We start from the raw sequence: 144,179 nt of genomic DNA, 5'->3' as shown, positions 1-144,179 counted from the left end.
AATTAGCATATAAATGCCGGCTTTGATATTTAAAAATGCTTGTTTTATACTCTGTCCCTTGTTCACAATGGCAAAGAGAAGGAAGCTGTCTGAGCATCCCAGAAATTCAATTATCAGTAAGCACAAGCAGAACAAAGCGTACAAGACTAATGTTATCAAGACGTTTGCTACAGTCAATAACCTTCCAGGACTCGGTGGAAAGGGAAAAGCTGATGAGAGAACCTTATTAAATTGGTTCGAAATATTGCAAAGAAACCATGTACAACATCTGAAGAACCTTAGGCTGAGATGGGAATATCTGGAGTGATAGTTACAACCTTTATCATATGCTTTAGGCCGCCTGCAGACGGGCGGGTGGGATCCGGCGGCGAGGATTCTCGCCGCGGAACCCGAACCGGGCGCCTGCAGGGACCAGCGCGTAGTCACCCACGCCCGCAGGCTCCGGCTGTTTGATGTGCCGGCTTGCCGCATAGCCGGCGCATGCGCAGACCGGAGCTGGCGGCGGGTGAGTGACATTTCTGTGCTGGGCTCTGCGAGCCCTGCACAGAAACAGAACATGCCGCGATTTGTTTGCCGCGCGAAATATTCGCGCGGCCAAACCACGGCCATCTGCATAGGATTGCGTTTGTTAACGCAATCCGATGCAGGCTTCCAGCGGTGGAAATTCCGCGAGAAATCCCGCCGCGGAATTTCCGCTTGTGTGCAGGCGGCCATAGACTGAGAAAAACAGGGCTCTATGGGTGAAAGTCAAGGAGGTCCCCGCTGCTTACAGAAAGACATAAAAAGAGTGACTGCATGTTGCCAAAAGTTCCATAAATAAACCACAATCCTTCTAGGAAAATGTCCTATGGACAGATGAAACCAAACTAGAACTCTTTCGCAGGGCATACCAGCACCTTACTCATTTTTAAACAATCTTTTACATACCCAATAACAGTAAAGCCCCATTTACACGCAACAATTATCACTCAAAATTCGTTCAAACGATGGCATATGAGTGACAATCGTTTTTTTTAAATGCTACCATCGTTCACTCTTCGGCTGAATGATGATTTTTAAGGTGAGCTTAAAATCCATTGTTCAGCAGGAGAGTAGATAACACAGATCACAGGCTGTGTTCTGCAAGGAAGTGCTGATTACATTGTATACAGCTGACAGCTCCTGTAAGAACAAAGGAGCTGATTGCAAAGTTCAGATCACCTGCTGTGTTCTGCAAACAGCTCCTGGAGGCTCATTCACATGCAAATGCAGCTAATAAAGTGCTAATGGGCATTAGTATCCATTAACACTTTATACAAAATGAATGCTAGAACTGTCTATCTTTCAATCGTTTGAAAGATTGTCTTTGCGTGTAAATGAGCCTTGAAACAGAATCCATTTACCAGATAGATTATTTTAGAACAAATGCACCAAATATAATTCTAAAGAAATATCATAAAATAATTTAAACAATAGAAAACAAAAAAAAACAGAACCCAAAGAAAATAAAAGGAAAAATTACAAATCCTCTCCTCTCTTCCCATCTTTAAAGCCTCATAAGCATCCCCTAATTTTCTTTCACCATTAATTAGCCACACCATTATTGCCAAGTATCTAAAAAAGTGCTTTTTTTAAACATATACCAGTTTTTCAAGCATGATGTAAGAATTAAACCATCTTCTCCATATTTCATGTATGGGAGGAGATGTACTAATCTACATCTTAACCCATTAATGACCGCCCACACGTCTGCGGCTGTTAATGGGCTTTATTCTGCAGTGCCATCTTTTGATAGCACTGCAATAGAAGCCTGTTGCAGGTCTCCCGTGCTGGGAGGAGTGCGTGCTTGGCTGTCGAATGACAGCCAGGCACTTGCTCAAACAATGGGAACCAAAAAAAAAAACACAGGTCTCTGGTGTTTAACACTTTACATGCCGCAGGGATAGCGGCGTCCTAATGGTTTGCTATGGCACCCAGAGTCCTGGATATAACCTCCAGATCTGCCAGCTACGATGGCCTATGAGGCTTAGCATCTAGCAGGAGCTTCATAGGCTGTCTTATGCACTATTGTACAGATGTATAGTAGTGTATAAGAAGAGTGATAAAGGATGCTAATAGTCAAGTTAAAAAAGTGCAAAAAGAATAAAAATGTCAAAATCCCACCTTTCCTCTTTATTATGTAAAAAAAATTACACATTTGCTATTGTTGCCTTCATAAATGACCCAGACAAAAAAAGTTAATACACTATTTAACCCACACAGGGCACGTCATGAAAAAAATACAAAGAACATGACAAACTAGTTAATTTTACTCTCACCTTACAAAAAGTAGAATAGAAGGTGATCAAAACGTTGCAAGGATCAACAATTGGTACCATTACAGCTCAGTCAGACAAGCATTTTGTTTGCACACCTATGTGCCCAAAAAATGTGCTCCACGCACGTTAAAAATGCGCGTGACCGAACATCGCGATCCTCTGCTACAGCTGTGACAAGGGATTCTTTCATCCCCGCAGGGAGTCCCATCATCACTGAACACTGACAGTGCTGTCAGTGATATCGGGACTCCCCGTGGGGATTGTTTATGCGCAGCACGGACCTTCCCGATGTACGAATGTCCTATCTTTTTCAAGTAAAAAGATTTTGCGCTTGTAAAAAACGGACAAGTGAACACTACTTAGGAAACCAATGGTTCTAATAGACAAGCTTTTAGCACATAGCTGCACGCAAAAAAAAGCTAAAAAATACAACTTGAGAGCTGAAATCTGCTTTAGGAAGACAGAACATTGCGAATTTTCAAGAGCTTTCGAAAATTATAGTGTAAAAGTGAAAGAAACTGACAGATACCTTCCAAAATCATTTGGAGGCGGTCATTGTTCCAAAGGTTGTGCGAGCGCGTATTAGGGAATCTTCTTCATGTTATATACTATGTTGATCCTTTTTAGAAATGACAGCATGTAGACAGGTCAATTTTTTTGTTGCATGTATTTGGACATGCCATTAAAATATATTAATGATACAAAGTTAGTACATAGCCGCACACTTCTGAAGATAATGTGGCCTATTCACTTAGAGCAGGATTTCACGCGCCAATTTAAGTAAACCCTTCGCCTGGCTATCAGCAACAAATGTATCAAGCGGTCAAGCCTACGAATACATTTGTCTCTTCTGATGTCACTTCCAGACAGATAAAATCCTACCAGAGCTCTGAACTGCACTAGGTTTTTGCTATAATCTATACTGGTTACTAGCATAGATTATGATAAATGTGGCGGCTCAAAGGCTAATCTATAGGCCCCAGCATATACACCAGTACATTATCGTTAAAAAATCTAAAATTCCCTTACTCCCCTATGAAATTTAAAAATAGAACCACGGGTTCTGTTTAACAAAAAAAAAATTGCAAGACCACAAATAATATACACATATGTGGTATCATCAGGAGTCATTATTCATGATACTAACAAACAATTAATAGCATTATTAAGTATAAATCGATACATCTTGTAAAATAAAAAGGTAAATAAAAACTGCAGCAGAGTTGCTTTTTTGGTAATGGTTAGGTATCAAAACATGGCAATTACGAAAAGTACAACTCGTCACACAAAAACTCAGAGCCTCATACACATGCAATAAACAAAAAAGAAGGCCTGACCACTGGGAAATAAAACGTTCTTCTAGTCCTGTTAAAAGGATTCAAAATGACTTTGGGAAATAATACAAACTGGGGGGACTGCACTGGTGACCTCCAGCAGGGTCAATAAATCAGGCTGCCATGACACAGCGAACAGACTGTTGTCTCCGGTGACAGATTTTTTTATATGAACCCATTTCTCTTTTGTAGACATGAGAAGTACAAATACGGAAAGCGCTATTATTTGTTTTTTCATCTTTTACTTGCCACTACATACTTGTTTCTATAAATGGGCTTAGTAAAGTGCCAAAATACAAACATGTCAAGATCAACATAGGTTATTATGTTTTAATATTTACATGTTGGAGTGGGAGGAGGCTGAGCTTTAGGAGTGCCTGTATGGCAGGGCACAGAAGCTTTATGGCCCTAGTACATGGTCATAAGGCTCTCGCAGACTACTGTACGGGCACATCTTCTAAAAGCATTACTTCATACAGAATTACGAATAAAACTCTATATGCCTTCACATAAATTGGAGCCATACGGAGGTACAGTTGAGGATAATTTGGCATAAATATACTGATCTGATAGTTTAAGCCCAAGGTTTTACAGAGTCCATGCCTAGAGGGGTTAGAGATGTTTTGGCTTCACAAGGGAGACCAACACAACATTAAGCAGGTAATTATCATGTTATGGCTGATTTGTGTACATGTAGCACACAATTGAAGATTAGCTCCAGTTTTGACTTATAAAATATAATGAAGGGCTGTGATGAGTATTTAAGCCCCATTGCAACATGGTGAAGATCGCTTTGTCCCCTTTCCTCCAACATAGTCCCCATTGTTTACTTTTGATGGACACATGGCAGGATTGCATACTCGTTTTACTACAAGACTGTATTATCCCCTTTTCCCCAAAGTTGTCAATAACCAGAGACTCATCGAGATACACGGATGTTGTAAACCATGACAAAGGGCTGGCAGCTTTCAAATGTTTTTCTTTAATAGTTGTGCAAACTGGTCACACATTAGGGCAGTCTTATATGTTACAAGGCCAGTATGACTAAAATGACATTGGTGGTATTTGCTGCTGTGGATGGTATCACACAAGGGTACATATTTTAGTGGATATATGATGCCCTTATATGATGGCAGCAACCAGATCTGAGCTCTCTCCACAGCTCCTCCTATGCAGGTATCTGTCTTAGATCCTATGGACCACAGGCCGGTCGCAGAATACTGTGCCAACCCTCTATGCAGACTTCTACAGCAAGCTTCCACAACATGTCACACTACTACCCCAACAACCATGGTGGGAACAGGATCCGAACTTATAGTATTTGCCAGTAACACTGGAGGTAAGTGATGTTCTTGCATTCCATCCTTCCTCTTCCTGATCTTCACAGTGCAACCACATTTTCTCACATTTCCAAAGGATCCTACCAAGTTCTAATACCATCATATCGTAGAGGATAGAAACAGGTTTTTTTGCAGCAGAACAATAAGCTTTTGGTGCACACATTATTAAAAATCAACAGTCTCTGCACAGAAGTGCTCTTCTGTACCTTACATGTCATGGATCTGTGAGATATATACCCCATCAAGACCTCTTAGGGCAGTTTAACTTACATGAAATAAACACATTAAATCTAGAGCTAATATATGACTAATATGGCAAGCCAAAACGGACAGCCCTTTTTGGACTCATTTTCCTGGGACCCTGACAGCAGTACCACCTCTACTGTCTTGATGGCAATCCTATAGACTTGCATGCATTGAATTTTTCTCTAATACAAAGTAGTTAACAGAAGCTCTAATGTTAGCAGAAAACTTGACAGATAGGGAATTTTTTTTTATTTTTGGCAAGTCTGAAATCATTTTATAGGTCATTTTATAACACTAGTGGGCATGAACCTCGTTCGCAGCTTGTAGACAGGAACGATTCTATTAACAATATTAAGCAGTGCTAATTATGGAGATTCCTTACAGAAGGCTACCAAGAAGGACGCACATTCTAGAAATATTATCTAGCTAAATATCTGGCAAACTATGAATGCTTGCCTCCATATTCTAACACGGGATAGCACAGTGCTATACACAAAATTATGGACTTACTGCTATCATTTTGTTACATAGCAGACTCCTCACAGCTATAAGTATTTGTACTTTTAACACTTTGATCTGCCTCTGTAGAGGAACGCTACTGTGGCATCTAATTGTTGTTATCACCAAGCAGTATGAAAATATACATAACGGACAGATTTCAAAGTGAGGTTATCCCAATAATATAAAAAGAGGCTTTATTACTGGCTTTTCTTTGTTTATGCACAAGAATGTAATAAAAATGTATAGGTGATTATGTACGAAGTAAACGTTCTTAAAGGATATTAAACCTCACTGGAAAATCACATTGGGTTATACAGTACAGAAATAGGTTGCAAATAAGCAAAATATACAATTAGGCCAACATCATTTAGAGAAGTACTGAATGTAGAAATAACTCAAAGAAGGACCTAGTCAGTGTACAACCTCCTGAAATCATCAGTTTAGTAGTAATATGCTGTTTTGTGCCACATTGTTGTCCATATTTCAGCTGGTGTGTTGGGGCACTGGGGTTTGGAAACAGAATAGCACCAAGGAAGGAGAACATATCCTGGAAAGTTTAGATTCCCAACACATTTGGACTTTATGTACAGCAAGTATATTTAAAAAAAGATCTTTTGGATTCCATGTCCCAGATATATCCAACTACAAGGTTATATAGTTATGTACTTCTGCCATTGGCCCCTATTGACAAAACATTATGTAAAAAATGATACCACTCATTCAGTAGTATTTAAAAGAATACACTAAGTTGAATTAAAGGACTGTATGCTTGCTATACTGTTGTGTCCTTCATGTATGTGGAATTTGCTACGGTTCTCTAGGCTATAACAAGTTATATCCTCATTGTGTGAGGATATGTTAACCTGCTAGGTCAAGGGGCCACAGATGAGCATAGCAAAGGGCAAGGATATAACTGAGGAGCACTTGAAATAATGGATGATACAGCAGCCTTTGTTCAGGGCTGATGACTTAATGATGTTGGTACTGTGCCTGGCACGATTAGTTTGGGGGCCACTATCTGCATTCCAACATTTTTGGGTGACTACTTATATTACCATTATCTCAGAAGTACTGTATTTAGGAGGTATCAGTAGGATAGCACTATTATAGCACCAGGATAGAGAGTTTGTGCTGAGAAGATGAGGAGGATAATGGAAAAGTAACAAACCCAAGATGCATGGACAGCAAACTCTGCAGAGATGAGTTGTTTGTGGCTGGAAGAAGTTGTCATGATGGCATGGGCTGAATGAGAAGATGAGGAGAGAGAATTTTTAGAATCAGGAGAGTGAGTCACTGGATTCAATTGTTGTGTATTTTTTCTGTGACTCTTTGATCAGAGCTGTATTCTCCTATGTGTTCTTTAAGGATGCATAGGTGGGGGAAGGATTTAGTGCATACGCCTTGCAGTTTATACCCCTCATCTTTTAACACCCCAGCGATACCCCTGCTATAATGGGTTTGCAAAGCTAGACATTAACTACAATTACAAGCAAAGACATTAATATGGCAATTCCTGCATCAAAGTGGTGTACAGTATGAAGGGTTTGGTTCCAGTTTTTACCTAGTACACCTGTTATATCACCCCATGAAAGCAAAATAAACACTGTGAAAAGGTCTAGATTATAGTTCCACTATGCATTTTCTGTATATTTGGTACTGTTGTATCTTGCATTCAGTAGCGGTTCAAAACCTTGTCGCTGTCTTCTGTGTACGAAAAGAATAAGCAACACCAAAAGGACAAGCAAGGCAATAAGTATGCCACCAACAGTTGAAGCAACTACCACAGCCACTGCACGGCTGTCTGGATCAGAGGCTAGAGGAAAAACATAAGAGAAATGGATTAGGAAGATGTCCATTATTAAACATGTATATCATTAAACCCTTTCCAACCACCATATGACTATGTATGTCCTAACTGCCTATGCCTATGCAGTTAGAACGTATATAGACATCAGTAATCTGTGCTGTGAATAGAACATGGTCCCTTTGTTGTCCCTAACTCCCATGTGAGTTTTGTCGTGTCTTCGTTTTCCTCTGTTATTCTCTGTCCGATTCCCATCTACGGACACCTATGAAATCTAGTAAGGTTCCAGGCGTGGAATAGCCCTTGTCAGGGCTGTAGCCCTGCTGTATGCAAGATCAGTCAGGGTCAGAGTAGAGGCAGATCCCTCTTCCCCTGCCCTGCGTCTTTTTTTTTTCGTTCCACCTGGACTATCTCTCTTGTACTTGGTATTCCTCACAATCTGTCTGTCATTTTGGTCTGAGGGACTGAGTTGATCTCTCTATTATGCAAATCAGTTGCAAAGATATCACAGCAGTGCATATCAGAACTGCAAAATGTGACCTGGACATAAGAGCATCAATGACCCTTTGTAATAGAAAGGTTAATTTATAGGCAAATTATTGCTTCTTCTTTGTGATTGAACACTTTTAGGATTTTATGCAACTTAACCCCTTAAGGACATGGCCTATTTTGGCGTTGAGGACGCAACGATTTTTGGCAAATTTTTATCTTCATTTTTCAAAAGCCATAACTTTTTTTATTTTTCCGTCGACAGGGCTTGTTTTTTTGTGTGGCGAACTGTAGTTTTTTTGGGTACATAGACTATATTAATTTTTTTTTGATAGCAGGAAGAAAACACACATCAATTCTGGGATAGATTTTTTTTTCTTTTACAACGTTCATCATGCAGCATAAATGACAGAATATTTTTTTCTGCAAGCTGGTATGATTACAACGATACCAAAATTCTTAGTTTTTTTTAGGTTTTTACGACTTTTCCACAATAAAAGTCTTTTTTTTTTAAATTATTTTTTTCTATATCGCTGCATTCAAAGTCCTATAACTTTTTTGCAAGACAAGCTGTAGTTTTTATTGGTTCCATTTGAGGTGCATACAACTTTTTTATCCCTTTTATTGCATTTTTTTGTGAGGCAAGATGAAAAAAATAAGCATTTTGCCTCACTTTTTTAGGGTTTTTCTGTACGCTATTTGCCGTGCAGGATAAGAAGTGTGTTCAATTTATTGTACACGTCGTTGTGAATACGACAATACCAAATATGTAGGATTTTAATTTTTAGAACATTTTTTATGCTAATATAGGAAAAAGCACAAAAAAGTTTTTTTTTTTTTAAACATTATTTTGATCTTTTTTTTACCCTATTTGTGTAATTGTGGGGGACTTGCACCATAGCACCTATGATCGCTATGATAAGACATTGCAGGACTTCTGTCCTGCAATGCCTTATCGCTTGCTATAGCGATCATAGGCACTGGTAATGCAGGACATCTGTATGTGGTATTTTTCTAGCTATATATAGCACTCATTGAGTGCTATGTAGACTGTAAAAGAGAAGGCAGAAGCAGTTAAGAACTGCTTCTACCTTCTCCCCAGGGTCCTCGGCTGTGACTAAAAAACTGTAATCCTATACTGTGCTTTTGCTAACCGCTGGGATTAAAGCCCAGAGCCAAGCGCCGTAAATTTACTGCACTTGGTCATTATAGGGTTGAACAGGTCTAGAGATGTGGAGACATTTTGTGCGCCACTCAACTACTGGAGTGAGAATACTAAATGTTGTGACTTTTTAAGTTGTTGCATGTTGAATGTCTCTAAATTCTGGCCAAGCAGAAAGTCATGCCCCCTTTCCTATACACTTGTGAAAAGAGGAGAGTTGTAGCAAATTTGTCTAAATTGATTTGTGCCAAAAAGGTGAAACTTTTGCCAGAATTCTAGCGCCGTATCAGTTATAAATGTGTCCCATTGTTTTTTTCGTTCAACTATGAGACTGAATACCAGTTTGTAAATGGTAAAAAGAGGTACCTGGTAAGTCAACAGCATATGCATATCCTAGCTGTTCAGTAGGCATAAAGAGTTGGTCATTTGTTATTGGAGGAAAGAAAGGCACCATGTTAAACAAGCGATTGTGTCCGATCGGTGCCAGTTCCTGAGGCCAAACCGTATCAGAGGGGTCAAATCGTTTCATCCATTCCTCAAATATTGCATCAGTGAAGGCATGAAGTACCTAAAAATTAGGGCATAACTTAAAGCATACTGTAATAGTGTCAACATTTAGCAGTGTCTTAAAGTTAAAAAAAGAAAATCCGACTGATCAGATTACAAAAACTATTTTAACACCTTCAAGAATAAGCCTGTTTAAGTCTTAAAGGGATTGTGCAGTTGTAAACTATTGATGCCATATCCTTAGGATAGAGCATCAATAGTAAATGGGTGGGGGTTCACTATCTGGGACAGCTGTTTGCTGAACTTATGCACTAGTCCACTGGGCTGATTTCTGAAGGAAGCAGACAGCTCCATTCCAACTGCAGTGGCCAGGCTTGGTATTACAGGCAAAGTTGCCATTCACTTTGATGGGAACTTTACCTGCAATACCAAGCCGGACAACTGGCATGGGTAAAGAGCTGTCTGCTTCCTGCAGAAATCAACTTAGTGTATTAGTTAGTAAACAGCTAATCCATTGTGCAGGAGCCCTTAAACAGAGAATAAATCTTTAAGGGCTCGGTCAGAGGAGCGTTTTTTTTGGTGCGCCTATATGCAAAATGCACGTGACCGAAGCTCTGTGCTTTTATTTACATGTGCTGAAAATAGTGTGTGCAGGCCTTCAACGGGTAAAGTTTCAGATGCCCGTTCACTGGAGCAGTTGTGCTTGTAGAATCGCAGCTCCTCCACGAAGGTTCCCCCATCACTGAACACTGTGACAGCACTGTCACAGTGTTCAGTGATGATGGGACTCCCTACGGCCATGAAAGAATCACCTGTCACAGCTGTGGCAGAGGACCGCGATGCTATCCCATTGCTTTCAATGGGGCCAACGCTGCTGCCGCCCCACTGAAAGCGATGGATAAAGGCAACCCCTGCAGCAATAATTTTTGGCAGGTAGCTTGAAATATAAGACCTACCACAAAAGTCATCCCTAGCTGTTAAAAAAATAAAAATAATAATAATTTAACTCACCTAAAAGCACTGTCCGGCTCTTCTCCCCATCCGTCTTCATCTGTATTCTGGTGGCCGGAGATTGAAAAATCCCTGCCTCTGATTGGCTGTCCACTGTGACCAATCGCAGGCAGTATTTTATTGAGGCTTCATGCACACTGGCGGATTTTTGCTGTGGAATCTGGAGCGGGCGTCCGCTTCTGGGTTCCACCGCAATAACTCTCCATAGCATGCTATTGAAAAATGATTCCTCAAGATGAGCGATCACCTTGCACTGCCGCCTGTGGTTGCAAAATCACAGCATGCTCCATTTTACTGTGGATTCTACATGGACTGCTTCTATTGAAGTCAATGGAAACCGTCCGACCCACGGCCTGTCCACAAGTGGCATTGTGGACGGGCCACAGAGCAGCTGTGCAGGAAAAGTCGAAGTTTTTTTTTTAAAAATCTGTACTGCGCATTGTTGACGGCGATACATGAGGACCATCTGCTGTCCAGACTTAAAATTTAAAAAGCAGGTACATGTGAACGACGCTGCATCCAGGACTGAATTCCATGTGTGGATTCTGACCTGCCCCTGTGCATGCAGCCTAAGGCCGCGGCCAGATGTGCGATTAAAAATCGTCTCTCTTAGAACTAATGCTTTCCAATGAAAGTGGTCACATGTCCATTGTTTAGAGGCGCTAAATAATCGCACCTGCAAAAGATAGGACATGCTAGTGCAAATGCACCCGGTCATTTGATTTTTCTAGACGAGATTTTTGCTCTAAAAAAAATGTTAAAATTTTTTTTTAAAAAGACGCCCGTCTGACCAAGCCCTTAAGTGGTAAAAGTAGACTGATACAATTCGCACATGTTTATTAAAAACACTGATATACATTTCTACTTGTTTATTTTGGAAGCACAATTGAACAATACCATAAGCTTCTGAGCAATTTAGGAAACTTACTGATTTTACATTTTTGGCATTTATCTTTTTTAATTTTCACTTATATTTAACTTATAACTTTTAACTTATATAGATGGTAGTGATGATTAATTTAAATAAATTGATGTAATAAGTAATATATGTTAAAAATTAATGTAGGAGTACATTCACATACAGTATATCTGTGGAAAATGTGCTTCAAATTCCGCATTACACCACTAGTGCGTATTTTGATGCAGATGTGGTGTGAATCTGCGCCAAAATCCACTACGTGTGAACATAGCCTTATAAATGCCATGTATTTCCAGATACAGTATTAAGAATAAACCCTACACTATACAATCACCGATGCCAGCTAAATAGTGTAGGTGACTGAAATAGGGGATTGTAATAGAAGGGGTTAATGTGTCTATTTTCAACTTCATTGTCAGAACCTTTGCCAATATCTTCACTATACTGTAAAGTATAGAATAGCGGCCATTTAAACTAAAGCCGTATTGATCTTCAGGTTTGGGAACTAGCGCAATCGCTACCTCACACGTTGAAGCAAGCAACATGCTTTACCTGAGACTTCTCTCGTGATTCCTATAATAATTTTACCAAACAATTAGGAAATCCAGCGTTTTTCCATATTGTTCATCCTACTTTCGAAAGGTTACATCTTTTAAATATGAACCCAACCCCTATTCAGTATACCCCACCCAGAAGAGTGTAATTGGTGAATTCTCTTCATATTGGTCAACATTTGCTTTCCAGAGCAAGAAAAGCTGCAAGTTTGTTCACCATCCATTTCCGTAGAAAAGTTGTGCAGTGGGTAAAATATGAATGTCCTGCCCATTTACGCTTGTGTTTCAGTGCAACATTGTATCAACAGAAAATTAAACTGCAGTAATAAATACCACAAAGATGGGGTCGTTGGCAGCAGAGTGTGAGAGGGCACTGGTCCCATTTAAGAAAGCATGCACCAAATTATGAAGGCTGTTCACTGAAGAGTCCAGTTCTCCATCCGGTTCCTCAAAACCCTCTAATGCATTCCTGTACGTTAAAACGATATGCATATTAAATATGTGAACCGTCAACCAGTATATATCCAATAGATTAATGTAACAGAAACATTGGCAAACACAAGTACTGTATAAGCAGATTGTGACACATACTGTAACTCCCCATACCCCAAAGTAAAGAAGGTTATGACTTCTGAACAAGAAAAACAACAGTTAACTCCCAGTCACATCCTTTACCATAGCAGGCATTGGCATTCTTAAAGGGGATGTCCAGCGTAAATAATCTTCTGAAATGTCATAACTACAAGTGAGTTGATCTTGGAACGTAACAAATTTCCAGGGAGAATGGACTCTATAAAGTGATCAAACCTTTTTGGCTCATAGTTTCAAATTAAATATAGCCAAAGCAAGTGAAGGATAAGGGTGAGGGATTGGCGCTGATGGTCTAACTGGGCAGTGAGGCATTTGGGGCAGAGGGTATAGACGTCTATAGATGATTTAGTTAGGCTGGGTTTGGGTCGATCTTTCCGGAGTGTCAGGTTTGCTTGGGGCCCTTTGGTGTAGTATAGCTTTGTGATGGTAGGAGATTAGACTGCTACTTTGTAGTTGGGCCTGGAATGTTAGTGCCCTCTTCAGGATTGTAAGGTTGTAGAGGGAATCTGCCCAATGGAGTTAAAGAAGATGCTTGCAGAATTTCAGGTGAAATATTTCTGTTGGGGTAGAATCCCACCTTGACCAGTTTGAGTATGTGTTCAGGCCTCACACTTCACTGCCATATAGACAGACCAGGGTGATGATGTTGTCAAAGATTTTAAGCCTGTTATGTAGTGAAGAGGCTATGGCACTCGCCTGAGTGCCGCAGACTCTTGAAACAGCTGACATTTCCTGAAGATGAAGCATCAATATTCGATTTTTCCGGAAAAGCCCTTTAACGTTGTACTATGAGTGTTGTGTTGGAAAAAAATGTAATGGAACAAAAGAAAAGACAAAATTGTCGCCTGTAAACTAAAGGCCCTTTTATATGCAAACATAATCTTTCAAACAACTGAAAGATTTAGCGATTTATTTGCATAAAGTGTTAATGGCAATTAACACTTTATTATCTTCATTTGCATATAAAAGGACCTCTTGTAGTTGTTTGCAGAGCCATTGAGCACATTCCTTTGCTCTCCTCTTGGCTAGTGTAAAAATGCTGTGAGGAGAACATCCTGCAGTCTTTTGAAAGATCAGCGAAATACATTCAAATGGAATGAATTTGCTCAGTCTTTTTAGTGGCTGAACAATGGATTTTAAGTGAACTAAAATCCATCGTTCAAACGGAAAGAGCATGTTGCCTGCATTTACATGTAACGATTATCACTCATTTTTGGCCGTTTGAATGAATTTAGAGCGATAATCGTTGCGTGTAAAAGGGCCTTAACAGCATCTAAGGAAGAATAAATCCAAAATGAGTAGTACAGCACTTGAGCAGAGAATACCTAATGAAAACCATGTTTTGCTAATTTTATACACGAAAATCCCCCAGCTATACCTAAAGCTAGATGAAGAGTTTGTGAAGTAGGGCGGATTGTCAAACTCTCGCAGAGAAAGACATTTCTGTACATCTTCCATACTTGGTAGTCGTCCACCAGTTCTGTTAATTGGATTCCTTCTAAGACGACCTTCAGAAGTTCCATTACACAAGGTAACTTGACGGTTGTAGTCATCCAGGCTAAAATGGTTGCAGTACAAAAAAGATCAGTATAGAAATATTATGTGCAAGATACAATATAATACTATATAAATGTACATATACTACACAATACACTGATTAGGAATGAGTAGCCTGATGAAGTCATGTAAAGAGTGATCAGCTGTACAAATGTTAACATACACAACTCATTAGGGGTGTAGCTAAGGGCTCATAGGCCCGGATGCAAAAATTCAGCTTGGATCCATTGGTGCAGCACCATACCATGACTAAATAATATCCCTATACCCTGACTGGATAATACCCCCACACCATGACCACATAATATTACCGTACTGTGACTGGATAATACCCCCACACCATGACCACATAATATTACCGTACTGTGACTGGATAATACCCCCCACACCATGACCACATAATATTACCGTACTGTGACTGGATAATACCCCCACACCATGACCACATAATATTACCGTACTGTGACTGGATAATACCCCCACACCATGACCACATAATATTACCGTACTGTGACTGGATAATACCCCCACACCATGACCACATAATATTACCATACTGTGACTGGATAATACCACCATACCATTGTTGAATAAAAAACAATTCTGAAATTATAAGCATATTGCATGAAACATTACTAATATACTGAGACTATGACCCCTCCCTGTGCCAATAATATACTATGAGCTCCATGTGACCCTCCAATACACAATAATCTCTTTATGTGCCCCATCATATATTCTATGACCCCCCCTCTATCACACACTCTCATATACCATGAACAACTACATCCCCTCCTATAGACTAAGTAGCCTCTGTGTCACCTAATTATATACTATGACCCCTATACTAACACACTTGTATCATATGACCCTACCTGTGGTCCCACTCCTATATACTATAACCCCTCAATGTCCCACTCCTATATACTATGGTTTTAACCTCCTGTACCCCCCTTCCTATATACTATGACACTCCTGTATAGCCTATGTTGTATTCCTATATACCACAATATGACCCCCATATGTCCCCTCCTATATACTATAGCCCCACAGTTCTATATATTATGACTCATAGTATATAGAAGTAGGGGTCACATCAGCTCATAGTTCATAGGATTGGATGTATAGGGGGTCAGAGTACATTATATAGGAAGGGATCATATGGTAGTATATAGGAGTGGGACACAGGGGGCTCACAATATACAGGAGGGGCGCACAGAGGGCCATAGTATGACTATGTAGTTTAGAGTGGTGTGTTTGGTGCTCACCTATAGACATTCCCACTCAGTCTCCTCCATCTCTTCCCGGTCCCAGTGATCAGTTCTGAGTCCTCCTCCTGGTGTGTCAGGCAGGAGGGCACTGCTGGTTGCACTTGGGTTGTGGTTATAAAGTTGCAGCCACATCATGATCATTAGCAGCTTCACTCCACTCCTGGCTGTCCCGCTGCTCAGACCAATGCTGCACAGGAGGCAGTGAAGGGGAAAGTTGGCCAGCGTCTGGTCGGTACATACAATCAGGAGCGGTGAGAGATCAGGAACTGGAGTGGGGGGAAAGTTATAACCATTCATGTAGTGCAGGGACCCCTTGGGTCACCCAGGCTCAGGGGCTGGGTCGCAATTGGGACCCCTATAGCTATGCCACTGCAGGTCTGTAGGGCCAACACCAAAATAAATTACCTGTTACACACAATTTCCCAGTTAGAAAATCTGGAACCAGCACTAATTAAAGTAGGATCGTCCAGTCTAGGTGCACCAAACAATTCATCTGTACACACGTCACACTCATTTCTGCCAGTAGCAAAGTTCCAGAATGGTAATGCAAATGAGTCATTACCAATTAACCTCTGTAAAAGAAAGTATGAGACAAATCCATATGAAAGTAGTAATGCTGGCCACAAAAGCATACAGAAGCACCTCAAAGATATTGCTGGTGGTGTTGGGTAAAATCACAGGTAAATGAAATGTCTAATAATGCCTGCTATAGAGATCAGTATCAGCCAATCAGCAGCCAGGGCACTCTGGTGATGTCACTAAATGTGTCCTCCATTTTGCATATGGGCAGCAGTTTCAATGGGTGCCTGCTAAAGATGAGCGAACGTGTTCGGCTCCGCCCCTTTTCGCCCGAACACCGAACTTTGCGAGCAATTCCGTGCTCGGGCAAAAAAAGTTCGGGGGTCGCCGTGGCAGCGCGGGGGGTGCGGCGGGGAGTGGGGGGGAGAGGGAGAGAGAGAGGGCTCCCCCCTGTTCCCCGCTGCTGCCGCCCGCGCCGCCGCACCTCTCCCCGCCCCCCGGCGCCCCCCGAATCTTTACGCGCGGACACTGAAGTCCTCGGTAAAGCCGGTGTCCGGGTGCGTAAGTGTTCGTTAAGAACACGTTCGCTCATCTCTAGTGCCTGCATCACATGACCTAGCTATACATAGCATAGCGTAGTATAATCAACAGCAGCCATTTTGCAATTGAGCACAAAAACACAAAACGTGGTCTGTGCATTGGGAGAGGGCATATGTCTTCTGCTGTGAACATGTATAGCAGCAATGCAGACAGACAAGCTACGCATTCGCATGGGGAATATTGCAGTTCTCTATTTGTGGCTCGGACATCTTTAAAAGTTGCCAGTCCAGCCACTATGAAGTATTTGCAGACCTTACACAGCTATCAGTGGGGCTTGGGGAATTCAATTCTGCTGTGCCAAACAGGGACAGCGCACAAAGATACAAGCCGTACTGTGTGGCCTTCTGTTCTAATATCGTGCCTCCCAGGGATTGCGGCTTATTTAGTTGGTTGTGATTTTTTTTGTTTATAGAAAAAACGAAACCAAGAGATACCCAAACAGGGAAACATCAAATACACACAGCGCGTGTCAGCGGCCTGAGATGTAGTGATTGCATTCGTGACTGAACTACGAATTATTTCCTGGCCATACATATCTAACAGTAGCTTTTGGCAAAGTACAAAGCTAGTTGAAAAGTTACAAAAAAAACTATACAAAAAAGTAAACTAAAAAAATGACTAAGTAAAAATAATAATAAGTGGAAACATGAAGGAGGCAAGGGCTAGGAGACACGTTGTTGTTGGTGGTGCTGTTGCTGCTCTCTTTCTCCTGCTTTTGCCGTGTTTCCTCCTCCTTATCCCAAAACAAAAATTTTCTAAAACACAATAAACAGACATAGCTCTACAGCCTTTCCTTGGAGGAGGCCCGTGCTTGGCTGTTCTGTCCAACTGGTAGAACTTGTCTTTCGCAAACCTTATGACATTTCTATCACATGCTATCTTCATTGGTAAAATTTGTGTTCTAGGAGACCCTATATGGGCCTTTTTTTGTTTTCAGTGACACCTGTGTTCTAAGGTTGTCCCCCACACCACTGTACCATAGTTTGATGAATTTGTGGGAGGAGCATAGTGTTCCCAAATGTGTGGCTGTACTCACATGCAATTTTTTTTTTTGGGGGGGGGGGGCTTCTGGAGAGCAAATCAGTGAACTCAATTTTTAGTGTCATTGACTTTACGGGGAATTGGAATCAGCTATCCCGATTTTTTTGTGAAATTGGCCCAATACCGACACAAAATGATTATTCCACTAATCGCGCAACACTAATTGCCAATGCCATAGACTTTCCCGATCAGAGCTGCTCAATGTCTATGGTGTAAAAACCAAGGAGCACAACCAAACAGCACTGGTGATGAACTTCCTCCAAAAAACAAGTCAATTTAAAGAGAAAGAAAGAGAACCCAAAACAAAAGTGGTTGAAAACAACGTATGGGGCCTAAATGAGGCCACATTAGGTCAGCATCCAACATTTTCACTGTTGCCTAACGCAATAGATATATAAAGGTCTGAATGTAGAGAATAAGTTAACACTTTATGTTTAGTGTGCACTAAGCGGAGGGCTACCTGCAAATCTCTCTCCAACAGCAACAGGTGGTATCGATGCCATGTGACGAAGGCAGGTCCTTTATGGGATAAGTCAATAGCTTTAAATGGACGTCCTGGCCCTGAAGCACAAAAAAATATATATTTTTTTTTAATTTTAAAAACAAATTTTGGACTGGAAAGTAGAATTTTACTGTATCCTTCCGATCTACAATATCCTTTGGTTCAATCTATCACAGCAGCAGAGGTTCTGTACAAGGATAAATGAGTATAAAGTTACATTTTCTATGGGACAATCAATTGATTAATTAGATGTCAGTTTAGTAATTTGATAGAATAGATTATGATTAGTCTAGTAAAACAGACTAATGATGCCGCAGGGTTCAGTTATAGGTCCACTGCATTTTAATGTCCTGTGCATAGCTGAACAGAATAAGATATTGATCTTTAGGTGAATTAGGTTTGGAAGGCATACAAAACTAGAACAATTATTCATAAGAAAGGATCATTTTCGAGTACATTCTACAAGATAAAACCCTGTTACATAAATATGGCAATATGTACATGTAAACATGCTAACAAGACGACTATTATACATGAGCCATACTCTAAGCAAGTGGGAGAACAGAATATACAAAACCTGCACTGATTTATGAGACTCCGGTACAATAGTAAAACAATAGTCATTTATCATATGAACTGTAGGAGACGTTGAACATTGTTTTTCCCCTTGTTAACGCACAAAGACAAAACACAAGCTCCTTCGAAGATTGAATTTTAGTTAGCAGCAATATACACTGTATGCCATTATTTACTGCACTTATTCCATACAATACAATCAATAAAGCCCATTTATATAGTACAATACATGTTATACAAAAGAAATGGGCAAAGTCAGCATAAAAAAGGAAGTCAACTATTAATTATAATTCCGCTAATAAGACAGCTTATATTAAATTCTATTACCACTGCTTCCCTGGTCTCAGGAAAAAAAGTTACTTGCTCATAGGAAATATGATTGAGTTCGTATTTAGACCTTAGGAGAGACATTGACCCCTAGATAGTCCTTTGAATTTGCCAAAATAAGCATATGTAGATAAAAGCCGTTGTCTCATGAAAACAAGCACCTTTCAAACACAAGCTGATTGCTGGTTGTTCAACTATTAACCTTTTCCAATCAATGTCCGACTTCTTCCTACATTCTGATTGAAGCCTATGCAGCTCTGATGTCAGAAGACATCCGGCAGGATATTCTTACTGTATATTGCCGCTCTGTTGTCGAGGGGCCTCTCCGCCATGTAACATACTGCAGTACTTGCTCTAGCCAGCAGATGGCACCATTGTATAATGGCAGAAAGAGAAAGCTTCATAGGAAACCCTGAATCCAAAATTGGATTGGAAAGGGTTAACATTGGGGAAGCTGCATCTGGGCAGACAATGTGACAACTACATAATGTAGCTGCAATTCAAATAAATGGCCGTCCATATAATGCACTGATAGGTCAGATCAACCAAAGGAAAGAATACCAGAGTGGGGAGCTCCCTATATACCACAATAGGGGTTGTCGTTATATGACAAAACCTTCAATATTGGGACCACTATCTATAAACCAAAGTTAATTTTTCTACGAAGAACAGCTCTAACTCTAGAGCCCCTGGTACTTCTTTCATATTACATGGACAAGCCACCAGTTACAATGGACATGGCTTCCTACAATACTGGATGGAAAATCATTAGGAGTTACTTCTACTGGCTATGACAGCTGATGAGCAGAGCCCTCTCATGTGACCTGGCACAGTTTATACACCTTGCTATTTAGTAAATACATAACTTTCAGTACAGATGGGTTCTTTGCATATTTTAATATTATGGTTAAAAAGGAAAAGTTTTTTTCAGCTACAGTTATACAATTACTGTGAAGGTCCTAAAAACATTCTGAGTGTCTCCATGAATGCTTTTGGATTGATACAAAGAATTAGGATTGTGCAAGAACAGAGATCGGGTGGGAACGTAGTGTGATATTTGTTTAGCGAAATATATAGAGTTTAATCTGTACAGCCTGGAGGAAGGAATCGGAAAAGGGGACATTATCGAAACCTTGAAATATGTTATAGTTGTAAATACGGTTCTGGGAACTGCTTTTAATAAGAAACTAAATATAAGAAGAAGGGGGCACAGTCTGAGATTAGTTGGGGGAAGATCAGAAGCAAAGTCAGGAAATATTTTTTTTACTTAAAGATTAGTAGATGCTTAGAGCAAACTGAAGCAGCAATATCTCTTGCAGGAGAAAGCTGCAGTAAAACTGTAAGAGGGTCACAATCATCACAAACTAAGGTAGCAGTCACATAAAAAACTTCTAACTTCTTTGGATCAACCTCATGGACATCACATCATGGAGTAGCAGGGAGTAGTGTATTCCTGTCAAGACAATGTTGGTCAACCTTTGTCAATGTGTCACGGGAAGAGACCACGCCTAAATGAGTAAAGGGGTGCACCTTACTAATGACAACTATCTCCGTTTGTGAACAACTGTACTGCTGATTATAGAAGTTAAGTTAAGCAACCCAACTAGAGATGAGCGAGCATATTTGCTAAGGGCAATTACTCGATCGAACATTGCGCTTAGCAAGTACCTGCCTGCTTGGAAGAAAAGATTCGGCTGCCGGCGGCGGGCAGGGAGCGGCTGGGGAGAGCAGGTAGGAACGGAGGGGAGATCTCTCTCTCCCTCTCTCCCCCCCACTCCCCACTGCTCACTGCCGCAACTCACCTGTCACCCGTGCCGGCAGCCGAACCTTTTCTTCCGAGCGGGGAGATACTCGCTAAGGACAATGCTCGCTCAAGTAATTGTCCTTAGCGAGTATGCTCGCTGATCTCTAAACCCAACTACTATATTTTTTGAGGCTATGAGCCTTGTAGAAAAAGAAAAAAGGGTAAAGATACTGATATCTGTGTATGTGGCAATCACACATGTAATTGTTGTGGCAGTTTCAGTCAAACACAAGAGTGCATTTAAAAAAAAAAAGGGAGAAGTATTAGTCTTTGCGTTATACTTTGATTTCCTTTTGGATCCACCCCTGCATTTGGCTCAAAACACTGCATGTGTGATTCCAGCCTTGTACACGGACGATTTAGAAGTTGCACCCAAGATTCTCAGGCACACCTCACATCAGACAGCACTCGGACATCCCATCCATGTGCTGTCCAATATGATGAACACCACACAATGACCTGCTATTCTCTTTCAAAAATCAGACAAGAATAGGACATGGTGTGGAAACAGCCCATGGGCATACACACATTAAAATGAATGGGTGCTATTTCGGTCCAACCTTTGGACTAATTTTTCAGTCCAGAAAACGGACAGAAAAAAAGCCTGTGTGCATGTACCCTTATGGTGCCTTCACACCAAGTGTATTTGCTCTAGACTTCCCACCTAAATGGTGTGAATCTTGCCACAGACCTTGGTGTAGATTTTCTGCAGGTTTGAAACTTTGAATTTCAAAAGTTGGATTCCCCTATCAAAATCCACAGCATCAATTGTCAGACCATATTTCAAATACACTGTGGATTCTGTGCAGAGAGTCCCGCTCCACGGGGACAAGACATCCACATGACTTGTACTGCAAATGCTGCACATTTGTCATAGCAAATCCCACTACAGAAATTCAGCAGTATTTCCACTTCATTTGAAGATGACCTGATAGTGCAGCTATGTTAAATGAACATTTATTTCAATTTCAAATAAGACTAAAGGAGATTAACAAACCTAGTAATGTGTCCCTGACGGAATAGTAATGGAGCCAGACAAAGAGGTCATAGATGCTGGTGTTGGCAACTTGTGGTTCAGTTCCATTTGGGCCAAGAAGTCCAAGCCAATGCTGGGTACAAATCACATAGTCAGGATGAATGGTGTTTTTGGCAAGGTCCAGAGCATTCAGGAACTGAGCTCTCTCCTGAGGAGTCAGAGAGTGAATATTTTTCCGTACAACTGGTGGCCTTCTTTGGTCACAGTTGGGGCCCGTCCAGCCAAATTTACATTCTGCACAATTGTAACCTGAAAAGTTTCCTAGTAATAGAAAGATAATTATTTCACAAAGAAATTCTGCATTGAATTCCAGTACAGCAGAGTGTTTGATCAGGGCTTATGGTAAATACTATGGTGACAGCTATTGAATAAGGAAATCCCGCACAGGTAAACATATGATATAATAAAGTTATTAAGGAATTATATATTTTTGAAGTTGGAAGGGACTTGATATTTGTATAGCGCCAATGTATTAGCAAGCTGGGTACTCATTTTACCGACCTCGGAAGGATGGAAGGCTGAGTTAACCTTGGGCCGGGTACCTGAACCAAGCGGGGATTAAACTTGCAACCTAAAGATGCTGCTGAAATACTAGGGAGCTATTCACCAATATTCCGTTAAACCTTTACAATATTTATGTAGGTATAAGCAAGTCTTACAGATCCATATCACCACGTCATTTTTCTAAGAGTCCAATCCATGCTAAATGCAATCTTGACTGTTTAACTACAACACAAGGACTTGCTGGCTGCAATAAGGAGGAGTCCAGGGAATATTTCATTAATGAGACATCTGTTGAGAACAGTTTGTGAAAACACATTGTGCCATCCGTCTAACATACATTTCTGCTGAGACTGGAAGTAAAAAAAAAAAAAAGTGGACTAATGGTAGATACTGTAGATTTTACTGCTTCTAGTGTCAAGTCATATAGTTAATTAACCTTTATTATTTCCATCTACATGGTTGAAAGTAAAATCACCAGCTGTCCTAGGATATATCCTATACTGGTTACTTCCAAACCTCCATATGGAATACGGGCATGCAGAAGTGAAACAGCCACCACAATACTGTATACCCCTATGCTTGTGTGGAACTACCTCAGAGTTTAGGAGGCAATTGGAGTCAGACAGTAACCCAAAAAGGCAGGTGCTAGTAACAAATTTCTAGAACCGTTGGTTACATGGACCTGGGATTTTTGAGCAGCCAAAGTCCCATTTCATATATTTTTTGCATGTGCATAATAAACCCATATTACATGTCAGTAAGGCTGTCTGAAAGAGATCTATTATATCAGTAACTTTCCTGTTGTGGGCTGCAGTGATCTATGATGCTCTGAGTTCAGGCCAGGGTGTCGGGCAGGACATTCATCCATATTACAGGGATAGACGGTAAGTGCGCTCACAATACACTCATGTGAAACTGAACAGTTGTCCAATCCAAGTCAATCAAATAGAAGCGCTGAACGATTAGTGGTTTTCTTAACTGTTAGATAATAAATACACAGTTCAACAACAATAATACGTGCATGATCCTTGCATTAAAATGAAATACCCACATTTAGCTATAATTATACTCATTTTTCATCATTCCGGTTTTACTAAAGGTTGAAATAAAAGGATTTCGTTGTGGAGCTGTAGGGTAAACTACAAAGCCTATGATGATAGCCACAAGAGTGTCTGTGAACACAAATGATACATTAGCAAAGCTTTCCAATCAATGATGCAAACCAATTGGATGATCACCAAAGACAAGTCTTCTTATCTACATCCACAATTACAGGAGTGACTTCAACCTGAAAGCTTTGCAATTTGTCACAGTATCTTCCATTTGCCTTTAGTTGCACTGGTGTGGAGTGGACATAGGAGCAAGCTAGAGCTGGAGTGGTTTACTGCTCTGTGGTAGGTCAATAAGGACCTTACTAGAATATATACTACACTATATGGGGTGGGCGATGGTATTTACTGGTACCCAGTGGTAGGTCAGTTATGACCATACTAGAATATATAGTACACTGTATGGGGTGAGCAATTTGCTTGTACCCTGTGGTAGGTCAGTTATGACCTTACTAGAATATATACTACACTGTATTGGGTGAGGAATGGCATTTACTTGTACCCTGTGGTAGGTCAGTTATTACCATACTAGAATATATACTATACAATATGGGGTGGGTGATGGCACTTACCTGTACACCGGCATGTAGCGTTGTAGAACTTCAGTGGCCAGCGCTCCCGGTCGTCCACATTCCGTAATGTGTAAGGTCCACTCCATGGCCGTTCGTCCACCACTACAGATGTGCAGCTGCCCCGACCCTGCAGGATGCCACACACATTGCCTGGGTCCGACCCTAGTTGGGGGCAGCAACGTTTACTGACTAGTGCCTCCACCGTGGTACAAGCCCTGGGGAACTGAGCCCGAGCAATATGTGTGCAGGACACAGCCAGCAATAGAGCCCATAGATACGTATTAGAATAATGCATGATGATTGAGGCAGTAGGGCATACAACGTCAGTGACACTTATACTAAGCAGATTGCAGGACTTGTCATCCACTGGGAGGATGTGGTGCGTTAACGCCTTGGTATTCCTGCCCTAAGAAATGAGCAAGCTATTTAGTGCCTGTGTTCTGGAGATTGCATAGCCTGCCCATGACACACAGCTCACTTAAGAACTTTCCTTGTGTGTCAGATCTAGTTCTCTAATCCCTGTCTAGAAGCCCGCACGTGATCCGGTGGGACTGGTAGGGCTTGCTCTTATACAGAGACAGGGAGGCCTTTCCCAGGCCTTTGTTCATTCACCAGAAAGCCTCAGCTGCTCCAGATTTTATATTGATCTCCATATGGGGGTGGGATGAATGGTAAGAGCAGCTCTCATGTGCATGACATATGACAGACCTATAGGCGAAGAATGTTCATATTGTGTGCCAAGTGTCATGTGCTCTCACTGATGATGAACATGCAGCTCTAGGTAACAATGCTGAAGATGGTTTCATATCCATTCAGTTCACAAAAATGTCTTTTCTGTTTTTCACCACTTCAATAATGAGGATAATAATCCAAATAAGTTACATTGCAGGGAAGTGTCTTGGAGTGAAAACTGTAGAAAACAGCCTGAAAAGAGGAAAAATGGTACTAAAATGAACATCAAAGAGAGCACGCAAAAGTGTGACTTAAGGGTTAAATGAGCTTGAGCCACTGATCTCGCACTAGCAAAAAACAAAGGGGATGATGATACAAATACAACTAGGATCAGTCTGTTCCAAAGTGGTTCTGGGCATAAAAGCTGGCACAAAAGTGGGCAGATAGCAACTTTTTACTGATTTAAATAAATAACTGGTGTTATCAAAGGGTTAAATCAGTTTGAACCACAGATCTCACACTGCCAACACAAAGAAGGTAATAACCTGCATCAAATACAATTGAGTCTAACCTGGCCCAAAGTGGTTCTGGGCATAAAGGTTGGCATTGGGCATTGTTACTGAACTGACAACTTGGTGCTTTTAAAGTGTTAAAAGAGTTTGGACCACTGATCTAAGACTGCCGACATACAGTGAACTGCATCAAATTTAGTTAAGGTCAGCCTGGCCCAGAGGGGTTCTGGGCATAAAAGTTGGCATCAAAGTGGGCAAAAGGCCACTTCTTACTGGTTTTATATATGTGGGGTTTTCAAGGGTTTGGGCCATAGATCTTTCAAGGGTTTGGGCCATAGATCTTACACTGCCAATACACAGTGATGCCCGCACCAAATACAGGTGAGTCTAGCGTGGCCCAAAGTGTTTCTGGGCATAAAAGTCTACATCAAAGTGGGCAGATGAACACTTTTTACTGATTTTGGAATTGCTGTCATATCAGCTGTAGCAGCTGCCATCACCGGGTTTCAAGACATATGTACCTTCACATCATTAATCTGTTTGCACCTTCACTGGTTTCTCTTGTACTTTCTCTTACAATAGGAATAAGGTCCTGAGGAGATGGGAAAGAGGATACAGGATTTATAGGCTGCTGCGTGGCAGTGCCATGATGTGTAAAGAACAGATTAATGATGTGAAGATACACACTGGGGCACAGATAGACCACTACTACTGGGGGGACAACTACTACCGGGGGCATGGGGTGCCTATTATTTAAGGAGGGACACACAGAGGGCCACTATTGCTTGAGCAATGATGCCCAGTGGAGACCACTATTACTGGAGGACACGCAGAGGAACAAGTATCACTACTTGTGGAGACTGGCAGACTATTCTGACTTTGTGGAAGCACACAGAGCACTGTTATTTTATAGGTGCACAGACAGGGACCACCTATACTTTGGGGGTTGGCACACAGGGACTACTGTTACTTTGTGGGTTACACTAAGAGACCACTATTTCTTTATGGAGGCTCATAGGGACCGATGTTACTTTGTGGGACACAGAGTGGACAATTCGTTTATGGGGGTGCACAGAGGCATCACTTTTACTTTGTGTGGGACCACTATTACTTGATAGGGACATTGAGATGGACAACTATCATTTTGTGGGGGCACTAAGTGAGACCACCATTATTTTGTGCAAAGATTATTTGTGGAGGGCACAAAGTACCATTACTACTTTTAGGCCACTCTCACACACGTTGTCAGTAATGTGATGGGTGATGAGGTGCGTTAAAAATCGTAAAAACGCACAAAAATAGAGCAGACAGAGGTAAAAAATTGTGGCATTAGAAACTACGCGATCGAGCGCTGGTCTGCGAAGCAACATTGAAATCAATGGGAGTGTTGTACCGTGGTAAGCGCAGCGCTTTTTCTTTATCGGAGCACAGATGAGGCATTATTTTGTAGAGGTGTGGTGGGATCAATGGGGAAATTATTACTGCGTGGGGGACTGAGATGAGCTGTAAAAACGCATATGGTTATGTGAAGCAGCCCGAAGGATGGATTCACACATTGTGGATTTATTGTGGAATATTGATTGCAGAATTTGTAGTGAAATTCCCCAACAAAGCTCTGTACAATGTAAGGGAGTTAGATTCAACCAAACCCTATTCCCTCACGGCATCGTGGATGCGAGGACTGCTTCAGATTTTCCGCAATAGAATACCCGCTGTAAATCTGCGATTACGAAATCTACACCTAAATGGTAGAGATTTGTGGTGCTTGTAATTGCAGATCAGCTCCCGAATGTAACCCTTGTGTCGCAGGTGTTGACTTCCACAGCATCATTCCGCAGAATAAATAGACAAGCTGCGGATTTCCGCACCATGTGAAGGAGATTTGTGAAATTCCCTCTAATGCCTCGTACTATAACTGCTGCAGAACCTCTGCAGTGTTTGCTGCTGTGTGATGCGGTCCGGTAGTGCGATGCGGTCCGGTAGTGCTCCCACTGTGATGTTTGGATTTCCAAAGTTGCACTTTATGGTTTCAAAAACTGAAAATTATTAATATGGGGAGATTCAAAACTTTGTTAATCTGTTTATTCTTTTTTCTTCTGTTCCTTTTTTCCACAGCATAAATGATAAAACCAGGTTTTGATGAAAAAAAATGTGTCTGGTGATACCGGGTGAAGTTCTATTTTAAAAGTTAAAAGCGTAAAACAATTCTAGCCGCTTAGCTGAGCAAGGTCTTGTGCTTTAGCCAGCCTCTGCAAAGTCAGAAGAATTTCATAGCAGATTGTGGGCAATCAACATATCTGCGAAGCAATCATCTAGATTATACAACAGGGATTAGTACCCATGAGTGCCTCACATCAATAGTGCCATAATAAGGCTGGAATGTGCCGTTTCTGAACATTAACTGAGATATTTGCTCCATTAAACATGGAAGAATGGATACATGCAAGTGAGCATCCGTATTTATTAGTAATCGCAATAATTCTGCCATAAAAATAAATGGTTGAGGGAATGTGTCTTACCAAACTGGTCGTAAAGAACTTTATGAGAAACAAACAGTACTCAGATATACCTTGTAGCCCCATGAGGGGGATTTCACACTGCATTTCTCAGAAAAAACACTGCATTTTTGCAGCATACCAAAAGGGAATTAATAAATGTAACACAGTAACATAGTATATATACACACACACACACACACACACACACACACACACAACGTTGATCCAGAGGAAGGCAAAAAAAAAATGAAGTAGAAGCCAATTTTCTCCATTTTAGGGGAAAAAATTCCTTCCCGACTCCAATCTGGCAATCAGAATAATCCCTGGATTTACCAACCCGTCTGAAGTTATTAATGGTAATATATATTATTGTATCGCTCAAGAAAGGCTCTTTTAGTGAGTTTGCCATCACCACGTCCTCAGGCAGAGAGTTCCATAGTCTAACTGCTCTAACAGTAAAGAATCCGGTGTTTGTGTGATAATTTTCTTTTTACTAGACGTAGAGTATGCCCCCTTGTTACTGTCATAATGCACCACCACCAGTGTATTTTTTGTGCTGTTTTTGCTGGGTTTTTTTCTGTCCATGTATTTTTTAAAAGAGGAGCCTACAGTTAGGGCCAGAAATATTTGGACAGTAACACAATTTTCGCGAGTTGGGCTCTGCATGCCACCGCATTGGATTTGAAATGAAGCCTCTACAACAGAATTCAAGTGCAGATTGTAACGTTTAATTTTTAAAGGGTTGAACAAAAATATCTGATAGAAAATGTAGGAATTGTACACATTTCTTTACAAACACTGCACATTTTAGGAGCTCAAAAGTAATTGGACAAATAAACATAACCCAAACAAAATATTTTTTTTTCAATATTTTGTTGCGAATCCTTTGGAGGCAATCACTGCCTTAAGTCTGGAACCCATGGACATCACCAAACGCTGGGTTTCCTCCTTCTTAATGCTTTGCCAGGCCTTTACAGCCGCAGCCTTCAGGTCTTGCTTGTTTCTGGGTCTTTCCGTCTGAAGTCTGGATTTGAGCAAGTGAAATGCATGCTCAATTGGGTTAAGATCTGGTGATTGACTTGGCCATTGCAGAATGTTCCACTTTTTTGCACTCATGAACTCCTGGGTAGCTTTGGCTGTATGCTTGGGGTCATTGTCCATCTGTACTGTGAAACGCCGTCCGATCAACTTTGCAGCATTTGGCTGAATCTGGGCTGAAAGTATATCCTGGTACACTTCAGAATTCATCCGGCTACTCTTGTCTGCTGTTATGTCATCAATAAACACAAGTGACCCAGTGCCATTGAAAGCCATGCATGCCCATGCCATCATGTTGCCTCCACCATGTTTTACAGAGGATGTGGTGTGCCTTGGATCATGTGCCGTTCCCTTTCTTCTCCAAACTTTTTTCTTCCCATCATTCTGGTACAGGTTGATCTTTGTCTCATCTGTCCATAGAATACTTTTCCAGAACTGGGTTGGCTTCTTGAGGTGTTTTTCGGCAAATTTAACTCTGGCCTGTCTATTTTTGGAATTGATGAATGGTTTGCATCTAGATGTGAACCCTTTGTATTTACTTTCATGGAGTCTTCTCTTTACTGTTGACTTAGAGACAGATACACCTACTTCCCTGGGAGTGTTCTGGACTTCAGTTGATGTTGTGAACGGGTTCTTCTTCACCAAAGAAAGTATGCGGCGATCATCCACCACCGTTGTCTTCCGTGGATGCCCAGGCCTTTTTGAGTTCCCAAGCTCACCAGTGAATTCCTTTTTTCTCAGAATGTACCCGACTGTTGATTTTGCTACTCCAAGCATGTCTGCTATCTCTCTGATGGATTTTTTCTTTTTTTTCAGCCTCAGGATGTTCTGCTTCACCTCAATTGAGAGTTCCTTTGACCGCATGTTGTCTGGTCACAGCAACAGCTTCCAAATCCAAAACCACACACCTGGAATCAACCCCAGACCTTTTAACTACTTAATTGATTACAGGTTAACGAGGGAGACGCCTTCTGAGTTAATTGCAGCCCTTAGAGTCCATTGTCCAATTACTTTTGGTCCCTTGAAAAAGAGGAGGCTATGCATTACAGAGCTATGATTCCTAAACCCTTTCTCCGATTTGGATGTGGAAACTCTCATATTGCAGCTGGGAGTGTGCACTTTCAGCCCATATTATATATATAATTGTATTTCTGAAAATGTTTTTGTAAACAGCTAAAATAACAAAACTTGTGTCACTGTCCAAATATTTCTGGCCCTAACTGTAGGTCGTATTTTTGGGGGATGAACTATTATACTTACCTGGCAGGCTCAGTCCAGTTCCCTCTCACTGCTCTGACGCGCGGCATTAATTGGCCAATTTATAATCCCCACCTACACAACGCGATGGCTGTGATTGGTTCTTCGACTGCTGCTCAGCCATTCAATGCAGTGCTCGATGAACCAATCACAGCCATCACATTGGTTCATACAGCGCTGCATCGATTGGTTCTCGAGTGCTGCTCAGCCAATCGATGCAGCGCTGTATGAACCAATGCGACGGGTGTAATTGGTTCATCGAGCACTGCATTGATTGACTGAGCAGCAGTCGAAGAACCAGTCAGAGCCATCGCTTCCTGAAAGCGGGATTTATGAATTGCATAAAGTCGATGTACTCCCTATTCTTTCAATGGGGCCAGCACTGCCGGCGCCGGCCCCATTGAAGACAATGGGTGAAGGCACAGTTTTTTCTTAGTGCTGTGAGTGTGCAGTGAAGGCATCGCAAATGAGAATGAAACCATTGGAAGTCATTGATTTAATTTTCAAGCGTTTTCACTCACTCTCGCAATGCAAGATAGGCTATCGCCAGTGTGAAGCCGGCCTAAGTAATTGCGCTAGAAAAAAAAACACATCTAAAACCAATTGTCCATTTCAAAACTCTGCTTTTGTTTGCCGCACGCATTAAGTATGCCCTGTGGGCAAAAAAAGCACAGTAAAATATGCCAATATGGGCACAAAAAAGCCTTGTTCAACCTTGAGGCGCGTGCAATTGTGTTTATTCTTGTGTGAAGCCGGTCTCAACACGTCTATGAGCATAAGGTCCTCAGCCACTAGCATATGTGTAGATACAAAGGAAGTATTAAGCAATGTATCTGCCAAGCATCAACCAAATCTTAGCGGTATTCTTGTATCTTGACGCCACCGGAAGCTAGGGGTGTGACAGCCCTTCAATGCAGGGACGGCCCTGTCACAGCCCTAGTTCCCAATTGGCTGCCAGTATCTCTCCTGTCGCCCTCCTTCCTCAGTGTTCCCCCTTCTCCTGTTGTGCCCTCTCCTTTATTAGTGTCCCCCGTTCTTCTGCTGTGCCTCCTCCTATATGCTGTCGGTCCCCCTTCTCCTGTGTAGCACTATCGGGCGTCCCCCTGTCCATGCTCATGCTCTGCTCCATGGGCACAGCCGCCGCCACTCTGTGGACATCTATGCGGGCTGCTGAGGGGACACTCATATTAGCCCCAGCGTCTGCACTGATTGTAGCCTGTGCTGCAGGGTTACTGTTAGGGGTTGTTTTTGCGGTTTGCCTTAGATTACCTCAAAATGCTGCCATATTACAGGTGTAACATGGAAGCATGTACAGGTTATAATATAAGCCAAAAAAATACAAGCCCTAACGGTAACCCTGCAGCACAGGCTACAATCAGTGCAGTGACGCTTCTAGGACCTTTTAGCAATCCGGCAATCGGGAGCTAGGGCTGTGACTGTGGCGTTCCTACAGTGAAGGGCTGTCTCACCCCTAGCTTCCTGGTGGCGTCAAGATACAATAATACCCCTTAGCTAACTGTTAACAAGACGACAATCAAGGGGAAGGAAACAAACTTACCAGATTAGTAACTAAAAAATGTTTGATTTATTAGGCACTTACAATAAAATTATTTTACAATATAAAAAGTATGAGAATCTTATAATAAACTTTTTTTGTTCAGAACAGACATTCATTTACAGTGGAAACAATCTTCTCTCTGTGCTACACTTGATTATATTTAAAGGGCTAGTGACAACTTTTAACATCTCTCATCCCCACCCCACATGAGGGGGAAAAAAGTGTCTGATGGGGTCTAACTGCTTGAAAGGCCAACAATCACAAAAATAAGGGTATTCCTGAATGAATGAAGCAGCAGCACATAAGCTTGACTGCTGATCCATTCATACAGGGGTACATGAGACCCCAGTTCTCATAGTAAGTGAAGGCCCAGGAGTCAGAACTACACCAGATATGTATCCCCTATCCTGTTATTAGGGAATAAGTGTTAAAATGGGCTTAACCCCTTTACCCACACATTTCCATATACATACAGGAGCTGCAGCAGAAGCCTCACCCCACTTAATGAACGGCTTACTGCTATAAAATACAAGTATTATGTCAATAACAACAGAAAAACACAAGATAACTTTCCATTCTAACAATTAAAAGATTTCACAAAAAAGTGCAAATTGCATATAATACTAAAGATTTCCCTTCATATAAAATTCTGAACATTTGGAATAACATTAAACATTAATAGTGTAAAACATATTTTCACTTCAGATAGGCACTTTTATTGCACAAATACGGAAATGGTTTGTGGTGTGGGCGATACAGTCCCAGGGGGCAATGGGATTAGGCAGAAATTCACACACATACTTTGATCAAGGGCTTATAACAGAGATAGCCGTTACGAGGGCAAATGTGAAATTGGTCCGAGAAACTCTGACCGATATCGTACTTGTAAACCTGCAATGTTTTCAGGCGATTAAGACGCATTTTCAGAGAAAACCGCATTGCATTGCCGTATGTGTAATTTTCAGGTGTGTAAAAAAAACGTGCGTAAATGTTTATCCAAATCGAGAAACAAAGAAGAATCATCGCAGAACACACACATGGGGGAAAGAAGAAAAAAAAATTGCACTTACATGTGTGTGTGATGCGATTTGTAATAAATTGGCAATTCTTTTAACAGAATCGCCCAGAAATTGGACATGCTGCAGTTTTTCTATCTTTCATTGATGCTGTAAAAATCGCCCTTGTAAATACATCTATTAAAAGGTACTGGGTTCTTTTCAAGTGCGATTCCTCTGCACCTCGCAATGCAAAGCAATCAAGCGTGAAAATCACACGTGTAAATACAGCCTGATTGTGCCTTCAAAATGTATTAGTCCCTTGTACCTGCATACTTTTATAAGGCAAGTAAGCTTACGGTTTCCCCTATTTGGAGACCGGCTGAATGAAGGGCCTGCTCTACCAATCACAGCTTTGCGTCACAAATGGGAGAGGTGGCCTGAAGGAATGTTGCTTACCCAAGCCTGTAATATTAGTCATATAATTGCTTAGAGCAAGAAAGCTACTAGTAATCTGACAACATGTATGTATATTATCCGATCACGCTAAGGCCTGCTAGACCCCTACATAGACCGTAGGCTGCATAGAAATCATCACAAGCTTACAATTCCATGACAGTGAAATGTTCCAGTGTTGCATTCTACACTACGGTAACCGTTATAACCTGCGCCATCAATGTAAAGTACTTCACTTCACGTCTTCTTGGGAGGTAGAAACAGGATACGGTCTTGTGTTGCCACAATTCTCTACTCTTTTCTTGTTATGCTTGACAAGGAAACGGTTCTAGTGCCTTCTCTGCATTCTTCCAGTTGTGGAAATTGTTTTTATACCATTGGACTACAAAAGAAAAAGAAAAGAAAAATCAGGTTAAGAGAGCTGATAATTGGTAGCCAAGCGATCTACATATCACACGTTTATATTCGATATTATAAGGGGAACTTGTCCGTTCCTCTAAGCACCATAAACTTAGTTTATGAGCTCATAGGATGGGGGCTGCCAAGTCCAGGGGTAGCATGATAGTCATCTGCCCCCCTGTTCCAGCACAGTTTGCCCTCAAACTCATGGCTCATTGCACGAAACAGACCTTCTGCGTGCATGGTGACTTCATTGTGATATAGTGAGAGGACACTGAAAGAGTCTGTTTTGTACCATGAGTGCAAGGTTTGCAGGCTGAGAGCAATGGAAGCAGGCGAGTATAAGAGTACCACCCCTGGACTCCGAGGCCCCAATACTATGAGCCCATATAAACAGTTTACAGGGCTCATAGGACCAAACAGGTTGCCTTTAAGTATTTTACTTAAAATAATCATAAGCATATATAAAATACAGCCTCGTTATTATAAAATATCCAGCCATGTCCGGGAAAGCTTGGCAGCATGTCCTCCTCTTGTGAAGGGGGTGTCACCCAGCTTACTCAAACTCTTGATGTGGCAACTTTCACTAAGTTATAGTGATACAACCGCAGTCCCATCACTACATAACTAGGCAGATTTGCCTTTCAAGGTTTGGGAAGCACTTGCCACAGTTTTCTTAAAAACATATAGTCTGGGTATTCTCCATCTGGCCCAGGCTACCATGATGACTTTTCTTTAGCTACAACGTTTTTCTGCCCAGACCTTTTTGGCTCTCTGCTTTCCCAGAACATCTAACGCTGAGGAGATCTAAGCTAAGCTTAAGTCCATCAGTGTCAAAATTGATCCACCATAGACTTGCTGCAAACCTGTGGGGGTTGTGTAGCACAATTTGCATGTGTTAGCAGATTCCACTTCTGTACTTTGGGGTGAAATCCATAAAAAATAAAACTGCAGCATTTCCACAACGTAAATTTGAAAATTTGCAGCATGCTCACTTCACCATGTAAAATTCTTCCTTTTCGTGTAGATGGCCTTTTGAAGACTCCATTCACAATGTATTGTACCATAGTTTTCAGCAAATCTGCAGCACAGAATCCATACTGTAAATTGCCAGTGTCTAAACGCAACCTCATGGGACACAATCCTAAGCAAGACATGACGGACCACTACCAGGTCCCAGCACTGACATTATATGAATAGTCCTATACTATGCAGTACAAGAAGTGGACACACGCATAATCTATAAAACACAAGAGGAATGGACGTCAGCCATAGAGAGTTCTACTGGACCCTATGACACTGCAGTTATGAATAACTCCTCCAAGGACAGCGCTCCTAAGGGTAGGATCACATGTAGCAGTAATGATGCAGATGGTCCACCACATTTTGCAGTCTCATTTTGGATGAGAGGTCAAGAAATCTCATCTACATGCTTTGGGAAAAATCCAGTGAAATGGTTGCGCTGCTTTACAAAAACTGTGTAAGAACTGTTGAAACTTCTCACCATATAAAGGCCGCAGCATACACAGCATATGTATGATGATAAAAGGACACTTTATTCCACACGGTCACAGTGACGGCAGACAGCAACGTTTCGATCCCTCAGGTTCTTTGTCGAGCTTGACAAAGATCTTGAGTGATCAAAACGTTGCTGTCTGCCGTCACTGTGACCGTGTGGAATAAAGTGTCCTTTTATCATCATACATATGCTGTGTATGCTGCGGCCTTTATATCATCATACATATGCTGTGTATGCTGCGGCCTTTATATGGTGAGAAGTTTCAATTGATTTCCAGATTGAGGATCCAGTCCGGGGAGGCTTTGCATTTATTGCTAGCTATGCTGCTCGGCATCTTCTGTGCCTATTGAACTGTGTGCTGCTGTGCATTTTCATTATGACACCTATGTGTAAGAACTATAGTGGCATATTACTGATCTAGCCCGTCTAGAGGAGAGATTGAGCCAGAGCATAGAGGATCAAGCATCCCTTCCTGAATCCTCTGCAGCAGACGATGCCCCAGCTTCAGCCTCCTGGTCACCGGCTTCTATACCCAGCTTGGCTTGGTCAACCAGCACACTGACTGCTGTTCCACCAATCAAATGCTCGTTCTGGACAACAGAGAGGGGAGAGAAGAAACCCATCTCCGGTAACCTCAGACAGGCAATGCAGGAACTTCTTTATATCTTACCAATTAGAGAGGGTATCTGTTCTCTGTCACAGAGGGGTGGGGGGCACTTTTACTCAAGGAGTGAGGTAGTTGCACAGATCTAATCACTCCTGCCCTAAATAAGACCACTTTGTCACCACCGTGACCCTCTTATTTAATGGTGTTTGGATCACAGAAGTAGTTTTGGGTCGGATGTATTTTTGGTAATTATGTAAAAAGTATGTGTATGCAAAAATAGGCAACCTGGCTCTCTCTACTAGCCCCCCCGAGTCCCACGTGAAAGGTGTCTCACCCCACCAACCAGAACCCTTCTCTGCACCGAAAAAGGGAAGAAACCCTGAGACAGCTATCTGCAGATCGGTATCTACTCCTTTTGGAGATAAGATTCTGATATGCTTAGTCTAGCTGCAATGCCTGGTAAAGGGTAGGACAGTCACCTTCCAATAGGTGGCTCAAGAGACGTTTCCTTCTTCCTGGAGGGAGAGCTCATTTTCATATGCACTTCTTAAAAAGCGTTAGCCTTTGATGCAAAACTGCATGCATGACTGTAAAGTGCTGGGTGGCAGCTTCACAACTTGCCTGATGATTACTTACAGAAAATATCTGGGCACTATTAAAGTTTTATTTGGTTAATTCAAAGAAAATGCCACAATCAGCCACAGGTTTGACTAGTAATTATTTGGAAATGATAACACCAGTGTTTCTGGTGGTGCAATGGCCATACAGCTCTGCTACATGCACACGTCTCGCACACGTCACACACACACAGCTCTTCTACATGCACGTGTCAACGACACGCACAGCTCTGCTGCATGCACGCGTCTCACACACACAGCTGTGCTAAATTACATGCGCATGTCACAGACAGACACAGTTCTGCTACGTGTGCATCACACACACAGACACAGCTGTGCTACATCACATGCGCATGTCACAGACACACAGCTCTGCTACATCACATGCGCATGTCACAGACACACAGCTCTACGACATCACATGCGCATGTCACAGACACACAGCTCTACGACATCACATGCGCATGTCACAGACACACAGCTCTGCTACTTCACATGCGCATGTCACAGACACACAGCTCTGCTACTTCACATGCGCATGTCACAGACACACAGCTCTGCTACTTCACATGCGCATGTCACAGACACACAGCTCTGCTACTTCACATGCGCATGTCACAGACACACAGCTCTGCTATTTGCACGTGTCATGCACACATTCTTCATTCGCCTGTGCTGGTTTACAGTCTGTGATGACGCGACAGTCATGTGACCCCGGACTCCTCCCACGCAGGTGACTGATCACATGATGGTGACATCGTCACAGTTCCTGTCAGCAGACGGCTGCTGTGCTACTCTGCAGGTTTTTAATAAACTTAAGCAGCAGTGATGACATCAGCATCCTGTGATCGGGGGAGGAGGTCAGAGCCCAGGTGACTGATCACATGACGGTGGCATCATCACAGGTCCTGTAAGCACACAACTGTTGTCAGCATATTAACTTATTTCACAAGACTCCTGCTCGATTCGCAACCTGATTGGTTGTTTGGTGAATCAGCCAACCCAAACAACCAATCACTGTGAATCAGCCAAGCCAAACAACCAATCAGGTTGCTGGAATTGTGAATCAGCCAACCCAAACAACCAATCGGGTTGGGAATCGAGCAGAAGTCATGTGGAATAAATAAATATGCCTGCTGTCAGGCTCTGCATGTTTTATGCTTTAGGACCTGCAATGACATCACCGTCATGTGTTCAGGGGTGGGGAATGAGAAACACACTCACACGGACAAGTGGTCGTTAGGACTGATTACCAAGGTAATAATCTCAGTGGAGTTACTTAAATTTAATTATCCTAATAAAAAGGTCATATTAAGTGATGATTAAGACAACTCTGAATGTAGTGATAAAACAAACCATCCTGTTATTGGAATGAACGTGTCCCAATCACAAGAGCTCCTCTAAACCCTGCCACTACTTGATAGTCAGTAGATCTTCACTAAAGATTTTATCCCAGGTAGGAGTGAGCACCTCCCACAGGGGGTTTAGAAATTCGGAATTAGCTTTAGGGTGAAATCATACGGCATGACTATCCGCAAAATCATGTGGCCATTGGACGCCGTGCTTGGGCATGGCTTGGCAACGCTGGGAAGGTGCATGGAGCAAAGTTGTAGCGGAAAACCCAGAGTTAACAAAGGGATTGTGAAAATGGTTATTTGATAAGGAACTACCGTATATACCGGCGTATAAGGCGACGGGGCGTATAAGACGACCCCCCAACTGTCACCTTATACGCCGGTATTCAGTGGAGAAAAAAAAAAAATTTTATTACTCACCTCCCACGGCGTTCTGTCGCGCTCCGGCAGGATGTCGCTCGCTCCGGCAGGCTGTCGCTCGCTCCTCGTCCCCGCCGCAGCATAGCTTTCTGAATGTGGGGCTTGAAATCCCCGCTTCCAGAAAGCTAATACACACGCCGGCAGCCATGACATCATTGAATGGCTGTGATTGGCTAAAGCACACGTGGCTTCAGCCAATCACACTATTCAATGACATCATTGAATGGGTGTGATTGCTAACACGTGCGCCTTCAGCCAATCACAGCCATTCAATGATGTCATTGAATAGTGTGATTGGCTGAAGCCACGTGTGCTTTAGCCAATCACAGCCATTCAATGCTGGCATGGCTGCCGGCGTGTGTATTAGCTTTCTGGAAGCGGGGATTTCAAGCCCCGCATTCAGAAAGCTATGCTGCGGCGGGGTCGAGGAGCCAGCGACAGCCTGCCGGAGCGAGCGACATCCTGCCGGAGCGCGACAGAACGCCGTGGGAGGTGAGTAATAAAATTTTTTTTTTTTACACTTTTTTTTTTTTTGTATTACCGGCGCATAAGACGACCCCCGACTGCAGAGCAGATTTTTCGGGGTTCAAAAGTCGTCTTATACGCCGGTATATACGGTATGTGACATACTTGTTTTCTCAATGCCTTCCTTCCATTGTACTTTTGGTCTCCATCCCAGGCTGTGCATTTTTTCAGACTTCATCATATAGCGAAGATCATTTATAGGCCTTAAAAAAAAGTGAATATGCTTAATTCAATTCCTCAAAATCAGTTGGGTTACATGGCACCCCACGTCACCACTACTATATAATATCTGCACAATCATACAGCAACCATTTCACATTTTTCTATTTTCTGGCATGCATGAAAGAGGTAAAGTGAAGGCAATAGTGAGTTAGTCATAGACACACAGGACTATGGGCACTTCACACTATTGACGTGGATCTCAGTGCCTGGTGTCTCCCATTAGGTAAGCCCAGTAGCATGTTAATGGTGTTGTGAGTTTTATGAACCCAAAGGGGGGTAGAAGGATTATAGTTTCTCCTTGGGAGACCATGTAGAGGGTGTGAGGAGACCTATAAGGTCATACATGTGCTTCTGGGAAATTTGGTATATACTAATGGGAAGTGGTACAATGTCTTTGCAGTGCCATTTGTAGCATCCCAGAAGAGCATGCATGGCCTTATAAGTCTCCTTACATCTCCCTTGTGATCTCGTTCATCTGTGCTCCCTCAGTGTTGCTACAGAGTATAAACCCCCACGTTCACACAATGGATTAAACAGAACTGAAAAGGATTTAAGAGGTTTTATTTATATGTAGCAGATACATTTAGGGTAAATGGACGTAACTGCTTGAACGATGAATTACCTGTCGTTAACATAACACATCCAATGCTCCGTTTCTGTATCCGAGGAAGTATTTTGGATCTTTAAAAAAATTTAAAAAAATAGAGAAGTGTAATTAACAATACGTTGATGTTGGAAAAATAGCTGGAACGGTATTAATAATTTTTTTGTCATTATGGAGAAAATGGCAACATAAAACCAAGTCACAAAAGTAGTCATGAAGTGCTAGGTGGACATCTGGTGGTTTAAATGCTTCGTATATCAACTTATAGCATTCCTTCCATAACGGTAGTCTATGTCATTAACAACAGCTTGTCGGTAATTGGCAATCAGGCATTTTTACGTGTTTGAAGGGTGTATATGAAAATCTCAAACATTTACTAATAAAAGAAATGTGTCAGAAAGTGGGTAATGGGTTTCATCACACTACAAGCAAAAAGAAAATAGCACTCCTAATGAGTCCACATGTGCATAGAAGCATATAGCTGTACTGAAGGAACTGTATAGCCAATGCAAGGAAGGAATCAGATCCCATCCTGCGACATCGGGAACCCCTTCCTCAGATCTGCTGTATGCTCATCCGTGTGCAGAAAAGCTGGGGGGGTTTCACAATGGAAATCACTCAGTAGGATGAAAACCGCAGTGAACCTATAGCAAAAACCACATGCAACACGTGTGGATTCACAGCCATATCTGCAGTGGAATTATCCACCATATCTGCACCTATTCAAGAGGAAGCTGGGAGCACAATTCTGTCCTCTGTGAGGGGGACGCAGGAAGGCAATCTGTGAGAGAGCTGACCAAGTAACAGCTTGCTGGAAGTTCTCTTTTGTAAACGGGTAGAGAGAAGGTTTGCCGGCTTTTAGTAAAGGCCCATTTACGCGCAACGATTATCGCTCAAAATTCGCTGGTGCACCATTCGTTCACTTGTCGTTTATCGCCGAGTGTCAGCCAGCATAAAATAGTTCGTTTGTCGTTAGGTTTAAACGGCATTCAGTCTTTCAAAGGGCTTGAGGGGAGCGATGATTGTTTGCCCAGCTAAACACAATGACTCTTATGTCAGACAAACATATATACAGTGTTTACATAGCTAACGAGGGAAATGGTGATTATCTGTGTGTGTAAATGCTCAGCATTTAAAAAGCAAAAAAAGTAATTAAGTCGTTCAAACGACAATTGTTGCGTGTAAATGGGGCTTAACAGATCTCTCGAGTGTTAAATAGTCAAGGATTCCATTTTGCCGTTCTAGAACACTAACATACTTTTGGTTTCCCGGTTGTAACCCACAGTTCCTGATGTCTTACACCACAGATGTGGAAAAAATATCTGAGTAGCTTTAAATTTGGCTTGGTGGCCAGATAAAGTATTGAAAAGCATTTCATTATGCAATAAAACCTGTGAGTTTGACCGCATGTACACAGGCAAGTCGGAATCCGGCCCTGGCAGCAGCAGCGTCCACACGTACGGGCTTTCGGTTCGCTTCATCTATACTGCGGATGGTTCGCACAGCTCGCAATACAGATTTTATTTTATTTTTTAAACTCCTGCTTTTTCCACGGAATCAATAGCCCGTCCGCAATGCCGTGGGTCGGACAGCTTATATTGACTTCAATGCGGACACTACAGGAAAATGAAGCATGCTGTGATTTTTCCTCCTTGTGAGGATACCGCAATTGGGTTCTACTTGTGTGCATAAAAAAATAAATAAATATCCCTTTTCCATTGCATGAAATGGAGGGTATTTGCTGCAGAACCCAGAGGCGGACGCCCACTCCAGATTCCGCAGTAATAATCCGCCCGTGTGCAGGCACCTTTTTTCTTATTCTGGTTTAGGAAAATCAATAAACCTGATTCAGGTCAAATAAGATTCATTCATGCACACAGAATATCATTAACTTTTTTTCAGTTCCTGGGGATTTAACATTAGTACCTGTGTGGCCTGGATCACATGTAACTAGTAATGTGCTTCTATTGAGTCATAACTTTGGTTTTGTATCAACTGAGCCGGTATTTTAGCTGGCCCTCTATCCTATCCGTGATCTTGTGTGGGTGACAGACGGAGGCCCCTTCCTCTGTCAGGCCTTTTAAATGCTGCCATCAGAACGGACAGTGGCATCTTAAAGGTTAACACTAGTGTCAGATGGTCTTTGATCCCTACAATTTATCTGCATGTATAAACAGTTTGCATGATCAAACTCAGTCATTGTTCGCCCATTCACATGACTTCTCGCTCTGTGCAGAAGGAGCCTAATGGCCCTTTTAACACAAGACGATTGTTCAAATTGCCGTGCTCCTGCGGGAATCTGAGGGTTAACCGTCCCGTGTAAATGTATGCAGCGACTGAAGAAGAATTGTTAAGTTTTCTGCAAACAGAAACTGTTCAGTGTAAACAGCAGTCGTGGATGTAAGCGGGAGGAGAACGCTCCCCGGGCCGCTCCGCCTTCATGCCGGCAGCGCTTTGAACTATGAAGCATTGCGGAGCTCTACTTTTTTTAAATTTTTTTAGGAGCTTAGAGTCTTTGTGATACATTACAACAGAGAGCACTGTCCCTACGCCAGAGAACGGCATAGGTCTCTCTGACTGACCACATATTATAGTAGCTCAGGGACGTTCTACTTGGTGACAAATTCTCCTTAAAATGACATTATTCCCCAGCAGTAGTTCAAGCCTTCTGGGATTGTATGGTTAGTCCAAGTGTTAGAAGCTAAACCGGTACCAGAATACAGAAAGCAGAGTAGGCTCTGGGTGCCTCCACCACTCATCAATAGGTAATACTAGGAGAACAGGAACCATATGTAGGCCGGCAGCAGGGATGAGGGGAGAATGATCTGTGACAACTACTGGAACTTACCATTTGAATTAGTTCTTTAGCAAGTTGGGTAACAGATATTTCAAAATTGGTACCAATATTGTAGATATCTCCAACCTTCCCCAGCTTTAGAATGATCAACAATGCATCCACTACATCAGAGGCGTACAGAAAACTCCGGGTTTGTATCCCAGAGCCGTGAATACAGCTGTCAAAAGTAAAACGAGTGAATATACATATAGTATTTGTTTATAAATATGTACTAAATGAAGGTTAAATAAAAAAATAACAGCAATGATCTAGATGTGTTAAGTTAGAGCCCTTTTACACGCAACGATTGTTCAAAAACAATCACTGGATTGTGCGATTTGATTTGAACTATAATCGTTCAGTGTAAACACAGCAACAACTGAACAACAAACGAGAATTAGTCGTTCGATTGTTTTATAAATAAAATGTTGTCCGGTTCGCAAGTCGTTGTGCATGACCAGCAATTGTTTAGGCATTCACGTTCACTGGTACAGAGAATGAACGACAGGCGAATGAAATTGCAAAGAATTGATCTGCTTGTTTAAATAGGCTGCACAAGTGAACTTCCATCATTTGCTCATGCAAACGATTTATCGTGCCGTGTAAAAGCAGCCTTAACAATGGACTGCTCTTCTACTGGCTTATACGGCTGCAGCTTTTTATGCTATCTTCCTTCATTTAACCCTTTCCAATCTAATTTTGGATTCAGGGTTTCCTGAAAGGCTTTCTCTTTTTGCTCTTGTACAAAGGCGCCATCTGCTGGCTAAAGCCAGTGTGTGTGCGCCAGAGAGGCTCCGACAGCGGAGTGGCTAGCAATAGACGGTAAGAATACCCTGTCGGACGTCTTCTGATATTGGAGCTGTACACGCTTCAAATCAGAATGTAGGAAGACGCCAGACAGTGCATTGGAAAGGGTTAAAAGGGAAAAGTCCACCCTTCAGAAACCGAGGCTGGCAATACAGGTTAGATTTTGATTACCTAATATGTATCGCAGCCTCCGGATGCTCTACGACTGCAGATGTCGGGGAAAGTTGGATTTCTACTGCCTGATCCTTTTGTCTTGGAGAAAATAAGCCGCACTGGCAGCAGCTATCTGAATGCAGAGAGGAGATAGGTCTGTCAAAGCTGTCATACATGGCAAGATTGTCATTCGTTGGGATGACCAGCGCACATCGCTTCTGAATTTTCAAACAGGAACAATAGTCATTCAGCAAGTGCCAGTTGGCCAACCTTCAGTCACTGTGAACAGGCAGTCGTTCAACGATCAATGACTGCCTCTTCACACTGAGCAAAAACATGTTCACTACTCACTTCCCGTAAGCTGAAACTAAGAAACTAGCATGAGAGATTTATTGCTCAGTACCCTATTAGCTCAGGACAACCGTGAGCGATTTTTCAGCTGGTAGTTGTTCCGTGTAAAGCCCCCTTTATGTGTATGGATAGTCTTAGGGCTCCTGCACACTTGTGTTTTTTAAACAGTGCGGTTTTTTTATGCGATGGTCAATGGGACTTTCTAATGTTAAAAACGCATCGCACAAAAATCGCAAAGCACAAACTTGTGATGTGTTTTCAACATTAGAAATTCCCATTGACATTCGCGTTAAAGAAAATGCAAGTGTGTAGGAGCCCCTACATCTGCATAGATTCATATGCAAAAAGACACATGCATTTACTCACCATTTTCTGTTCTGCTGCAGTAAAGAAATAAACTTGGGTATAACCTGGAAGCAAAATACACAGATTACTATTAGTAGGGTTAAAAAAAAAATTCTATATCTACATCTACAGCAGCGTAAAGACAAAGTATTTTAACTGCGGGTGGGGGGTAAAAAAAAAATAAAATCATCTAGGAAACAAATGTAGTACACACACACAGTAGTATAGAAGTTCAGAAGTATAACCCATCAATTAGACGTTTATTAGCCCATTGAGTACTTAAACACACAGAGGTGTCATTTTAGTGGGTTATTTCAGGACCCGTGCAGATTTACGCAGTAATTGTGAACGCAAAGCAGCAAAGTGCAATTAAGATCACATAATGGCTTTCTTTCATACTGTTTTACTAAAGTAATAACATGGTGTGCAGGCAATAAAACCAGAATTACAGAACAGGAAAAACAGATGTTAACCACGCTTTCTGCAATTAATGCTTCTACAAATGTCATTTAATGCGGCATTTACAATCACGCTGGAGCAGAAAACACTTCAAACCTTCTGAATGAATCACTATTAGGAAAAGATGGATGGAGACTACAAGAAGGTGTAAAGATCTCCAGGAACTGGAACCTAAACAGGCAGCTCTCCGGCGTGAGACCTCCGGATCTAGGTGTCCTGTAGTCCAGCGAGTGGGATGCGGGCGGAGAGGGGTATTGGGGCCTGATGAAACATGGCTATGAATGATTTAAATCAACAATAAAGAAGAACAGAGTGCAGCTCCGCATCCCATAATGTTATCGCATATTACTAGGATATACCACAACATTATGGTCTGAGGGTTCTGACACAATGCGGCCTCCATGTTCCATTTTGGACCAGAAAGACGTAATTAAACATTTACATTTTTTTTCTCTGTCACTGGCAGTGGGGTTTCAAAAATAAAAGTTCGCTTCCATTCTGTTATGTTTCCCTTTTTTAGCCAGAACAGAATGCAAAATGGAAATTCTAAACACAACAGAAGCAAACCGACAGCAATCTTTATTTTAAAAATCCCATTGAAAGTGACGAGAAAAAAAAATGGAAAGGTGGGGGGGGGGTTCAAAAAAAGATTTAAAAAATGCAGCAATAAATTATATGTACCCTGAAATGGTGCCAGGAAAACTACAGCCTATCCCAGGTGCCATCTCACAATTATATGGGCAGCAGACGTGGGGATAGCAAGGCGCTCAGAATGAGATGACAGAATTACTGTATTCCACATGCATATATGTACAAATTGTAAAAAAAAAAAAAAAAGCACCCTGAAAAGGTTCACACCTTATCATAAACAACATAACTGAACTGCTACAGTGTGGAACCGGGTTGTCTTCAGCGATGCATCTAGGATTAGTTTGGGCACTGATGACGGCTGGGTTTGTGTTCGTATCACATCTTGCATCCAAGCTAGAGTCGGTACATCAGGGTACTAGAGCCTCCATGCCCCCCGTATCACATCTTGTATCCAACTAGAAGCAGTACAACAGGGTACTAGAGCCTCCATGCCCGCCGTATCACATCTTGTATCCAAGCTAGAGGCGGTACAACAGGGTACTAGAGCCTCCATGCCGCTCGTATGACATCTTGTATCCAAGCTAGAGGCGGAACAAAGGGTACTAGAGCCTCCATGCCCACCCGTATCACATCTTACATCCAAGCTTAGAAGAGGTACAACAGGGTACTAGAGCCTCCATGCCTGCCGGTATCACATCTTACATCCAAGCAAGAAGCGGTACAACAGGGTACTAGAGCCTCCATGCCTGCCCGTATCACATCTTGTATCCAAGCTAGAGGCAGTACAACAGGGTACTAGAGCCTCCATGCCCGCTTGTATCACATCTTGTATCCAAGCTAGAGGCGGTACAACAGGGTACTAGAGCCTCCATGCCCACCATATCACATCTTGTATCCAGGTAGAGGTGGAACAGGGTACTACAGCCTCCATGCCGCTCGTATCACATCTTGTATCCAAGCTAGAGGCGGAACAAAGAGTACTAGAGCCTCCATGCCCACCCGTATCATATCTTACATCCAAGCTTAGAAGAGGTACAACAGGGTACTAGAGCCTCCATGCCTGCCGGTATCACATCTTACATCCACGCAAGAAGCGGTACAACAGGGTACTAGAGCCTCCATGCCCGCCATATCACATCTTGTATCCAAGCTAGAAGAGATACAACAGGGTGATAGAGCCTCCATGCCCGCCATATCACATCTTGTATCCAAGCTAGAGATGGTACAACAGGGTACTAGAGCCTCCATGCCCACCTGTATCACATCTTGTATCCAAGCTAGAGGCGGTACAACAGGGTACTAGAGCCTCCATGCCCGCTTGTATCACATCTTGTATCCAAGCTAGAGGTGGTACAACAGGGTACTAGAGCCTCCATGCCCACCATATCACATCTTGTATCCACGTAGAGGCGGAACAGGGTACTACAGCCTCCATGCCGCTCGTATCACATCTTGTATCCAAGCTAGAGGCGGAACAAAGGGTACTAGAGCCTCCATGCCCACCCGTATCACATCTTGTATCCAAACTAGAGGCAGAACAACAGGGCACTAGAGCCTACATGCCTGCCAGTATCACATCTTACATCCAAGCTAGAGGCGGTACAACAGAGTACTAGAGCCTCCATGCCCACCATATCACATCTTGTATCCAAGCAAGAGGCGGAACAACAGGGTACTAGAGCCTCCATGCCCGCTTGTATCACATCTTGTATCCAAGCTAGAGGCGGTACAACAGGGTACTAGAGCCTCCATGCCCGCTTGTATCACATCTTGTATCCAAGCTAGAGGTGGTACAACAGGGTACTAGAGCCTCCATGCCCACCATATCACATCTTGTATCCACGTAGAGGCGGAACAGGGTACTACAGCCTCCATGCCGCTCGTATCACATCTTGTATCCAAGCTAGAGGCGGAACAAAGGGTACTAGAGCCTCCATGCCCACCCGTATCACATCTTGTATCCAAACTAGAGGCAGAACAACAGGGCACTAGAGCCTACATGCCTGCCAGTATCACATCTTACATCCAAGCTAGAGGCGGTACAACAGAGTACTAGAGCCTCCATGCCCACCATATCACATCTTGTATCCAAGCAAGAGGCGGAACAACAGGGTACTAGAGCCTCCATGCCCGCTTGTATCACATCTTGTATCCAAGCTAGAGGCGGTACAACAGGGTACTAGAGCCTCCATGCCCGCCCGTATCACATCTCTTATCCAAGCTAGAGGCGATACAGTAGGGTACTAGAGCTTCCATGCCACCCGTATCACATCTTGTATCGAAGCAAGAGGCGGAACAACAGGGTACTAGAGCCTCCATACTCGCCTGTATCACATCTTGTATCCAAGCTAGAGGCGGTACAACAGGGTACTAGAGCCTCCATGCCCGCCCATATCACATCTCTTATCCATCTCTTATCGCTACGATTCTCCGTTTGTGGACGCCGGCGCTGCGCTTTCCTTAGTAATCCTAGGAAAAAGCTTTACAGAGCGCAATCGGCGGGTGATTTATCATGGACAGGCAGCCTAATAATATTTGGTGAGGTGAAGTGCAGGTAGAGTAGTTTTCCATCTTTATGTAAATAAAGCTTAAAAAGGTAACTAAAAACTTAAAACAAAAATAAATACTTCAGAGAAAGTCCCCACATGGCTCGCCGATAACAGCCAGCCCAGCCCAGCCTGCTTGTTTTTTCAGTGATCTATGGGGGTCTCAGCGCCCGGACCCCCACTGATCAGTACTTTAAACTGTACTATATATGTGTATGTATATATAATAGATTAAAAGCGGTCTGACAGGTCATAAATTAGTTACCATTTAACCATTCTACGATGACAGCAAGTTCTTAATATACTTTGGCTTTCTAGGTCTCTGCTTGCAGTCAGTGAATGGGAACTAAAAACGTCTACATACTGGTTCTGCTCACAGCTGACATTTTGTTAGAACTGCATTCACTTGTGTCTCAGTTTCCATTATTGACTTTAATAGGGTCCGGTTCGGATTTTGGCAATTTTAGCAGCAAAACTAGCTAGAATTTTACCAGAAAGCTTGATGTAAATTCCGACTCAACCCCCGAGCGCATGAGTCTTTACATAGCAATGCACAGATAAAAGTCACTCACAGCAGTCGATTTCGGCTTCGCTTGCACCAAATCCTGACCCTCCCATCAGCATGAAGCCACACTAATCTGGATTCATCTGACCACAAGATGTTTTTTCACTGTTAGGGATCCGACTTTTATGCTCTTTTGTCTACTAGAGTCTTTCCCTTTTGTTTCTCAGATGGCGATGGCACTGGAACTGGTTGCCTGCCATTATAGCCCATCCGTGCTATGGAAAGAGGAGTTGTGGTTTTGGACAGGTCAGCTGGAGCTCGGGGATTGTGTTCAACTGTAATTTGGTGGACTGTGCACTGCCTGTTCGTCAAAAAACTGACATTCTCCTCTGATCCCTTTTGTCGAAGAATTCTTTTCATTCATTGCCTCCCCCTCCCCCCGCCCGAGAAGTGTATTATATGCATACATGTTGGGCCATGAAGTGACGCTGGCGAATACGTAGGTTTTCTTCTTCAGAGACGCACAATCATTGTTATTCTTTTATCGGGATCCAGAGATACATTCAGGTCTGGCTCACAACTGCATGTTGACAAACAGCAACTGCAACACTTCTAATAAGGCTCCAAAAATGTTTTAAAAATCTGTAACGCACTGAAAAAATAAAGAACAATCCCACTAACCTTTTCTGGGTACTGATGTGGTCCGTACACATTGCTAAATCTGGTGATAATAACTGGAAACTGCAGAGAAATGAAATTGGGGTTGATCATCAATGTTAATAGACTGGTTAATACAACACAAACAGCCGAAGCCACATACAGATAGTCCCCGACTTGCGAACATTCGAGTTACGAATTTCGCTAGATACGAACTATCTGTCCTGCACAGTATGATGTAATGCTATGGCAGTACATCGTACTGTGCAGGGACCGGACAGGCTTCTATCAAGCCTGATAGAAGCCTGTCCGGTCACATCGCGGTTGCTGGGCAGCCGGGGGTCTTCTGAAAAGCCCTAGGGCTGTCTATGCAGAGCGCCTATCAAGCCGTGCGCTTGATGGGCACTCTGCATAGGCAGCCCTGGGGCCTTTCAGGAGGTCCCCGGCTGCCTAGCAACCACACAGCGTCCCGTGATCTCATCGTGGGACGCTGTATGGGCCCCCTGAACGTTGGGTGCAGGCTGTTTCTTACAGCGGGCACCCGGTGGCAGCAGTTCCGACGAGCCGCGCCACTCGTCAGAACTGTTAACACTTTAAATACCGCTGTCAGAGCGGTATTTAAAGTGTTAACAGTTCCGACAAGCGGCGAGGCTCGTCGGAACTGCTGCCGCCGGGTGCCCGCTGTAAGAACAGCCTGCACCCGACGTTGTATGGAGTGGGATCCACCCGCGATCCCCTCCATGCTACCATTTGTTCGACTTGCGAACAAAACGGACTTGCGAACGGGCTCCCGGAACTGAACCTGTTCGCAAGTCGGGGAGCACCTGTACATGGACATACTATACTGTCCGCTGCATTAAATACCACAACATATCCTCAAAATATATGTATTTGAACCCAGAAAAGTGACAGCAACTTGTCAGATGATGCCAATGATAATTCGTTTGCTAATCGTTCGGCTTATGTAGGCATAATCATTAAACAACGATCGGCCTGTGTAAACAGGCACATCTACCAATCACTGCCTGTTTACTCTGAATGGAGCTGGACAGTGAGAAGAAATCTCCGAAGCAATCAACCTCCATTCAGTGAGAGTATCGCTCCTGTATAAAAGCATGAGAGTCCCCCCAGGTAAAGGCACCCTGGGCTGCCGACCAAGACGAGGGGTGATGACTTTACAGCACAAATGAACTTCTAGGTATTATGATGGAACATATTTAGGGGCCCACTTTTTCGATCTTTGTGTCCAATTACTATGTGCACCTCCTAGTGGTGGATAGAATTAGTATGGAGCATGCAGTAACAGAAAATAAAGGAGGCTACATCCACACACACTGGAAAGGCTGCCGATTTTCCATGTGGATCTGCACTTGGAAAATCCACAGTGGATGACAGCTGAAAAAAAGTCTTATCTACAAGCTGTGGATTTCCTCAGCACAGGAATTAACCTGCGGTTCAGATTTGTAATCCAAAAGGTTTTTTTTTGTTTTTTTTAATACGGTGCCAGAGTCCTCTGCCATTGCCAGAATACACTAGTGAGTAGAGAGATGCTGCCACCACAGGACATTGCCACAGCCCCTCTGCTCTGTTCACAATGTACGACTGCCTTGGTTATTTAGCTGAGGGCAGGGAATCTAAACTATCAGTCTCTGCCCTCTAGAATACTTGGGTAAATCACTAGAACTGGTTTGTTAGTCATGCCCTTTTCCTTGATGCAGAGGGATGGGTCACAGCACTTCTTTATAAGCCGCTGCCCGTCTCTCAGGCCTCTCTGCCTTAAGGACCATTTACACGGGACAATTATTGCTCAAAATTTGTTCAAATGAACTCAAATGAGAGAGAATCGTCCCGGCTAAATGCAAAAAAATACATTACTATTCCTTCATTTTTCATCGTTGCTGAATTTCAGTCAGCCTAAAAAACATTGCTGGATCGCGGGCTTCTCGCTGCGTGTAAATGCTCCCCACTACACATAGAATGAAGCGCCGAGCGAGAGGCCCGCAATCCAGCGGTGTTCTCTGCCTGTCTAAACGCTCGGCACGAGGGCTAACGACCATAGTGGTGGTGTCAACCCTTGTGCAGTCGTTTAGACAACTTTCGGCCCGTCTAAGGCCTCATGTCCACGGGCACGCACGGATTAGGAGTGTCGAATCCCGCAGCAGATTCCTGCCGTACCCGCAGACATGAAGCAAAAAATACATTTACTCACCTGTCCGGATGTGGCGCACGTCTCCTCTGTCACAGCCGGATCTTCTTTCTTCTGCACGGCGGATGCGCTTGGCACGCCAGGCCAGTGTGCCGCACGCATGTGCCGTGCCTTCTTTATTTTTTTAAACCTCCTGCTTTCCTGCGGATCCACGGCACATCCACAGTGTCAGCTGCGGGAGTGCCGCGGACCGGACGGCTTCCATTGACTTCAATGGAATTCATCCTTGCAGGATCAGCAGAAAAATAGAGCATGTTGCGGTTTTTTTTCACCCACGTGCGATCCACACGCCAGGAAAAAAAAAAAAAAAAAGACATCCACAGGTATTTAAATAACTGCGGATGCCCAATGATAGTCTATGGGCATATTGAACTGCGGATTATCCGCACGGGTGACCCAGGCAGATTCCGCAATTCAATTATGCCTGTGGACGTGAGGCCTAAATGAGACTTTATATCATACAGCAAGTAGTACTGAGCTAAAATAGAGATGGCCCTCAGTGATCCTCCTCAGGTACCTTCTGAGAGTTTTATGCCAATTATGGAGTAAATTAACGTGAAGTCACCTAAGTTCTGAGTACAATCAACCCTTCTTCAGGCTTGGTATGTGGCAGGGTATTCTGCTGAATGATGTCACGTGATGACACGTACACAAACTTTGCAGCACTATTGTAGACATGCTGCTGGTAATCTCTTAGTAGCCCGCACTGCTCGGCATAATGTGTATGCAGCATTCAGGATTTTCTATTACACAAACTTTAAAAAAAAAAAAAAAAGAGGCAATTGATTAAAGTGAAGAATCCTCACGAGGTAAGAGCACCACAGATGCTACGCAAAGGCAAAAAAATGGCATAAGTGTATTTATGTTGTCGCTCTGGACAGATTACAGGCGGTAGTGAAAGAAATGAATGGCAGCTGGTGCATTGCAGAGCAGGTGGGACAGTTTGGGCTCCGTCCTAAATACATCCAGCAGTAGAAATAATCATTTCACACTTGACAACATATGGCTGTGTGATGCTTCATTTCCACACGTCCCCCGCTGAATAGAGCTAAGACTCCCAGTGCTAATATATCCTTGGCTCTCGCCTCGCCTCCTTACCTTGTATCTTTCCCAGAAAGACAGTACAAAGCTTTCCGCAGCTGCTTTGGACGACGCATATGGATTCGTTGGCTGTTTTGGTGAGGTTTCATCAAATTCCTAATGAAATATGAATTTTTAAGAGATGGCAGCGAGGTGGAATAATGTGCAGAATACTGGGCAAAATATTCTGGAATGAAGAGACTCATCTACATAATTCTGTACTGGGAATAACACAATCCAGGCTTGCAGAATGATTGTTTACACCAAGCTGACCTCTAGCCATTAGAGGATGTATAGAAGGTGAGGCCGTATTAGGCACTGCTCACGGATGGAGGGGAGGCTGCCGGCTAGAGACCCTTTACAGGATAGGAGGGGATGGCTATAGGATCTGGAAAGTCCAACACTAAAATGTGCCTTTCTAGATATACAAACCGCTGCTTCAATCTACTGACACACATGACTTTACACCTAGGTTAGCAGGCATGTCAGGTAAACTGGGCAAAATGTAGTATTACAGGGTTTTCAGAACCCTTAACCAAAGTAAGATCTGGCGATTGACCTCAGTGGCTAAACTGCTTAACCTCTTAAGGACCAAGTGCTGTAAATATATCGGCTTTAATTCCGGCCGATCACAAAAGTACGGCGCAGGATTAAAGCCTCCTGCGATCAAGCAGCAGCAGGTCGGGCTGTCAGCTGTTAGTGACAGCTGAGAACCCAGAGGAGGAGGGTGAAGTGGGATTTAACCCTTTCTGCTTTCCCCTTTCCTGAGTACACAGCGCTCAATGAGCATTATGTACTAAGAAGTGGAAGTGTTTCTTCCGGTACACGAGCCGGCGATCATGTGACCACTGGATGTTCCCTGGCACAGCAGAGCTACAGGGTCCTAGCAGACCCTGTTTAGCTCTGCCACTGGCTATTGTCACTACAAGGGAGGTGAATGTCCCCCAGAGGTCTTATATGACATCATGGAGGACATAGATGGTAAAAGAAAGTTACATAAATAAGAAAGAAAAAATTTCAGAATAAAATAAAAAAATATACATAGAAAAGAAAAGTCGCTGTATGCACCCTGTAATCCGAAACCTTACATATTATATATATCAAAGGGTCGGAAATGAATCCCATAGTATATTTATGCTAAAATAAAGTAATTTAAAAAACAAAAACCACCACCACCACCACCACCACCAACTAGCCCTATATGTCACGGGGGAAAAAAAACTCAGCAAAAATAATTTTGGTAGCTGAAGGAAAAAAAATAGGGCAGTAAAACCTCAACATGGGGAAAATCCCTAAAAGTGTCTGGTCCTTAAGGTACAAAACAGCCTGGTTGTCAAGGGGTTAAAAGATAAGAACCCCTGAAATCCAGATCATGTAGCAGAACTCTGCCACAAATTCTATGTCCAAATCCCCATTTAAATCTGCTCTTAGTGCTCAGGCAATGTGCGCCGTAGTTCATACAGTGCAGATTTTCTCTATGCGCAGATTTTGAATCCCAGCGCTGACAGCAAGGGAACAACGGGGGAGGTAGGTACAACACTTACATCCCCAAACATCACTGGTCACCTACTTATGCCGTCAGCTTAGTTTATAGCGCTGAAGGTAGGAGTCAGATTCCCTTGAAATGCTTACAACCTCGAGCTGATCTCTAAAGCAGTCGGACATTTCTCTATTTATTGCATCCATATCTGATTATCATTCCTTGCGCGATAATTGTTACGTCTTAACGTAAAGCCATCGCGCAGTTTTGATTTATTGCTCAGTTTCAGCCTGCATAAAAATCATTGCTAATTCGCACACTTCTCGTTATATCTAAACGCTCCCCGCTTCTTGCTTCACATAGGATGTGAGGACTGAGCAAGAAGTGAACACGAAGTAAGCGACTCTTAGCGATGATCTGCCCATCTAAGCATTCTGCACGAGCGCAAACAATTAGCAGTGACGTCACTCACTTGTGCGCTCGAGAATCGTGCCGTGTAAAAGGGGCGGTATTGCTTGTTCGTTCTAAGCTCACAGCAGGTTTCAATAGGAAAAGGTAAAAAAAATAAAAAATAAAAATCACATCTGCATGGAAATGCAGTTTTTTTTTTTCTCCTATAGATAGAAAAATTGCATGTCCATTGTTTTGGGGGGGCGATATTGCCCGTAATTTTCTGTCTTATATATTTGGCTGTGTGAATATACCCTAAGGTCACATTGACATCTGTGTGGAGGCTTTGTGGGAGCCTCCGGCGCCAAAAAATGGCCATAATAGTGGCCATCCAGCACCACTCAGACCCAGCATTTTCGTTGCTCAGCTCCAAGGATTGAGCTGAACAATGGGATCAGCCATAGACAGAGGCACAAGTGTGACTGTGGCCTCCGACGTGGAGAGCTATGCACATTTTTAGAGTATTACAAGGGAGAGGGAGGGGGAAAAAAAAAAGGAAATAGCCACCTGATCGAGGCTTCCACCATATACTTCATCTGTACTTATGTAGATGAACTTTTCCACGCCAGCTTCATAAGCAGCATTAAGAAGAATGTGCGTTCCATAGATATTCACATAGGCAAACTTACAGGAATCCAAAAACGATAGATCTGTATGGAAAAAATAAAGATAAATGATATGGTGTAGAAAAAAAGAGGGGTGCTATGTCAGTGGGGGTCATGTGCAGTGGTGGGGAGTAGGTCCTGGTCTTCATTAGGTATCCTGATGGTGAAGTAGCAAGAGAGGTCCATGCATGGGGTGCTGGGTGCAGCCCACCCTGGATATGTACAACCCACGGGTAGACATATGCAGAACGAAATTGTATAAACCAAAAGGCTGGGCAGAAGGCGCAACCCTTTAATAGACACGCACATACACAGGGTTATTAACATTCCTCAGTATTTATTCGGCAGCTGCTTCTTCAGTCTTGCTGCTCACTGATAGCGGGACAGGAGCGGGGCGCATGCAGGGCCCCTGAAATATTCCATTTTCCTACTGGATACCAGAGGCTGATATTTTCTGTAGCCTTATATAGTCTGGGATAGTAGAGTCATCTCATTATTAGAGGGTAGCTGAATTAAAGAAGCACACTTGGACAAAGGTTATTGCTGGGTCTGACTGTAATGATCATGGGGTAAATAGTAGTGCTAGGAATTTCCCTACGGGTCGCTTTCTTCTTGAATGGTCAGCTTCATTTCAGTGACCCATATTTTGACTCTATGAGTCCTCCTATAAGGGGGCTGGAAGTCAGTCACTCTTAATGTGTGTCTCACAGGAATAGACAGAGACCGACTTCCGGTTCACACAAGACGCTGTAGGATTCAGAGAGTCAAGTGGTACCACGGAGCAGCACAACATTCTGATCAGCGGAGAAAAAGCATTAATCAGACTGCCGTTTAAGTCCATTTAGGATTAGAGATGAGAGAGCTGAGCGGAGGGGTTGCAGAGGGGATGGGGAGGGAGAGAGAGAGTGATCTTTCTCACTCTCCTCCGTACTCCCCCCCCCGCCCCCGAATCTTCAGGGACGAGCCAGCAGGTACTCGAAAAAGGTGATGCTCTCTCTCGAGTACAGTAGACAAGCAGTCCCTTATAGATGAGCCACTGCCTGCTTACACGGGTCGGTTGTGGTTTGATTTTTACGCCAGCCAAAACTGAATGATGAAAGATAAGCGAACTAATCATTGTTAGTCAATCGCTGGCAGCACTAATCCTTCAGAGTAGGATGATCCAGTGATAATCGGAACGTTAATCGCTCAGTGTAAACGGGACGATGCAAAAGAGACAAAGCAATAAAACGTTTTCCCAAACTACTTATCATTCATTTTATTCAGGCATAAAAATCGTTGGCTTGTTCCCTTATCGTTCGGTTTAAACTCTGCTCGTTCAGTCCCGCTCATTCACTTAGGCCTCATATCCACGGGGAGATATCCGCAGCGGATCACCCGCACGCGTGATCCGTGTGGGATTTGAGTGTTGCGAGATGTACAAATATGAACCCCATACTTTTGAATTGGTTCCAACGCATTGGCGATGTTTTCCTGCATGGCACGGCGATGCAGAAATCAAATCACGGCATGATCTAGCTACGAGATATCGCGTCGCAGTAGGGCGGCCCATTGAAACCAATGGGAGAACTCTGCGATCCTCTGCCGTGGATGTAACAGCCGTGACGGGGGATTCCCTTCATCTCCGCAGTGATGCAAGGCTGTTTTCACATGGATACGCTTCGCATCCATGGGGATTTCACACAAGTGTGATATTGGGTTGTGAATATAGCAGAATATATCTCCCTCACCCATGTGAAGTTAGCCTTATATAGCAAATGTGAAAGAATGAACGATTCTCATTTGAATGAGCCAACAATGTATCTGCCTGTATAAACAGGCTGCAGGAGATCGAATGAGTTAGCGATGATGTCACATGCTCGTTAGAACGACATCGGCTTATCTAAAAGGAGCCCAAGGATAGATCTCCTGTACTGCTGGAGGTCTATATAAGAACATATAGTGACACTATCCACAGATAAGGCCCCTTTGTACTCCTGCACTTTCTGGAGACTGCAGTTATCTATAAGATTACAACTCCCCCCCCCCCCCTATGCATTTTACGTGCCCATGAAGTTCACACATGCTGTGTTTTCTATATAGACAGTACAGCAGGGTAAAGAAGTGATTTTTCAACATGGCCGCCCCCAGGTCTTAATACGCATTATCTCCTATATACATAAATATAATGAATTGGAACTAAAACCCACAGCATTACCTTTCACTTGCTCTTATGTAATTTAGAGAAATCAGAGTAAATCCACTCACCTACGTGAGTCTGCGCAGCAAAATGTAGAACCACATCTATGTTTTCGGTTTCAAAAAGTTGTTTTATAAAGTGCGAGTCACAGATATCCCCCTGAAGTACAAGGATGAAGGTTAGACGCCACGGTGCATCAGGAAGCGCATACAGCAGAACATCGGATTAGGATTAACATGCAGACAAGACTGCAAAGTACACATTGATTTCACAGCTCATTTCTGAGTCACACTGCTGGATATGAATGGAGACATTCATTGTGGCGGATACATGTTTGTACGCTGCGCTGAGGCATGCAAAGTAAATCCGTGATATTTACAATGGTTGAAGCGGTATACATATACGATCTTTACAAGAAATCAGAAAAAGATATACGTTCTGTTGTGAAAAGTAGACCTGCTCCAGGATGTAAGGCGGATTTCACACGGGCGACAAAATCGCACAATTTTCTTGCGATGTGACAATGCTACAAGTTGCATGTATGTGAAGCCCATGCTTCCCTATGGGTTATGTCACATTAGCTATGTTCTGTAGCCTGCAACATTGCAAGAAAGCGCTGGCTGCGATTGGTTCTTGAGCACCGCGGCTCAGCCAATCAGAGCCAGCGATCTATGAACCAATCACAGCCATCCGTTGAATCCGTTCACTGAATGGCTGTAATTGGTTCATCAAGCGCTGGCTCCGATTAGCTGAGCCGCAGCTCTCAAGAACCAATCACAGCTAGGACCTCCTGTAGGCCGGGATTTTGAACCCCTGACAAGGAAGCACTAAGAGAATACTACAAGCAAGTGCCGGGGAGCTGCAGGGAAGATGCAGCAGAGTGATCAGCGGCTGTTAGGTGATGTATTTGTTTGTTCTAAGCTTTTTTTATGCAGCTAGGGCTTATTTTTGGTGTAGGGCTTATATTTGTGCGTCTTATTAAAAAAAATGAAAAAACTGCTAGTTTGAGCGAGACGTGCCAAAATCAATGTATTTGAATGGCCACGATATATAGTGTGTAATCCGCAATTAAAGTACTCTTTTGTGAATGAGCCCTAAGGCCATGAACTGTGATTGATCTGTGGTCAAGATCAAGATGGAATCAAAAACTGGGTTTACCATAAAACACAGTGACTTTGTGATGCATTGTGGAAGCAGTTTTTAATACGTTACACGAGTAAATACTGCTGCGCTTTGTGAAAACATCTAATGCTATCCACGCTTCTGACCTGTGGCCTAAATCTAAGGATGGTTTACAATCTAATCACCTAATACACCTACGCATATACCTTACCTGTAAGAACTTGTAATTTGGTTTACTGGAAATAGCATCGAGATTTTTCAAGCTGGCACAATAATCGAGCTGAGGAAATAAAGAAGCCAATATCAGTGTCACCAATTATACTGCACTTTCTCAGACTTTAAAGGGACACTAACGTTTCTAATATACTTTCAATACACTTTGCTTTACTACTGTAAAACAAGTGGGAAGTGCAGCCCCTCTGCAGTCCACTGCTTGTTAGGCATTTAGTTCCTCTAGTAACTGGGACCATAGGACATCTTCTTAGTTGAGGGAGGGGCTACATTCACAGGCTCCTCCCACATCTGCACTCCGTATGTGCATAGCCTGTCTCTTCTGATATTATATTTGCCTGGCTTGGTATGTGTGGTAATCTTTATATGTAGAGACAGAAGATATGCCATGACCGTGCACAGACACACAAACTAGGAAAGCAGCTAAAAGATCAATCCAATAATGATTAGGCCAGTCTAACACAAACAGATTTGAATTACGGATGCTGCGATCGCCGTCCGCACATATGATATGCGGTAATACGTGAGCATTGAAATGCGTTGACCTGTGCAGGGTCGCTCACACTTGCAGGTAGAAATTGTGGATTCCACAAGTGGAACAAAAATCGCAGCATGCTTTATTTTACCACGGATTCCGCATGCATGAGCTTCATTGATCTCCATGGATGCGTTCAATCCAAAGTGCATACGCAATTTTTTCCCGTATGAACGCGGATTTGTACACACGTTGCTAGGAGACCAGATAACAAATGGCATAAAGAAAGCAGGAATTTGTGGGCAGACAATGCAGGACAGAGTCTGGGGAGCAACACCCCATCCAGACTGTCTGCAACCCTTGCTTACTCTTCTGGGATCTTCCTCCACAAGGCAGTGTTCTTTTTTTTTTTAAGTGGTTTATACCACTTCCAAAAAAGTAGTATAAACCAGCTGTGCCCAGAGAGCAGAATCCTGTTCTGAAGGCATTCAGAATAGCTGTCACTACGACAGCACAAGAGCAGGTCGCCTGAGTGATAGAAGGTGGTTACCAGGGGATTGGGCAACATCCTTGTTTGCATTTGTCCTTCCGAGCGGACGATACGCTGTCCTTAAAATGTACATCTGTGCGGAAAACCGCATGCATATGTGACCATACGCAAGTCTTCTGCTGCGCATATCCACTCGTGGAATCCAACCCATTTGTGTGAGCCCAACCTTATGCTGTTTTGCCTACAACATAAAAAGATAAGTGCATCAAGCTGGTTAAGTAAACATCAGGCGAGACTGTACACACTGACTGCAGACCCGAGAGCTGCATGGGTGTAGGGAGCTGAGCGTGTGAAGACAACCCCGGTATTAGTGTACCTTGACGCCACCGGAAGCTAGTGGTTTGACAGGAGGAACGCCCCTCTCACACCCCCAGCTCCTGATTGGGCCAAGGCTGAAAGGTCCTAGTAGCAGAGTGTGCATAAATGCTGCCATGTTACCGCTTTAACATGGCAGAATTAAAAAGTAATAATGTAAGCCTAACAAGTAATTTTACGGTCACCCGGAACAGTTAGCTCCCTGTTGGCCGCTGCGCCGCTCACAGCTGCTGCTCTAAGCGCTTCTGCTCCTTTGGAGGGACTCTCAGATCCATTGATGCCACTTCCCCGCTAACATCTGGCGCCCTCAGGGCTTCTGCTCTGCCAGCGGCACTGTCAGATCCCTGTCGGCTGCTCCCGTGCTCACAGCTGCCGCTCTCAGCACTTCTGCTTCTCCAGAGGGACTCTTAGGTCCATTGACGTCGCTCCCCTGCTGACATCTGGCGCCCTCAGGGCTTCTGCTCCGCCAACGCCACTGTCAGATCCCTGTCGGACGCTCCCCCGCGGACAGCTTTCGCCCTCAGCGCTTCTGCTCCGCTGCAGGGAAAGCCACCTCGGGTGGGGTGGGAAGGCTACCAGCGTGTGCTCCTGTCCCCCTGGCCCTGTCGCCTCCCTGCTGCGACCGGTATGTGTTAACTAAATCAGGTGAAGGGTGCGTCTTGTGGTGTGCCGCCGGCAATGAAGGAAAAGCCGTTTTATGAGCCTTTAAGCTCAACAGGGCCCGCTGAATGTATTTTTCCTGCACTTTGGCCCCGGTGTATGTCTTTTACGTGCACTTTTAGTGGCCTTCCAGGACCGGTGTGCAAGGCTGCTGTGCACCCAATCAGGTACAAGGGGCATCACCTTGTCAATCTTGGCTCCACCAGGACTTCCTGGTGGCATCAAGATACACTAATACCGACAGCCCCTACCCCCACAGCTAAATAGACGTCCCAACGTTCCAGTTACTACAGAAGTAGAATGCCTGATGACAAACAGGGCTGCACTTCAACCTAGATTTACAGTGGTAAAAAAGAAAAACAATGTTATTGGAAATATATTACCAGATTGATGAGATACACAAGCTATAAGATAATCACAAGTTGTCCGAAACGTTAGTGTTCTATTAAAACACATAATAAACTGAACATTTGTACCAGTATAAATCCATGTGTGAATACCGGAACACCTCTCTCATCTAACAGCATCTCCATCTTTTTCCATCTTACAGAGTGAGGCATACTACTAGGATATGCAATTACGTTATGATCTATGCAGGTTTGACATGAGGGATCCCAATGAATCCTGAGAATGAAAGGGCCATAGCATTTAGTCTTTCCTAGAGATTGAACCTCCACCAATCATAGAGTGATAGCAACATGCCATCATTTTATAAGACGGGAATAACCCTATAAATATGGAAACTATTCTCTCAACAGTGGCTGGAGATTCAGTGGAAGCATCAAGAAGGCTTCTGATGTAAAAACTGGAGTAGAAAACATTGAAGAGCGACGTGAAGCTGTCCCTTTACACGCAGATCAGGACAAGCCGTTACTAATGGCAATGTGCAGTCACCCGACAGCTCTACAGGGCGTCTAGAGAGAATCACAATCTACCCGAGGGTGATGAACTCAGCTATATTATAAGTAGAAGGCCATACGTAGAGCTTTTGTTATGTAGATCTGCAGTGCGTTACGTCAAAACTGATCTAGTCCCAACAGAGCCACTACAGGTGAGCTCACCCTAGACAAACTAATGTAATACTATAAAGGTATATTGGGGGACTGCCATTTATACAATGTTTAAAGTAACCTTGCATACAGTAGGAGCTCAGCCTCATCATTGTACACAGTATTGGAGCACACAGTAGTTACCTTATCAAGATTCATAACCAGGCAATCAGAAAGGTTTTCAACCAGCGAAATGATCATATGGGACGCTCTGCAAGAGAAACGGAAAAGGACATTTTGTAGATTAAATGTTGCCTTGGGAAATAGCATTAATATCCATCACTTTCTATGAGATGACCCCATATGATGGCTCAGGAGCCACATGTGGTTCCCCTGACCAATGGAGCCCAGAGTTGTGATCAAACACACAAGCTACAATATACCATCCCCACTGACAACAGTGCAGCTGTCTCCCGCTCCCGGAGCACTGTCCATAGACCTGGTATAACAGCAGCGTGTCAAAGATAACGGTACTGGTGTATCTTGTCTCCACCAGAGTGATGGGTGAAGACATGGGCTGGCCAGCTGCAACTACAGGAAACTGCCACAGCAGGATTATCTTGCAGACACACACCTTCACCTAGGTGTTGGCGCGTTGTAAGACACTGTGCCTCTTTTGGGGAACAAATTAATATAACATAGTGTCTTATTTTCAGGGTAACACTGTATTAGGAAATTATAGTACCAGTGTTTCTGGTGGCGCAACGCACCACACAGCTGTGCTGCATTGTACATCACACACACAGCTCTGCTACATACATTGTTCATCCTATATAACACAGATCAGAAGCAGCACAGCAGTGGAGATGAAGGACCTGTGATGACATGACCATCATGCTCCGCCGATCACATGACGGTGATCCTCATCCCGAGTGAATAACTTATATGCTCCGTTCCAGATCACAACGGTGACATCATCACAGGTCCTGCATCGTTGCACAGATTACGGGTGGACTACAATCCCCCTGCGGCCTCAGTTGCTATGGAATACTAATGAAGACCTAGCCGGACAGCAGCCATGTGCGTAGAGGACATGTGATGATGTCACCGTCATATAATCAGGGGCGGAGAATGTAACTCCCTCACTGGGGATGAAGTGCCTTTGATGACGTCACCGTCGTGTGATTCAGAGCAGAGCATGTAAGTCACTCACAAACCCACGCTCTACTCATTCACACATGGACGGGCAGGTGGTCGCTAGTATTTTGTTGGAGCTACATGTAACAGCATTTAGATATATGCTTTACAGCAGCCTCATGGGCCATTTGCACAACATACAGGAGCTGACCTATTGACTTGTATGGGAGACTGTTCTAGACCTGCTCTGTGACGTGCAGAGGTTATTTTACAGGGAGGGGAGTAGATGGTCACAGCTTACACCTATAGTGAACTGTGATATCTACATATAGAGGTTACCTCTCAGTGTAATCCTGCCTGTGATGAAAGGGAACTTTTACATGTAGCGATAAATCGTTTGAGCGAATGATGAAACTGTTTGCTCGTTTGGTCAGTTTAAACACACAGATCAATTGTGCTGCAGTCAGTGAGAAGGACTGAATGATTCCGGTTTAAACCAAACAACTAGCAAATAGCCAACGATGACTTTCATGCCTGCATAGAATGAATGATGAATGATAAGCAAACGAACTAGCATTCAACTGTTGGCAACATTTACACTGACCGATACCATCAACCGATCCAGCGATTGCTGCACAGCTTCCTCCACAGATCAAAAAGTGACAGGTTTTAATACAGATTGTGATCAAGAAATAAAAAAGGTTTAACACAAAATTGTGATTTATAGAAAATAGGTCATTTTCTGATGACACATTCCCTTTAATGTGACCTGTGAGGTATAAATGACTGGAGACCCCCATGTTAGAACGATGTACATCACCCCTTATTAGCAATCAAGCACATACATGGAAACTAAGAAACGTCAGACGGCTGACATGAAAAGAGACGGATGGAGGATTCATCCTGTGAAGCCTCAGGGGGACGCTCGTGCTCGGCCCCCACAAGGCACAGGATGCCAGGAGCAGCTGACTGCCTCTATAGGCCTCCATACTGAACATTAGGGAAGGTTAGATAGCTTGCAGCATTTCTAGTTACAAAACCTCACATTACATGGCAGAGTGAGAGAAGGCACAAGACCCTCACAAGATCCGGTGACCCTGCGTACAAGCACTGCTGGCGCACAATGGGCGCTTATCTGGAGGCACAAGAAACAGGGAGACAACTATCTGCAAACTTCATACGAAAATGACATCTAGAACAGTTATTGGACTTGTTCTGGGATTATTTAGGCTTTTATTGTATATAAACATTCATATATACTGCATAGTATACAGCGATCGATCAGTTATACCATGAAATCCACCCGCTAATATTGTGGAAGTCCTCCCTTTGCTGCCCGAACAGCTCTGACCCATCCTGGCAATCCTGAGGGCTCATGCCCACGACCGGGTCGGATTCTGCCTGTGAAATATCGCAGCGGAATCAGACCCAGCGCCCCTCAGAGACCCCATACTCACTTCTCCGGATGCGTCGCAAGTGTCTTATCCGGCGAGCCAGCGGCGCATGCGCAGTGCATGACGCACCGGCATTGGGCGGTGACGCGGATTCCAGTGATACTTCCACTGTGCTCACAATGGAAGCCATCCGTGTGTCTTTCTGGATGACATGGAACATGCTGCGATTCTAACCTGCGAGTGTGAGGGGGGGGGGGGGGGGGGGGAAAATCGCAGTTGATTTCGGCTCGTGGGCAGGGGAGAATCCTTTAACACAGCATGTCTATGGACGGACATTGCTGCTGAATTCACGGCCGTTGTCAGGCCGCGGTTTCTGCAGCGATAATCCATCCGTGAGCATTGGGCCTGACAAAGGCGCTTTGATGTCGTGAACAGCCTCACATGGCACCAGCCTGGTATAACAGCAGCTGGAGGCATTCTGAAGGCCCTCACCACGGCTGCCATTTATTTCTGCCTATTAAGACATGCCAGCGGCACTGAAGTACTGCCGTATACAGTAGGGCTGGGTTCACACAGTGCGGATTTGCCGTGGTTTGCCGTTGCATATCCGCACTGCGGCAAAACCGCTGCGTTTGCAGTGCAATGCAGCACAAATGAGTTTTGGAAAAAAGCTGTTCTCACAGGACGGATTTTTTCCGCACAGCCGCAGTGCAGAAATGCAACTGCAGCGCGGTTTTCAAAGAAGCAGCATGTCCATTCTTCTGTCTTTTCCGCAGCGCTTTTTTGTCCATAGACCTCTATGGACGCAGCAAAATCCGCACCAAAAAACGCTGCAAAAAGCGCTGCGGAAAAAAAAAGAAAGAAAAGAAAATCTGCAGGAAAATCCGCGAGCCCAAATTAACCTTTGAAGTGGTTTTTCCGCAGAAGCATTTCTTCTGCAGCAAAACCGCAACAACAAAAAAAACCACGGCAAAACCGCAGCAAATTCATCCTGTGTGAACCCAGCCTAGAAGTGATGAAACAAATCACAAGATCAAGTCCCCTCAAGCTTGTAAGAAGATGTGATCCACTGGAATCGGAAACATTTCTAATGAGATTTAACCCCCGAGGTCCTGGGAATATTTTACACTCTTCCATAGAGCTATGCACCTCTGCCTTTACAATCTTCTTAATATTTTGAATTAAAGCTGGAGACTCGTCAGCTACTACTTGATCCACACAAGTCTTTAGTATAAGCAGAAGGGCGTTTCTTTTTACACATTCTCTTGTCTTAGATTTGCTCAGTCGCCTTTGGAGTATCCTCAGAGCAAACAGAACATTTCAATGAACATCCCGAACACCCCGTCTTACCCTACCGGATTACCCTGCTGGTGTGCTGGGCGGGATGCGGGTGTTCAGAGCGCTGATCATTGTGCCGGCTGGGACCCTACTGAAGAAACGCGCTTATATCCCCTCTCTTCCTTCTTCTATTGGTGCCTGACAGACACCAATAGTGCCTCCAGGAAAAAAAGAGCTTCCTGCCGCCACAATCAGGTGGGCTGTCTGTGGATCACTGTCAGGCCTTATTCACCATATATGCCGCTAATTAGCAGCGTCAAAGAAAAAAAAAAACCAAAATCGAGACCATGGAAGCACTGGATTCCAATGTATTCATTCACAGGAACGATGTTTGGGCACGTAAAACAAAAAAAAATGGTGCCGGGAAATATAGCGCATGCTTTTGTGTTTTGGGGTGCTGATAGGTGACAGTCTTCTGCTTACATGTGGCAGTTGCTATTGTGGCATGTAAAGAGTTAGGCCTCCTTCCCACGAACGGATTTCCGTCGCGTTGCCCGCAGCTATTAGGTTCTATTGAACCTAATAGCTCAATGCTCACGATGCGGAATTCCACCGCGGAATTCCGCACTGTGAAATCTCCCGTCCTCACCCGCGGCATGCTCTATTTGCCGCAGGTGTACGCGCTGACGGCTTCCATTGCAGTCAATGGAAGCCGTCCGTTCACGCTATCTCCCGCTGTAACACAGCGGAAGATAGCGTGAAAATGCTTTCCCATCTACCGCCGCCGCCGCGTCATATGACGTGGCCAGCGCGTCACATGACACGGCCGCTTCATGTGACGTGGCGGCGGTGGGCGGGGAAGCGTCATGCGGGAGCGAAGACACCGGATCCACTGGTAAGTATGGGGTCTCTGGGGGGGCGCCGTGACGGGCTTCGCCGCGGAATATTCGGCGGCGGAGCCCGTCACGCTCGTGTGCAGCCGGCCTTAAACTGCCAGGATCTGAGGGTTCTCCTTTCCTGCCCATTAGAGCAGGAGCCTGTCTATTAATGGTCAGCCAAGTCACTGCCATAAAAAGTCTACACACCCCTGTTACAATGCCACGTCTACAAATCTACCATAGATGAATGATTTCAGCTGTATATCCACCTTCAGACAATCCGGCTGGAGAGCAAACTGAAATCTTTATGGGGCTAACTCCCACGGACGGGCGTCCACGGCATTATCCCACGGCTATCAGGTTCTATGCAACCTAATAGCTATCTGCCTTTCAATGTTCAGCGTGAAACAAATCGCGGCATGTTCTAATTGTTGCGGAAAAACACGCGGACGGCTTCCAATGGAAGCCATGTGTCACACAATACTGCCCCTGTGAGCACAGCGGAAGTATCACGGGATTACGCGTCACCGCCGGTGCGTCATGTGCGCCGGACGGGACACACAGCGGATCTGGAGAGGTGAGCATGGGGTCTATGGGGGGCACCGTGTCGGACTCCGCTGCTATATTTCGCTAATGGAATCAGATAATGGGCAGGAGGCCTAAAGAGTGGAAAAATAAATTGAAAATAATGCAGTTGCATAAGTGTTCGCACCCCCTTATATTTGGGGGATGTGGTTGTGCTCAGAATTAGCCAATCACATTGAAGCTGATGTTAAATAGTAGTCAGTATTCCGCTGCCATTATTTACAGGGATCCCCCCCCGTATAAAGTTCGGCTGTTCTAGGGGGATTTCCTGACATTTTCTTAATTGGTCCGTAAAGATCTTACAGCCCATCAACAGATTGGATTGTTGGAAGGTGTCAGTCAGGAGAAGGGGGACCAAAATATGTCCCAGGCATTACATCCACCCTGGAACATCCTCCAAGCACTGGGATTAATAGGCCCGTCTACATATGGTGGGATGACTAACAACCATCCACCAGGGCGCACAGCGGGACGGTCAGCAAGAAGTAGAGGCCTTCTCTATCAAACATCCACTGGAAGTCCAGAGAGTATATTTGGTGTAAAGCCAACGCTGCCCATCCCCAGAAGACCCCCATACCCACAGTGAGGATGGTGGGGGCAGCATTAGGCCGCTCTCACACTGCCCACTTTTTACAGCATAAAGCGCAGCGTTTGAAGTGGCGCACTAAATTCTGTACAGCGCTCCCATCGATTTCAATAGGGCCTCACAGACTAGTGTTGGGAGCGCAGGGTTTTTAACACCCCGATTTCTGAGCGCTGTCTGCTCTATTTTCATGTGTTTTAGCGCATGATGGGCTGCGGTAAAAAAAGTAAAAGGCTGTAGAAGACGTTAGAAAATGGAAAGTGAAATCACGGTAAAACAGCGCGGATTCAAACGCTGTGTTTTATGAATTCATGTGTGAGAGCGACCTCCTCCGTGATATTCCGCGCTGTGGAGCATTGCAGGAATCCGCATCACAGCCCAGCGCTGGCGCATTATGTGCTGAACTCCGCATGCACGCCATGCTCGCGGCAGATCCAGACAGGTGAGTATAGGGTCTCTGGGGGCGCCGGGTCTGATTCCGCTGTGAGATTTCGCAATCAGAATTCGACCCGGCCGTGGGCATGAGGCCTTAGGCCACGCTCACACACAGTAAAGTGCTGAGATTTTGATCACAGCGTATTACCGCAATTTTTTATTGGCAATTTCAAACACGGGTTACTGTGCTGACAGCGGTGTAACACACCCCATCATGGTGATGGGGGATGAAGTGTATTAAAAACACGCCAAAATAGAGCAAACCGTGCTGAAAAAAAGAGGCAGCGTTAGAAAAGCCTGCGTGTGAGTGCAGGTCTGTGAAGCCTCAATGAAATCAATGGCAGCGTTGTACTGCAATTAGCGCAGTGTTCACAATGCTGCTGTAAAAGGTGCGTGTGCGAGGGAGGCCTTAGGCCAAATATCAGCCCATCTTGGCACAAAACCTGCAGGTCTATGCCAAAAAACTGAAGATGGAGAGGAATTTCACTTTTCAGCATGACAAAGACCCAAAGCATACCTCCACATCAACAAAGGAATGGCTTCGCCACAGGAAGATCAAAGTTTTGGAGGTCCAGACCTGAATCATCTTGCAAATCTGTGGGTTGACCTGAAGAGGGCGCTACATACGAGATCCCCATACAATCTGACAGATTTGGAGAGCTTTTGCAAGGAAGAATGGACAAAGATTGCCAAGTCAAGATGTGCCAGGCTGATAGACACCGACCCAAACAGACTGAATGCTGTCAGAAAGTCAAAGGGTTCATCAACACAAGTATCATTTTAAGGCCTCATGCACACGGGAGGATCTTTGATGCAGAATCCAGAGCGGGCGTCCACCTCGGGGTTCCACAGCAATAACCCTCCATAGCATGCTATGGAAAACCGATTCTTCATGCACACGAGTGGAAACCAATTGCGGTTTCCACTTGCAGATGAAACATCGCAGCAAGCTTTATTTTACTGCGGTTCCCGCACGGACAGCTTCCATTGAAGTCAATGGGAGCCATCCAATTTGCGGCCCCTCCGCAGCCGTCACTGCAGGGGGGCTGTAGATTCCACAGAAAGCAGAAGTTCAAGAAAAAAAACAAAAGGAACTGGCCGCACTTCTGCGCACATCTGCAGTACAGAAAAAGGACGGCCCAGACAGGTAAGCAGAGTCCTCGGCCGTGGGCAGGATGGTATCCCACTACGGGCTCCTGCATGCAGAATCAGACGTGAGGCATTAGGGTGTGCACATCTACACGAGCTGTGACTTTGGCATGTATTACATGTGTTGCACAGCCATGTGGCACACGCTGATTGGAGCCAATGAGAGTAAATAGACTTTCATTGATCCCCTCACATTTCAACGAAGATTTGCAGGGGGAAAGAGCTGGCAGCGTGCTGTATGCCCCCCGCATACCGCGCAGCATCAGCCCTGCACATACCGTCCCGCGACTGAGGACTCATCCAAGCACTTCGTTTTCTACTCTGAATGGAAAGGGTTTATTTCCGTGGGATGCCGGGCACATCGAGGGGCACATCTCAGATCATTCATATGTCAGATGGTACGGATGCCGGGCACATCGAGGGGCACATCTCAGACCATTCATATGTCAGATGGTACGGATGCCGGGCACATCGAGGGGCACATCTCAGATCATTCATATGTCAGATGGTACGGATGCCGGTCACACTGAGGGGCACATCTCAGACCATTTATATGTCAGATGGTACGGATGCCGGTCACACTGAGGGGCACATCTCAGACCATTTATATGTCGGCTGGAACAGACCCCGGGCACACCGAGGGGCACATCTCAGACCATTCATATGTCGATAGTACGGATGCCGGGCACACCGAGGGGCACATCTCAGACCATTCATATGTCGATAGTACGGATGCCGGGCACACCGAGGGGCACATCTCAGACCATTCATATGTCGGATGGAACAGACCCCGGGCACATCTCAGATCCTTCATGTCAGATGGTTCAGACACCGGGCACACAGAGGGGCACATCTCAGATTATTCATGTCGGATGGTACGAATGCCGGGCACACCAAGGGGCAGATCTCAGATCATTCATATATCGGATGGTACGGATGCCGGGCACACCGAGAGGCACATCTCAGATCATTCATATATCGGATGGTACGGATGCCGGGCACACCGAGAGGCACATCTCAGATCATTCATATGTCGGATGGTACAGACCCCGGGCACACATCTCAGATCATTCATATGTCGGATGGTACGGATGCGGGCACACCAAGGGGCACATCTCAGACCATTCATATGTCGGATGGAACAGACCCCGGACACACCGAGGGGCACATCTCAGATTATTCATATTGGATGGTACGGATGCCGGGCACACCGAGGGGCACATCTCAGAACATTCATATGTCGGATGTTACGGATGCGGGCACACCAAGGGGCACATCTCAGAACATTCATATGTCGGATGTTACGGATGCGGGCATACCAAGGGGCACATCTCAGATCATTCATATGTCGGATGGAACAGACCCCGGGCACACAGAGGGGCACATCTCAGATCACGCATGTCAGATGGTTCGGACCCCGGGCTCACCGAGGGGCACATCACAGATCATTCATATGTCGATGGTACGGATGCCAGGGCACGAGGGGCACATCTCAGATCATTCATATGTCGGATTAAACAGAACCCGGGCACACCGAGGGGCACATCTCAGATCATTCATATGTCGGATGGAACAAACCCCAGGCACATCGAGGGGCACATCTAAGATCATTCATATGTCGGATGGTACGGATGCCGGGCACACAGAGGGGCACATCTCAAACCATTCATATGTCGGATGGTACGGATGCCATGGCACACCTAGGGGCACATCCCAGATCATTCATATGTTGGATGGTACAGATGCCAGGCACACAGAGGGGCACATCTCAAACCATTCATATGTCGGATGGTACAGACCCCGGGCACACCGAGGGGCACATCTCAGATTATTCATACGTCGGATGGTACGGATGCCGGGCACATCTCAGATCATTCATATGTTGGATGGTACGGATGTTGGACACATTGAGGGGCACCTCAGATCATTCATATGTTGGATGGTACAGACCCCAGGCACACTGAGGGGCACATCTCAGATCATTCATACGTCGGATGGTACGGATGCCGGGCACACAGAGGGCACATCCCAGATCATTCATACGCCGGATGGTACACACCCCAGATCATTCATATGTCGGATGGAACAGACCCCGGGCACACCGAGGGGCACATCCCAGATCAGTCATATGTCGGATGGTACGTATGCCGGGCACACAGATGGGCACATCCCAGATCAGTCATATGTCGGATGGTACAGACCCCAGATCACTCATATGTCAGACTATTGTCACATGACTGTAGCCGGTCCTTCTAGCCGGCTGTGCGGACTTGTCCCGGCCGTTGTCTGCAGGGTTATTGCCCATTAGTCACCGCCAAGAAAGACGCATCGATGTCGCTGGGGTGAAGTGTAAACACGTGGTTAAATGTGCAGGTATTCTGGGAGGGCACATCTCCCCGGCGGCCTCAGTACCGGAGGACCTCCCGACACCCCGTGCTCTCGGCCGGTGGTCACTTACATGAAGCCCGCCCCGCCAGTCACCAGGAACCTCTTTCTGAAGCCCCCGGGTGGCTCCGCGCTGTCATGCCGTGCAGAGAGCACCACGGTGCCGGAGGGGTAGGACATGGCGCCGAGTGCCGTCTAGTAGCCGGATAATCGTGACAGAAGACACCATAAGTCACCCGCACGGGCCGCACTCATCTCAGGACACAGCGTTACGACAGCCCCGCTTTACGGCTCTACCTGGCAGCACTAACACGTAGCCAGTGTTTGGTTTCCGCACTGCTCGCAGCTGATTGGCCGCGCGCGGTGACGTCAGGGCCTCGCCCCGTTGACTCTGCAGATGTGGCGGCCGGAGCGGCACATGTCCCCGGGCGGGCGGTGCACAGGAGGAGATGCTGGCGCTGCTGGCCGCCGCCGTCCTAGCGCTTCTACCGCTCGCAGGATGGGCCAAAACTGTGCACGGCAGCTTTGACAGCGCGCTGGCGTGGCACGGCCGGGGGCAGCACATCTTCACCTTCCTGTTCCATGGTGGGTACACGGTGGCAGCTGCTACTGATGCTGCAGCTCCTGGGCCTAGCGCTGCCCGCCTGGGTGCCAATACCGTCCCCCTCCTGTATACACGGTGCAGATGTGGCACACGAGCAGGGCACCAAGTAATGGGCATGGGGGCACAGTAGGCTGTTCTGTGTGTCTCCTATAGTGTAACGCTGTCCCCTGCTGCACAGAGCGCCCCCTTTTGGGGAGTCATCATTTGGGGGTTTGTATAAAAAATGATGCTGATCTGTGTGTAATGGTGGGGGTAAGAATGACGGGGACATACAATGGTGGGCACAAGAACGACGGGGACATACAATGGTGGGCGCAAGAACGACTGAGACACAATGGTGGGCGCAAGAATGATGGGGACATACAATGGTGGGCGCAAGAATGACGGGGACATACAATGGTGGGCACAAGAATGACGGGGACATACAATGGTGGGAGCAAGAATGACGGGGACATACAATGGTGGGAGCAAGAATGACGGGGACATACAATGGTGGGCGCAAGAATGACGGGGCCATACAATGGTGGGCGCAAGAATGACGGCGACATACAATGGTGGGCGCAAGAATGACGGCGACATACAATGGTGGGCGCAAGAATGACGGCGACATACAATGGTGGGCGCAAGAATGACGGCGACATACAATGGTGGGCGCAAGAATGACGGGGACATACAATGGTGGGCGCAAGAATGACGGGGAGATACAATGGTGGGAGCAAGAATGACGGGGACATACAATGGTGGGCGCAAGAATGACAGGGCCATACAATGGTGGGCGCAAGAATGACGGCGACATACAATGGTGGGCGCAAGAATGACGGCGACATACAATGGTGGGCGCAAGAATGACGGGGACATACAATGGTGGGCGCAAGAATGACGGGAACATACAATGGTGGGCACAAGAATGACGGGGACATACAATGGTGGGAGCAAGAATGACGGGGACATACAATGGTGGGAGCAAGAATGACGGGGACATACAATGGTGGGCACAAGAATGACGGGGACATACAATGGTGGGAGCAAGAATGACGGGGACATACAATGGTGGGCACAAGAATGACGGGGACATACAATGGTGGGAGCAAGAATGACGGGGACATACAATGGTGGGAGCAAGAATGACGGGGACATACAATGGTGGGTGCAAGAATGACGGGGCCATACAATGGTGGGCGCAAGAATGACGGGGACATACAATGGTGGGCGCAAGAATGACGGGGACATACAATGGTGGGCGCAAGAATGCCGCCGACACACAATGGCGGGCGTAAGAATGACGGCGACGTACAATGGCGGGCGTAAGAATGACGGCAACGTACAATGGCGGGTGTAAGAATGACGGCAACGTACAATGGCGGGTGTAAGAATGACGGCAACGTACAATGGCGGGTGTAAGAATGACGGGGACATACAATGGCGGGCGTAAGAATAACGGCAACGTACAATGGTGGGCGCAAGAATGACGGCAACGTACAATGGTGGGCGCAAGAATGATGGGAACGTACAATGGTGGGCGCAAGAATGACCCTGTGTCGCCCCCCCCCCCCCCCCCATACACGTATAGTATCCACCGCAGCTGTTAGCGCCATCCTGATTAAACCTGCTAGCGGATAGAGCGAATGACACAAGTCAACTCTGCACATCCACGTTTTTTCTCCCGTGTACTGCGCTAGATGACCGCGGTCCGCCCTGTAGCGGGGGTGACATCCGTCTATTACATATCATGTCCCTCGCCGTCGGGCAGTGTAATACCTGTTGATTGCTGCTCTGGGGGGGATCTGGTCTATAAAGTATCCAACCAAAAGTATGTGCCCCCCCTACCAGTAGGATGTGTTGTCTTATTAGCGTGTCACATGTCCTAAACCATGCTATATGAGATTCAGACCCTTGGAGGCGCCCCCCATAGTTTGTAATGCGACCTGCATGCTATTGTATCTACGGGTTATGCAACTGCATACAAAGCATCCATCAGGAAGTGCAATACATCAGCCCATGTATGATGGTGCAAGGAGTGTCGTCATTGGTCGGTTGAGCAGTGGAAGAACGTTCTACGGAGTGATAAATCACACTGCTCCGTCTTCACATCAGATGGAGTAACCTGGGTGAGGAGGATGCAAGAGGAACGGCTTCTGCCTGAGTGTGTTGTCCCAACTGTTCAGTACAGCGGAGGCTCCATTAAAGGGGTTCTGACATGAAGAAAAAAAAATTGTACTCACCTTGCCTGGCCTGGCCCGATCGCCAGGCATGTCCCCTCCAGCCGGCATCATCTTCTGTGCCTTTAAAGCAGAGCAGGAGCGGTCAAAAAGACCGCTTCCTGGCTCTGCTCCGTCCGTCAGGCACTTCCGAGGTCAACGGACGGACCGCTCACAGCAAGCACGTCACAAGCAGTGCTTGCTGTGGGCGGCCCGTCCGTCCGGCTGAACTCCGGAGTGCTGCGCATGCGCAGTGGAGACGCAGCCCGTCCTGACTCCTGTCAGAGGGCACCTCTCTACTGCGCATGCGCGCGATCCCGGAGCGGCGCGGCTGCTGGAGGAAGAAGACTGCCTGCCGGGAGCTGACCCCCCGATGTCAACAACAACAGAAGACAAGGTAAGTGTTATATTTTTATGCTTTAGCAGCCATTAAACCCTGGGTTCCCTGGGTCCATTAGGCACACCAGGGGACAATGGCTGCTAAAGCATAAAAAAATTATTCATGTCAGAACCCCTTTAAGGTCTGGAGATGTTTTACGTGGCATGCACCCGGTCTGTTGGTGGCAAGACCAAGAACCATGAACACGGCGGTGTACCCTGACATTCTAGAATGTGCTACCGACAATGTGGCAATACTCTGGAAACGGTCAGGAATACTTCCAGGAAGACAACGCGCCTTGTCACACATCTGATGCTGTTTTACCTCAGTTTGAGGATATAGATGTCCCACCATTGGACCGGCCGCAGGAAGTCCCAACCTGAACCTACTAAACATCCTTGGGACGAACTGGAACATCGGGCCAGGAAATATGAACAGCGTCAATCTTCTTTGAGAGAACTTTCCAGACATTTGCAGGATGACTGCAGGGAAATACCAGCCAAAGTGTATCAGGCGTTAGTAGAAAATGTGCCTTGGGGAGTATTTGATGTCAGTAAGGCCAAAGGAGCCATAAAAAGTGTTAACTTATGGATATTAATACTAGGGATTCCTGCTCAGGTCACCAACTACTTCTGGTGGAACAGTATAGATCTGTGATGGGGAACTGCTGACTCTGCAGTTGCATGATATGACTTAGTGACGTAATGACTGAGTATACATATTGGGCTGTTTACAAAATTACAAATGGCAAGTAATATTGGGGAAAGAGGGGTTAACATATCTTCCAAACTTGTTTTTCTCCCCAGCAGTCTTTTAGTAGGCATGACTCGGGCATCCCAAAGTCCAGTATGGCTGTTGGTGGCCTCCGGAGCTGCATGCTGTTTAGTAGTCCATGTAGTCGTTACATCTGGGTTATTAACGTCTTGTTCCTTTTCTGTAGGTGAACAGGCAGTGCTGCGAGTCCGGATCAGCAATGTGGCAGCAGCGGTTGGGAAAGATGCCGCCTTGTATCTGTATCAGGATGAAGAATGGATGAAGATGCACGGGAACATGGAAGAGTACAGCTGCCTTGAGAGATTGGCGCTGGCACAAATATCCAGTATGTACACTAATAGACATGTATAGATGGTCTATACTGGGCCTTGCAGGGGGCTTCTAACTGTGTCACCTGGGAGTGGTGGCCTGGAAAGGGGGTTAGAAGCTGATGAGATGGATCGCAGGAACCACAGCTGTTTTCTGCCTTACCAGCACTGGTGTCCCATTCAATCATCCCACATGGAGCCCCAATTGGCTTGTGTGAACTATGATTCAATGTGGGTGATCTAATGATCTGTAAGCGTAAATCAGCTCCTCTTATGGAGAACTGTGCCTGGTCTCCGTTGCTATGGAAAGCGCAGCCGCGGCGTCCACGAGCGGAGAATCATAGCGATTCTCTGCTTGCGGGATTTAAATTGCGGCGTGCCATGATTTGCTGTGATTCTCCACGGTGAGCCTATCTGATAGATAGGTTCACGGCAGAGAACGGACAGCGGCCCCCCTCCTCCTCCGCTGCAGAATATCTCTGGCGATATTCCGCAACGGCTGTGGACAGGGGGCCTTAGGCTGTTGTCGAAAATCATGCAAGATTTGTGCACTGCAAGACGTACAAATCCTGCATAAATATGAACCCCATTCTTTGAATGAGATCATACATAGTATCATAGACTGGTAGAGTTGGAAGGGACCTCCAGGGTCATGGGATCCAACCCCCTGCTCAGTGCAGGATTCACTAAAGCATCCCAGACAGATGTCTGTCCAGCCTTTGTTTGAACACTTCCACTGAAGGAGAACTCGCCACCTCCCGTGGTAACCTGTTCCACTCATTGATCACCCTCACTGTCAGAAAGTTTTTTCTAATATCTAATCTGTGTCTCCTCCCTTGCAGTTTCATCCCATTGCTTCTAGTCTTTTCTTGAGCAAATGAGAATAGGGCTGATCCCTCTGCACTGTGACAGCCCTTCAGATATTTGTAGACAGCTATTAAGTCTCCTCTCAGCCTTCTTTCATAGGACATGATTTGCAGACCGCTCACCATCTTGGTAACTCTTCTCTGAACTTGCTCCAGTTTGACTATATCTTTTTTAAAGTGGGGTGCCAGAACCATGAAATAAGCGATGTTTTCCTGCATGGCACCGTGATGCTATGCGAAAAATAAACCTCATCATGTTCTATCTTGTGCGTAATCTCGCATCGCAGCCCCATTGTTTAAACGGGGCCGGCGGCAGCAGCTCGCTACATGCTAGATGCACGCAATGTGTGATCTCCCATTGAAAGCAATGGAAGAAAGTCCACGATCTTCTGTAGCAGCTGACAGCCGCGGCGGGGATTACCTGCATCCCCAAAGTGATGCGAGGCTGTTTTCACGTGAAAACGCCTCGCATCCTTGGAGATCATATGGATGGCGAACACAATATGGGGGTGGGATTCACAGCCCCATGTCGTGCTCGCTCATTGGAATTTGGCCTTAGAGTCCTTTTACACGGGACGACTGTTGGGCATTTAAGCACCTGACAGAAATCCCAGTGGTAATCATGTCTGTGCTTTCACACAGAAGCAATGATCACTCACTGGATAGAGGGGGAGCGGGTCGGGGATCACTTCCGCTTACCCACCTCCATTCATAGTAAACAGGCAGTCCTTCATAGATGCGTGACTGCCTGTTTACACGGGCTGATTTTTACTCACAACGAAGGAATCAACATCCATCATTCAGTTGCTGGCAGCCTTTACACTGATGGATGTCTTTTTTCCTCCAGCTACATTGAAGCTACAAAGTTTGCACAGGCTGCTATTGTTTTGTTATGCCACCCTTCAGGAGATACACGTTAGACAGGTTAGTGTCCTATTTACATTCTACTGAACCGTTATTGGAAAACCTGTCAATCCAGACTATGTGTCTAATGTTCTCCAAATAAGATCTAGTTTGCAGTACGTTGGACTAAGGCTGTATGGAAACATTATTGGCATAGAGCAACATATGACACCAGTATGATTAGAAGAAGCCTTGGCACTATAGGATGCCTTTTATGTAGCAGTGCACTTCAAGCTATGGTCTGAAATGTAAGACTTCTGTATTGGTTCATTTAACCTGTGCATCTGCTAGAATATAGACCCCACAGTATTTACTCTTTATTTCTCACTTGAGCAATAAGATATAAGGTTTAAAGTGGAGCATATTTGAAAATGGAGAGGGTAATGATACTTGATGGGCAGAGCTGAGATGAATATGGAATAGCAATTTGGGATCCTGGTCATCGAGTATGGTATTTTGTATGAACATAATATTGTGGTAAAGCTGTTAAAATGTTGCCCACCACGCTAGAGTTGTTTATTTCTGTAGTTACTTTATGATTTCACAAAGCTAAGGAGGGATAGCCAACACTAGAGAAGAGAGATGGGTGGAGACTAACAAAATGGTATTCAACATGGAAAAATGCAGTTCTACATCTGGGTAAGAAAAAATAAAAAAAAGCACATACAGAATGGGAGAAATTGAGCTAATCAGGCATGCTTGTGAAAAAAAACTTGAACATGAGTCAACAATGTGATGCAGCAGCAAAAAAGGCAAAAACATTTCTGGGATGTATTAAGAGAAGCATAGAGTCTAGATCATGTGAGGTAATTATCCCCCTCTACTCTTCCTTAAGGCCCTTTTACACGCAACGATTATCGCTCAAAAGCCATTTTTAGAGTGATAATCGTTGTTTTTAAATGTGTGCTCATCGTGCGCTTACCGTGCAATTTTCGGCCATCGCTGACTTCACGTCAGCATGAAATCATGCCTCATAAGAGGGACTACTCCGCTGGCAGCGCTGATAATATTCTTTAACAGCTATTGTCCAGCTGGAGAACAATAGGGATGTATTCAGAGAACAGAACACCCGCTGTTCTCTAAATACATGCAAATGTAGTACTAAGGGGCTGATTAGCTCATTAGTACTTATGCAAAATGATCACTCAGAACTGTGTGTGTAAATGCACCTTTATTCAGACCACATCTAGAATTCTGTGTCCAGTTCTGGGCACCCCACTTTCAAAAAAAACACAGACAAACTGGAGCAAGTTCAGAGAAGAGTTACCAAGATGGTGAGCGGTCTGCAAATCATGTCCTATGAAGAACGGTTAAAGGATCTGGGAATGTTTAGCTTGTAAAAAAGAAGGCTGAGGGGAGATTTAATAGCTGTCTACAAATATCTGAAGGGTTGTCACTGTGCAGAGGGATCAGCCCTATTCTCATTTGCACAAGGAAAGACTAGAAGCAATGGGATGAAACTGAAAGGGAGGAGACACAAATTAGATATTAGAAAAAACTTTCTGCCAGTGAGGGTGATCAATGAGTGGAACAGAAGGTGGTGAGTTCTCCTTCAATGGTAGTGTTTAAACAAAGGCTGGAGAGACATCTGTCTGGGATGCTTTAGTAAATCCTGCACTGAGCAGGGGGTTGGACCCGATGACCCTGGAGGTCCCTTCCAACTCTACCATTCTATGACTTGATTCTTTTATTCTGCAATTGATCAGTTGTAACCCTTTTAAAGTAGATTACCATGGCCTCAGAATGAAGCGCTCTTATCACATTCCCAGATTTCTTCAGCTTATATGTTATATTTTCTTTCCATTTTAGTTCCTTTGAACCAAACCGAATATAACTACACTCTGCCACAGATCATCTCTCCTGTAGCATGGTATGCCATATATGTAGACAAGTACACCTGTCTCATGAGCTATGAGGACCCCAAGACAGATGAGATCACGTTTCAAGTCACTTTGTTGAACCCTGATTCAGCAGGGAATCCTTTTGACCATTTTGGAGCAGATGAGTCTGGTAAGGGTTGATCTACACGTACCGATTGTCTATTTTTCCAGGCGTTTTTCTTCTAACTTGTCACTTCTATGTGAATGTGAGCAGTCTGTGATTATTAAGGCCACTCTCACACACAACATCGACAGAATGCCAGGATTTTGATTGCAGCATTTTGCCCCAATTTTATTGCCATTTTTGGACACAGTGGTTTTTAACGCACCCCATCATGGTGATGAGGTATGTTAAAAAGACATGTACATGTCTGAAATCAATGGGAGCGTTATACTGCAATTACAGCGGCATTCAAAACGAGTATAATCGCAGTAAAAAAGCGCATATGTGAGAGTGGCCTAGCTTAGTACATAGTTGGTGGATACACAGAACATAATTTCCATCAGATAATGTATAACAAATATACATTTCTCAGGCAAATCTGTACCTGGTGATCATTAATTGTGTTGAGGGCTTTGGTCACGTCTTGCATTCTGTTCACCTAGTCTTCGCTCTTTTCCACAGGTTTACATGAATTCTTCTTCCTACTTGTGCTTGTGTATTTCGTGGCTGCCTGTATATACATCCAGGCACTGTGGCAGACCATTAAGAAAGGCGGGCCGATGCATACTGTCCTGAAGGTGCTATCAAATGCACTGTTGCTGCAAGTGGTATCTGCCTTGGCAAACTACCTACATTTCTCCTGGTAAATATGTAGTGCCACGGTCATGGAGTTTGCTGTTGTACTGATTACTTGATAACCATTTCTCTTTTGCAGGTATGCCAAAGATGGCAAAGGAGCCCCTTTTATTGGAAGCTTGGCAGAATGTGAGTATTCAAATACTGGTATAATGGTATTTATTCAATGTTGGTGAGCCTAGAAGTATTGAAATCCAAGTAGCGGTCTGGCTTTGCACAGGTTCTCCCTACAGGGTAGACGAGGCTCCCCGTCTACGGCCTGCCTCCATGATGTAGTCATCATAGTGTTTGTGAGTGCCACCGAAGCTCCATAACAGCTTGCTTCATAATCTAAAGGCCTAATTAACGCACTTGGTAAATTGACTGGCGCTCTCAGCGCCCTGCCCTGGTGGGTCCACAGTTCATCTGCTTCCCAGTGGACACAAACGTCCTTGCCGTAAGCTCCCACTTGCAGGTAATCAGGGGTTGGGGGGGGGGAACAGAGGCCTTTCAGTGAATTCTGATGACTTTTTTAATTTTGTCACAGATTTTGGTGCCGATCTACAACAGATTTTATCCCTTAAATATGAGTTAAATGAAATGGTGAAATCTGCTGCAGATCCACACCAAATTGCTAGAGACTTTGTCCCTCAAGTCGGTGACCTGTGAACACACCCTAACAATATTTACAGTGCGTGATCTAATAAATATATATCATTTCTCACATCTATAAAATGTTGAACTAGCAAACCCCAGGTATATTCTTTTTAAAGGTGGAGCTACACTTTAATATACACTGTTTTCACTATAATTAAAGAGGCATGCACACGGTATTTGACTTTTAATGGGATAATAAGCGTATTGGTATGCTTTGGATTTTATTTTTTCAATTTTGTTTGTTAATCAAATTCATAGTTTTCTGCTTAGTAAACACATGCAATCATTTTTCATGGTCATGTGCTTAGTGTATGTGAGCGGGTTGTGAACCCATGTTTTGTGTTTAGTCACACATCGATGCTTCATTACAAGTCATTTGAATCTTTATACAGTACTTGCACCAATAACTAGCACAGTGGTGTTGGCCACAGAAACCAGTTGGCTTGCAGCTGTCCTCTTTCTAAGACCCCATTTACACTTAAAGATAATTTCTCAAAACTCACTCGAACGATAGTTTGAGTGACAGTTTTGAGCGATCACCTTTGCATACTTCATAGTAGCTAATTAGCTACTATAGAGCTATGCAGGCAGAGTTGGACACATCCGCGATTGCTGATAGAACAATACAGCTGTTTTGCATAAGCAAACAGATGTATTCTTCTCAGCACTGACTGCTAGTATCCCCGCTGTGAATTCACAGCAGGACACAGGCACAGGGAATCTTATCAGTGCAGCTGGCTGATAACAGCTGATTGCTCAATTCTAGCAAGTTAGAATTCAGCGATCAGCGACTCGTGCACGAAAACTGCACAATGTCCCTGTATTTAGACAGAACGAGAATCACTGAAAAGACAGCTTTTGAGCAGTTTGTTTTTTTTTAGCAATTCTCGTCTAAATGGGCCTAAAGACAACATAGAGAAGTGTGATTCTTTTCTATTTGAAGTGTAGATTTTCTTCCTTCCTCCTTAGAGCCTCACTGTTATGAATTAGGTGAAGAATACAATGCTGCACATCTTTCATGCTTTCTTCCTCTCCTCTGTTGCAGTATGTGACATCGCCTCGGAGGTTCAGATGTTATACTTGCTCCTCAGCCTATGTATGGGTTGGACTCTCAGCAGAATGAGAAAATCCCAAGGGAGACCTCTTCAGTGGGATTCTACACCCACTTCCACCGGAATTGCAGTGATTGCAGTCATTGCTCAGGTCTGTGGGTTTCTTTATACAGTACACTCCTACAGAGTGATTGATTATAGAGAGAGAGACCGAGACCTAGGGGAAAGAAAAGCTCGGCACCCGGCGTCCCACATACAAAAATGCTCGAGTCTCCCATTGTAGCCAATGGGGTTCGTTACTCGAGTAGCGCTCTCGAATTTTACGAAAAGCTCGACTCGGATAACACGGACCCGAGCATTTGGGTGCTCGCTCATCTCTTGTGTATGTATGTGTGTGTATGTGTATATATATATATATATATATATATATATATATATATATATATATATATATATATATATATAATTAGTGTGATATTGCTTTTTTGGGCTAATAATCTTTTATTGATCACCTGCTGAGGTTTTTTTTTTTTTTTCTTTTGTAGGCATTAAAAAAAACAAACAAACTGTATTTAGGCTTTGGTTTTATATATTTTTCACATGTGTTTCCCATGCAGGATGCGTAATGTGCTGATTTTATCGCGTGGATTGTTATAAATGCAGCAATACCAACTATGTTTGGTATTTGTTTTTTTTTTTGTTTTGTTTTTTTTCCTCCTCCTCACTATAACTTTTTTTGTTTTTCTTTTTAATGTATGTCCCTATAGTGGAGTTGAACATGCAGTCCTATGATTGCACAAATAATACGCAGCACTACTTCTGTACTGCAGCGTATTATGTCTGTTCTTTTACTTTTTACAGCCGTGGCAAACCATTCGCCCACTGCAACCATTTCATGAATGAGTTGACAGAGGGAGCTCTCTCCCTGTGTTAATCATTTTGATGCCCTGGTTAGTATTTACTGCAGCATCTAAAGGGTTAACTGCAATATCAGACATTTATCTCATTTCTGCCTGTGTATGCAGGATGGCAGCTGTATAATACAGCTGTGGCCACAAGTAATGGCATGGGCACCACACATAGCTGCTCCATAATAGTACGGCAGCTTGTGCTAACTTAGTACAAGCCTCAATGTACTATTATGATGCAACATGGGAAGTGGTTAATGGGGTTGTCCAGTTTTAGAAAACACATTTTCACGTATCCTATAATTCTGTTCTAATAAAGGGAGATCCTCCTCTCTTGATCACGGTGGAGGGTGAATACAAAAAGCGTCCTTTGCTCTGGACCGGTGTTAATGGGCATTGTGCAATACTTCAAGGGTATCAGAGCTCTTTTAAAATGAGTGCACTTCATGTCAAAACTTAAGAAATGATCTTATGCTCTTGCCTCCCGGGTCCCTGAAACTCCTTTCTTCCATCTGACACTGTTTACAGGCTCAAGCACTGAGGTCTGGTATTGGCTGCTGAGGGTCCCAGCAGGGGTTAATTTCACGTCTGTTTATTATCAACACACCCATCTTACACATGGGGTCACATTTTATAGTTTATTTATAAATATGATCTACACAGAGTTCAGTAGATTGTAATTCTTTTACTGTTCATTAAGGCTCATTTACACGTAACGATCATAGCTCAAATTTCGTTCAAGCGAATGAAAATGAGTGCTAATCGTTACATGTAAACGCGGGCATCGTGACCTTTTTGTTTGAACAGTTATTTTAGGTTGAACTTTAATAACATCCATCATTCATCTTCTGTAGATAAAACAAACTCATTTATCTCTCAGCAGACTGCAGGCTGTTAGATAACATTGTAAAGTGTCAGCAGCCATGAGGAGAACAATGCAGCTGTGTACGCAGCTGGGGCGTGTGATTAATCACATGTGGGTTCTGCAAAGGGCTCCTGGATGCTCTTTTACATGCAAATAAAGATGCTAAATTGTTAATGGCCATTAACACTTTATGCATAAAGATCGCTAAATCTTTCAGTTGTTTAAAAGATTATCTTTGCATGTAAATGGGCTTTTAGTTGCAGCCTAAATTATAGGGGCGCACATATTAATGAAATGAGTAAAGGATATCCTATATAGAAAAGGCATCGGCTCCAGTTGAGGTCTGTGACAAAGTAATGTATATAACTACTTTCATCTGTGTTTCTTGCAGGTGGTTTTACTCATTTGGGAGCAGTTTGAAGACACCAACCACCACAGTTTCCATGCCCATCAGACCCTAGCGGGAATACTTCTCATTGCCATGAAAGTTTGCTTGGCTGCATCATTGGCATGTGGTCTGTACCAGATTATTACAGTTGAGAGGAGCACAATGAAACGACAATTCTACATCACATTTGCCAAAGTATGTGTCTCATTATAAACCTATTCTGAGCCTCATGAGTAGTTTCTACCTTCATAGAGTCCAGTTGTCTATGGATAATTAAAAGGCACAACCAAACATGAGCTGATTATTTATATATATATATAATATTATATAATAAATGTCAGAGAATCGAATCCTAGTTTGGTACCAGTGTAATTTTAGTGGTAAAAGAATTGCCGTAACTGCGGGATTACCTAAGCGCAAGCTTGGTCGTTTCCTTTCTGAAATGGACATAAAAAGGTCTCAGTGTGGTAATTGCTCAACTTGATTGTGGCAGAATATCTTCCACTAGTCCTAGAATTTTAAGGATATGGTGGATATTTATTGGAGAATTCGTGCAGATTCCGTGTCAGATAAGCAGCAGATCCGCATTCGGTTATGTCGAATGGAATTTGTGCCATATAGACTGTATACATTTTAAGTCAGTTTCACTACTTTATGTGGATTCCACGTCGATTCTATGTTGGGAATTCTGTATGCTGATTTGTCCATTTAAAGATATATTCAGATGACAGAATTGTTGTGTGCATTCCACTGTAAAAGACGCGGCTTTAGTCCTGCCGATGGGCAACATGTGCACATGGAATTCTGGCACGTTTCATCGTCGGAATTCATGCAGATTTTGCTCAATCACACGGCTAAATCCGCATGCGAGTCTGCAGAACAAAAGAGGCAGATTGTGCTGTGTTGTTTTTAAAGGCGAAACTCGTGTGGAAAATACAGTCATCAATTCCGCTGTGTAAACAGACCTTAAAAAGGCTAATCTGGGCGCGGATCCATGACCCATCTTTGTGCATAGCAGCGGCAGAGATCTGCAGATTTCTGCTGCATTTGCTCGAGGAGGAATCCACCCATAAGATCTGCATCAGATTCCTCATCTAAACATACCCTATGTTCATTCTTTAGTTATGTTATGATACATCTAAATCAATGCATTGCTGTGTTTTGTATTCTCAGGGTTGTTTCTTGTGGTTCTTGTGCCATCCGTGTTTTGTTGCCATCTCTTACTTGTTTAAAGAGTATCAGAGAGAAAAGGTAAGTCCCGTGCCTTACTACTTCATGCAGCACCTTCATAAAGCTCTGTTCTGATCTTCCTAGAGTTCTTCAACAATGTCATTCTAAACCGAGATCTGTGGACTTTTATAAAAGCGGTGGATGATATTTAGAAAAACACATGCACACCACAGTATCCTGAGCAGCAGCAAAAGGTCCTCTATCTGCTCTACCCCAAAGAAGGAGCAGGCCATGACCTCGGACTCTCCGCTGCATCTCGCTGGTCATTGAAGAGATACATTATAAGATAGGTTTAATAAACCTATCACACACGTTGTAATCCCCAATTCACCACATGTCTCAGCTCTGAGTAACTATGGGAAGTCTATATAAATAGAATTGAATCAGAATTTCAGCTTTAAAAACTGATTTAAAACGAGATTATTAGGTGATGTCATTATGGAGCTACAATTTATGCAGCCAGTATAAACTCACAGAGCATGCTGCAGATACTGCTATTGTTAACGTATCCGTTGTTACATTTTGTTTTCTAAGGAACTTGCTACATTAATAAATTTCAGTAGTCCTTGATTAGACTTGGTAAGCACTGTAAGGATAACAACTAGAGTTATGAGGAAAACCTTATATGTTTTAGTGGATAGGGCAAAACAAACGGGAAGAGACAAGAAGCACAAGGGAGAGAAGTGTGTGGAGGGAGCACGTGTGGGACTAGGGGGCAGACTTGCCCTCAGAGCCAATTTAAAAAAAATTGATTTTCTCATCTGTGTCATTGGGGAACACAGCAGACCTTGTGTATCGCTCCTGCTACTAGGAGGCAGACACTAAGCAAAGAAAGTTAGTCCTTCTTAGCAGATATACCTTCTCCTGTAGGCACTGAGCTAAACCAGTTGTAGCTTAGTGTCTGTAGGAGGCAGACCTTCTGCTCTGCAGGTCTTCTCTGCCATTATTTTTCCAATTGAGGTGAGAATCAGAGCTAACTTCTCTGATGGTCCCCAAGTAGTGAACAGTGCTGAATCAGACACTTCACTTTGGGACACAACCGAGTTGGCGATGATTATATTTTTGGTTATTATATAGATATTTAGGACTTTATTATGTATCAACAAGAGTAGGACAAACAAAAGGGAGTACTATGGAAGGGAGGAAGAGGAGCAACGTACCCACTATCAGGAACTCTTGTAATAGATCATCGAGGGTAGTTATGTGGAGAAGGAAGAAGCCATCATTTCTGAACTTACTAGTGAACGATACATCATATACATGTGGGAAGTTGTGAGAAGGAAAAAAAATTGATAAGGGGGAATAGAGTTGGTTAAGTTGTTGAAAACTTTAATAAAGAGCATTCAATATTAAAAAAAAGAAACACTGTTACTCCCTTTTCCAAGAAGACAAAGTGAAACAGAGCAGCGCTAACTGCTCTGCTTCTTGCCAGCAAGGGGGTCACCTTCATTTCCTGCCTGCTCCCCGATATCCAGCAATCTCTCACCACTAAGGTGACCCTGTTAGTGCCCCAGGGTAAAGCCAAAGAGGATGAGGTGAGGTGAGTATGGACATTTGTGTACAAACTGATTTAGCTCAGTGCCTGCAGGAGGGATATAGTTGGAAGGAGGGAATTACTCTCTTTGCTTAGTTCTACCTCCTTGTGATAACAGCTATGCCAAAGGTCTTGCTGTGTCCTTCAATGAACGGAGCAACAAAAGGATTTTACAGCAGATTCTTCATGCCACCAGAGGCCTGACCTTCATGTTCCTCCTATTCAGTTCTTTAGATGCCATATACAACTATGAATAGATTACGTCTTGTACTAATGAAATAGACTGCTAAAGTACATTAGGAAATTTCTATAAACTTCTGTCGATATGCACATGTAATTTGCTATTAAAGGGGTTTTCTGGTACATATTTAGTTTTGAAACTGATGATCCCCACTGACCCGCAGAAAGCGCTGGCCATAGAGCAGCGGCCCATGTTGGTATTGTGGGTGCAGCTCCCATTGAATGCAGTGAGAGCTGCACTGCAGTACCAACCTGGGCTGCTGCACTACGATCAACAATTTCTGCTTGCTGTGCTGACCGCAGTGACAATGGCCCCAGGAATCGGCTGATCAGTGTGTTCTTGTCAGACATCAATGGAAAAAATGTTTTTAAAGTACCAATGTACCCCTTTTAAAAATGATCTGTATTTTAGCAAACTAATGTCGCTCCCATGCATCATCATCATCACATTAACGACCAGTGTGTTTTCTTCATTAGGTGATCACCGTGGGAGTAATCCTTTCTCAGTCGCTCTCCATGATTATACTGTACAGACTCTTCCTGTCACATAGTCTTTATTGGGAGGTATCTTCTCTTTCATCGGTGACCCTTCCATTAACTGTATCATCGGGACACAAAAGTCGGTATTACTCCTAATTTAGTCTGGTTACTAGATTTTGCTTCCTCTATGGTTGACTTCGGTGCTCCACAAACCACAGAGACCGTGAGGAGTTTCTCTACGCTACTGGGAAGAGATCTAATTTGACTCCATCCTCAGTTCTGGCGGGTCACTACTTCCAGGCCCGTGGATCTCCATCCAGATGATTGTGCCCCTATTTAATGGCTGGGACTGTAGGGGCTAGAGTTTCTTCTTACTAGAGGAGCGGAGTGCTTTATGAACAACACTGGTCCTCGTGTATTTCAGAAGCTAAACCTTTTTTGGTGCAGATGTATTGGTTTGCAGTAATGGACTGACTTTTGCAACATTTTGCCACTAAAGTAGATCTAAATGAAGCGGCATTGTCGTATGCATCTATTTTTATACGTGCATGTTATGTGTTTTTATTTATACAGTTTGTGACTCTACTGTGTAATGTTTGAAAAAGGCTAATTTTACTGTCGCATAAATGGTTTTTATTTGTGTATGGTTTATCCTATTATTGATTTTATCCCTCGTGCAGAAAACCAATTCCTCCAGATTTCAGTGTTGATAACACATGCCCCCAACCACTTACTGCATCTGTTAAATGAATGTGTCGACAATTACACGAATAAAACAATGAAAGCACGATTGTGAGCAAAGTAGAGTTTTATTATACATGATGGGTTATGATGTAATAGCAGTGATTGGTCTGCAGGTGGCAGTCTCACCATTTGATGTTGAAATCCAGCGCTGTGCTGAAAAATTAGTACCGTAGGGTCATCTCATAACAAGGTACAAGTTTCAGAAAAATGCTACATTTTTCTTGGCTTTAGGCCCAATGTCCACGGAACATGTGGATTTTCAATGCAGATATCTGCAGCAGATGCACTGCGGATCATCTTAAAAATTACTTTTCTATTGGCTTGCGGGTGATCGTGGATTTGGTGTTTTCATCTCCCATAGAGATGAATGGAGCCACATCCGCGATAAAATGGAGCATGCTGCGATTTTTAGATCCAAGCAGAGCATCTGCAAAGCACCTAAAAATCAAATCTGCAGGGTTTAATTCAGTTGCGGACGCCCCGCTGTTTCCTATGGGCAGCTAGAATCGCGGGTCTCCTGTGCAGATTTAATAAATCAAATCCGCACGTGGACATTGGGCCTTATGCTTATTTTGTGTGGTGTTATTCTAAAATGGTGCAGCCATGTGTTACATTAAAGTCTATCTTGAAAAGTAAAACTAGGTATTTACCATATGTTTTGGTTTGTACCGCCTAGGTTTTTTTTTTTTTAATTTGTTTTTTAAAATCCAGAATGCTCTTAGGACTCATGCCCATGGCCGTGACAGACTCCGCCAGCGGTGTATCACAGCAGATTCCACATCCACCTCCTCCTCCCAGCCCTTCCAAACACCCATACTTGCCACTCCGGATCCTCCATACGCGCAGTGGAATTCCACAGCGTGAACATTGAACTATTGGGTTCAATAGAGCCTAATAGCTGCAGGGGCAGCGCCGCGTATTTCCGCCGCGTACAACATGGCAGAAATCCATCCGTGGGCATTAGCCCTTAGGTATAGAACTTTTCTTGCATTTTCCCCACCTGCTTTTTTTTTATTGGCCTAGGACTAGGAAATACTAGAGAAAACACGTGTGAAAAAATTTACACTAAATGAAAACCTTACCAAAAGTGTTGCTCTAGAGAACAAATGTTGACTTTTTTCAAGTCTTTTTTTTTTTTTTTATTGTAGTTTAAAGCCACAGGAAAGAGCTGTGTGGAGGGGTCTGATTTACATGGGACGAATGTCAAGATAGGTTATCGATTTTTGAAGGCTGAATAACCTATTTAACCCCTTAAGAACATGGCCTATTTTGGGTTTAAGGATGTGATGCTTTTTGGGGGGGGATTTTCATCTATACTTTTCAAAAGCCATAACTTTGTTCTGTTTAGTTTAGTTTTTTGTATATGGACAGACAAGGGCTTGTTTTTTGCATGACGCGCTGTAGTTTTTATTGGTACCACTTTTGGATATAGATAATGCATTGTTTAACTTTTATTTAAAAAAAAAGAAAAAAATTAAAGTGGAGAAAACTTTTTTTGTGTTAATCATAAATTTTATCCGTGTTTGTGCGATTATGACACTACTAGAGATGAGTGAGTATACTCGCTAAGGCTAACTACTCGAGCGAGTAGTGCCTTAGCCGAGTATCCTCCCGCTCGTCTGTAAAGATTCGGCTGCCGGCGCGGGTGACAGGTGATTTGCGGCGAGAGGGAGAGAGAGATCTCCCCTCCGTTCCTCCCCGCTCTCTCCCGCCGGCCCCCGAATCTTTACAGACGAGCGGGAGGATACTCTGCTTAGGCACTACTCGCTCGAGTAGTTAGCCATAGCGAGTATACTCGCTCATCTCTAGACACTACCAAAATTTTGTGTTTTTTAGATTTTTCCACTTTTGCACAATAAAACCCCTTTTTGTTCAGAATTTTTTAATTTTTGCATTGCTGCATTCAAAGTCTCATAACTTTTTTTTTTTTTTTATGTGTTTTGCTGTGTTGGATAAATAGTGTTCAATCCATTGTGCAGGTTATTATCGAAGTGGCAATTCCAAACGTGTTTTTGTTTTTCTTTTTTTTAGGAGGGGAAAGTGGTAAAAAAAAAATGTTTAATTTTTTTTTGTACACAATTTATGTCTTTGGGGACTTGAACCCACAATCGTATGAGTGCTATGTATTTTCACTATTGCAAGTGATCATATGTCATTGTAGACACCAGACAATGGTGGCAATCCGTCGCCCACATTACACCCCACAATGACATCAGTCAGGCCAACTACTTCACGCTACCTCTCGGAACCCTTTACATGACGCAATAAACATTGATCACAGCATGTAAGGTGTTAATAGTGAGGATTGGTATTCTCACTGATTCCCGATGGTGCAGCGGGAGGTCAATTGTCAATCACAGCCGACTCCCTCTGCAGATGGCATGCACTCAGCTTTTGGGCCCATGCCATGCACAGGACATAAGTTTACAAAAAATTTAAAACGTGCAAAAATAGCTAATTTAGCCTACCTCACCATACAAAAAAACGGAGTAGAAAGTGATCAAAATGTTGCACAAATTAACAAATGGTACTAATAAAAAGTACAACTAATCCCGCAAAATAAAAAGCCTTACACAGCTCTGTTGATAAAAAAAATTAAATGCTAGGGGTCAAAAAAAAACTATTACCATTTGGTATTGGCATAATCTTACTCGCCTGTAGAATTACTTTAATACATTATTTATACTGCTCAGAGGATGCAGTGGAAAGTAAAAAACATGCCAGAATTACAGATTTTGTTAATCTTGCCCCTAGAAAAAATGCAATAAAAAACAATCAAAATTTTACATTTTTCTCAAAAATTAGATAAATGAAAACTAGAGTTCATCCCACAAAAATCATAGCCTTCTAGAGCTCTGGTAATGGGAAAATAACATTAATACGGCTCTTGGGATGTGGCGACACAAAAGCAAACCGTTAAGAAAAAAAGTTTTAAATGTACAAAAATAGCAAAACATAAAAAAAACTTATAAACTTGGTGTCGCCGGAATCGTGCTGACTCAGAGAATAATGTTATCACATTATTTATTCTGCACACTGAACGCCATAAAAATGAAATCCAAAAAACAAATGGCAGAATTTCTTTTTTTCCCCCCAATCTCCCTACAATTTTTTTTACAAGAGTTATGCCTTACATTATATATACCCAAAAATGATGCCATCAAAAAGTACAACTTGTCCCGCAAAAAACAAGCCCTCATATGGCCGTGTCAGTGGAAAAATGAAAAAGTTATGGCTCTTGGAACGCGACTGCAAAATTAGTTGAAATTAAATGATTGGCCCGTTTAAAAAACCTGCCCTGGTGGGCACGACAGGGTGGTAAGAAACCCGCCACTCAAGGGGTTAACGCTGCCTCCATGCAGGCAGTAAACGCTGTGGAATTTCTGCAGCTTACAGTACAACACAAGTGAATGGTATTGGACAAATCTGTCTCACAGATCATGTTTTTTTTCTGTTGCAGAAAAGCACGAAATATGAAATACTGCAGATCTCAATACTGCGGTGTATCGCTGCTTATGTTGCGGAAACTATGTGTATCCTGCGGGTTTTCTTCAGAGTGTTTCCCTTGTGGAAAAAGGGACTAAACCTGCTTGAAAACCTGAGATGTTTGAAATAAAGTTTTCCAGTGTGAATTCTGTGCAGGAAGTATCGCTACCATATAAGAAAAACAACCTTCTACAGCAGAAATGCAAAAGTACATATACAACATCTGCAACAAAAAACACTGCAGAACAAGCTCTGCAGCTCAGCGGTCGTTTGTGAAGCTAGCCTGATTGTACTGACTGACAGCATGAGGTTAACATATTTTACCGCACTGTGAATGTTGTAAAAAGACCCCAAAAAAGTCTAAATTGAGGGGATTTTTCTTCCCTCTTTCATGCCATTCTGCAGTACGTTATGTGGTACCATTAGAAAATGTAGCTTCTCCCACAAAAAACGAAAAAGCCCTTATATGGCTCTAGCCACAGAAAAAGTAATAAAACGTTGCAGCTCTTTGAACATGGCGAGGAGAAAGCGGAAATTAAAAATACAATTTGCTGGTCATTAAAGGGGTTGTCTCGCGAAAGCAATTGGGGTTAAGTACTTCTGTATGGCCATATTAATGCACTTTGTAATCTACATCGTGCATTAAATATGAGCCATACAGAAGTTATTCACTTACCTGCTATGTTGCTGGCGTCCCTGTCTCCATGGCTCCGTCTAATTTCGGTGTCTTCTTGCTTTTTTAGACGCACTTGCGCAGATGGGTCTTCTCCCTTCGGCTCGGCAGCAGCTGCGTTTTGGCTCCGCCCCCTTGTACGCGTCGTCGCGTAGCTCCGCCCCTGTCACATGTGCCGATTCCAGCCTCCTGATGGATAGCGGCGATCGCAAAAAAGTTTTAAAAAAGCGCTAGTTCACCTCCCCTCATGGATCGGATCCATGAGGGGAGGTGAAAATACTCACCTCGGGTCCTCTGCGATGTCCCGGGACCCGAAGTGCCCATCTGCGCATGCGCGCCCGATGATTGACATCGGGTGCGTGCACAGAGGGGCTCGAGCCCCGGGAAATTCAAAATCCCTTTGCTCCTGGCTGCCATGTGTAGCTAAGAGCAGAGGGATGTCACTGGGGACATGATCACTGTCATCCAATGGATGACAGTGATCATGTAAAGTTTAAAAAAAAGTGTACGTTTCATCTTCCCTCATGGATCATATCCGTAAGGGAGGATGAAAGTACGTACATAAGGCCCCCAGATTTATCCGCGGACCTTACCCCAGCTTCTGCGCACACGCCCGTCGCCAAAATGGTGGACGCATGCGCAAAAGCTGTGGATTGCCAGGATAATTGAAATTCTCCCTGCTCCTGGCTACAAAACTGAGCCAAGAGCCTGGAGATTTCACGGGGGGCCGCGATGAGCGGTTCCTAATCACGTGTTCGCCGTTATACAATGGATAATGGCGATCACGTAAAAGTTTTAAAAAAAAATTGAAGTTTCATCTCCCCTCACCTATGCGATCGGTGAGAGGAGATGAAACTTTTTACCGGAGGCCTCCGTATTTGCACACCGACGCGATCCTCATCCGTGAACTTACCTTGATTCTGCATATGTGACCGCCGGCAAAACACCGGACACATGTGCAGGAGTCGGAGAGCCCAGGAAATTTAAAATCTCCTTGCTCCCAGCGACCAACGGTCGCCGAGAGCCTGGAGCAGTGACGGGTGGCCTCGTTGAGCGGTCCCCGGTCACGTGATAAAAAGGTAGCGATCTACCTTAGGCCGGTCTCACATGACTGGATAGGAATTACGGATTCCGCATGCGTCTGATCCGCGGTAATACGCCGATCAATTGCATTGGATTACACAATTCCGCTCACATTAGCGGGTTGGAATTGTGTAATCCACTCGCAGAAAAGAGAACGCAGCAGGTTCTATTTTACCGCAGCTATCCACAACATAGAGCCCATTGTGCTCCGTGGTCGTGGATATACCCGCTGCCCATACGCAACTACATTGTATACGGGCTGCGGGTACCCGTGTCATCGCTAAGCGATGGTGCGGGAAATGCAAACAAAAAAAAGTACTGCGCATGACCGCCCGTGTGAGTACGCAGTTATGCGCAGTACATTATGCGGCCGTATGCAGGGTCACAGCCGGGCTCACAGATGGGATCCGCTGCGGGCCTCCGCAAGCAGATTCTGCCTACGGCTGCGAGAGCCCGGCGTTATTCAGACCGCTACCTGTAATATGTATTTTACAAGAAGCCCCGGGAACGTTCGCCTTCATGCAGTTCCAGGAGCAGCTTGTTGAGCGCCTTCTGTGCGAGACCGCCGCACTTCATCAAGCTTACGGAGACTCACGGAACGCCACTTTTCACACCCCGTCCCTGCCACTAAGGTCACGAAATACCCCCAAAAAGCATGAGAGGATGGGGGGATACCGGTTTTATTGCTCAATGGGCCCATTCCAACCAGCCTCCGTAATTACCCCTGTCTTCGGAATTATTACATTCACATTATTACTTTTATCTAAGATTTGCGAATGCCAAAAAGGGCGCGGAGTGTGTGGGGGAGGGGGGGGGGATTTTTAGGGAGTCAATTTTTATTCTGTACAAATAAGCAATGGGGCCTGGGATTTATTCAGTTGTGCCCTGAAATCCAACGGTTGTTCCCTCCATTATAGGCCTTGCCATGGGTCCTGTAAGTAGATGAGGGCCACAATGGGTATGTTTCTGAACTCGGGACAAACGGGGGTATCCATTTTGGGGTGAACGTCTTCATTCCTATGTACACTGTACAAAAAAACTGTTTTTAAATGTAAAAAATTGCCAAAAAAATTGAAAATCGTAACTTTTTCCTTCTGCTTTGCTTAGATTCATTCAAATACTGTGGGGTCAAAATACGCAGTACACCCTTAGATGAATTTGTTAAGGGGTCTAGTTTTCAAAATGGGGTCATTTGAGGGGGTTCTTTATAGTTTTGGCCGCTCAATGGCTCTATAAGTGGGCAATTGGGCCTGGAATTTATTCAGTTGTACCCTGAAATCCAACGGTATTCCTTTCATTGTAGGCCTAGCCATGTGTCCTGTAAGTCTATTAGGGCCACAATGGGTATGTCTCTGAACACGGGACAAACAGGGATATCCATTTTGTGGTGAAAGTCTTCATTTATATGTGTGCTGTACAAAAAAACCTGTTTTTAAATTGATGCAGTAGCCCAAAAAATGAAAATCGTAATTTTTTCTTACTGCTTCGCTTAGATCTATTCAAAAATTGTAGGGTTAAAATACACAATACACCCCTAGATAAATTCGTTAAGGGGTCTAGTTTTCAAAATGGGGTAATTTGTGGGGGTTCTCTATGGTTTGGGCTGCTTAAGGGCTCTACAAGTGGGCAATGGGGCCTAAATCACCTTCATGCTAAATTTCTGTTCTGAAAGCCACCGACTACTCCTTTCATTTTGGGCCCCGTTTGTGCATGTGGACATAAGATTAGGGCCACAATGGGTATATTTCTGAAAACAGCACAAATAGGGGTATCCATTTTGGGGTGCAAGTCTTCCTTCATATGTGTGCTGTACAAAAAAAGCTGTTTTTAAAATGACAGAATTGCCAAAAAAACAAAAATCCTAATTTATTCCTTTTGCTTTGCTTGAATTTATTCAAAAACCATGGGGTAAAAGTAAACAGTACACCCCTAGATAAATTCGTTAAGGAGTCTAGTTTTCAAAATGGGGTCATTTGTGGGGGTTCTATATGGTTTTGGGCGCTCAAGAACTCTACAAGTGGGCAATGGGGCCTAAAAGTACTTCAAGCAAAATCTATGTTCTGAAAGCCACTGACTACTCCTTTCATTTTGGGCCCTGTTGTGCATCCAGATATAATATTAGGGCCACAATGGGTATGTCTCTGAACACGGGGCAAACAGGGTTATCCATTTTTGGGTGCAAGTCTTCATTCATATGTGTGCTGTACAAAAAAAGCTGTTTTTAAAATGACAGAATTGCCAAAAAAACGAAAATCACAATTTTTTCCTTCTGATTGGCTTGAATTCATTCAAAAACTGTGGGGTCAAAATATGCAGTACACCCCTAGATAAATTCCTTAAGGGGTCTAGTTTTCAAAATGGGGTCATTTGTGGGGGCTTTCTATGGTTTTGGGCGCTCAAGAACTCTACATGTGTGCTATGGGGTCTAATAGGACTTCAAGCAAAATTTCTGTTTTGAAAGACACTGACTACTTTCATTTTGGGCCCCGTTGTGGACTCAGATATAACATTAGGGCCACAATGGGTATATTTCTGAACACGGGAGAAACAGGGGTATCCATTTTGGGGTGTAAATCCTCATTTTCATGTAAACTATAGGAAAAAAATATGTCTTTAACCCCTTAGTGACCAAGCCTGTTTGCGCCTTAATGACCAGGCCAAATTTTGCAAATCTGACATGTGTCACTTTAACATGGAAAAACACCAGAAAGGTTTTGCATATCCAAGCGATTCTGACATTGTTTTTTCGCCACATGTTGTGCTTCATTTAGGCGGAAAAAATAGACCGATAGAAATTGTGTTTATTTATTAAAAGCGCCAAAATTGGGAAAATTTTGAAAAAATCGTCATTTTTTCACATTTCCAACTGCAATATCTTAAATATGTGCAAACATAATATAGAAATTTTTGCTAAGATTTATATTTCCACCCGTTTACTTTATTTTGGGCGCACATTGGAAAAACTTTTGTTTTTTTTAAACTATTTAGGAGACGTACAAATTTAACATTACTTTTTAGCATTTTGAGGAACACTTTGTTTTCCTATACCAAGCCGAGATTGGAAAGGCTCATGAGTGTCAGAATAATAGATACCCCCCCAAATGACCTCATTTTAAAAACTACACCCCTTAATGTATTCACTGAGGGGTGTCATGAGTATTTTGACCCCACAGTTTTTTTTCAGGAATTAATTCAATTTAGAGGAGAAAAAGTAAAATTTCATATTTTTGCAAATCTGTCATTTTAAAGACATATTTTTTTCCTATAGTTTACATGAAAATCAGGATTTACACCCCAAAATGGATACCCCTATTTCTCCCGTGTTCAGAAATATACCCATTGTGGCCCTATTGTTATATCTGAGTCCACAACGGGGCCCAAAATGAAAGGAGTAGTCAGTGTCTTTCAAAACAGAAATTTTGCTTGAAGTCCTTTTAGGCCCCATAGCACACATGTAGAGTTCTTGAGCGCCCAAAACCATAGAAAACCCCCACAAATGACCCCATTTTGAAAACTAGACCCCTTAAGGAATTTATCTAGGGGTGTACTGCATATTTTGACCCCACAGTTTTTGAATGAATTCAAACCAAGCAAAAGGAAAAAATTGTGATTTTCGTTTTTTTGGCAATTCTGTCATTTTAAAAACAGCTTTTTTTGTACAGCACACATATGAAGGAAGACTTGCACCCAAAAATGGATACCCCTGTTTGTCCCGTGTTCAGAGACATACCCATTGTGGCCCTAATCTTATGTCTGGATACACAACGGAGCCCAAAATGAAAGGAGCGACCGGTGGCTTTCGGAACACAAATTTTGCTTGAAGTCCTTTTAGGCCCCATTGCCCACTTGTAGAGTTCTTGAGCGCCCAAAACCATAGAGAACCCCCACAAATGACCCCATTTTGAAAACTAGACTCCTTAACGAATTTATCTAGGGGTGTACTGCGCATTTTGACCCCACAGTTTTTGAATAAATTCAAGCAAAGCAAAAGGAAAAAATTTGGATTTTTGTTTTTTTGGCAATTCTGTCATTTTAAAAACAGCTTTTTTTGTACAGCACACATATGAAGGAAGACTTACACCCCAAAATGGATACCCCTGATTGTGCTGTTTTCAGAAATATACCCATTGTGGCCCTAATCTTATGTCCGCATGCACAACGGGGCCCAAAATAAAAGGAGTAATCGGTGGCTTTCAGAACATAGATTTTGCTTGAAGTCCTTTTAGGCCCCATTGCCCACTTGTAGAGTTCTTGAGCGCCCAAAACCATATAGAACCCCCACAAATGACCCCATTTTGAAAACTAGACCCCTTAACGAATTTATCTAGGGATGTACTGCATATTTTGACCCCACAGTTTTTGAATAAATTCAAGCAAAGCAAAAGGAAAAAAATAGGATTTTCATTTTTTGGGCTATTGTGTCAATTTAAAAACAGGTTTTTTTGTACAGCACACATATAAATGAAGGCTTTCACCCCAAAATGGATACCCCTGTTTGTCCCGTGTTCAGAAACATACCCATTGTGGCCCTAATAGACTTACAGGACCCATGGCTAGGCCTACAATGAAAGGAATACCCGTTGGATTTCAGGGTACCACTGAATAAATTTCAGGCCCCATTGCCCACTTGTAGAGCCATTGAGCGGCCAAAACTATAAAGAACCCCCTCAAATGACCCCATTTTGAAAACTAGACCCCTTAACGAATTCATCTAGGGGTGTACTGCGTATTTTGACCCCACAGTATTTGAATGAATCTAAGCAAAGCAGAAGGAAAAAGTTACGATTTTCAATTTTTTGGCAATTTTTTCAATTTAAAAACAGTTTTTTTGTACAGTGCACATAGGAATGAAGACGTTCACCCCAAAATGGATACCCCCTTTTGTCCCGAGTTCAGAAACATACCCATTGTGGCCCTAATCTACTTACAGGACGCATGGCAAGGCCTATAAAGGACGGAACACCTGTTGGATTTTAGGGCACAACTGAATAAATTCCAGGCCCCATTGCTTATTTGTACAGAATAAAGATTGACTCCCTAAAAATTCCCCCCCTCCCCCTCCACGCCCTTTTTGGCTTTCGCAAATCTTAGATAAAAGTAAAAATGTGAACTGTGTAGTATTTCCGAAGACAGGGGTAATTACGGAGGCTGGTTGGAATGGGCCCATGGGGCAATAAAACCGGGTATCCCCCCCCCTCCTCTCATGCTTTTTGGGGGTATTTCATGACCTCAGTGGCGGGTATGGGGTGTAAAAAGTGGCGTTCCGTGAGTCTCCGTAAGCTTGATGAGGTGCGGCGGTCTCACACAGAAGGCGCTCAACAAGGTGCTCCTGGAACTGCAGGAAAGCGAGCGTTCCCGGGGCTTCTTGTAAAATACGTATCACAGGTAGCGGTCTGAATAACGCCGGGCTCACGCGGGTGCAGGCGGAATCCGCTTGCGGAGGCCCACAGCGGATCCCATCTGTGAGCCCGGCTGTGACCCTGCGTACGGCTGCGTAATGTACTGCGCATAACTGCCTACTCACACAGGCGGTCATGCACAATACACCTTTTTTTTGTTTGTATTTCCCGCACCATCGCTTAGCGATGACGCGGGTACCCGCAGCCCGTATACAATGTAGTTGTGTATGGGCTGCGGGTATATCCGCGACCATGGAGCACAATGGGCTCTATGTTGCCGATATCCGCAGTAAAATAGAACCTGCTGCGTTCTCTTTTCTGCGAGTGGATTACGCAATTCCGACCCGCTAATGTGAGCGGAATTGTGTAATCCAATGCGATTGATCTGCATAATACCACGGATCAGACGCATGCGGAATCCGTCATTCCTATCCGGTCATGTGAGACCGGCCAAAGGTAGATCGCTACCTTTTTATCACGTGACCGGGGACCGCTCAACGAGGCCACCCGTCACTGCTCCAGGCTCTCGGTGACCATTGGTCGCTGGGAGCAAGGAGATTTTAAGTTTCCTGGGCTCCCTGACTCCTGCGCATGTGTCCGGCTTTTTGCCGGCAATCGCATGTGCAGAATCCTGGAAGGTCCACGGAGGAAGATCGCGTCGGGATTCAAATACGCAGGCCTCCGGTAAAAAGTTTCATCTCCTCTCACCGATCGCATCAGTGAGGGGAGATGAAACTTCAAATTTTTTTTTTTACTTTTACGTGATCGCCATTATTGGATAATGGCGAACACGTGACCAGGAACCGCTCACCGCGGACCCCCATTAAATCTCCATGCTCTTGGCTACGTTTTGTAGCCAGGAGCAGGGAGAATTTAAATTATCCTGGCAATCCACAGCTTTTGCGCATGCGCCCGCCATTTTGGCGACGGGCGCGTGTGCAGAAGCTGTGGTAAGGTCCGCGGATAAATCTGGGGGCCTTAGGTACGTACTTTCATCCTCCCTCACGGATATGATCCATGAGGGGAGATGAAACGTACGCTTTTTAAACTTTTAAAAACTTTTTTTTAACTTTTTTTTTTTTTAACTTTTTTACACTTTTTTTTCACTGTACAGTACATGATCACTGTCATCCATTGGATCCATTGGATGACAGTGATCATGTCCCCGGTATAATCTCTCTGCTCCTAGCTACACATGGCAGCCAGAAGCAGAGGGATTTTAAATTCCCCGGGGCTCGAGCCCGTCTGTGCACGCGCCCGATGTCAATCATCGGGCGCGCATGCGCAGACGGGGATTCGGGTCCCGGGACATCGGGACACCGCTGAGGACTGGGGGTGAGTATTTTCACCTCCCCTCATGGATCCGATCCATGAGGGGAGGTGAAACTGACTTTTTTAAAACTTTTTTTTAACTTTTTCGCGATCGCCGCTAACCATTGGATAACGGCGATCGCGGTACCGGGGACCGCTCACCGCAGTCCCCGCTGACATCTCCTGCCTCCCGGCTACCTACAGGAGCCGGGAGCCAGGAGATTTTAAATCTCCCGCGCCGCCGGGCCTTCTGCGCATGCGGCTGACGTAATGCCGCCTGGCGCGCATGCGCAGAAGACCGGCTTCGGGCCCCGGAGCGGCAGGAGAGCGGGGAGCAGCGTGCCAGACCTCGGTGAGTAATTTCAGCTGCTCCGATGGATCCGATCCATCAGAGCAGCTGAATCTTTAACTTTTTGGCCACTTTTATTTACTTTTTTTGCGATCGGCGCTATCCATTGCATAGCGCCGATCGCAATGCCGGGGGGGGGGGGGCTCCGAACAGCCCGGGATGACAGCTCCATGCTGTCAGCTACCTGCGGACACCGACAGCATGGAGCTGTCACGTCCACAGCCCGAGGGGCACTATTCTCTGCAGGAAGCATGTTTTTACGTCCTCAGAGAATAGAGCCCACTTCGGGAGGACGTAAAAACACTATGGGCTGGTCGTTAAGGGGTTAAAATGATAGATTTGCAAAAATATGAAATTTTACTTTTTCTCCTCTAAATTGAATTAATTCCTGAAAAAAAACTGTGGGGTCAAAATACTCATGACACCCCTCAGTGAATACACTAAGGGGTATAGTTTTTAAAATGGGGTCATTTGTGGGGGTATCTATTATTCTGACACTCATGAGCCTTTCCAATCTTGGCTTGGTGCAGGAAAACAAAGTGTTCCTCAAAATGCTAAAAAGTAATGTTAAATTTGTACGTCTCCTAAATGGTTAAAAAAAACGAAAGTTTTTCCAATGTGCGCCCAAAATAAAGTAAACGGGTGGAAATATAAATCTTAGCAAAAATTTCTATATTATGTTTGCACATATTTAAGATATTGCAGTTGGAAATGTGAAAAAGTTACGATTTTTTTTCAAAATTTTCCCAATTTTGGCGCTTTTAATAAACAAACACAAATTCTATCGGTCTAATTTTTCTGCCTAAATTAAGTACAACATGTGGCGAAAAAACAATATCAGAATCGCTTGGATATGCAAAACCTTTCTGGTGTTTTTCCATGTTAAAGTGACACATGTCAGATTTGCAAAATTTGGCCTGGTCATTAAGGCGCAAACAGGCTTGGTCACTAAGGGGTTAATATACTGTATATACTCGAGTATAAGCCTAGTTTTTCAGCACATTTTTTTGTGCCAAAAAAGCCCCCCTCGGCTTATACTTGAGACAGGGAAGGCTTTAAAAAAAAAAATCTCCATACTCAACTCCCAGCCGGCGTCTTTGTCTCCGGCGGCGGTGTGGCAGGCTGCTTGAAATTCTCTCCGCTGTCATCCCCCGCTGTCCTCTTTGCTCGGCTTTGTTATTCCCCGCCATCCTCTTTGCTCGGCTCTCTCATCCCCCGCCGTCCTCTTTGCTCGGCTCTCTCATCCCCCGCCGTCCTCTTTGCTCGGCTCTCTCATCCCCCGCCGTCCTCTTTGCTCGGCTCTCTCATCCCCCGCCTTCAGCGCTGTGTAAGTAAGAGATGTAATTGGATCGAGCATCTGTCAATCACAGCCGGTGCTCGATCATTTACAGCCAATCAAGCTGCTTTAGAATTCTCCCCGCTGTCATCTCCCTGCTCGGCTTTCAAATCCCCTGTCGTCAATGCCGTGTAAGTAAGTGCTGTGATTGGCTGGAGCGCCAGCTGTGATTGGGTGGCGCTCAATCCAATCACAGTGCTTACTTACACAGCACTGACAGAGCCAAGCAGAGAGGACGGTGGGGGATGACAGCGGAAGAATTCAAGCAGCTTGTTGCACAGACACAGACGCCGGCTGGGAGGTGAGTATGGAGGTTTTTTTTTTTTACCTATTATATACTCCAGTATAGCTCGGATTATACTCGAGTCAGAAAGTTTTACCTGTTTTTTGTGGTGAACCTTATTGTCTCGGCTTATACTTGGGTCGGCTAATACTCGAGTATATACGGTACTTTATGCGCTGCCGAAGACTGTTTACATCGGCGCGGGACACACCTGCGCTGTGATTTAAAAGGCTATGCAGCCCTAATTAGACCCTGGTTTGGTGTTTTACGTGCGATATTGAGTGAGAATCTGGTACATATTTTCCACCCATAGACTCCTATGGTGTCTTTGTTGCGCAAATGCACACCAAAATAGAGCATGCTGCGTTTTTCTGGGGGGAAGGGGGTTCTGTGCGCAAATTTAAAAGTGAGAATGAACCTATTGAAAGCAGCCATCCTTATACTTGCTTAGTGCGGTCTAACAGTGTTTTGGGTTTTTTTTCTAGTTCAGTGGGCGAATTCTAGTCTGAGAATCGCACAAGAATAGGACATGCATGATTCAGTTAATTTTTTTAAGGATCATTCATCTGTGGAGAAAACAAATGGCACATGTAAATACACGCATTGGGTCTCATTTATCAAAACGGTCTAATAGTAGGGTGTTTGGGTTGCTATGGACAACAAGGCAGTCTTACTGTTAGATAGTTTAATGAGTGAGGTCAAATATTGTCTTTATGGGTCTGAGATCTGTCAGTTTTAAACTTGGACGCTAAAATGACATCTGTGATTAAACTCTTATAGTACCTGTAATGTTTGTTTTTTTGTTGCTATTTTTTTTCATTAAGAATCATTTGATTCAAAAAGGAATATGAGGCGCATGAAAACCCCATATACCGACTGGAGAATCACCATACTTAAAACCTGCCGTGTTTTGGTCACCCTGAGGGCTTATTCACACATCCGTATATCGGCCGGGTTTTCACGCCCGACCGATATACGGTGTCCCTTTCTGCAGAGGGAGGAGGCGTGATATTCTTCTGGGTTTTTTTTTCTTTTGAGATGAAAAAGAGTCTGAAATTAGATTTCAACCATAGTGAACATTCATCTGATGAAACAAGGGGTGATTGTTTAAGCTGCCCAATAACATACGCCATTATTTTTTGAAAAGTAATCAGATGAAAAATCTTTCATTCACACATGAGCTTTCTTAGATTGTGTCATTGAACGAGTATGGGCAGCTTAAAGGGATTTTGCCATGACTTAAAATTCCTTCACAGCCGCTCTGTACTTCCTGGTTGCTGCTAACCAGGACATGTAACTGCTGCAGCCAATTACTGACCACAGCAGTGACCTTCTACAGTCAGTGATTGGCCGCAGCAGTCACATGTCCTGGGCAGCAGCAGCCAGGAAGTACAGAGTGGCTGTGGGGCAATTCTTGGTAACTTAAAATCCCTTTAACCCCTTGAGTGGCGGGTTTCCTACCACCCTGTCGTGCCCACCAGGGCAGGTTTTTTAAAATGGTCTAATCATTGAATTTCAACTAATTTTGCAGTTGCGTCTCAAGAGCCATAACTTTTTCATATTTTCATTGACATGGCCATATGAGGGCTTGTTTTTTGCGGGACAAGTTGTGATTTTTTAAACAGGGGGGAGGAAAAAAAGAAATGGGGAAAAAAGAAAAAAAGGGGCCATGTCATTAAGGGGTTAAATAATGTATTAACTTCCTTCTCTGGGTCATTACGACGCAGGGATACCACATGTGTGATTATATTTTTGATTTTTTACAAAGTAAAGGGAGACAAGTGTTTTTATTATTTTTTTTTATAATTTTTTTACTTTTTTTTTTTTTTTTAAAATTTTTATTTTTTTTCTTTTGTCCCTTTAGGGGACTTCCACAGGGACCCATCAGGACCCCTGATCACATTCCGGGGGTCCGATGGTGACAGCCCTTTACATGCTGCGGTGACAGCCCTTTACATGCTGCAGTCACATAGACTGCAGCATGTAAAGGGTTAACACAGCAGAGATCGGAGGTTTTCTCTGATCTCTGCTTTAAGAGCTAGTACCTAGCTGTCCTCTGACAGCTAACAACCAGCTCTCCCTGCCGCAGGGACCATCGGCTTGCTTCTGACAAGCCGATGGTCTCTATGGCAACCTGTAAACAAACCAGTGCAGGAGGTTGCCGCATATCGGCAATATCTTCTGCTGGTTTTTCAAAGCCCTTGCTTTGTTCTCTGTGGGTCTGTGCAGGCAGAGCACACTGTCACAGCTTGTGGCATTGTGCTCTGCAGCTCCCATAGTGATACATAGCCCGGAAATCTTCCGGGGTATATCACTATGGGCAGTGGAGCTCGTCCCGGAAAAGTTCCGGGCGTGCCACTCAAGGGGTTAAGTAAGGCACGGCCAGTACAAGCTAAAGTGTATATGGTTGTATCATTAAGTCTTTCACCAGACAACAAACCAGATGAATGGTTGTCCAAATATCAACCTACGGCTACCTTTATGGTGGTTTCACACAGTGTCTTTCAGAGAAAGGTCACATTTTTAGAGGTGATCATTCAGGTGTTTTTCATGGCAAAAACAATTGCACAAGTTTTCTGGCTAAAAAAAAAGTTTAAAATTTTTGACATGCCATTTTGCAACTTTAGGCTGTGCTCATAATGGGCAGAGCTTAGTGGATGAGCATGGCATTTGCAATGCAACTTATGACAAACTGGCATAAGTTTAGGTTAGTAGAACGACAGTTGGGCTCGGACTCTTGCCCATAGTTTTGACCCATATTATGCTTATATGAAAGCAGCTTTATAAATTTGCACCTATGGGCTACTCCTAATTGTGTTAGCTTTTGCATTGCAGTCACAGCAGATTTTCACCTGTTATAGCCCTTTGCTCACATTGACATGAGAGATTCTCTTTAGAGCCTCTGCTGTTAATTTCCATTAAAATAGAGGGCAAAATACTACTGTATGCATCTCTTATTTCATTCTATAAAATACTGGACCGAAACCAAGCAGACCCATTTACAGTCACCGGGGTCTATTCAGTGCCGTTCGGTTCTGTCATGAGAAGGATCTGTTCAGCCGGTGGGTTCCATTTCCCTGCTCTCATAACGGAGCAGGAAAACCGATCCCATTACACCAATGCGAACAAAACCTAACTTTGTCTTTGCAGAGCCTTATCTTAGACTTCTACATCTAAACTCCAATGTTTAGGCATTCAGTACTCAGGAAAGTACCAGCCAATATAACATCAATATTGTTGTACCTTGTCACCACCGGGAGTTAGGGGTGGTGACAAGGTAGAAGCTGTCAAAGAAATTAACACCTCCAGCTTCTGATTGGCGGGGAGGAAGGGGGGGTGGCGTTACTAAATTGAGACAGTGTAGGAGGACCGACATCCCCGCATGCAGACATGCCCAAGGACACTGGGCACTGCCACAGCATGAAGACAGCACCGAGGCAGGGAGTGCCGGAACACGCAGAGGAGCCCGGCGAGGCTGGGAGCGCCGGCCTCTTCTATACTGCAGGTCGCCTCCTGAGACCGAAGGATGACCGCAGCAACAGCGCGAGCGGTGGTTGAGGCAGAAGCGGCGGCTCACACACACGGACAGAGGAACCCATGTGTTACTCAACAAGCCTATTGCAGGTGGGGAGGGAGCTCACAGCGGGTGCTAATCAATGGCCGCACAGAGCACTTTGGGAGCCCATGGACAGCTGCAGCCTCTGTACTGCTTTTTGCCTGCCATGGAGGGTTTGGGTAAGGGGTTAGTTTTCCTGTTAGGCTTACATTTAATGTAAGCCTAACTGAAAAACTAACCCCTTACCCTAACCCTTCACAGCAGTCAACAAGCAGTACAGAGGCGGTAGCTATAAGACCTTCAAGGACTTTACAGAAGTCACCAATCAGGTGACAGGGGTGTTCCTGCATCTAAGCCCTGTCGAACCCCAGCTTCCTGGTGGCGACAAGATACAATAATACCTATAATATCACTGTATAGTAATATTTTCATAGAAACAATAAAAACTCACAAAAAACAATTCACTTTATGAAACCTGTCTGTTGTTGATAGCAGCCACTCACAGGGCAACTTTCATTTTTCAACAGTACTCTAAGAAATGCAAGCTGTGCTGTGATTGCTTGCTATGGACAACAAAGCTTTTCTTTTAGACCATTTCATAAATCTCCCAATAATTACCCTTTTGTACACAGAACATTTTCATCTTGGTCAAAAAAAAGCTTGTGCGCTCCTTTAGCAAGGAGATAACAATTTGACCAGCAGTACTGACCCTTTATCACTGCCAGCTGGCTACAGACATGCCAATCACATCTCGGAGTGTCAAAGCTGTACCCACATACCCCTGTTTATTATTATGGGAAGCACTGAGGTGTAACTCCTTTTTAAAGCACAGTCAAGACTGATAAACGTGCCATTAATGTTGTCTCCACACGCTGTGCGTTTGAATGCACATTTCTAACAAGCCTGGAAGCAAGGGCAATTTTTTAATGCTAGAAATAAAATTCTGCTTGGACCTCTCATTTGCCTATTGTGTTCTCACAATGTATTTTGATTTTAATGTATTCTTGATTTTGCATTTAAATTAAAAGAATATGAATGTTGTGGAATTTACAACAATGTGGTCACTGAAGAGCTTGTTAGTAATCACATATTCTTCAAATCTGCATTTTATTGTCCGTGTAGTCAGGAGCTCACATTAACAGTGGAAGTGCTAACGGGAAACTTAAGTAACTGCTGGATATAGGGGGAACAAGTTACCCAAAGTTGTACATCGACTTCAGTTTGGACAGTTTAGTGTAAATATGACATCCGTTTTTTAAATACATTCACTGTGCATGCTATTGTTCTTTGGCAAGAGGCGTTGAACCAAAAGCTACAATCAAACATCGGTGACTGCATATAAGCACTGCAATAATGACAATGTGATGTGAATGGAAGATTTCTGTTTCCCAGCAATACGCGTGGGAGAAATCAGGATCAACATGTTGCATTTATATCCTTTGTTCTGCTGGGAGATAAGGATTCGGCCTTTGGAATAAACGTGCACATTTGGCCAAATTGTTCATGCATGTTTGTTGGGAGGTTGAAGGAGACAGCTGTCCACCAAACCGTTGCTTGGCTGACATCTATGCTACGTATATGGTCAGCTTTACTTTTACTATTTGACTATTTAACTCTTTACCTTCACACATACAAATTTACCAGAAAGTCATGTCAGCCATGTGATTAGTAACCGCCATCAACTGCTTGATCACTAATGACAAGTGTGATCATCATGATGGACGGATAATAGATCATACCCATAATATTCACTGTATGGGCACTGCCACTGTGCTTGTACCATCAGGCGTTGGGCACTATCTCTAATCTCCGCTGTTCAACCCTTACTGCATAGATTTAATTGAATACAAAGGAAGAGCCTGTAGGAGGAATTTCCTTTAATTGTGTCCCAAACTCATACATAAGAGGACATTAATAAAAGCTTTTACACCAGAAGTTTGGTGTAGAAAAGGCCCAAATTTTTGTCGCCCCTCCAGAAATTTGCAGCTTTCTGCTTTGCCCTCACCATTTTTGTAAAGGAAAAAAAAATGGGCAGGACTTATTGGGAAGGGGTTTGGCATAAATTATATTAGAAATAGATGTCAGGTTGAGCCTAGTGTATATTTCTATAGTGGTGCTAAGATGCATGCACCTCTTCATTTATCAGGCACATTATGTGCCAGAGGAAATCATATTAAGGCCAGCGTTCAAAATGCTGGTCTTATTAAATTTTCCCCATTGTATGAGCAAGGGTCCATTGAAGGACCCAAAAGTTGTTTGACCATATTCCCTGTCATTGAGACGTATCTGCTGCCCGTGTACTATTAGCACACAGGCTAATGTACTGACATATAGGTATATGCTTGTACCTTACAGTTGAAAATGAAAGTAAAAAAATTCCCCTGTGTTCTTGCCCTGTGATGCGATCTAATGGGCGAATGCGCCATCCTTTTTTCCTGCTGTAAAGTTCAATAATAAAAATTTATCATGAAAAAAAAACAAAAAACACTATGAAACTTACAAATAATCAACCCATCCTCCATTGCTGTTTCTGCTGCCGCAGGGAGGAAGTCCCCACACAGGCACACACGACTGCTGCCGTTCATACCCTGCCGAAGTGGGCCAGTGCTTGGCTACAGCTGTCCCCGCTGCCGATGACGTCATCACTGCAGGGGGAAGTGGATGCTATTATTCTATGACAACCAAAATAGTTGATGCCTTAATCTCTATAAAAGAAACATATCAGGTAAGGAATCATATCAGATATTACTACACAATGTATAGCATTATTGAAGTCCTTCAAGCTATCTCTTTACTAAATGGGGAGCAAGCTTCTTAAGCTGACCTATTAGAGGCTGGGTTCAGATTTATTGAGTGAACAAATATCGAAATTGCGCTAACTGACTGATAATCTTTTCTGTTTTTTCACGTCTTTGATAAAACTGACAATAGACATATTCTGTCTGAGGAGAACAATAAAGCCTTTGTGCTACCCAGTTGTATGGCTTGCTAATAGAGCTTGTGGACAATGTGTCACAACATACTGTCATTGAAATGACTACAACGTGTTACATGACTATAAGATAGGTCAACAATGGTTCAGAGGTGGACAGCCCCTTCAAAGGCAAAGCCAATTTTGGCCTTATTCTCTTAAGTACATCTGGAATACATTTAGTTAGCAACCAGTGTAGTGAATTGTACTGCACAATGATGATATGGGCACAGAAGCTCTGCGCCATTACCTCGAAGAGCATCAACATTGTAGAAAGAAAGTCACGGACCGCATGTCCATATATTACACATGGATCCCGTGCTACTCAGCAGTATTCTAACAGTTAGACCAAATTGTATAAACCCGTTAGCCCCTTCACAGCGCCATGTTATATTGGGTCCCTACGATATTGGGCATGGCACCATGTGAACAGGCTTCTAGAGTTCACCCGGCCACAAGCTCCCAGACACAATCTGAGAACCAAGAAGGCAATCACCCTAATGGCCCATTCACGCAGACGTATGCAGATTTTGGTCCTTGAATGCGCAGTGTATTCACAGATCAAAATACTGCATATTCTATGTGTATGTGGCCCCAGTTTTCTTTTTTTATGCATGTAATCACTGCGTATTTACACAAACAAAAATACATATGCTAGGCTCATTGATAATGTGCACAAATGCTCAGTAAATACGCATGTATCATGCATATTCACTGCATACTTGCACATTCCGATTGATTTCAATGGACTATTTCAGTCCGTAATAGGGACCACAATAGGACATGCTGCGGGCTTTTTTTTCACACAACCTAAAGGTGCATTTACACTGCAAAGATGATCACTCAAAAGATGGCTTTTGAGCGATCATTTTGCATAAACTACTACTTGCTACTAATGCCTAGTAGCAAGTAGCAGTGTGTGAGCCACCGGGAGCTGTATTCAGGGAACAGACCACCCGATATTCCCTGATTACTTTCGCTTTCTTCTGCGTCGGGGCTGACAGCTGAGACAAAGCAATCAACTGTTATCATCTCTCCTCCAGCAGAACACAGCGTGCGGTCCTGCGTATTAGCTGTTCTGCCGAACGATGGTTTTCAGGCAGAACTGTGAAAGATGGGCACATTTACACACAATTATTATTGCTCAAAAGATGGCTTTTGAGCAAATTTTGAGCGATAAACGTTGCGTTTAAATAGGCCTTAAAATATGTGCATGTGAATTAACCCATTGAAATCAATAGGTTCTATTCACTCCATATTGAGCGTGTAAAAAAAATACACGTGCAATATGGAGATTATTTACGTACATTTCTTTATGAGGCCTTATTCAGTCTCCTTCTACTTAAAACACCAGGGCCAAATGGGTTGGATTACTGGTACCAAGGAAAAATAAAAAATGAGGGGAACAGACTATGCAAATATACCAAGATTGTAGTAAAAAGACTGAACCACACATCCACACATTGATCTAGTGTTGCTCAGTAATATTTATAACATGAGAGTCTTTGTTACATGGACAGAGATCCAGTTGTCCTACAACACTGCTGCCAGGCCTGTTTACATGGTACAATGCTGCATGGCATTATGTTTATAGTATGGCATGGCCCACAGCCGTGGGGGACATAGCTTGGCAACATTTGTGTCGTTGGACAACTGGGTCGCTCCCCTTATGGGCAATGTATTGTGGTTGTGAGGGTCAATATGTGATGCCGCATATACAGTTTGATGAAAATGTTACAAAGAACCTTCTCTTTATAAACATTGATAAAAAACTCTAGATCAGTGTTCCCCAACTCCAGTCCTCAGGGACCCACACGGGTCAAGTTTTCAGGATTTCCTCAGTATTGCACAGGTGAAGTAATTACTGTCAGTGCCTCAGACATTGCTAAAGGTGTTCTTACTATAAGATATCCTGAAAACATGACCTGTTGGGGGTCCTTAAGGACTGGAGTTTGGGAAACACTGTTCTAGATCAATGTAATATGTTGATGTGCAGTTGATCTCTTTTTCTACAATCAAACTACTAACGATCACTTGTCCGTTTGTATGTATGTATGTTTGTGAGTGCTTCTCATGCTCCGCCCCCCCCAGTGACATCATCGCTCCGCCACACTGGTGACGTCATCGCAGGTTCTACAGTATATATACAACACAGCCTGACAGACAGAAGAAGAACAAAGTTAGGGCTCTTGGAAGGTGATGGCAAAAATAACAAAATGAGCATACAACTAAGCCATTGTTATCTTAGACACAACTCAGCGGTCCTGACAGGAAACACCAATCAACCGTCACCACAGAGATCTGACAGGCTGAAGGACCTGTGGTGATGTCACTGCTGTGGGAGGAGCCATTCTGGAGTTCAGTAGAAAGTACTGTATACTGGATAAGCTGACAGCAGCTACTAGGACCTGTGATGATGTCACCATCATGTGATCACCTGTGTAGATGGAGTCAAGGATCACATGGTCAGGTGCTGATCACTGTATCCAGGAGCTCTGTGTGTCTTGTGTGAGAATCTGGATGGATCAGCATGTACAGAGCTGTTTGTGTCATGTGGGAATCAGTATGCATGTAGTAGAGCTGTGTGTGTAATGTCTGGAAATCAGAATAAATGTAGTACAGCTGTGTGTGATGTCTGTGAATCATAATGGATGTACCATGTAGCACAACTCTGTGACGCATTGCGCCACCAGAAATACTGACTAATAAATAGTAGGAAATTATAGTGCTAAACTACTACCGACCACTTGTGTATGTAAGTGTGTCGGTGCTTCTCATGCTCCGCCCCCTGGTGAAGTCATCACAGGTCCTACAGCATGTATAAAAACACAGAGCCTGACCGACCGAAGAAGAACAAAGTCAGGGCTCTTGGAAGGGGATGACAAAAATAACAAAATGAGAATACAACTAAGCCGTTATTATCTCAGAAACAACTCAGTGGTGCTGGCAGAAGACACCAACATACCACCACCACAGAGATCCGGAGGACTGAAGGACCTGTGGTGATGTCACTGCTGTGGGAAGAGCCATTCTGGAGTTTGGTAGAAAGTACTGTATACTGGATAAGCCGACAGCAGCTACCAGGACCTGTGATGATGTCACCATCATGTGATCACCTGTGTGGGTGGGGTCAGGGATCACATGATCATGGACTGATCACTATATCCAATAGTCTGCTGTGCTTATTGTCATGCCTGCTGGATACACTGAAGGGATCAGGATGTAACAGAGCTGTGTTTGTCATGTCTGGAAATCAGAATGGATGTGAATGCACCCCAGCTGTGTGTGTCATTTGTGGGAATCAGCATGGATGTAGTAGAGCTGTGTTTGTAATGTCTGGAAATCAAGATTCATGTACCACAGCTGTCTGTGTGATGTGTGTGAATCAGCCTGAATGTAGTAGAGCTGTGTGTGTCATGTGTGGGAATGAGGATCGATATAGTAGAGCTGTTTGTGTAATGTCCAAGCATCAGTATGGATGTAGTACAGCTGTGTCTGCGTAACGTCTAAAAATCTGGGAATCACGATAGATGTAGCAAAGCTGTGTTTGTGTGGTGTCTGGAAATCAGGATGAATGTAGCACAGCTGTGTGTGTAATCTCTGGAAATCAGAATTGATGTAAGATGTAGCAGAGCTGTCGCCACCAGAAAGACTAGTACTATAATTTCCTAATAATTACTAGTCAAACTACTAATAACAACTTGTCCATTATATGTATGTATATGTGTGGGTACTTCTCATGCTGTGTCCCTGGTGACCTTATCGCTCTGCCCCGGTGATGTAATCGCAGGTCTTAGAACATATATAAAACACAGAGCCTGACCGACAGAAGAACAACACAGTTAGGGCTCTTGAAAGGGGAGGACAAAAATAACAAAATGAGAATACAACTAAGCCATTATTATCTCAGACATAACTCAGCGGTCCTGACAGAATACACCAACCTACCTCCACCACAGAGATCCGGTGGGCTGAACGAGCTGCGGTCACATCACTGCTATGGGAGGAGCCATTCTGCAGTTTAGTAGAAAGTACTGTATACTGGATAAGCCGACAGCAAGAACCAGGACATGTGATGGTGTCAATATCATGTGATCACCTGTGTGGGTGGAGTCAGGGATTACATGACCAGGGGCTGATCAATGTATTCAGTAGTCTGCTTAGCTGGGGATGGCTGGAAATCAGCATGGATATACCACAGTTGTATGTGTGTGTGAATCAGGATGCATGTAGTAGAGCTGTGTTTAATATGCTTTGTGTGTAATTTGTAGGAATCAGGATAGATGTAGCAGAGCTGTGTGTGTAATGTGTGGGGTCGGGATAGATGTAGCAGAGCTGTGTGTAATGTGTGGGGTCAGGATGGATGTAGTAGAGCTGTGTGTGTCATGTGTGGGAATCAGGATGGATGTAGTAGAGTTGTGTGTGTAATGTGCTGTGTGTGTTATATGTGAGGACAGGATGGATGTAGTAGAGCTGTGAGTGTAATGTCATATGTGTGTAACGTGTGGGGTCAGCATGTATGCAGTCGAGCTGTGTGTGTAATGTGCTGTGTGTGTAATATGTGGGGACAGGATGGATGTACCTTGTTTCCCTGAAAATAGGTCCTACCCCGATAGTAAGACATATCGGGTTTTCGGGGGAGGCTTGAAATATAAGGTCTTCTCTAAAAAAAATCAACACTCACATGGTCTGCGTCGTCCTGGCAGTGTTGGCGGCGGTGTCTGCGGCGTTCTCCATCTCTTAGGCTGCCTTTTGCTGGCGATGGGGCTTTGAATACACTGAATGGCTGTGATTGGCTCATCAAGCGCCGGCTGTGATTGGCTGCCAGCACTCGATTAGCCAATCACAGCACTCGCTTTGATGGAGGCGGGGTATTCAAAGCCCCAACGCCAGCAGAAGGCATCTGTGAAACGAGGAGGATGCCGCACCGCCGAACACCATCGGGAGGCATCAGGATGCTGTGGACCAGGCAAGTAAAAGCCCCCCCCCCCTGAAAATAAGACACTGTGCCCTTTTTGGGGCAAAAAAATATATAAGACAGTGTCTTGTTTTCGGGGAAACACGGTAGTAGATCTGTGTGTGTAATGTGCTGTGTGTGTGATGTGCGAGATCAGGATGGATGTAGTAGAGCTGTGTGTGTAATGTGTGGGATCAGCATGCATGTAGTAGAGCTGTGTGTAATGTGCTGTGTGTAGCAGTGAGTGATGAATACAGCACCTTGGAGTAGATGTAAGCACAAAATATTTCCTAGGGAGATCTTCCCAGATCCTCATATAATCCACCTCAGTTGAGAGCCACATACAGGAGAGAAAGTAGACCCCCCATTATGATGGTGGGGGAAAAACAATTAGAAAGCAACCAGAAAATGCGCCTAGACTCAAAAAAGTCAAAAGGGCCAGGACTTACTCACTCAAGAGAGGGGAGAGAAATCAGCCAGATGTTGAGTGTACACTCTTCCCTGGAAATCCAGGATAGCCTTATATAGAAGTAAAGGCAAGGTCCATGTCCACTTGAAAGATGGAAATCCAGTTTATTATTCCATAAATGGAGTGAAGCTAATTTGTTCTTCACTCCTAGATTTCCAGGAAAGAGTGTACACTCAGCTGGCTGATTTCTCTCCCCTCTCTTGAGTGAGTAAACCCTGATCCTCTTGACTTTTTTGAGTCTGAGCGCATTTTCTGGTCGCTTTCTAAATGTGCTGTGTGTGTAATGTGTGGGAATCAGGATGGATGTAGAAGAGCTGTGTGTGTGATGCGTGGGGATCATAATGGATGTACCATGTAGCAGAGCTGTGTGACATATTGCTCCACCAGAAACACTGATGCCGTAATTTCCTAATAATTATTAGTATTAGTGTATTACCTGCAAGAGTGTGACAGTGACTGACAACTTTCCATGACAACAGTCGAAATAACACTCAGCTTGGCTGTTTAAGCACTTAAATGCCGTGACCAATGGTAACAGTGCTAATGGATTGACGAAACTAGCAGGAGGGGAGTAGAGATGTTTAAGAATGACAGCTGTAAATCTAGGAAAGATCTCCAGGATTGTCATATGTAGATGCCTAATATGTAGATACCACAATCCGCAACGTGTGAATATACCCTTAATGGGCCAGTGCGCACATCCAGCTTTTTCCATCCCCAGCCAATCCAGGCATGCCTCTAGAGAGTGGCTGAGCAATAAGTTCTGCCTGGTATGCAAAGGTGCTTTTTGTTTGTTTGATCTATGCCTGTTCTACTCAGCTTTCTCATCTTCTCCATTCCTGACCTCAACTTGTTTCTAGATTGTGCTACATCTGTCTGCTGCCTGCCCTTACCCTTAACTTGTTATATCATTATGCAAATATTCCACCTGTCCTGATATCAGCTTTGTATCATAACCATGTCTCTGCCTGCTCTTTCAGTACCATTCTAGGGTTACCCTTACCAGTTGTGTCAGCTGCTACAACTTGTGTGGTAACAGCCTGGGAATCCCTGCAGCGAAGACCAGATCCCGGTTGATGAAGTTAAAGGTTGAATACTAGGAGACTCGTGGTGTTGCCCTCAGGAGTATCTCCAAGCTAAAACAGTTTTGTGGTGCACTCACTGTTCTAACAGTAGCTGTCCATCGAAGCTAACCTACCATTGTGTGGCACATATGTTGTGATGTACATCAGAAATTCTCTAACATTACTGCAAATCACACATCACATTGAATTTCATGAATATCAGAAGTGCAGAGGTCCAGTGGCCTTCTTTATACAGTACCAGACAGACCAGCTAGAAAGAGCAAGCCATGCATATGTACAGTTCTCTATATTAAAGTCCCAAAGATAGAATCCTGGACACAATATAGGAAACTCTGTATGGGACCAGATGAGAATAAGGAACTTTTTTTCAACAGGTTAAAAAATACATGCTTCACATTTCACCACCAATACCGACACTTTTAGTAGTTTTACTCGAAAAAGAAAATGAACTGTGAGTAGCCCAGAATATATAAGGTAAGTACAAGTCTTTTTAAATGCAATATATTAAACACCGTGAGAATGCCCAGTAAGTCTTTGGTATGCAGCCTGCTCTGTAATGTGCCCACTAGAGGGGGCTGCAGGGCAGCACATTCACTGTCTCTTATTGACAAAGACTTAAATCACAGCCTTCTTCAACAAAGGTGTAGCGTAACATGTCACATTATCCCACTAATTCTGTAATTTCTTTTACTGAATTTAACAGCTCATGAAGAAACTATTTGTTTTCTACCATTGTTGTGGATATAATAATAGAGACATTACAGATATAATAATATACAAGTTCTATCAGATGTTTCACAAGTGCTTGATCTTTTAATAATAGATTTCGTAATCATTTTCAAAACACGTGATTTGAATAGAACAATCCAATTAACTTAGAAATCGTCCATGCCCAATTCTTAAATATAATAGGACATTAGTATTGTGTATGATGATTATTAATGATCTAACTCTGCTCATTTACATGGGAAGAATGCTTTTTTTTCTTTCTCATTTCATAATATTTTTCACAACATTTGAAGAAAAGAAGTAAAAAAAATAACATTCCACATAACAATCTAGTCTGTCTCCATGAATACATCTCCAAGTGTAACAATATAACCATGCATTTTAATAAACGGGTTGCCCTTTTCATTAGGGCTATGCCTTTACCATATGACGAGTACGCCAAAACTAAATAGGTGTATATTTCCACTCAACCACCCCGAGTCCAGGTTACATAATTAATTTTCAGTCCTGTTGTGGTGTGCAATTAACTATATTTGTAAATGTGTAGCTCCAATAAATGAATGCAGTTCGGTTGATCTATAGTGTGACTGCCTGACACCCTCACAGTGTGATACAATTAATATAATCGTCACCAGTCGTCTGCAATTAACTTCCTAAGTTCATGCGTCTGGAAATCCCTTCCGGTCACATACAGAGTGCTAACATTGAGAGATATATGTAATTTAAGTACATAGCAAGGCCACAAATAATAGCATAAATTGTGTATGAGGCTGGAAGAACAAGTTAATTTATTTATAATGTAGCCAATTAGACTATTTGTCCATCTTTTTTGATCCATTCCATACATTAAAAGTCAATTCTAACACTAAAGTCTACAGACATGTTATAGTACATAACACACAAAATGATTAAATACCCTAACTAATAATAAAGCAAAACATCAACTGTTCTATTTACTTTTGCAATTTCGGGCGATTTCCCACAGTTATTGTCTGACTGTATTTCTTATATTAAAGGCTTAGTCGGTCAGTGGTAAACTTCAATTACAATGCTAATATGCTTTGGCCGTGCTTGAAAATACATGAAATTTGGATTTATTTAAATTGTCTGTTCTGTCTGAAATCGTACACGTGTCCTATTTAAAGCTATTTAAGTAGATTTCACATTTCTAGTTTGAATAAGGACAAGTGTTTATTAATCACATTTTTTCTTCTCCCCTCGGAAAGTGTTAAAGTCTTCTCTGCGGTGGTCTAGAGCTATAGAGTCAATTTTTTTTTCTTACTTTAACTAGCGAATCTATTTTCTAAACAAAGCTTTATACATATTTATAATGAGCTTAATCCAGATATATTTTTAAAGGAAAAAAAAAAAAAACGGTTTGCAGAATTGCAGAGGTAAACTATATGTAAATACTTCAAGTAATAGGCTTGTAGTGCAAATCGCATCATTTTATCTTCAATTTTGCATTCGTTTTTCTGGCTTAAAGGTGCATCAGAGATATGCATTTTAGCATATTCAGAACATGGGGCGTGAAATTAAATGTTTGACAGAGTGAGAAAAATATACAGACTTTGGAGATGCCTTAAAAATAGTAATTTATGCAGATCTAGAGCAGTGAAATCATTTGCTATGGAGTGACCCTCTCTCCAGGAATTTTGTGCTCAGTGTTCTTCCGTAATCTGCGCCTGTATCTTCGTTTTTCATTCAACTAGCCAGTTTCTGCCAGGCAGTCTTCCTGATAAGAGTAGTGCTGGGAGAAGAAAGAGGGAGCTCACTGGGGCCGTTTCTATTGCACTTTTACCCAAGGCAATGGGCAGAATTTAACGGATTCCTTCCAACATATGTTTTTGCCAGATAAGTAAACAGTGTGTGTCGGAAATGAAAAAGCATTTGCAATTTAATGACATTACAGCTCTCAGCTTAGGCTGGCGTGCTGCGAGGCGAGGAGCAGAAAGAGAGGAAAGTAGAAAGAGAGGGGGAAAAGAACAAAGTTCATCTTCCCTTTTGTGCATTTTTATCAAGGAAATATTACTTCTTTCCCCCCTCTTGTTCTCCTTTCTTCTTTCTTTTTTTTGTCTCATCCATTTGCATTTCTCTTTTCTCCCTTCCCGCCTTTTGTTCACTTTCTCTCCCTTTTATTGCCTTTTGATTTGGTTCTTTATATGTATTATGTGCACTTTATATGTCTCCTATTCTCTCTCTTCATAGCCCAAAAGAAAATGTTTATCCAGCATTGTGTCATTTTTTTCTCTGCTTTGTGACTCGCCTGCTGTGGTTCAGCCCTACAAGAGGATTGTTGCATTAAATAGCAGATTTCAAAGCCCAGCAAATCCTGCACCCTCACTTTCTCACTGTCTGCTGTTTCTCTTCAAGGACATGACCATCCTTAGGTGTAATCCTAGTAAATCAAAGTCACTTCCAGTGAGATCCTTCAAATATTATCTCACCATTGATAATCTCCATTTAAACACATTCCCTCTAGAAAATGAGATTTATATGACCAAGTGGCCACAGCTTGTATGTTAACTAATGTGAGCAGAAAGAAGCTTTCTATGTATATTCTCACTGTAGAATCTATTACTAGTAGGACTCTTGGTGTTCAAGTCAATAGACATGATCAGGACTGTTCATCAACTGAATGCAGAATCATTGAGGAATCTTAAAAAGATATACCCTACTGTGAACAATAGATTGATGGGGTGATAACATCAGGGTTTGGGATGCAGGAGACCTGCTTTATAGTCTGAAATCATAGGAAGGAATGTTTTAAGACTGGCATTTCATACACCAGTTAGAATTTGAAGTGCGCTTCAGTAAAATGCACTAGATTCGTTAATAGGCGCATAGCTCTTAATACATTTGGCTCACTTTTAATTGTTCGTGAGCCACAACATAAAATCTAGGTCAGCTGGCAGACATGTGTGATGACTATTCTTGACAATTGCTACCATAAATTATACTAAAACCTGTTGGGCCAGGGGAGGCTTCAACTAACCATCGACCACTTTTTCGCAAAGAGGCAAAAGCTACATGAAATAGAAAAAAGTCGCACAGTTTTGTGCAAATATGGCAGGCATCAAACTTTGCAACTTTTTTCCACCAGAAAACTTGCACAAAACCATTGATAATTATTCCGATAGCATTTAAAATAGTTTGAAGAACATTGTCATATCCCAGTGTCAGGCCTCGGTCAGATGGGCGTTTTTTCGCGCGATTTGCGCATGCGATCTGCGATCTTTTAGAACCATTGCTTTACAATGGTATCGGACACATGGGCGCTTTTTATGCGCTTGTCCGATAAATTATACGACACAAGAAATCGCAGATCACGCCTATCTGCGATTCCTTGTGTTCTATTATATGCGCTCAATGGGGCCGGCGGCAGCAGCGCCGACCCCATTGAGAACATATACTACAGAAATCATTCTCCTCTGCCACAGCTGTAACAGCTGTGGCAGAGAAGAATGATGTTCGCCCATTGAATTCAATGGAGCCGGCAATACAGCCGGCTCCATTGAAAGCAATGGGCTGCGGGTGAGCGCGGGATGAATTTTCGGGAAATATAAGTCCTTCCCTGAAAAGCATCCAAAAATGTGTAAAAATAAAAAAATATATATATACTCACCTTGTCCGTGCAGCCGGAGTTCAGCCGCGGCCGGCTGGCAGTTCTCCTGAACTGCTCTGGGTAGTATTCAGCAGCCAGGGATTTAAAATCCCCGCCTGCTGAATGGGCTGCCTCTGATTGGTCACAGCCCTCACCAATGAGAGGCAGCTCTCACTCACCCATTCATGAATTCATGAATGGGTGAGTGAGTGCTGCCTCTGATTGGCTCAGCGCAGGGACCAATCAGGGGCAGCTCTCAGCTGTCATTCAATAGCTGAGAGCTGCCCCTGATTGGTCCTTGTGCTGAGCCAATCAGAGGCAGCACTCACTCACCCATTCATGAATTCATGAATGGGTGAGTGAGAGCTGCCTCTGATTGGTGAGGACTGTGACCAATCAGAGGCAGCCCAATCAGAGGCTGGAAAACGTTCAAAAAGGATAATACAGCCATTCTGACATGGATATTCAAAGTAAGTACGCCAGTCTCATCAGATCTATGTAATAATGTATGCAGTTTGTATTGTGAAATCTGGAATAAGGCCACTTTTACGCAGATTACAAAATCACGCGATTTTCTCGGCATGTGACAGCACTACAAATCGCATGTATGTGAAGCCCATGCTTTCCTATAGGTTCCTTCACATTAGCAATGTTTTGTCTAATGCTATCTTGTGATTAAAAAAACTTGTGGCATGCTCTATACAGCCACGATTTGCGATATTTTTTGAAGCCCCTGTTTCCCTATGGAGCTTTCCTTTGTGTTGCATCGCATTGCACAAAATTGCGGTTTTCGTGATGTGTGATGCAACTTTAACAGTAGGAACTCCTACTGGTTCCCCAAAAATAAGCCCTAGCTGCATTTAAAAAAAAAAACAATACATTACCTAACAGGTGCTGTCCACTCTGCCACACTTCTCCTTCCACACTTGTTTGCAGTCTTCAGCCGCCGCTTGCTGGTTAGGGGGTTCATAAGTCTCGCCTCCAGGAAGTGCTGGCTCTGATTGGTTCTTGAGCGCTGCAGCTCAGCTAATCAATGCAGCACTTGATGAACCAATCACAGCCATTCAAACCCTGCTTCAAATCATAAAAACATATCACGGAGCTCAGCTTATCTCCTTCTACCATATCCTGCATTCAGATAAGGCAGCATTAATCACCCAGCACTTTCACTTTAGGAATATAGGTTTCACTTCTGAAAGACTGGTTTCAATTGTGACAGCTAGGTAAAAGATAGTAGGGTAGTTGTACACACACTAAGATCCACAATGAGTAGCTCACAAAACTAAGTATAAGACCATTGTGTTAAAAAGAAGACAATGGATGCTGCTGTTATGAGTATCAGAAGGTCAATCCAAAGGATCATCGGAAGAGGCATCAGGAGCAATTCTTAAAATGAAGCCAAGAGGTCCGAAATACTTTGAAAATCAAAATACAACCGATAATGACTCTCGTACTCTGGAGTAAAAGACATTTTATTGCGTTAGCACCAACGTGACTGAGGCCGTATTTACATGACCGATATTCCCGTGCGAGTTCTGTCCATGTCTGAGATGGAGAGAATTTGAAGGGAAAATGAAACTTAATGGTTTCATGGGTTCATTCATACGAGCGATTGTTTGAGTTTGAAAAATTGCTACATGTCTTACATTGCTACATGCAAGTTCCGCATGAGAATTAGATGTGTAATGTGCGGCGTCCTGTATATCGCACAGCACCCAGATGTAGTGTTTATGGGCTGTGCGATGCGAGCTGCGCCCAAGAATTTCAGGTGCACTCAAGCATGTGAATATGGCCTAAAAGGTTTGACAATAAGTAAAAGGGACTCAGCGCCAAGGATGTCGATTTTCCTACAGCAACCGTATATAGGCTGCTACCCTGGCCTATAGATAATATCAGTGGCAGAAAATCATAAAACGGAACAGTGTGCAAAAACACTGATCATAAAGCTGTACACAACGGAACAAATGGGGATTAACGTGAGGTAAAAAGCAACACCTCAACTAGTAATACCGAAGCATCCTAATTTTATATGTAACACAAAACAGTACATGTACAAATCAGTAACTGGTGGACTAAAGACAGTCAGCAGGGAACCTGTCAGTCAGCAGGGAGATGCCTTCCTAAGAGGTCCTGTATAGTGGTGTTGTCCTGAGTTGCATCCCCTGAAGAAAATTCTGGTGTAAACTACTCCTCACAAACTTCACTTAGAGTGGTTATCGCTGCATGCTGAATGTGACACTGAAGATAATGTAAACTTGCATTCACTCGCAAAAGCACATGCCACTCCGGCTGGAAGCAGAGATGTGAAAGGAGACTGAGGTCTGTTTTTTCCCTGATGAAGAAGCCAATTCTAGGCTTAGTAATGTGTAGGAATTTTTGGGGCAGCAGCAGCCACTATGGCCAGCCCTGTGACAACACAATTTAGTCCCTCAGTCTCCCCTCACAAGCAAAACAGTCTCCCCTTTTACAATCAAAGATAATCTTTCAAATGACTGAATGATTGAAAGCTTTAGCGATCTATTTGCGTAAAGTGTTAATGGCCATTGATGACCATTTACACTTTATCATCTTTATTTGCATGTAAAAGGACCTCCAGGAGCTGTTTGCAGAGCCCAGTATATGTTTAAACACACGCGTAGCTGTGTAAATAGCTGCTGACACATTCCTTTGTTCTCCTAGCAGCGGCCTGCGGATTGCATTATTCTTTTCGTGGCTAGATTAAACACGCAACGGGTAGAACATCATGCAATTTATTGAGAGATGAGCGAAATACATTCAAGTGGAATGTATTTGCCCAGTCTTTCAGCGGCTGAATGATGGATTTTAAGTAAACCAAAATGCATAGTTCAAACGAAAAGTTCTCGATGCCATGTTTACATGTGACGATTATCGCTCATTTTCATCCATTTTGAGCGATAATCATTGCATGTAAAAGGGCCTTTAGCTATGTTGTGCTTTTTACGATGGATTATGTGAACATTTGTTAGAGTCGCTTTAATTGGTGTCATTGTTATGGACACTATATCAAAGATTGCTGCTTAATATAACATCTGATACAGATCATGGTGATATTTAGTGTAAACCTCTTAGATTAACTGCTAATTATATTTGGTTTATTATAACATCTTGCATCCATTTGGCATATTGTTCCTGGAAAGGTACATGACTGGAGCCATTCTTATAAGACAGGTGCTCCATATAGGCAGCTTGGTATTTAGGGTCAATGTAGTTTCCAATTTTAGGGTAAAGTTTTTTATACTTGTGAAATAAAAATTAAGTTTTATTACGCTATCTCTAAACAGGGGCTTCTTTGTGTACGGTAATGTACATCTGTATTCACATGCAACATATTGTTGCAAAAACTTTTACAACAGTCCCCATAATGTGAATAGGATTTGCAGGAATCCAAGCACTTGTCTAAGGGCCCCTTCACACGAGTTTATGCGTCTTTGTGCGTGCCTTAGCGCAACTTTTTGGTTCACTGAATGAGGCTTTTTTTGCATGCGTATCTGCATATTTTACTGTACTTTTTCCACCCTCTAAATATATTAATTTGCGCACAAAGACACAGCGCTTCAAATAGCAAATTCATCTGAGTTACAGATTAGAGATGAGCGAGTATACTCACTAAGGCACATTACTGGAGCGAGTAGTGCCTTAGTCGAGTATTTCCCCGCTCGTCTCTAAAGATTCGGGGGCCAGCAGGAGCGGCTGGGGAGATCGGGGAGGAACAGAGAGGAGATCTCTCTCTCCCCCCTGCTCCCTGCCGCAACTCACCTGTCACCCGTGCCGGCCCCCGAATCTTTAGAGACGAGCGGGGAGATACTTGGCTAAGGCACTACTCGCTCAAGTAAAGTGCCTTAGCGAGTATACTCGCTCATCTCTATTACAGATGTGTTCTTTTTCCAGCGGAATTACGCGCATAGTATGCATTTTCTTGTTTATTGTGCGTGCATATGCGCAACCCCCATTAACTTCTATGGAAACTTTGGAGCGCAAATGTACGGAAAATTAGCATGCTGCGTTTCTGTCTTGCGCGAAAAACACCGAAATGTGAACAAAGCCATTGAAATCAGTGGTTTCTATTCTCTGCATGCAAGTACGCCCGTGTGAGGAAGTCCTTAGGGAAAAACTTCATGCAAATAAACTGATTTTTCCTGTGAAGAAATTTTTGCAACAAATCTGCTGAGTGTGACCCAATTCTGCCAATATCTTAGAAGAATAGTATCATTTGTGGTTCTAAGTAAACCCACTGGAGCAGATCCATGAATTACCCCTCAGTGTTGCCCACAGCAACATTTTTTATGCATGAGTTCCATTATGTCTCGTCTGATTTGTAGAAATGCCCTGTCTTCTGCGTCTTGCCACATTTTACCTACTACCTTTCTTCTATAAACCTGTGTGCTTTGACCAATTTTCAGGCACAAATAGTCACAGCAATGAGAAACAAGATTTACACTCTGCGTCATTCCTCTAAGGCCGGCTTCACACGGTCGTTTTTGCGCACACAAAATTTACGTCTGCAATACACGGTAAATAGAACCCATTGATTGCAATGGGTCCGTTCACATGCACATATTTTCCTGCATATTTAGAGCGCACAAAAAAATTTCCTATTTCCTATTATCCTGAGCATTTGCACACCAAAAGTCCCCATAGAAGTCAATGGGGATGAGCAAACGTGTGCACAATACGCTAGGAGATGCGTGAAACACTGCGTAATTGTGCAGGTAAAAGAGCACATCTGAAACTCATTAAACTAATTAGCCATTTCAATCAGTGTGTATTTGTTTGCCATGCACAAATGAACATGCTTTGCGGGCAGAAAAACTACAGTGAAATACGCTGATGCGTGTGCAAAAATACATTGTTCAGTTCGCAATTATGCTGCGCTCTGGTACACGCAAATACACATACACTTGTGTAAAGGGGCTTAGGGCTCTACTTCTTCTGGCAAGTTTGTTATTTCTGGATGTTTAGAATGGTGTAGCATGCTATACTATTCTATTCTGTATAAATAGGTAAACCCTCTAGAAAGCTGATGGACCCATTAAGGCCTTAGTCACACGGGCGTTTTTTCACGCGATTTGCGGATCGCATGATGGATGCGCATCCACAAATCGCGTGACCGGTGCGCGCAAGTCGCCCGCAAATCGCCCGAAATCTGCTCCTAGCCGCGTTTCATTAGAAACAGGCTGGAGCTGTCCAGCGCATTGCATTCAATGGAGACGGCAATAGAGCCGGCTCCATTTAAAGCAATGCGCTGCGGGCGAGCCCGGGATGAATTGTCGGTAAGGGCTTAAATATATAAGCCCTTCCCTGCAATTCATCCTAAAATGTGTAAAAATAAAAAATATATATATACTCACCTTCTCCCGGCAGCCGGAGTTCCGCGCGGCCGTCCTGCAGTGAGTGTGAAGGGGGTGTGAGTCAGACCTGCCCCCTGATTGGCTCAGCGCTGAGCCAATCAGAGGCATGTCTCACTCACACCCATTCATGAATTCATGAATGGATGTGAGTCAGACCTGCCCCTGATTGGCTCAGCGCTGAGAGGCAGCAGTCACTCACCCATTCATGAATTCATGAATGGGTGTGTGAGTGAAACCTGCCTCTGATTGGTCAGGGCTGTGACCAATCAGAGGCAGATCATTCAGCAGGCGGGGATTTTAAAGCCCCGCCGGCTGAATATTGCCGAGAAGCAGTTCAGGAGAACTGACAGCGGCCGTGGCTGGACTCCGGCTGCAGCGGAAAGGTGAGTATACAATTTTTTTTTATTTTAACACATTTTAGGATGAATTGCAGGGAAGGGCTTATATATTTAAGCCCTTCCCGACAATTCACCCCGCGCTCGCCGGCAGCCCATTGCTTTCAATGGAGCGGCTGTATTGCCGGCTCCATTGAATTCAATGGGCAAACATCATTCTTCTCTGCCACAGCTGCTACAGCTGTGGCAGAGAAGAATGATTTGTCTTCTATATGTTCTCAATGGGGTCGGCGCTGCTGCCGCCGGCCCCATTGAGCGCATATAGAGAAGAGAACAGGAATTGCAGATCGCAGATAGGTGCGATCTGCGATTTCTGTTCTATAATTTATCGGACGAGCGCATAAAAAGCGCTCATGTGTCCGATACCATTGCAAAGCAATGGTTTTATAAAATCGCCGGACGCATGCGCATGCGCTAATCGCGGCTAAAAACGCCCGTCTGACTAAGGCCTAAGAGCCAAAGAGGGACGAGAAGAAGGAACCATGACAGATCTATATACTACATATGGATTAGCCATAACATTAAAAACCTAATATTGTGTAGGCCCCTAAAAGAGCTCTGGTCTGTTTCCGTCATGGACTTCACAAGACCTCTGAAGGTGTTCTGTAGTATCTGGCACCTAGGTGTTAGCAGCAGATCTTTTAAAAATGTTGTCTCATTAAGACAACCCCTGTCCATTTGTCCTATTTGAGCATATGGATATCATAGAGGGGTTTCCCTATGTAGACCCTTCTCTACGAGCCAGAGTGGAGAACCACTATAGAAGTGGCTCCTGTTCTGACAAACCTGAGCAGCCCTTGCATTACATGGACAGTCATTTATCTGAGTGATTGCCATGTAATACTATATTTCCAGTGGCTACAGCTTTCCTTTGCCAAGATGTTAGATGAGGGGTGCAATGCGATCAGCTGACTGCATTTTAAAAAGGGTTGTCTGTGCTGTGAAAACCCCTTTAAGGCATGGAAGTTGTAAAACAATGCCTCCAGGAGTGGTGATCATTGGAACCCTTAGGGCAAGCACCTAGTAGAAATGAGAAGACTTATAAGACCATCCATGCTCCTCTTGGAAATGTATTCAAATGAGAATATGGAACAATGCCTCCACAGCACCACCTATGAGAAGGCAACATTCCTCCAAGTCAATATCCAACCATTTAACTGCTGGAGCAACAGTGACTGGGAATACCTCTATTGGCATGACTTTTTCTCATACTGCAATTTGTGCTTTTTGCCAAGGTAATCAATACTCCTGGACATCTAATTGATGTAAAATAAAACATGAATGATCAGACCAGGCCACATTCTTTCATTGTTACATGGACTAGTTCTGATGCTTATATACCCATTGTAGGCACTTTTGGCGGTTGACCTCTCAGCATGAGCACTCTGACCAGTCTGTAGCTATTCACCCCCATACATGGCTAGTGTACTAGTTGTGTTCCGCACATCGCCATATACTATCATGTATGCACGTGTAATACTCATCAAGATAGAACATACTGTGATTTTCTTGCAATTTGTGGTAATATTGCCACCTATGGGAAATTGGTACAGTGAATATGTAATACTGATATGCCTGTGTGATCCCGGCCTAAGAGTAATGATACATACTAATTCACATTGTACATCAGGTAGTCAGAGAAGCAGTGCGGCCATCTTTCTCCAAGTCTGGAGGGTTGCTTTAACATTGCTTAGATCCTAAGACTTGCCCATTTTTCTTGATTCCAACACATCAAGTTCAAGAATTGATTATTCACTTGCTGCCTTTTATATAACACCCATTGGCAGCTACCATGTCACGAAATAATCATTTTTATTTAAAGGTATGGCTGATCCGCATATACTATGTGCTCATTTAAAACGTATGAAGTAATGTCAGGTACAGTTTTTGCAGAATTTCAGAAACTGGTGTTTTAGGGTCCCTAGGTAAAGCTTGGATTATTGCTAGTGAGAAATGAGAAAATGCAAAGTTATGAACATTCTGGAGAAAACAAATGTTTATGTAAATAAAGCAAAACAGTATGTGCAGAATTGTGTTACCATAAGTAATTATGTAATTGCTGCTGTTGCATTTCTGGTACTTCCTTTGGCAATGCATTAAAACAATTATCCAGCTACTACTCTGACTAACTTTTTCCTCCTTATAAGCTTATAATTACAGTTTAGAATCCACTTTCTAACTACGGTATGGAGTGATATGCCTAAATATGTCTCTAAATATGGCCTCTTCACATATGCTTAGATATCTCATTTGTTTTCGTCTGGCAAAGTGCAGAAGTTGATGACTAAGGCCTCATGTCCACGGGGTTAAAATCGCAGCGTTTTTTCCGCAGCGCGATCCGCGCCCCCTAGGGATGCATTGGACACCCGCAGGTAGTTAAATACCTGCAGATGTAATTTTTCCCTTCAGGCGGAACACCCGTACCATAATTAAAACTTACCTGTCCTGGACGCTGCAGGTCTCCCTTCCTTCCCAGACAGATCTTCTTTCTTCGGCCAAGCACATCCGCCGGACCGAAGAAAGAAGATCCGGCCAGGAAGGAAGGAAGAACAGCAGCGTCTGGAGAGGTGAGTTTATTCTTATTTTTTGGCCTCATGTCCGCGGGGCAGGAGGGACCCGCTACGAATTCTCCATGAAGAATCCGCAGCGGGCCTGATTTTCCCCGTGGACATGAGACCTAACTGACCAATATTTGCCTATGAGAAATGTTTTGGCATCAGCTGTAATGCCAACTTGTCTCTCTATGCCACTGCAAAGGGTCTACAGAAATATCACCGACCATGTCCAGATCAGATATAAAGTCACCGCCTGGATACAACATATATGTGAAGCAGGCCATACACATGAGATAGTTGTGGACTGACAGTTATCTTACCCGACATGCCCACTCTGTTGTATGTCTGCAGAATTGTTGAGACGGATTAACTTCTGCCATCAAAACAAAGAAACACAAAGTTGCAAAGAGAAAAATGACTTGCAGCAAGTGGAAATGACTAAATGTTTCTGATAGATAGTAAGAATCTACAATTAGTATTGGAATGGTATGCAGCAAGGGTACATTCACACGTTTATGATAACACATGCTTTTGCACAGTTTTCAATGCGGTTGCACTTCTCATGAGTAAAAACCATTTCATTTACATAGTTCCTTGTGAAAACCTCAACTGCAATACAAGCAATGCTTTTTTTCTGATGCAGTTTTGATGTGTTTAACCACAACTCAACTGTGAAGCCATTAGTGACCCGTCACACGGGACAGAATATTCCACACTGACATATGCCGTCCGCACCAAAATCCGTACGGCTAATTTCAGATTTTGATGAGGAATTACCAGCAGTATTCTGCTATTTTCAATTCCGCAGAAAATAGAACCCATTGATTTCAATGGGTTTGTTCAAAGTTCCGTATCTCGTGTGGCCATTTTGGTTGTGCAAACCCGTCTAACTCAGCATGCTTTACTTTTCAGCACATTTGCGCTCAAAAGGTCCTCATATAATTGAAAAGGGGGTTCGCAAAAGTGCACGCAATATGCATGGAGATGTGTGAAACACTGCGCAATTCCATTGGAAAAAAAACACATCGGAACTTAGACTAAATTCGCCATTTCAAGCAGTGCGTCTTGTTTGCCGTGCATAAATGGACATGCCTGCGGGCAGGAAGCGTATAGTAAAATACACCGATATGCACGCAAGAAAGTTGTGCTGAGGCGCGCACAAATAAACGTAAGCTTGTTTGAAGGAGCCATACGGAAGATATTCTTTTGTGCTTATCTTAAAATCTCGGTTCATGTTTATTCACCAGTATGTGTGCTAGTAGAAAAGCACTGTAAGATCCCAGGCAATACACCCTTTAGAATGTATCTGCTGTACGTTCGCAGCTGAATTGACGTATTTAGCTGGCATTTATACACATTGTACGGCTCTTGCCGTGTAGGAGTACTTTTGTCATTTATTATTAAGTATAGACACGTTCAAGGTTAGTTAATTGTTATAAAGAGGATATTGACATTCAAGGTTAGTACATATTTTATTGAATGAATCATGCTAATGGCTATGCAATTCCCTTTCACTGTAATCTGAGCTTGAGATCTTATCCTATTAAAAAGAACTATTATTAGCTATTGGAAAATATCTTAAAGGGGTTGTCTGGGTGTGGACGATTTTTTAAACAAGGGTGCAACTGTGTTAAAACAATTAAAGCAGTCATACTCACCTGTGCATTCCTCCGGCGATCCGGTGCTACAGCCTCATGGTCTTCCCAGTCTTTGTTTATGAACAGCTATCACCTGATCACTGCAGCCTATCAGAGGCTGTAACGGTCGCATGACATTCTCCTGGCATCATGGCTCCCAGTATCTGAGCTGTGAAGCCAGGAGAATGACATCGGACTGTTAGAGCCTCTGACTTGCTGCACTGGTTAGATGGTGGCCATTTGTAAACCAAGATCGGGAGAACTACGGAAACTGTAGCACTGGGTGAGTATAGCTACTTTTATTGTTTTAACAGAGTTGCACCCATGTTTTAAAAAAATCTCCCCACACCCAGACCACCCCTTTAAGTAAAAAATGTGTAGTGTAGAACACAATACCAGAGTTTGACTATGAGTCCACAATTGTCTGTTCTCGTAATTTCCCAAAAATATTTTGTGTATTTCAATTATTATTTTTTAATCCTATTAAGTCAACATTGAAAATTAAAATATTTGCACGGGCCTGGTGCCAACCTCCCAGTCAAGCATAAGCGGCGCTAAAGTATTCTGGCCTTGTGGATCAACACCTTTAGCACCCATGAGTTTCTCCTTGTAGCATTTACAAGCAGTAGTTATTATTTATGTATGCTTACTACTGTAGTTAACTAGCCTAATTTTCTACTATAGTACTTACTTGCATTTGCTTTCTCATACACACCCTTTTTGTGAATAACGTTGTATTTTTCGTTGCATGGCATTTTTTTTTTTTTTGCATATTTTTTGGGTCCAAAAATGTAGTTACTGGATGTTAAAGGCTATATAAAATTTAAAATGCAACATATGCAAAGTATTTCTCATTGTGACGCTTGTGGTGGCTTTTTGGAAAATGCTGCATGCTTTTGCGTTGGCATTTCTGTTTGCCGCTTTTCCCGTAGCCTTGTCTATAGAACTGGTAGAATATCGGAAAAAAACGCACATTAAAAAAATTAAAAATGCCAACAAAAAAGCTCGAAAGATATGGATTTTTTTCTAGCTTTTAAAAATAATGAAAACAATAGTGTGTGCAATGGGTCTTTTCCCAGAAGATGGCCACTGTTGTCCATGAACTGTGTCTAGTATTGCAGCTCAGCCCAATCCTCCTGTCATTCAGAAGTTTGGGTTCTGTAGGAGAGTGGGGCATTGTTTTTGTCGATGTACATGGGGTCTAGTCATCTTTGTAGGTATCACATCCTACAACTACAAACACACCATGAACACAGTCTGATTGATTTTTGCCCAACTTTGCCTTCCCCATGCAAGTTTTCACATGTTAATCTCTGACGACTAAAAGCTTAGCTGGAGGTTTTTGAAAAGATTTTACATTTGAAACCTGCATATTCACCAAATCCTCCAGCAGAAAATATTTATTATTAGACAAATACCCCTTAATTTGAAATAAATGTGGCATGGAGACATTGTGTTTTGACAAATTGGCAACACTCACCCACTATTCCAGACATTATTTAGAAAATGAATGGCCGAAATGATAAATGTCAGAGGCACATAAAGACATAGTATCTAAATACAATTGAAAGATACTTAAGTAGAATGTACTTGTCTGTAAAAATACACACAATTTTTCCCCATGAAATTACATATTTCCAATCTCACAGATCCAGTACTTGGCAAGAAAACAGCAATCTGTTTAGACATAAGTATGTAAAGTAGCTAGAGGTGGTAATTTAATCAGGAAAGGATATATTTCAATGTTTCCCTAGTCTTCCAGGCATTAGCACTTTAAATTCATAATATTGGTTTGACAGATGCAGCCTACAGGACTTAAAAAATGAAATCTAGAAAGTGAAGACTGCTGGAGGATATATGTTGAAGTTGAGAGATTTAAATGGTATAACCGATGCAGAAAGAATGGAATATATAGCTTGGCTCATTCCTTTCTGGACTTGGAGATTTTGTATAATGTAAATGTCGTGCATTTTAATTGTGGCTTTGCTCGAGTGCAGTGGGTTTATAACTTTATTGAACTGAGGAGACTAGTCTAACGACAAAAATTATATTTTATGCATTAATAGGAATATCCAATTTGCAATCCATACAAAATAGGATTTAGGATAGAAATATGGCAGATTGTTCTCAGCTGTATTTTTATGTAGAGAACCCTAATAGTTGTAACTAAAAGATGAGCACAAGTGACTTATTATTGTGTGGGAAAGGAGTTCAGATCCAGTAGGTCTGGGTTTGTCAATAAGGCAGAGCTAAGTTTTTCATTTCGCACACTTCGTTGTCAGGTTTTGTTGGGTGACCTTAAAGAGATTTTAATAAAACTACAAAATTATCTCAATTTAGTGAATTACCATGGTGCAGTCCAGGATTAGAAAAACGGGTCTGCTTTTTTTTTTCACAAACAAAGCCATTCTTGTCCACTGGCTGTGACTGGTATTATAGTTGATGCCTATTGAAATGAATGGGACTTAGCTGCAATATCAGACACCGTTTATGGACAAGGGAAGTACTGTTTCTGGAAAAAAGATCCCTGAAGAAACCCTTTACATCTGCATTTAATGACAAACGGAAAAAGCTAGTAAAGGGGATTTTCAAAAGGAGATGTTTTGGATTCTCTGTAATAGAAAATTAGGGCCAATCCCTTCATGGTCCATTTGGCTAGGGTAGGACATAAAGGTGTATTCCTAGAGTAGCTTTTTATGGCCGGGATGGAAAAACCCAACCATCTGTCGGAAAGAGCCAAGTGCTTAGTGCTGCGCTCTTTCCCTAGCTCTCATTGAACCAAATAGGAGGTACCGAAACAGTGTAGCACAGAGCTAGGCTGCTTCCATAACTTGTGGAGTTACAGAACCAGTGTAGTGCGCTGTGCTCTACCGTTTCAGGAGCTCCCATTCACTTCAATGAGAGCGACGGAAAGAGTGCAGCGCTAAGCACTCAGATCTTTCCATAGGCTCCAACCGGGTGGCCAATAGCCATGGCAGCAGTTTCCCATCTCTGCTATAAAAAGCCAAGATGGGAATACCTCTGTGGGACTTAGCTTGCCTGGTCTCGTTATATGTAGTGTTATTGTACACAAGATATGTATATTCTTCTGGATATACTAAAAAGAAAGCCCTACTCAGTTATATATCTAACCCCTGAAGGGGGAGCAGTGGATTTTGCAGCAGATGCCAAGCAGGAACTCACAACACTTCTTTTCTTGAGGTTCACTGGACTACAATTCCCAGCATCTCTTGCTTCTGTATGCCTCTGTAACTTGAAGGAAGGAGGGTTTAAAAAAAAAAAAAAAACTGATTGGCTGCATGAAGACTTTGCAAGGTTGTTATGCTGGAAGAGGAGAGAGGAGCCACATGGCTTGGGGAGACAGGGGCTGAGTATGCATTGTGTGTGCGTCATTCAGTATTCTCTATTGGCACGTGTTTAGACTGAACATTTATCATTCACTTTTGTTCATTTGAACGATTTTTTAAACTATTATTGTTCCGTCTAAAAGCACCCTTATATGTGGGACAACGGTTGAGCACTCGACAGTAGCCCTAGCAGTGATCGCCCCTGTGCTTTAACACAGGAGGATCATCACTCAGTGAATGAAGGCTGAGGATCATTCCGGCCCACCCGCCTCGATTGACAGTAAACAGGCAGTCATTAATAGATGAATGACTGCCTGTTTAAACTGGACAAGGCAGCAGCAGACCAACAGTGATTTCATGTTCTGTATGATAGACCTGATCAGCAGTTTATCGCTGATGGGTCTTTCACTGCATGGGTTCACACTATACAATTATTGTGCATAACGCTCAATCTAACTCAATAATTGTATCATGTAAAAGAGGCTTAACCAATCTGTAGTGAGAGAGCCACCGCTGAGAGGATTTTGATCTTTATGATCATTGTTATAATGCTAAAGTGCACCTATAGTTTCTGGAAATGCGGCAACTGCGCCCCCACAGTTTGATTATGTACTTTGTATTGCTACAATCGTTATATCTTGTATATTCTCTGCAGTTAGTTAGAAATTGTGCGTTAGCTATCACTTGCAGTATAGGAGTGTGTGATCGTTAAACACTGTGGGTCACAATCATATGTTCTAGTAAACTATTTCCTAACTGTTTCTAAAGCTGACATTTGTTATTACACCTGGCAGATATTTCGATATCGTTACCACAGTCAGGACTGATATACTGTAACCCCAATTCTTACCAACAGGAATTGAATTATGTAAAATTATTCCTGTACCATGTTATGTGACTTCTTGCTCTATTTTCATATGTATGTGTACTAAGCTTACACAGAGGTTTTCTGAGTCGAGCCCCTAGCAGAAGAGGAAGACCTTCCTGCATTCTTAGAGAGACCCCAGTAAGATTGGGGTGGAAGTACAACAGCACTGAGAATGGCAAGACACCAAGACAATGGAGGTTGGCACAAAGGGGTGTTGCATATAACAACATTATTTCATTTAAAACTACAATATATTCAAAAGCATCAAAGTGCAAATTCATTATCAGAGATTTTCTTAAATATCAGCACAAATTTGGCTGAAGTGTTGGACCCCATTCAGTGCAGCCATCAACAAGCAGGCCAAACTAAACATATAGGTAAATCCATCCAAAGCTTACCTCTCAAAACTAGGTAGAGTTACCTCCAAATGTGACATGGGAACAGAAAAGACAAAATATACAGTACTGTGCAAACGCTTTAGGCAGGTGTGGGGAAAATGCTGCAAAGAATACTTTGAAAAATAGAAGTGTTAATAGTATTTTGTCAATTAACAAAATACAAACTGAGTGAACAAAAGAAAAACGAAAATCAAAAATATTTGGTGTGACCTGACCACCCTTTGCCTTCAAACCAGCATCAATTCGTCTAGGTACACTTGTGCATATTCTTGAAAGAACTCAGTAGGGCGTTTTTTTCAAACCTCTTGGAGAACTAAGCACAGATCCTCTGTGGATTTAGCCTTGCTCAAATCCTTCTGTCTCTTCATGTAATCCCAGACAGACTCGAGGATATTGAGGTCAGGGTTCTATGGTGGCCATATCATTACTTCCAGGACTCCTTGTTGTTTAGACTGAAGACTTTGTAATGACATTGGCTTTATGTTGTTCTGCTGCAGAAAAAAATGGAATCAATCAGATGCCTTAAGTTTTTAAAGAAAAAAAAAATCTTACTTTGTACCATTTTTTCCACACCTGCCTAAAACGTTTGCATAGTACTGTATATTCCCTCTCACTTTCTATCTTGCTGTTTTTCTTCCCAACTGCTTGCTGCAATTTGTGATGCACTAATCTTAAAAAAGGAGCTTAAAATGTTCAGTTATGGAGTTAAGATGCAATGTATTAATTAATTCACAGCTCCCATGTGAGTTTTTTGTTGCTTAGGTCTCTAGGCCACAACTTCAAAATTATATGCAAGCGCAGTCAACCCTGATACTAGAAAGACCCCTTCTCATCCCACCCTCATTAGTCTCATCCCAGACTAATTTAGAAACCTGAGTCAGGCCATATTTACATGGTAGTATATTACATCAGTATTTGTAAGGCAAAACCAGGAGTGGGTCCAAAAAGCAGAAGATGTACAAATCTTTCAATTATACCTTTTATTGAACAAATACGGACCAGAATACTACAGTGTGAAGGTGGCTACATGCAGACTTGTTTGACAGTGTCCTCACACTACACAACCGGTATCGCCACAGGTTTTCATTCCAGTTAGCCAGGTAAGAGTAACATTTCTACAGTCTTCTATAGGAAGAACCCTGACAGATGGTAAATTGGATGTTGGGTTTTACCGTAGTCAAGCCCAAATTTTGGGGGTCTTTGGAAGAGTTAGGATTAAATATTAATTAATGCTAAAGAAAATCTGAATGAATAGCTGTAAGTTCCGTTTATTTCATTCTGAATAATAATGCTCAAATTTCAAATTCATCTCATTAAGCGATCCACATGGATAGGGGCATCTGATGCACAATACAGAAACAATTCTGATTATTACCTTTGCAAATGAAAAACGAGGCTGCTTTTATGAAGTCATGCTTGGAATTCCAACATATTCAATTATTTCCGTTTGATAATGAAAGGGAAAATTACAACCCATTAAAAAATTAAAAAGTGGCGGTGGGTTCATGTTGCTTCAGGATTTATTAGCAGTGTAATTAGTACTTTTGTCATGAGCTTAACAAAAAAACAGCTACCGGTTAATTTCCTTCTTATACAAAAATAATTAAATTGACGGGCCAATAAGCACCGATTAGGATAAATACCTCAACATTAATATGACATGGTTAGCGCTCTTTGGAAATTAAAGCATATGGTTATATGTCTCGTAAATGTTGTGCAACAAAATATAGAAGGCAATATAGAATGTATCCTGTCTACGAAACCAATGTAGATGTCAAAGCAAAAATGTATAATTAGCTTCTCTCCCGTTCCTCTTAATATAACCGAAATCAATAAATACAAACTGGGATCTCGGCACTCTTTTCACTCATAGCATTTGAACATGTCTTGCATGGCATTTACAATGGCATTTTTTAAAGCATGCTTTACTTCCAAAATACTGTGGTCAAAAGTTACTTTAAAGTCTGATATTGAAAAGTCTACGTATGTAGAATTTTGGTATTTACCATTTTTGTTGCATTTTTGGGTTTAGTTGTTCTGGCATTTTTTTTAAAGACTTTTCTATAGTACATCAAAAATGCTGAAAAAAATATATAAAAAAGGTGCAGAATAAAAAATGCTCGTAAAATTTTTTTTTAAAACAGTAGAAAAGCATAGGGCATCTTCACAAACATTTTAACATGCTGAAAAAAAGTACTTAAAGGAGCCCTAAAGATATGGATTTTATTGATTGCTGTCTAGGTTCTTAACAACAAGGTAACAAATCTGAGGGCAAGTATAGTACACAGGCAGGTCATTAAAAGGCAAAAAGGTCAACATAAGTAATAGTTAAAAGCCTGAAAAGAATAACACATCCTTTCAGACTAAAAAAAAAACCCTCTTCACTGCATTTTCATGATTACTAACTAAATGTATAAATACATTGTCAATATGGGGTGCCCCTAACCAAGTCTGACACAGCGATCGGATAATATCAGGTGATGCCAGGACATGCTCCACAAGACCAATGGTAACATCCAATTGTGAATTTATTTATACATTTCGAGGAGGAGTAACAGAAGAATGGCACAATAAAAAGTTGCAAAAAAAACCTGTTATTTCTTGTGAAAAAGCAAGCACCTACTAACAGAGACATGTCAGAAGAACTGATAGCTTCTCCTTAAGTGCAATAAAATGCAATTAAATGAATGAAAACAATCTAAAAATAATATTCCTGTCATGTTAGAAAAATGAAATAACTCCTTTTAGCCCATCTTTCAATTTTTGGAGTTATTTTTAGTTAAAAACATGCAACACAAAGAAAAAGACTTCAAGGGATCTCGTATACACTTTGACTTTCCAAAATAATACGCTTGCAGGTACTTGCAAAATTATAATAGAGATTTATACAGGCCAGCTGTGAAGTAGTAAACAATAGTATGACACTTACTGGTAAGCGAGAAGATTAAAAAGAATATTCATTCCATAATTACTAGTTATTCCACACTGCAAAATTATGCAACAAACTACATGTATAAATATAGCTGTAATAACATACAAATGGAACGTCACCCTATATTTCTCCAGCTGGATAAAACACAGGTTGTAGACTATTATGGCAGACTGAAAATAAAATGTTACTTGACAGAACAGGACTTCTACATCTCGGCGCACCTGGCTCAATAGCTGATACGCTTGTATTTACTGCATGGATAGTTACTGCTCTGGAAAATGTTCTGCGCTTCACAGCAGCTAACAAGATAATTACCTTTATTTATATAGCAGATGCAAATTATGCAGAACTTTAGACCACTTGATATTGGGTTCTGTCTAGAGATGAGCGAACGTACTCGGTAAGGCCGATTTCGCAATCGAGCACCGTGATTTTCGAGTACTTCACTACTCGGGTGAAAAGATTCGGGGGTCGCCGGGGGGCGGGCGTGGCGTGGTGGAGCGGGGGGGGGGGTAGCAGCACGGAACAGGGGGGAGCTCTCTCTCTCTCCCTCTCCCCCCCACTCCCCTCTGCAACCCCCCCGCTTATCCACGGCGCCCCCCGAATCTTTTCACCCGAGTAGTGAAGTACTCGAAAATCGGGGTGCTCGATTGCGAAATCGGCCTTACCGAGTACGTTCGCTCATCTCTAGTTCTGTCCCCACTGGGGCTCACTGTCTATATTTGCCTATCTGTATGGTTTTGGACTGGGCGTGGAAACTGGAGTACCTGGAGAAAGCCCACGCAAATATAGGTAGAACATACAAACTCCATGCAGATGTTGTACTTGGTGGCATGATGATCATAAAGATAATGAGGGTATCAGTATTATCCTAGTAGCAGATACCGTATGGAATCATACAGTATATTGCAATATTCAGTTATTTAGGCTTAGTACTGCAGATGAGCGAGCACCCAAATGCTCGGGTCCGCGTTATTCAAGTCGAGCTTTTTCGTAAAATTTGAGAGCTCTACTCGAGTAACGAACCCCATTGACTACAATGGGAGACTCGAGCATTTTTGTATGTGGGACTCCGGCTCCTGAGCTTTTTTTTCCCCTTGGTTCGTGTGTTCTCTCTCTCTTTCTCTCTCTCTCCCTGCCTGCCAAAAAATTTGCCATTGGCGCGAGCTGCGGTGGGAAGGGGCCAAAACAGGCACGTCACAACGGGGAGGAACCAAAAACTGGGGCGGGGTCGAACACGGTGTGATGCTCGTTCGAGTAACGAGCACCATTGAGTACGCTAATACTCGAACGAGCATCAAGCTCGGCAGAGTACGTTCGCTCAACTCTAGTTAGTACTCTATTCATGCACCAGTTTCCATAAATCCAACAGTATCCTTCAAAAGTTGCATTTTCACCAAGGATAAGAGAAGACTGTAAGTGTAATGTAAGTACTTGTCCTTGAGTTGCACTCTTCCATTTATTACTTTAAATGTTTGCTCGGCCACTTCTAGTTTATTATTTTTCTTAGTTTTCCACAAATGACAGCAGTGATGTAATGTTCCAAACTCCTGGCAGTAGGGGCATAGTTACGGGGGCCGAAGGTATGTGTATCCCACGTCCTAGATACCAGGAGAGTCATCAATAAGACATTGAGGCATATCTATTATGCCCTATACAATATCTGGCTTATAAAAGTCACAATTTTGGTAAACCAGCCCGAATTGCGAGTTTTTCTACTTCTACCCTGGGCCCCCTCACTTTAAAAAAAAAAAGTGGTTGGCGTGTGACCCTTCACATTTACTGGAATTTCGAGCAGAAATTGGCGTAAATTATATCTGAACCTTTCATCAGCTCATAAGTGGCTCAGGTTTCAATCTGACGCATAGAGGTGTCACCAGATGTGATTAATGTCACATTTAGCTGGGTGCAAAGTTTACTTAGACTGGCATATGATATTAAATAGGAAAATAGTAAATAAACAGGCCCCACTCTGTCATCTCAGAGTACTTAGATATAAGTAGAGCAACAGATGAAGAAAATGACTAAGGCCTCATGTCCACGGGGAAAATCAGATCCGCTGCAGATTCTCCATGGAGAATCCGTAGCGGGTCCCTCCTGCCCCGCGGACATGAGCGCTGAAAAGGAGAATAAATAAGAATTAACTCACCTCCCATCCGCTCCGTTTCTTCTCTTCGCTGCGGCGTCATCTTCTTTCGTCGCGGCCGGATCTTCTTTCTTCGGCTCGGCGGATGTGCATGATGACGTCGGTGACGTGCCCCGCGCATGCGCCGGGCCGAAGCAAAATGATCCGGCTGCGACTGAGAGAAGATGGCGCCGCGCCGAAGAGAAGAACCGGAGCGTGTGAGTAAAATATGATTTTTGTCTCCCGCGGATCCGGACGGCTTCCATAGGCTTCAATAGAAGCCCGCGGGAGCCGTCCCCGTGGGAGACCCGCATGAAAATGGAGCATGGTCCAGATTTTTCCATGCTCCGTTTTTTTTAAAATCACTTTTATTGACGATCCGCGGGTATTTATCTACCCGCGGGTGGTCAATGCATCCCTATGGGGTGCGGATCCGCGGGCAGGAGAAGAGTTAAAATCCGCTGCGGATTTTAATTCTTATTTTGCCCGTGGACATGAGCCCTAAGGGCCTTTTTGCAGAGATTCTTGTTGGATCGCGGGCATCTGAACCAGAGGCGTAACTTGAAGATCCTGGGCCCCCATGCAAAATCTGTTATGAGGCCCCCAAATATAATGCTTTATTCATAGTACTGGGCTCCCTATATGGGGAAGAGGGGCCTTGTAGGCCCCACTAGGCTCCTGGGCCCGGGTGCAACCGCATCCCCTGCATCCTCTATAGTTACGCCAGTGATCTGAACGATAATCATTTAGTATAATTGCTGCCAGCGACTGAATGACACATAAAAATTCATTCATCGTTCAGTTTCTACAGCTGTGAAAATGAAATCACGATTGGCCTGTGTAAACATCTATGAACAACTAACTGTTTACTGTGAGTGCAAGCGGGGTGGAAGCAATCTTCAGCCCACTCCACCTCCAGTCACTGAGCGATCATTGCTTCTATGTCAAAGCACAGGAGTGATTATTGCTGGGACAACCGTCAAGTGCTTGAGTCCCTGACAGTCAGCCCATGTAAAAAGACCCTAACAGTGTCTGCAGGTGAGGCAGTTGGTCAGTAGTTAAAACTGCACCTGATTACCATGGTTTTTAATGCAGTAGCAGTAGAAACCGCTTTGAAAACCGCATCTAGTCACAGCAAATTATATGCAGTTGTTTGGGTGGGGTTTTCAATGTAGTTTAAAACTCAGCCCAACCACCCTAACCGAATACACCCTAACTTGAAAGACACATCTGCCTGCTTAAAGAGGTTATCTAAGCAAAAACAACATCACAATAGCTGCTGAGCCTGCTATGCAAGCTTCTTTTATATTTATGCAGCTGGCTAAGCAGCTTTCTAAAAATTGTTTTTAGAGGGATAACCCCTTTAGGGGAGGAAGACCTGAGAAAACTCAGACCTCAAGGTGGGATTTCTGAAAGGCAGATTTCAATAAACTCAGAAAGAGGATAGGAAGAATCCAATGGCTGGATGTTCTTAAGGACAGAGATGTCCAAGAGGGTTGGGAAATATTGCAAAATGAGATTCTCAAAGCACAATCGTTAACAATCCCTAAAAGAAGGAAGAATGGGAAGCATTTAAAGAGACCAGGATGGATGAACATAGAACTAGCACACATGTTAAAAATGAAGAAAAATATGTTTATCAAATGGAAAAAGGAGGAAATATCTAACGAAGAATATAATGTGGTCTGCAGAAACTATAGGGCAAGTGTCAGAAAAGCTAAAGCTAATAATGAATTGAGGCTTGCAACTGAGGCCAAAAGCAATAAAAAAAGATTTGGGGGGTATGTCAAAAGTAAAAGAAAAGTCAAAGATGCTATTGGATATTTACAAGATGAAAATGGTGAATTGGTTGAAAATGATGTTGAGAAGGCCGAACGTTTAAATTTCTATTTTGTATCTGTTTTCTCTCAGAAAGTAGATGGAACATCAACTGATCTTCCCTGTGCTGTTGGGGGCTATTGCAGGCTATCTATAAGCAGAGAGATAGTAAGGGAACATTTAGCTAACAAATGAATTCAAGTCTCAAGGTCCAGATGAATTATATCCTAGGATACTAAAAGAAGCAGTGTAGGTAATTACTGAACCACTCGCCATAATCTTTGAAAATTCCTGGAGAACAGGAGAAGTCCTAAAAGATTGGAAAAGGGCAAATGCTGTTCCTATCTTCAAAAAATGGAAGAAGGTGGATCCAGGAAACTACAGGCCAGTGAGCCTGACTTCTATACCGGGAAAGATCTTTGAACAAATTATTAAACAGCATGTATGCAAGTACTTGGATAAAAATTGAGTAATTAACCAGAGTCAGCATGGGTTTGTAACAGACAAGTCATGCCAGACTAATCTAATTTCCTTCTATGACAGTATCACCAACTGAGTTGATCAATATGACCGACTGGGTTAATCAGGGAAATGGTGGATATAGTTTATCTTGACCTTAGGAAAGCATTTGACAAAGTATCTCATACTATACTTATTGAATGACCAAATATGGGATTGACAAGGCAAATGTTATGTGGATTCACAACTGGCTGAGTGATCGTACCCAAAGAGTGGTCATAAATAGCTGCACATCCAAGTGGAAGAATATATCAAGTGAGGTACCACAAGGCTCTGTCCTAAGCCCAGTGTTGCTCAACATTTTTATAAATGATCTGGAAGAGGGAATTGTTCAAATTTGCCGACGACACAAAGCTACGAGGGCTAGTTAACACTAGGGAAGAGAGAGAGCAGTAATCCAATATGTAATACTGATCACAGCACACACTTCACCTTCAAATATGCAGGGAAGACAGTCCTCACCAGCTGGTGCACGCTCATCAAAGATCCTGGATCCTGGATCACAATTTCAGCAGCAAAGTATGTATGAGAGCAGCACTCCAGGGGTTAAATAAAAGAATAAATCTTTATTGTGCCCACACTGTGGGCACAATAAAGATTTATTCTTTTATTTAACCCCTGGCACTCCAGGGGTTAAATAAAAGAATAAATCTTTATTGTGCCCACACTGTGGGCACAATAAAGATTTATTCTTTTATTTAACCCCTGGAGTGCTGCTCTCATACATACTTTGCTAGGGAAGAGAGAGAGAGTATTCAAAAAGATCTAGAAAAGCTTGAACAGTCGGCAGCGACTAACAGAATGGTATTTAACAAGGCGAAATGCAAAGTCCTACATCTGGGCAAGAAAAAAAATGAAGAAAGCACATACAGAATGGGAGGAATTGAGCTAAGCAGCAGCCCATGTGAAAAAGACTTGGATATACTAATAGATCATAGACCGAACACAAGTCAACAATGTGATGCAGCAACCAAAAAGGCAAACACAATTATGGGATATATTAAGAGAAACATAGAGTCTAGATCAAGGGTCCCTAACTCTAGTCCTCAGGGACCACCAACAGATCATGTTTTCAGGATATCCTATAGTAAGAACAAATGAGGCAATGTCTGAGGCACTGACAATAATTACATCACCTGTGCAACACTGAGGAAATCCTAAAAACATGACCTGTTGGCGGTGCCTGAGGACTGGAGTTGAGGAACACTGGTCTAGATCACGTGATTCTCCTCTACTCTTAGTCAGGCCTTATCTAGAATACTGTGTCCAGTTCTGGGTACCCCAATTTAAAAAAGACATAGACAAATTGAAGCAAGTTCAGAGAAGAGTTACCAAGATGGTGAGCGGTCTGCAAATCATGTCATATGAAGAACAATTAAAGGATCTGGGAATGTTTAGCTTGCAAAAAAAGGCTGAGAGGAGACTTAATAGCTGTCTACAAATATCTGATGGGCTGTGATAGTGCAGAAGGATCAGCCCTATTCTCATTTGCACAAAGAAAGACTAGAAGCAATGGGATAAAACTGAAAGGCAGAAGACACAAATTAGATATTAGAAAAAACTTTCTGACAGTGAGTGTGATCTATAAGTGGAACAGGTTACCATGGGAGGTGGTCAGTTCTTCTTCAATGGAAGTGTTCCAACGAAGGCTGAACAAATATCTGTCTGGGATGATTTAGTACATCCTGCACTGAGCAGGGGGTTGGACTCGATGACCCTGGAGGTCCCTTTCAACTCTACCATTCTATGATTCTATGAAGGCACCCACCAAATATATGCTTACCTGTTTTTGTAAGGTGCAACCGGTCTCTAGCAAGCAGTCCATTGTATAAGTAATTCACTCCATGGACTAAAAATCCAAATCTTTGTTGACGGCACCATCAACATAGCCAGTTGTTCACCTCTAGAATCCTGTTCCATCTTCTTATTCCATGGCCTTCCAATGGGAGGATGGATGAGAAGACCATCTGTGCTCCTATTTCCTTCACCTTCCTTCCGAGATCTTCGAAGTCTCTGCTGATTTTTTTTGCAGTGTCATTTGTCCCTACATGTATTAGTAGGAATGGGTGGTGTTCTGTAGGACTGAAGAGTCTTGACAGCCTATCAGACACATCTTTGATTTGTGCACCTAGAAGACAGCACACCTCTTGTTGCCTCTGTTCCTCTCAATAGGGATTCCCCCACAACCACCACTCTCCTTTTCTTCTTCACAACAGCACTTCTTTTTCTCCATTCATCACCTGTGCAATACTGAGGAAATCCTGAAAACATGACCTGTTTGGGGTCCCTGAGGACTGGAGTTGAGAAACACTGGCCTGAGGGGTTTGACCATTCAGTCTAACAGACCAAAGAGTGTAGTGTTAGGCTTTTACCCCACCACAGCCTCATCCAGTTCCCCTCTGATCTACAGATATAGTCTCAATTCCTAATACAGGTTTCCACAGCGCAGCTATTATGTGGCATTCCTGGAACAACCCCTTTAGCTATAAAATACACATGAAGGAGAAAGATTTCAAATCAACCCCCCTAATTTGCTATATACTACATTCTCAGTTTTTTAGGCTACTAGCTAGATTTCAAGTGTTGGGGTTAGTCACTCACTCACAGAGGGGCTTTAAATGAACTTTGACCAGACAAGACTTGTTTTAGCTATTTGTTGACTATCTAAAGATCATTAAGATACGAGCTATGCATGCAGCAATGTATCCAATAGAATACATCTGCAAATGTTCACTATGCAATCAGGATGAGAACTTGATGTATAACGCCTCATGCCCACGGCCGTGCCAGAATCCGCCAGCGGAATATTGAAGCGAAGTCCGCCACGGCGCCCCCCAAAACCCCCATACTTACCACACCGGATCCGCCGTATGCGTCCCGCATGGAGGATCGGCGCGCATGCACAGTACAACGAATGATGCACTGGCAGTGTCAGATGATGTGACCGGCAGTGGGCGGGGGGACGCGAATTCACACAATACTTTTGCTGTCCATTCCCACGGCATTTAGAACATGTCGCGGTTTATTTCACGCTGCGGAATTCCACAGCGTGAACATTGAGCTATTAGGTTCTATAGAACGTAATAGCTGCAGGGCTATGCCGCGGATTTCAGCGGCATAAAACGCAGCAGAAATCCGTCCGTGGGCATATGTATAAAAACCTTGTGATCCCACCTCTCTGTCGGCATGTACTTGAATTGTGCTGAAAGTGTCAACACTTCCTGATAATCATGAATAAACTTTACCTTCCTAAAGACTTAAAGGGGTTGTCCCGCGAAAGCAAGTGGGGGTATA

The 144,179-nt window shown here is 43.4% G+C and overlaps 3 protein-coding genes across 7 annotated transcripts; 1 reads left to right on the top strand and 2 right to left on the bottom strand.

Annotated features, from left to right (window-relative positions):
* Positions 1-4,590: 4,590 nt before the first annotated feature.
* Positions 4,591-24,768, bottom strand: DCT (dopachrome tautomerase). The gene is made up of 8 exons (XM_066580682.1): positions 24,174-24,768; positions 21,950-22,249; positions 18,204-18,304; positions 15,989-16,155; positions 14,134-14,313; positions 12,498-12,633; positions 9,540-9,741; positions 4,591-7,531 (listed from the first exon to the last, which is right to left on the bottom strand). The coding sequence occupies exons 1-8, from the start codon at positions 24,466-24,468 to the stop codon at positions 7,350-7,352; spliced, it is 1,563 nt and encodes a 520-aa protein (XP_066436779.1). The 5' UTR covers positions 24,469-24,768; the 3' UTR covers positions 4,591-7,349.
* Positions 24,769-31,716: 6,948 nt separating this feature from the next.
* On the bottom strand, positions 31,717-71,141 carry TGDS (TDP-glucose 4,6-dehydratase). 4 transcript variants are annotated; one of them, XM_066580641.1, is made up of 12 exons: positions 70,917-71,141; positions 61,224-61,290; positions 58,011-58,079; positions 56,746-56,836; positions 54,401-54,543; positions 51,982-52,080; positions 48,702-48,761; positions 43,941-43,984; positions 42,276-42,441; positions 39,446-39,504; positions 38,707-38,804; positions 31,717-33,541 (listed from the first exon to the last, which is right to left on the bottom strand). In XM_066580641.1, exons 1-12 carry the CDS (start codon positions 71,021-71,023, stop codon positions 33,465-33,467), a joined length of 1,080 nt encoding a protein of 359 aa, XP_066436738.1. In that variant the 5' UTR covers positions 71,024-71,141; the 3' UTR covers positions 31,717-33,464. The 4 variants fall into 4 exon arrangements, with proteins under 4 accessions (XP_066436738.1, XP_066436765.1, XP_066436747.1 ...); XM_066580668.1 differs by lacking the exon at positions 38,707-38,804; XM_066580650.1 differs by lacking the exon at positions 51,982-52,080.
* An 83-nt stretch (positions 71,142-71,224) lies between these two features.
* Positions 71,225-87,675, top strand: GPR180 (G protein-coupled receptor 180). Of its 2 annotated transcripts, none has more exons than XM_066580618.1 (9): positions 71,225-71,428; positions 74,965-75,123; positions 78,685-78,885; positions 79,381-79,561; positions 79,634-79,683; positions 81,236-81,393; positions 83,407-83,598; positions 84,577-84,654; positions 86,885-87,675. In XM_066580618.1, exons 1-9 carry the CDS (start codon positions 71,293-71,295, stop codon positions 87,041-87,043), a joined length of 1,314 nt encoding a protein of 437 aa, XP_066436715.1. In that variant the 5' UTR covers positions 71,225-71,292; the 3' UTR covers positions 87,044-87,675. The 2 variants fall into 2 exon arrangements, with proteins under 2 accessions (XP_066436715.1, XP_066436725.1); XM_066580628.1 differs by lacking the exon at positions 71,225-71,428 and adding an exon at positions 71,494-71,657.
* Positions 87,676-144,179: the final 56,504 nt, after the last annotated feature.

Source organism: Eleutherodactylus coqui, chromosome 1, assembly GCF_035609145.1.
Source record: "Eleutherodactylus coqui strain aEleCoq1 chromosome 1, aEleCoq1.hap1, whole genome shotgun sequence".
NCBI classification, from domain to species: Eukaryota; Metazoa; Chordata; class Amphibia; order Anura; family Eleutherodactylidae; genus Eleutherodactylus; species Eleutherodactylus coqui.
This window is presented reverse-complemented; position numbering and strand designations above follow the sequence as displayed.

What these genes read in the sequence shown, in the direction of transcription:
- DCT (XM_066580682.1), bottom strand. Translation starts at nt 24,468, where the DNA reads ATGCATTATTCTAATACGTATCTATGGGCTCTATTGCTGGCTGTGTCC. An exon ending in TGTTGGAGAGAGATTTGCAG is followed by an intron (nt 16,156 to 18,203) that starts GTAGCCCTCCGC and finishes TTTCTTTTACAG; the next exon opens with AGGTTAATTGGTAATGACTC. An exon ending in ATATGCTGTTGACTTACCAG is followed by an intron (nt 7,532 to 9,539) that starts GTACCTCTTTTT and finishes TTTTTCCTCTAG; the next exon opens with CCTCTGATCCAGACAGCCGT.
- TGDS (XM_066580641.1), bottom strand. Translation starts at nt 71,023, where the DNA reads ATGTCCTACCCCTCCGGCACCGTGGTGCTCTCTGCACGGCATGACAGC. An exon ending in CTGCAGCAGAACAGAAAATG is followed by an intron (nt 42,442 to 43,940) that starts GTGAGTAAATGC and finishes TACTTTTGACAG; the next exon opens with CTGTATTCACGGCTCTGGGA. An exon ending in ATGTGTTATGTTAACGACAG is followed by an intron (nt 38,805 to 39,445) that starts GTAATTCATCGT and finishes CTTTTTTTTAAG; the next exon opens with GCCTATAAATGATCTTCGCT.
- GPR180 (XM_066580618.1), top strand. Translation starts at nt 71,293, where the DNA reads ATGCTGGCGCTGCTGGCCGCCGCCGTCCTAGCGCTTCTACCGCTCGCA. An exon ending in TTTTGGAGCAGATGAGTCTG is followed by an intron (nt 78,886 to 79,380) that starts GTAAGGGTTGAT and finishes TCTTTTCCACAG; the next exon opens with GTTTACATGAATTCTTCTTC. An exon ending in AACTACCTACATTTCTCCTG is followed by an intron (nt 79,562 to 79,633) that starts GTAAATATGTAG and finishes TCTCTTTTGCAG; the next exon opens with GTATGCCAAAGATGGCAAAG.